This window comes from Cricetulus griseus, assembly GCF_003668045.3.
Source record: "Cricetulus griseus strain 17A/GY chromosome 1 unlocalized genomic scaffold, alternate assembly CriGri-PICRH-1.0 chr1_1, whole genome shotgun sequence".
Lineage (NCBI taxonomy): Eukaryota > Metazoa > Chordata > Mammalia > Rodentia > Cricetidae > Cricetulus > Cricetulus griseus.
Window position 1 is genome coordinate 255,238,186 of NW_023276807.1, and position 144,179 is coordinate 255,382,364.

At 42.0% G+C, this 144,179-nt stretch overlaps 1 protein-coding gene across 1 annotated transcript; it reads left to right on the plus strand.

Moving 5' to 3' along the window:
- The first annotated feature begins 13,190 nt into the window (after window positions 1-13,190).
- Slain1 (SLAIN motif family member 1) lies at window positions 13,191-63,443 on the plus strand. Its single transcript, XM_027393979.2, is given in 9 exon segments — window positions 13,191-13,546; window positions 13,548-13,942; window positions 19,860-19,999; window positions 42,860-43,006; window positions 44,031-44,180; window positions 46,349-46,690; window positions 55,946-56,101; window positions 60,377-60,686; window positions 61,617-63,443. Coding segments are annotated over 9 exon segments (1,896 nt in total). The 5' UTR covers window positions 13,191-13,366; the 3' UTR covers window positions 61,693-63,443.
- Window positions 63,444-144,179: the final 80,736 nt, after the last annotated feature.

The following is a 144,179-nucleotide window of genomic DNA, read 5'->3' on the forward strand; positions in this document are numbered from 1 at the left end:
CTTGTAGGGAGACTCCCTGGTAACGATGACACCAAACATTGTTAATTATAACTTAACTAAAGAAATCCACAAAACTTGGGGAACCTTTTATATTCGGTTACAAAGAGAGGGTGCGGTGGGCAGAAGCCAAGAGAATAACTAGTACAGGGCAGTGTCGAGAGATGTTCAGTGTTGGATTTCAGTCATTCTCAGTACTGTGGACCAGACCTATTTTCCCCAACAGCGATTCATGAACATGCACACTGAAGAAGGACAATCGAGTCTCCCTCCTTCGTCTTGGTGTCTAGGGCTTTTATTGGAATTTAGTCATGGCAACATGCTGACCTCCTGAATGCCTGACTTTAGTTTCTAGCTCACCTAGGGCTAGAGTGATTTGGAGTTGCCAAAAATTCCTCCCATAAACAATTTGATTAGCATACAACATCTATCTAGCGTGACTTGTGATCCTAGGGAAACCTACACACATTTAGAAGGGTGGATAATCCAAGGGCTTATCCAAGTTACAGTTATGCACATGCAGAGAGGACAGCTGGAGAGGTGGAGAGGGAGAGAGAGCTCTCACCACAATCACAGAGATACTGGCGTGGAAAACCATGTATAAATCAAAGGCACAGGAGCCAGAAAGATGTCGCAGTGTTTGAAGATGCTTGTCACCAATCCTGACAACCTGACTGTGATCCTAGGGTCCCACACTCTAGAAGGACAGAAAGGATTCTTGTAGATTCTTCTATGGAACTCACCTCAGAAAATAAAATGGAGAACACTGTTTGGTGTTAGAACTCAACAAGTAGTGAGGCTGACTGGGCAGTCATCTCCAGGTATCCAATTGTCTATGCGTCCCTATCCCTGGAATTACAAGTGCATTTCACTATGCTCGACTCTCTCTCCCCTCCCCTGTATATTGGGTTCTAGGGATAGAACTCAGGTCCTCATGCTTGCAAAGCTAGCATTTATTGACAGCTCCCCCCCTCCAGTCTTCTTAGTAAGTGACATTGTGAGACACATCAGAGACACATAATCCACACCTCTCATTTTATGTGGTTAGGAACTTATTAGGAATTCTAAAATGTGGTTTTCCCTTTTTTATGTTTGCTAACTAGTGGATACCAATGAAAAGACTCTTCCTATCATCAATTTGGCTTTTATAAAAATTGAATGAAAATTCTGTAGAGTGAGTGTTTTATACTTTATTTATTAGTTTTCTGAAACATACATCAAATCTAATATTCCCCAAAGGTCAAAGGGTCATTTATGCTTAGTAGATGTAAACCATTTTGATGTATTTCAGCTGAAGGTTGTTAACATTTTGGTTCATACTGACATGGTTCCATCTTTGGGTGGTTTAAGCTAATGCAAATTGTCTCTCAAGTCTTTTTTTTTTTTCTTTTTTTTTTTTTTTTACACAATACAACTAGTTTTTGTTAAGAATTTCCAGGGTTATCTACTACATTATTTAGGGATATAAACTACTCTTTCTTTTTCTTTTCTCTTTTGGTGTACATGGTATTTAAAGACAGCAACAAGCCTATGGTTACCTGTTACTACTCAGTTGGTCTATATCCCTAGCCTATTTCAGTCTTTAGTGCTTAAGGTAGGTTTTCTTTTATAAAAAAGGTGGAACAAGTTCATACTGATATAGTAGTTCATTTTGTTGACTCCCCTAAAGTTAAAATCACACATCTCAGTGGCTGATCTTTCTCCGGAGCTCTCAATTATGCAAATGTACTATGCATGTGCTTTCCTTTGCTGTGTGTACAGTTTACAGCTTCAAAGTAACCAACCCACTGCTGCCATCACAGTCTGCTTTCTTCAAGTCAGAACTATCTCTAGGTAAGTGATGGGGTCTGAAATCTAGCTATGGTCTGTCTGTCTGTGTGTATTTTCCTAATTCTGCCTTGTTTTCTTTCATTTGTTTTTGAGACAGAGTCTCATGTAGCCCAGGCTAGCTTCCAACTCACTATGTAGCTAAGGGTTAGCCTTGAACCTTTGATCCTCCTGCCTCCACCTCCCAAGTGGTGGGATTAAAGTCTGTGCTAAGATACCTCACAGCTGATCATTCTTTCTTAGACAAAGACTAAGTGGATGGTTTAGATGTTTTCTTTATGTGGCTTAAGTTCTGGATAAATTTGTTGGAATGCTGTTTTATGTTAGAAGTCCAGCTCTGGAGGAAGGTAGGAGGGTTTTCTCCTCAGAATTAACACCTTTAAATTTAAACAGCTTACCCAAATATATATAGCCATTTCTTATCTCTGCCATGCATTAGCTGGAATGTGAATCCATAGTAGCAGAGAAACAGCCTCTAAATGTGACAAGACTCACAATGAATTGGTCTCCCTCCATGGGAAAGGCACAGGAGGGTTCAGGCTGCACCCGGTTATGCCATGGTGCTGCCCGGTATCCCCCGACAGTTACCATGGCCACTCTGAAGTACTGAAGTAACAGATGGCAAATTTAAAAGAACAGCTTTTAAAAATTTAAAACAAGTCCAAATGTAAACCTCCCTCATCTTCTCCATTCCTTTCTGTGCCAAAAAGACAAAACATCACAAGTATGATTCAGAGTTGCTTATTTTAAAAATATCATTTATCCTAAGTTTTAAAATCCATTACAACTCATATTAAACAGTTTTTAAAAACATCAACCATATATATAATATATATATTTGCTCCTAGCTGATGATCAGGATATAGAGACAAGTGTCACAAGTCTAGGACTTGTAAGAGGCAAGGACAAAGAAATAAGCTACAACCCCTGCCCTCTTTGGTCTACCACATATAAGTCACCACATCAACACACATAGAATTTGTTTTTAGGAGAAAAATATGACATGTAACTTGTTTCTTTTGGTTTTTGAAAAGGGAGAATTACAAAGCCTTGACTGTGTTCTCTCCTCTGAGTGGGAGCAGGCAGGTTGGCCGTGTAGCATCCACTGAGCAGACACTGGAGGCTTATTTTCAGTCATAGCTGAGGGTGAAGGAAGCTCACAGTCAGGTGTTCACTGTGGTGGTGGGGTTACGGTACACTATTTTTTTAAGTAAATGATATGAGAGCTTAGACTTATCAAAATGGCATTCAAATGTCGTATTGTGAATCATGCATAAGCCTTAAGCACAAAACTATAGGAGAACAGAGAAATACAATAATAAAATAACTAGAATGGTCTTCGTTATGGACATGAGCATATGCAGGGACTCTGACATTGGAGGTCCCAGGATGACCCGTTCTGTGACAGAAGCAGCAGAGGCAGTAAGAATACCAGTTTCAGGGCAGAGAGAAGTGGAGAGTCGCTTCTCTGAGCCATTCTCACTTCTCCATGTCACTCTCCCCTCTCCTTCCTTGTGCTCCACTCCAGGAAGGAAAGCCAAAAGAAAGGGAAGGTGCTGACATTTGCTGTCCACATTACAGCCTAGGAGACTGAGTGCCAGAGGAGAAAGATCAGGACATTGTCACCATGATCAAGCCTGCCCAGCAAACCATAAAATCTTAAATATTCCTGATGTCATAGTTGAGTGATATCTATCATTCTACCAGTTCTGTTCCTCTAGAGAACCCTGACTAATACAGATTGTGGTACCAGGAATGGGGTTCAACCCACACAGAATAGGTCCATTGGAACAGTATTCCTTATTAGTAAAGTTATTGTACTGGAAAATAAATGACATTAAATAAAATTAAAATCTTATTTTAGAAGACTTAAGAATAAGTCTACTTAGAGATATCAAAGATATATGCACATACATATATAGATGTTTTGCAGGCACTAAGGGACCATGGGTGCCAGTCCATACTACTATACCAAGAAAACAAAATATTTCATGACAAAACCAGATTTAAACAATACCCATTCACAAATCCAACCTTACAAAAAGTACTAGAAATAAAACTCCAACCCAAGGAGCTACATCCAAAAAGAACACAGGCAATAGATAATCTTACACCAGAAAAACCCAAAGAAGGGAAACACACACACTACCGCCACCACCACCACCAAACCCAAACAATAACAGGAACTAACAGTCTCTTGCCATTAGCAACTCTTACTATCAATGGACTCAATTCACCTGTGAAAAGATGCAGGCTAACAGAATGGATGTGAAAAGAGGATCCATCCTTCCTCAGCATACAAGAAACAAACACCTCAATTTCAACGACAGACATTACTTTGGAGTAAAGAGTTGGGAAAACACCTAATATGCAAGCAGGTGTAGCTATCCTAATATCTAACAAAATAGACTTCAAAGTAAAATTAATCAAAAGAGACTGAGAAGGACATTAATTTTTTAAAAATGATTGAATATTCTAAAGAGACCAAGCTTTTAATGTGTTTGGATTTGTAAAGACTGTGTAACTTTTCAAATTATGTTTTATATTGTGATATTAATGTTAACGTGTCATCTGGGGGATAAATGAGAAAGGAAAGATTCTGATTGAAAAGTGATGTGTTTGTGTATCAAGTTGACAAGGGATCAGTTTTGCTACCTAGTTTTATGTCAATTTGACACAAGCTTGGGTCATCAGATAGGAGGCAGTATCAGTTGAGAAATGTCTTCAAAAGATCATGCTATGGGTAAGCCTGTGATGCATTTTCTTATTTAGTGATTCATGGGGGAGGCCCCAGACCATTGTGAATGAGCTGGTGGTCCTGTGTTCTATTCTAGCACTCGGGAGGCAGAGACAGGCAGATTTCTGTGAGTTCTAGGCCAGCCTGGTCTACAAAGCAAGTTCCAGGACAGGCTCTGAGGCTACACAGAGAAACCCTGTCTTGAAAAAACCAAGCTCCCCCGGAAAAGGAAGCAGGCTAAGCAAGTCATGAGGAGCAAGCCAGTAAGCAGCACCCCTCCATGGCTTCTGTGTCAGCTCCTGCCTCCAGAACACTGCCCTGTTTGAGTTCCTGTCCTGGCTGCCTTCAGTGATGGACTTCAATGTGGAAGTGTAAGCCAAATAAGCCCTTTCCTCCATTTCCTTGTTTTTTGGTCATGGTGTTTTGTTGCAGCAATAGGAACTCCAGCTAAGGCAAGAATGTATTATTGTTTTGTTTTCTCTGTCTTCTGTTTCCTAGTAGCATCTGGGAACTTTCAGATATTCCTTTCCATGTGCTAGCAAAAATGCTTCTAAATATCACCAAAGGAAGTCCAGAGTCTGACAACAGACGCTAACAGCTGGTTGTAAAGCTGTGAAACTCTCCTGTTAGGAATTCTCTCCTGTCACATCTGATTGGCTATCTCTATTTCCCGGAGCCAATAATCTTTGAGCTTCAGTTCTGGTTGGGTAAAGGCGACCATATTTTTGATAAAGCATCTTGTAGCAATCAATACATATTATTTTTTCTGATGACAAGCTATTTCTGAAGATAAAAAGCAAGGACATACTGTCTGTCATACACCGCGTCATAATAGGGATTTGTCTTGAGAAAAGTATTTTATGATGATTCCATCACTGGGAGAGCAGAACAGAAATTAAGATGGCAATGTCATCCCACAACATAATCGTATGGGACCACTATAGTAATGCAGTTCACTGTCGAGCAAAACATCATTGTATAGGGATTGGCTATCCACATTAGTTTTTTTTTCTGTTGCTGTGATAAAACATCATGACCAAAGAAACTTATAGGAAGAAGGGTTTATTTGGCTATAATTTCAGCGAGAAAAGAGTCCGTCATAGTGGGAAAGCATGAAAACAAGCAGCAATCGTGGTGGTTGGAGCAGAAGTTGCTGGCTCACATCTTGACTCATAAGCAGCACTGGAAGACTGAGAAGGGTGCAAGGCATTGGAATCTAAACCCCACCCTCAGCGATATGCTTCCTCCAGCTAGACCACACCTTCCTTCCAAACATAGTCACACAGTACCACTAACTGGGGACCAAGTTCACAAACATCTGAGCCTATGAGGGACATTCTCACTCAAACTACACCATATCCTTAGGCATGATGACACAGACTTTCTGTAACAAGATTATAGTCAGCATCTCTGTGGAGACCAAGACTGCTCCTAGATTATAACTTCAATGCAGACCATCTCTTTATAATCTTATTACTATTCTTTTCTGAAAATAATTATGTGTACAGAGCATGCACACGCCTTTGAACAAACACGGTGCAATGTCTTTGACTCCTGGAACATGATAGCTTGGCAGCCTGCTGCTCTCTTGTCTCTTTGCTGTTTTCCACTGATGTTTTTAGATTCCAAGGGTGATATCCTTGCAGCCATGCCAGCACACAAGGGAGAATGTCAGGAACCACAATCCCGGGAGTGCTGCCTGTCCCATACCACACAGACTTTAAATGACTTTGGCTAGAGTTTGTGATACTTGTATGTAATTGTGATAAGTTGTATAGAAGAGTCTTATAGAAATTCTTTCAATTATCAAAGAGAAGTATCTTTTTTTTTGATGATGTGATGTGGAATACTGCATAACCACTGTCAACTCTCAGCTCCCAACTGAGGCTTAGGTCACAGTATTTTGCTTGTTAAATATGCTATCAGGTCATTTTTTCTTAGGATAGAAAACTAATTCCCTGAGTGAATGAAAATTCTACTACATAGGTTTTTGGGATGAGAGGAACATTTAAGGAAGACATGAGAATAGAGTGTTTTTAAAGTAATACTTTCAAAACCTTAGACTGTGGTGGTAGTATGAATGGCATTTTTCTTTAGCAAGACTCAAATTATGTCAAAGTTGTTTTGTCCTATACTGTTAAACTTTGAAAGAAATTGAACTCTAGTTCCAAGGCACTCTTCTGGCCTCCAAGGGCACCTGTTTACATCACACACTCCAAATAAAAAACAAAGAACGAAACAAAACAACACAAAACCCCTCAAAACTCAAATCAAAACAACCCGCTGAGACCTCACCAAGTTGAAGAATTTCTCTGTGATGTCTTGGACTAACCTAACCCTAACCCTCTATCCCTAACCCTATTATGTCTGTCATGTCCATCCTTTCTTGTCCCTGCTCTCTCCTTCCCCTCATCACTATCTCCTCTTGCCTAGGGCTCCCTTCTGGGTCCCTAGTAGTCCCTCTTTTACTTCCATGCCATTTAGTTCTTACAGATGAAAGAAAAACCACATGGGACTTGTTCTTCTATGTCTATATTACTTTGCTGAACACTGTGCTGGTCACTTCTATCCCCTTTCCTTCAAATTTTGGCACTTTTTTCCTACGGATGAAAAACTCCCCGTTCTGTAAAGGACCACACGAAAGCCATTCCTTTGCTGACAGCCACCTTGGCTGATTGTGTAGCTGGCGATTGTGAACACTGCTGCTTTGTTTATCTTGCAGTAGCTTTAGCTTAGCATAAAGTGTGCATTTTATTAGGGCATTTTATACCCCAGGTCTCATTTTACTCTATTTCTATTCATGCCCTCCACACTGCCCTGGCCTGCCTTTTGTGTCCCCTCTTGCAGATTTTCTTGTCCCCACCAAATAGTGCTCCCTTTAGCTTTCATGTCAGGCGGGTTCCATTCCCTTTCCCTTTTCCCCTTTATCTTAAGATTTCCTTCTCCTTTATCTCATGGTCCTCTTTCTATTTTCATCTCCATCTCCATCTCTCCTTCCCTGCCTCCCTCCCTCCTCTTTCCCCTACACCACACACACACACACACACACACACACACAACACACACACACACACACGCATACACACACACACACACACATACACACACACACCCCAAATACACACACATACACACCATACCACACCAAAGACACACCACACACACCGCATCAAACACACACCACACACACACACCAAATACACGCACATACACACCATACCACACCAAACACACACCACACACACCACATCAAACACACACACACCACACACACACACACACACACACACACACACACCACACATGCACACACTCACTTATTCTGCATATAGAGAGAACACATGGTATTTGGGTATTCACATACTTTAAAGATGCTTTAAGTATGTTGCTATTCTTTGGGGTTTTAGCAGTCTTAGGTACTTATTTTCAAGAAGAGAAAACCCCAGTTCCAAAAAACAAACAAACAAACAAACAAACAAAGAACAACAAAAAAACCAAGAAAGTCTATTTGTTTTAGGCTAAAAAATAAAATTATGATTCTTTTTAAAAGTTTATGAACTTTTATAGTGTTAAGTATCACTTTAATTTAAAACAATTTTATTATATATTTTATATAGTTCTATAAATTATAAGGTAATTTAAAAATTAAAATGCTTTTAAAATATGGTTTAAATAAGGCATTTCCCAAAACAGTATGACACCTAATTGGATTATCATAGGCTGTACTATTGTTTCTTGGGGCATGTTTAAAAGAGGTGTTGGCATTTAACAAATCCTAATGTAGAGATATGAGAAACAGTGCAGAGATGATTTGTGCTATCTTTGCCACACTCTCAGAAGTGAGTATTGGGTGGAGAGTGGAGAACCACTGTATTCCCTCAAGCATCGTGTCTGACTGATAACTTTGTGGATCTTGGAAGCCAGCTGGTTTCTAATCTGCTCTAGTGACCTTCAAAGTTCCAGTAATACTGTCCTGTCCCTTTGTTCAAGGCATCGCTGGCCACTGAGATTTGCACGGGATGATAGTTCTTCAGAGGGCAGGGACTCTGCTGGCTAATTTTTTGTCAACTTGACACAAGTTAGAGTCATCTGAGAGGAGGGAACCTCAATTAAGAAGATGCCTCAAGAAGACTGGGCTTTAGGCAAGCCTGTAGGGCATTTTTCTTCATTAGTAATTGTGGGGGAGAGCCCAGTGCATTGTGAGTAGGGCCATCTCTGGGCTGGTGCTCCTGGGGTAGATAAGAAAGCAGGCTGTGCCAGCCAGTGGGGAGCAAGTCAGGAAGCAGCATTGCTCTGTGGCCTCGCATCAGCTCCTTCTTTCAGGTTCCCACTCTGAGCGGTAGACTGTGGATGCAGAAACAGAAGCCGCCCCAGCCCACTTGCTTTTTGTCATAGTGTTTCATCATAGCAATATTAACCCCAAATAAGCCAGAGACCAAACCAGAAAGCTGTGCCAGGGATTCCTAAGATGTAAGGAGAGATATCATGGCCTAGGGACTTGGACTCTCAGGTATAAGCTTGGTAAGACTGCCTGGGTATGACTCCCACTTAGTGGCCAAGTAAGCATTGGGCTGATTCACCTCCCTGTACTTCAATTTCCTCATTTATGAATAGAATAATAACTACTCTAAGTGTTGTTTGATGATCAGATGAGTTCACATATATGTAATTGGTAAGCACCAATGCCTACTCTTAAGAAAAACTGTATAAAATTCTTTCTCATGACAACGATAGAAGTTGAGTTTTTAAGAAACAAGCAAAGTGATCACAGAGGAAATAATACTAAGAATTTAGTATCTGGGAGGAGCTACACCTTCATTACTTTGTTGAGCAGACACATCCATATCCTGATTAATGGATATCACACTTGTCTTGATGCTTTTGAGCTGGATGAAAGGAACCAGGTGAAGTCGTAGCCTTATTCAAGCTTATAGTGAAAATCACTGTGTTTGGCCACTTCCTATACTGCTGACTTGTATTTTCATCTTTGTACTTGCCACACTGAGTCTGGAGCTATAGTAATTCATCTGTGTCCTTCTTTCCTCACTAGATAAGGTCTTAGAGGAGACACTGTCTTACTCACTTTTTTAAAAATTATATAGTACTGTGACTTAAACATGATAGACATATAATAAGTATTTATTGAAAGGGGCTTTTAAAAGTATATCTTGCCAACAAACAGACAATTATTATCACGGTTACACTACTATAAGCACTACTATATGACTTTACAAGGTGTAATTACATGGCTTTCTCTCATGAATCTAAGTAAGAGTGTTGAGTGAGGTGAAGATAGGCAACCCAAACACAGAGTATTATTGAGGTACTCATTTCTCTCTGTATTATCCCCTTACTTTAAACACAGCACATTTGGTGTAGCAAGTGTTTTTCTAGTTCTATTTGGGTCATGTGTGACATAATAGATTATTGTGAGTCTGCAAGAAGCCTTCTTCTCTTCCCGTGTTGATACTACTTGATAAATGAGGAATATGCAAATAACTAATTAGGTTCTGATCTCAATTCCAGATACAACTTGGGAATTTAGTTATTCATCTTTTTAAAAGAAGTATTGCAATGTTTCTCTGCCATGTGCCAGCCACCCTATGGGGCACGGAGAGACCACACAGGCAGTGGGATGGACAGCATTCTACTCTTCCCTGTGGGTAGCAGGCTTTCCAGTAGGAGGCAGACCCACTGAAGTACTGTCCTCAGAATCAACTTCAAAATGCAGGTGGAGATCCTTGATCTCTGTTTTACATTTTAGGTAACTTTTCACTTCTTGAGGTAATTGGATCCAAGGTAGTGATTTTATGCAGTATAAAAAGAGGAGTCATTGGGCCAGTAGAAACTATGGAGAACTGCTGTTGTATTCATGAGTAAACTTGGGCAAGTAATCCAACAGTCAGGGTGTCTCTAGATTTTTTTTTAAAGGAATTCTATTCATATTGTGCTCTGTCTTATTTAGGATTGCTATTGCTGTGATGAAACATCAGCACCAACAGCAACTTGGGGGAGGATGCGGTTTATTTGGCTTACACTTCCACATCACTTACTAACTTGCTCAGCCTGCTTCCTTATAGAAACCGGGATGCCACCAGCCCAGAGTGGCTTCACACACAATGAGCTGGGCCCTCGCATAACAGCCACTTAGAAAATGCTCTACAGGCTTGCCAACAGCCCAATCTTATGGAGCCATTTTCTCAATTGAGCCCCCCCTCCATGACTATAGCATGTGTCAAATTGACATAAACAAGCCCAGCACAAGCTGTTTCTGCAATTTTGTTGCTGGATAGGTGATTGCACTAATGATTGATAGCTGTAGGTACTATTAGAGTTACAGGTGACTAAGCTAATTTTAGTTTTTTAAAAGTAACTTCAGTGACCTTGTGTGATTTTAAAGTGTGATGAATAAGGACTTTATCCAGCTTTGAGTGTTGTGATGTATGGATGTTTCCCATAGTTTTCAAGGAGACATGCATTTCCATGTCATGTCGTCTCTGTAAACTCTGAAACCACCTTTTCATTTCATTTAAAATACTAAAAATAAGTTGAGCAGTTATGTATGCAATTTCTTTCAAACACACAGCTTGAAATTTGCATCAAAATAAAAAAATCAAGACTGCCTAATTAAAACCTTGACACCACCAACCTCTCCAATTATGTGCTAAGGAGGTAGGCACCCTGGGGATACCAACTTAAAATCAGCGTGCATTTTGAGTGCCATTAGCATGTATACATGCACAGTTCTCTGAAGGGAAGAAAAGAGCTCTAGTAGAAAAAAATAGAACATTTCTCTTGAGCATGAATTATTTCACCTTTGAACACCAAGGAGGAACCAAGCCTGCAGAACCCCTAACACAATGTTGCCCCTCTTTTCTGTGCTTAAAATTTCAAGTATGCTTTCCTGTACAAGGAGAAATTTTTACAGTAATTGTCACTTAAAAAACAGTTCTACAGTCGGACTTCTGGTTTCTGGGATGTTTTCTAGAGACCATTAAGAGTAAGGGCAGGGCTGCCAATTTCTCTGCTTCTTTGGAGTATATGAATTCTGCAGTAAAAATGACTGCTTTTCTCTACTTGATAGTTCTTGTTGTCTCCACCATCATGTGCTGATTCCCAATTTCTTTGACTGATGTGGAACCCAGCAGCTCTTTGTTCTCATTGTGTCTGTCCTCTCCCTTTCTTTGTGTTTCAGGGATACTGCTGCCCGCATCTGCCACTGAGCATGCGGGAAAAATCCTTCAATAGATTCTTCACTTAGGAGTTTCGATAGTATTAGTCCACTTCTCCAGGTTTTAGTAATAACCAACACACTCAAAAAGATAGAATGAAACTTGGAAAGGTGATGGGAGACACAGGTGGTTGGGGTCTGATGGCGGGCCAGCTGGGAATCCAGGGAGGGAAACTTCAGGGCACTCACTATACACCTAACTTATGCAGCTCTTGCCAGCCAACTTAAATTCAGAACACTCACCTTGCACATACACACACATTTACAGATGGAGTGCACAACTGAGAAGACACAAGTGTTTTTGAGCAGTAAACCACAGGGTCAAGTTAAAAACCACTAGATGCGACATGTGTGATATGTTTTGAGTGACATTTCATCGACGCTGTGTGTACAGTGCCTGAGAGAGGCCCTTCACCAGATGGGATACGGCCTGAGGATGAGAACCAGCGATGTGGATTTTTCTCGAAACAGCGTCAGGCTTCCCTTTGTGTTCAACACACAAAATGCCAAGTCAACATTAACTGAACAAAACGATTCAATTCGTCCGCTTAAAAGCATCTTTTGTTGAAAAATAAATAAAAAGCATGGTTTCCAAGAAGTTAAAAAGAAAAAAAAATAGCAGGTGATATTAGAATCTTCCTCCTTTTGCTCAGGCATGCCCGACTTTAGTAGTGTTAGCTATTTAACAGATGGAGCTCTCTACAAGTTTGCTATATTTCTCCCCGCGCTGACTTTTGTCTGTTGTTCATTTTGCTCGAAAAGCCAGCTTTTAGAGCAGCGTGGAGCACACAGGGGACGCTCGAAGATCTTTTGTCTAGTATGAAAACGCAGCTCTCGTTTAACCGCTGAGAGACTGGTGGAGTTGGTTCAACTGTGGCTGTTTTAGACAGGCTGAAGTGAACACCTGACTGATTAGCAGCTGGCCCTTCTCCCTGTCTTAGGGTAGGGATGTCCCACGTTCCCTCCTCAGCCTTCCCTGCCCCACCATTTTGTTATTCGGTGCTACCTAACACTACTGCCCTTAGCCGCATCTTCTCAAAGCCTTTCTACTCCGAGTCTGTTTTGGGAGTCTCAGCATCCTGCTCCCCCGACCTGCTGTTCCCTGCAGGGAGGGCGGGCAAGCCATTGGCCCAGGGTACCGTTTCTCTTTACCGCAGGCACCTGCTACCACTTCTTTAGACGCCGCCTTCAGCTGTGACCCGAGGCGGGGGCTCTCTAGCCTGAAGCGGGAGGAAGTGCGAGCGGCGGGAAGTTCGGGTCAGGTCCAATCAGGCACCTGGGGGTAGGTGGCGCGGGTGCCTGCGGATGCTCAGGGCGGGTCCCTGCCGCAGGTCCCGCCCCCTCGCCAGAGCCATCCCCGCAGGCTCCGCCCCTCGCGCCCCGCCCCGCCCGGGGGCCGCGGCTAAAACCCGGAGCCGCTAGAGCCGAGCCCAGCCCCGGTGCAGAGCTGCTCGGCTGCCGCCGCCGCTGCCGCCGCCGCGGCCCGAGGCTGGGCCCTGTCTGGTGCTGATGCTGGTAGGAGGGGCGAGCCGGGCCCACGTAGCCTCCTCGCCGCGGCGCTCGGGGCTCCCGCGATGATGGCGGAGCAGGTGAAATGCGCCTCGCCCGGGGCGGGCTCCGGGCCGGTGGTGAACGCCGAGCTGGAGGTGAAGAAGCTGCAGGAGCTGGTGCGCAAGCTGGAGAAGCAGAACGAGCAGCTGCGCAGCCGGGCGGCCAGTGCGGCAGCCGCCCCGCACCTGCTGCTGCTGCCGCCGCGCCGCCGCCGCCGCCTCCGCGCCGCCGCCGCCAGCCGGGGCCTGCAGCCCGCTCAGCCCGCTCGCCCCGCACAGGGCCCCGGCCGCCACGACCTCCCCGGGCCCGGGGGCGCTGGGCCCCGCCTTCCCGGGCACCTACTGCTTGCCCAGCCCCGCGCCCTCCCTGCTCTGCAGCCTGCCGCCCGCAGACGCGCCCTTCGTCTACTCCAAGCCCGCGGCGGCGGCTACGACGGCGGGCTTCTTCGGCGGGGGTGGCAGCCCGGACCCCGGGACCTCGGGGACCCCTCCCGGGGAAGCCCCCGCGCCGCCCTTGCCGCCGCCAACCCTGCTGGACGAGGTGGAGCCGCTGGACCTGGAGAGCCTGGCGGCCTGGAGCGAGGAGGACGGCTGCACCTGGTAGTGACGAGCTCCGCCGCGGGTCCCCCAGACCCGGAGTTCTGAGGCCCAGGACGCCGGGCGGGGCGGGGCGGGGCGTGGGAGGAAGGGGACCCTGCGGCCTAGCAGGTGCCAAGCCCTGAGCGCCCCATGAAGAAGGCAGAAACCGGTTTTCAGATAGCGCCTATTGGTCCCGACTGGGGACTGGGGAGGAACTGCCATCTGCCTTGTGTTCTGCTCTTAGCTGATTACCGGGTCCCAAGCGCCTCGTTAGCCTTAACTGCACAGCTCATGTCATCTTGTCGTGCAGTCAGTCCTGCTTCTTAACCGTGTGTGTGTGTGTGTGTGTGTGTTGGAAGATTTGGCATCTGTCATCCAATGATTAACGGTTCTTTCCTTTCAAATGCTTGTTGCACAGGATTGGTGTGTAGCCCTCCTTGGTAGCATCCTAGGTAGCACCTAGTGATGGGTGACTTCTCAGACATCCGCTCTTACAGTTGACTTGGCCATTATGTATGCCCTCTCTCTGTGTTTTCAGTGATAACCTCTCAGATACTGATTTGGTTATTAAAGAGGTGCTATCCTCGGGTGTCAGGAATGGTGTCGGAAGCGAAGGCTTGGTAGGGAATGAAGTGAGCAGATGGAGGCACTAATTATTTTTAAAAAATTGAACTTAGGAATTAATCTTAAAAATGAAACCAGATTGAAGAACGCTTGAAAAGTGCTGGCTACTTTTATGTCAACTTGACACAGGCTAGAGACATTAGAGAGGAGGGAGCTCGACTAACATAATGCTTCCCTAAGATCAGGCTGTAGGCAAGTCTGTAGAGCATTTTCTTAGTGATTAATTGGGGAAGGGGAGCAGCCCAATGTGGGTGGTGCCATCCCTGGGCTGGTGGTCCTGGGTTTTATAAGAAAGCAGGCTGAGCAAGCCATGAGGAGCAAGCCAGTAAGCAGCACCCCTCCATGGCCTCTGCATCAGCTCCTGCCTCCAGGTTCCTGCCCTGTTTGAGTTCCTTTGAACTGTGATGGTGGAAATGTAAGCTAAATATTTTACTCCCCAACTTGGCTTTAGTCATGGTGTTTCATCACAGCAATACTAACCCCAACTAAGACAGTGCTGATGGAGAAACTTTGTTGTCTAATTTTAGGGACTTTTGCTAGAAGGATGGTCAAGACCTGAAGCACTTATGCTGTGGGAATCTGGTTAGCTGTGTGTCTGTGGTCCTCGAGTGAGTACTTTTTGGAGGAGACCGGTATCTATATCAGTGTGGTGTTTTCCTGTGGCTTGGTCGAGGAGCGCTTGTCCTCTGAGGACTTCTGCTAGGGTTTGCTTGGTCTCTAGAGGTACCCTGGGAGTGAAGGTTGGGTGAAGTGGACTTGGGTTCTGCAGGGAATCTGAGCAGTGTTCACAGCTGGACAACAGCAGGATGAAGAATGGCAGCTTTTTTGTGTCTTTGGTGCTTTTATTTAAGAAAGTCGGGATTTCTCATTTTGTGCTCTTTTTACCAGAAGGGAAAAGGGAGATGGAGAATCTCAACTCACTTTGTATTGGGAACCACAACATTCCTTTTTCTTTCGCACTGTACATGTCAACTAAACCTTAAGTTTTAAACATGTAAACCCTAACCATCAATTACTTTGATTTGAGAATTAAAAAGCCATAGATTTGTCGGGAGCTTTTGTGGGCACATCTCTCATCTGCTGTAGACTCTAGTTTGGGAATGGTGTGTGTACTGTGTTCTGCTTTAGCAGCTCAACATTCCCTGGAGCTTTAAGCCATTCTTTCTAAACTGCATTTTTTTTTTTTTTTTTTTTTGTAAGGCCTAAGTGTCGCTCAGCCTGAATATAGCATTGAGAAATGCCCTTGCAGTGGCTTCTTTTGTTTCATTAATGCCTGTAAACCCTAATGCCAATTTCAAATCATTTTGAGTTTTTGCTTTTTTAAAAAATGACAATGTACATAAACAATGGAAAGAAATTCTGCAATTTTGATAGAAACACAAAGGAGCAGTCCTTTTAAAATATGGCATATTTAAAAATCTAGTATTATTATTATTTGTCTTTATTGAGATAAGGTCTTCCACTGTAGCCAAGTCTGGCCCTAGAGTTTATGCCTTACTCCTTTAGCTTTGAGTACTGGGATGACAGGCTCTCAAATTCATTATAGTATTGCTGTTTACCTGGTTACATGTACACTTGCCAAGTACACTTGTACTACAAGTACACTTGCCAAATATAGTTTTTATTTTTGAATAGGCCTTTACCACAGTTATCCAATAATTAGTATATGGTTGACAAGCTTTCTACTGTTTTGTCACTTAAAAAATCCAAAAATCATCGAAATAAGTTTTAAAAAGAGCTATTTAGTGGGACCACCATATCATATTACTTTTTCCTGTGGTTTGAAGCAAATCTAAATTAAAGAAAACTTAACTTTATTCATCAAATATGTTGGGAAATAAGAATTGGCCATTCATTGCTTTGAAAGTGCTTGTGTGGATATATGGCACACTATTGGTGGAGTCCCTTCCTTAGACATGAGAGGAGATCCCAGGTGGAAAAACCAGAGAGGGATCATTAATCTTAGTTGGATGCACCTAAAGAGTTTGGGGTCACCCAATTTACAAATTTTTATTTTTGTGTTGAAACATTTCAACATTTTTGTTTTTTATGAAAAAGTAGCCAACAAGATTTACTTTAAAAATTTTAAACCAGCTGCTAATGTTTACAGAGCACTCCAAGTTCCTATATCACTGTAAACTCTTCATGTCCCCACCCTGGGGTGCCACAGTAGTGTGCCTTTCCTCTGGATTCCATGGTAGGTTTGCAGCGTGCCTCGTTCTTATTTCTTATGTACATGAGGAGCAGCTGGAGTGGGTGTATATATAGTCTACATCGAAGCTCTTTGTCAGGCACATGCTTTGCAACTGTCTTCGCCAAACGCGTGGTTTGCTTCTGAATCTTTTGGCAGTGTTTTCCAAGAGGAAAGACTTTATCTTTGGTAAGGCCGGCTGGTACCTCTCTCTCTTCTGGATCATGCCTGATTTCTGTCTTAGAAACGACAGTGACGGGATGCTTGCCAACCTTGGGATGCAGACTTTCACCTGTGGCTTTTAACAAAATGTTTTTCTTCAGGCTCTGGCTTCATATCTGTTTAGTAAGTCAAGAGCTCATGGTTTTGTGTATGAATATCCTCATCCCTTCCTCAGTTGTTCAGAAGACCATCTTTCACTGACTTCTTTGCCCTGTTAAGATTCATGTTCTATGCTTGGTTCCATTTGGGGACTGTCCTTTTTCCCGTATTTATCTGTGTGCCACACTAAACTGTCTTCACAGCTGTAGCTCTGTCCTGATTCGTCAGTTAGTGATAGCTCTTCAGCTTTGCTGCCTTTACACATTGTTTGGCTATTGAAGGACCACCCCACTTGTGTGAATTTTAGAATCATATTCTACACACACACACACACACACACACACACACACACACACACACACACACCCTGCTAGGATTTTTATTGGAGTTTTGTTAATTATAAAGATAACTTTAAGGACAGCCTACACCTTAACAGTATTTAGTCTTTCAGCTACAAACCTGGTATATCTCTCCATTAATTTATGCCTTTAATTTCTGTCTCAATGGTTTTGTGGTTTCTATTGTATAAATCTCAAGCACATTTTTGTTAGATGTGTTTGACAGTCTTTAAAATGCCATAGTAGATGGAAAAGGACAAATACCTAAGTATCCGTATTTTGTTGCTGATATTTACAGATGCACAATGATGTACATTGATCCAGCATCCTACAAACATTGCTACTAGATTCAGTTTTAAACAGATGGTGTTACCTGTGAAGAAAGACGGGTTTATTTCTGCTTAGTCCCCAATCCTAGTCGTTCCCTGGTGGCAGTGTAGGGCCTCTGTGGAACCTGGACCAGGAATGATAACGAGCTTGTGTCCTCACTGCTCTAGGAGAAATGTTCTCTTTCACCATTAGAATGCTGCAGCATCTTTAAAAATAGCTCTCCAATTGGGTTGAGGGGGTTTCCTCAGCTTCCAGTTTTACTGGAATGTTTTTTAAATGGTTATCAAACGCTTTTTCCTTTGTCTATTGAGATCCTCACATGGCTTTTTCCATTTTAGCTGAAATAAGTTACATTGATGTTTAAATGTTAACTAAGCTTTATTTCTGGAATAAACTCCACGTGGTGAAGATGAAGTGTGTCTATGTGAGGCTCAGCTTGCTAAAATATTTAGACTCTGCATCTGTTCATGAGTGATAGTGGTCATTAGAGACCCCCCTCCCCCCACAATGTCTGTGTCTGGCTATAGAGTCAGGAAAACACTGTCTACATGAAATATATCAGGGTGTCATCTGTCCTTTGTGGAAGGGTTTGTGAAGAATTGGTATTTTGTTTAGATATGTGACAGAATTCAACAATCAACCCCCTCTAAGCTTTGGTCTTTCTTTGCATGTTTTTTTTTAATTTAAATTTTTACTTTTTAGCTTTTTCTCTATATATCCATTTAAGTTAATTTTCTATAAACAGTACATGTCATTTGTAGTCCTATATTGGTTTAGATTGTCATGGATTATAGCTGAGGCTTGGGTCTGAACAGGACTCTGGGCAAAGTGGGGCAGTGGAATTACCATGATTGATTTAGTCCAGAGTATCTTAAGTGTGTTCCTTGACACCAGAGATATCATCATTGCCGGGGAACTTGTTAGACATTTAGAGTCTTTGAACTTACCCTGAACCTACTGACTCAGAAAACTGGAGTTCTGTATGCTCGAGCAATTGCGCTTGAAGTACCAAAGAGTAAGGGCAAGTGTCCAGCCTGAACTCTACTTGGACCAGAGAGAAGTACCTGGTACTGGACACGACAGTAGTCTCTAGGCAAGGACTGGTGGAGGGAATGTTACCCACCTGTGTCAATGGAGGGCAGAGGTGGAGCCATGGAATCCAAAATGGTGGACCAATGGGTGCTTAGTGGCTTTCGGACTGTGAGCCTCACTCTGAGAAAAGGATGATGTATTGCAGTTACCATGAAATTAGATATTTTAGGTTCCTCATCTATAACAGGAGTCAGCAAAAGAGAAAGTCAACCTGCCACCACCACCCCGCTTTGTATGGCTTCTTACAGTTTTCAATGATGGAATGCCAACTTTCAAAAAAAAATGTGAAAATCGCTGGATATAAACATTTGTTTTTCAGACAAGGTCTCACTGTGTAGCTGTGGCATTCTGGAACTTGCTGTAGGGCCTTGAACTCACAGATCTGTCTCTGCTTCCCTGATGCTGGGATTGAAGTGGTCAGAATGAAGTCATGCCTTTTTAGTTAAATTCTGACCGCATGAGCAGTGCTTGAGGGCTACAACAGCAGGGTTGAGGAGACAGCAGTGTGATAGATTGTACTCTAAAGCCCAAGGGTCATTACTAGCTAGTCCTTCATGGAAATTGTTGGCCAGCCTCTAAGCTAGTGGAGTTGCCAGAGTAGAACACATCTTCCACGATACCACTTTAACAGGTGGCTGTCCTGTCTATGATACCAAAAGGGTAATCATGAAATTGGGTGTTTCAGGAATAGATGCTCGTTAGAATCGCAGCAACTTGGAAGGATCCTGTTAGAGACCAGAGAGATGGCGTTAATTTCCAGACATGTCAAGTGCCAGTTTTGTATTAGAAGCTTCTCTCAAACAGAGCTAAATGGATGGGGATTAGTTGTGTTTTTAAGCTGTTCTCCGCAGGCTTTGGAAAGTGACCTGTTCTATTTGGGGATATTTGCCTGTTAAAAACAACTCTCGGGAGGGACTTTGAAGCAATCAGAGGCGGTTCTGTCTCTATGGGAACTGTTGAGTACATGCTGTTTCCTCCAGAAGAGAGGTCTTTCTCTAATCTATATCCTGCCTATAATGTAGATTTCTTTTTTTTTTTTAAGGTTATATATTGGTACTTCAAAGACATTCCCCTCATCAGAGAAATCCCTGAGTCCTTTACAGTGGTGTAGACACGTCCTAGATAACCCGACTCCCGAGATGGAAGCGGCCAGACGTTCCCTGCGATTCAGACTGGAGCAAGGTACTGTGAGTGTGTGCTCTTTCTTCCTCCTCCTCAGGCCCTCTTGATTCTGTTTCTGGTTGGGGAGTAGGCTGCGGGTGAAGAAGTCTCACCTGAAGTGCGGGCTGTTCTGGCATGCAATCCTCCTGTCTTGCATTACAGAATTCCTCAGTGTAGGCTCTACTGAGTTTGGGGAGTACTTTTAGCCACAGTTTTAGCTTATAATATGGAGCACTTTTTTTTTTTTTCCCTGTTTCAAAAACATGTCAGTAAAGGAAATGAATCGGTCTTCACTTTTCTACATTGGTAATCAGGGTATAGTGGCTCAGTTCTAAGTCAAAAGTGGGAGTCTGTTGTGACCCAAGGGCTAAGCTCATTTAAGGTCCATTTCGTGTGCTGCTTCCATGTTTGACTGGATGTATAACTGGAAGTGCAAACCTCCATAAACTAGGAACCAATCCTAGTGTATGTAGCATCAGTTAACAGACAGACACCAGCAGATATAGAAGTATTAGTGCACACGTGTGCGCACGCACACACACCCCAGAGAGAGAGGCAGACACGGAAAGAGACAGATGGTAGAGACAGAGACAGCAGAGAGATGGTCAGAGAGTTCGAGGAGAACCACTAAGGAAACGAGTAGTTTGCTGCTCCTTTTCTTTTGTATTCACTAACTTGGCTGTGGTTGCTTAGCCTTTGCCATGTTCTTTAGCCTCAGCCTCTGTCCATTCTCCAGAAACACTGTCTCTGTCAATGATCCACTGCATCTCAAATCCTATTGGAACTTGAAATCGCAGGTCTCACCTCTCCAGGACAAACAATGTGACATGTGCGGGATGGGCAGAGGGGACCTGCACTGGTGGGATCAGAACAGTGCTTAGGCATACTGAAGTGTAGACGCCGCTTCTCAAGCCCGTCAAGGATAATGGGTGGTTATGAGATACTTGAGCGGAAGACAAGCACAGGTAGAGTTTTTTCACCTTTTAATTCTAGAGTAGTCAGTACGTTATGTTGACTTGATGTAGGTCACTCACCTGTATTTGACTCCCCTGTAGAGGTGAGAAGGGCGAACAAAGTTGAGTGACTTAGAGAATTGCTAAGCCAGAGGGATATTGAGGGTCCAGGGCCAGAGCTGGGTTCTCCCTGACATCTGAAATCCAATCCTTAACAGTACATAGATTCTGGACTGCTGTCTTGGCATGGCTATAGGTTAATATCAACAGAAATCTAGCTTAAATATTTGGGGGAGATGGAACTAGGCCCAGGTTTCATTAACATTTTAACTGTTGACTTATTGGTAGCATATTAGAGAGTCATAGGAGCAAGGATGTACTGGGGTAAATCCTGCCTGTTAGTCGTGTGGTACCCTGATGTCCAGAGAATCCAGCATCAGTTCTGCTCCTGCTCAACACAGTGACTCTCAACACTCCAGAAAGTCCCTCTGAGTCCCACCTTCTTACTCAACCAAGTGGTCCTTGATTTATGGTCTTTCTGTATGGATGTTTTGATGTAGGAGTATGGCTTCATAATTTGAAACAAAAGTCAAATGATACTTTAGCTCAGAGGTCAATAAGCCTTTTTCTGCAAAGGATCATGTAATAGATTACTTAAGTTTTTCAGACTACACACTCTGTTGTGACTATGCTACGTAATCATCGCCCAAAAGCAACTGTAGATTCACAATTAAGTGAACAGAGCTGCGTTCCAGTGACACTCATTTATGGACAGAGATCAGAATTCGAAGCAATTTGAACGGTTCTTAGCTGATGGAATCACGGAACAGAAGGCAGTTGGATGTGGGCCACCGTGTATCAGCTGGCTGCCACACCAGTTAGATTACAGGGCTCAATTTTAAGAGAAGAAACTTTTAGTAAATTTAACGTAAATCTCATTAATATTTTTGATCAGATGACTGATTATCTAATTTTGCTTTTATTGGCAGATATAAAGTCATGAGGACATGCAGTGAAATGATGTGTTTTTATTTGTGCTTTTAGTATATTTGAATTTTATAGGAAACATTTTAGGTAGAGAACTAAGATTTCAAAACCAAAATCAGTACCTGACTAGATTTGTATATTAATCTGTAAACTTTTGCTGTGTGACTAAATGCTTTTGTTTCAAAGGTCTATAATTCCATCATAAGCTAACTTGCCAATTTGGGCTGCAGATCGTGGGTGGGGTGGGGTAGAAGGTGGCACGCTGCCTGTCGTGTGTGAGCACCTGGGATCCTACCTCTGCATTATGCAAAAGATAGGCTGTTTATGGGATGGTCATTTTAAAATGACCATATACTTTACAGAATAATCCTTCAGCCTGAAAAATATTAATGAGTTTTCAGAAAAAAAAAAAAGCTTCAAAAAAGCTTGTACTTTTATTTCCCAGATGTACTTTTAACTGAAGCCATTTTCTGCTTGTGCATCTTTAAAATTCATTTGTTAGATGGCTGTTGGATTACATTATCATTTAAAATTTTTTCTTTGAGAATTTCGCACATGGATACTGTATTTAAATTGTTTCCACTGCTTCCTCTTTCTCCTAACCCTTCCTGTCTTCCCCTGCTCCTTCTCAAATTCACAACTGCAGCTTCTTCAATGTTACACACAGATTCTTCTGTCTGTCGTCGCCCTCCCCCATCTCACATGGACTTTTGACTTTGGATTGTGAGGTTTAATTTTTCAACCCCCCTCTTTGTTTCCTTACCATAGCTTTCCAATTTGGCTTTTTATCAATTATAGGATGCATGGATGTTTTTATGATAGGAATGCTGGTATCTAGGCATTGTAATATTTCATCATGTTTTGTATCCCACCTTGTTTTTTAGCTAGCTGCTGAAGATGCTTAGCTAGTTTCCTTAGTCTTTGCTATTGGTTTATTCCAGGCTCTCCGGGTAGACCCCGAGCCCAAGGGGTTTGGTTTCTTGCTCCTGGCTGTGCCTTCTTCAGATCTTTTAGCTCCAGGTCTCTGTTGCCTTCAACAGCTGTCATGGTGGAGGGTCCTCTGCTGTATTCCAGACACTCTCCCGGCCTCTCCTCAGTGGCCTCAGATGTAAGGTCCCTCTTCCAGTTTCCCCTCTTTTATTGAAAGGAGAAAAGGCAGAGTAGGCAGGAAGTTTGAGAACTCGGACAACTGGAAATGTCATGGTCTATTCACTCCCCAGCTGCTGGCTGCTCATGGAGTCTTGGTTAAGTGTTTCCTGGAAGATTTAGAAGGCTCTGTCCATTCATGTCCCCTTCAGGACTGCTGGGGTCACATGAATGCTGACCATCCTTCCTACTTTTTACTTCTAGTCCTATGACTTAACAGACCATGAGCATTTTATAATATTATTCTGTATTTGGTGCATCTTGAATTTATTCATTAATGTCTTGGTTTTGCTCATTCGGTGCCACTTTAAACCTGGAAACTTTACCTGGACAAACGTTTCTTGCCTTGTTTCTTAATAAGCTCCCTGTCCCATCTCATTTTCTCTATTCCTTCTGGGTCCTCCTGCTGGCTGGGTATTCAATCTCTAGATGTCGAGAATTTCTGAGTTTTCTGTTTGCTTTATAACATCCTTGATTTCCTTTTTATATGTTCCTTGGGCATTTTAATAACTCGCCTTGCAAGTTGTTGTATGTGTTTAAATACTTCCCATGTGTCAGGCCCCAGAGTAATCTTACTTTCTCTTTTGTAAGGTGTCCTTGTTTGTGTTTGGTACCTAATGAGTTTCTGCTTGTGTTTTTTTCAGATACTAATCTGTTTCTGTTAAAATTAGGGGAGCAGGAGTTGCCTGTGCTGAGAGGGAGCTGGAGGAGTTGAGTGTTTTCCCATGAGTTTGAGCACAGAACTCACTAGCCACGGTGTGCCTTGCACTTCCGGCTTCTTCCTGATTTGCCTCACTGTGGGCTCATGAAGCAGAGTTCTGGAATCAAAACTGCCACTTAGTCTGTGTCTGTCTTAGTCTGTGTCTGTCTTTAAGATGCTGTGACTTCTAGTCTGATGCCTTCACTCCCAGTCTTCCTGTGGGTTGAAAGCATTACTTGCTGCCCTGATAGGGATCTCTACTTAATCTTTCTTCTTGAAAAATTATTGGCTTCTAAGTAAGGGACTTTTTTTTTTGTCAGTAATAGCAGCAGAGATGAGAAATTATGTCATAGCTCTATGTTCCTCACAGTGCAAACACTGGAATTATATGAGCTCTCCATATTTTGGAAGCGTCAGTAGCTCTAAAGCAGCCATTTTGTTTTTGTGTGGGTTTTATTTTAAATCACACATGTCACTGAGCACTTTGAGACTTGTGTGGTTTGCAAAGGCAATGGTATCGTGTCCATCACAAAACAGACAGACAAACGCTTGTGTGCATTTTTCCTGTTATCCTGGCACTTCCAACAAGGCGCTGCTTCTCAGAGAGCAAACATTCTAGATGGTTGGATTCTTGTTCTTGACCTTGATGCTTTTGGAAAGAAAAGTACTTAAAGCTTAAAGACTTCATTCATCAGAACATGTGGAGAGGGCATGGCCATGAGGTGCCTGAGGGTATCTAGTGTACCAGCCTCTCTTGTCTTTCTCCTTTCCTCTGTATGTCCCCCTTTGCCCCACGCCCCTGGACCCTACAGACTAACTGCAGTGACCAGGTAGCTGTCTTGCTAGGGAGTAAACCACCCCAGGGATGTATCTCCAGAAGGCTTTGTCATGGTCTGTCTCCACTCACTTGGCATTTTTCCTTTTTGAGACATGTTCTTTGTGTATGGCCCAGGTTGACCTGGAATTCACTCCATAACCAAGCTGTCCTTGAGCTGGCCCCCTGCTGCAGCCATGCATCCTGAGCCTGCAGTCCCAGCTGCACGCCTGTCTCCTGCATGGTTTCTCCAGGCGCATTTGGCTGCCTTCCTGCCAAGGTTCTCTTCAGGTTTACTGCTACTGGGCGCCTTCAGATTTTAACTTCTTAAAGCTGCCAAGCATCTTTGAAACGTTGAAAGTAAAATAATTGCTACCTTTTCCCAGTATCTCTAAATCTCTAGTCTATTGGTATAAAGTTAGTTGATAAAGCCTACAGTGATGTATGTTTTTTTTTTTTTTTTTTTTTTTTTTTTCTGAGCACTGATCTCACTGTAGTCCCATCGAAAATTGAGTTCTTGATTTCCTGGTTTGAAGATGGGCTGAGCAATGTTTGTCCTATGTTCACAAGAACCCTGTTTTGTTCATTTTTAAATGGATGTCTTTTCTGAGTAGATAAAGGATCTGTGCCTCATGTCTCTTGGATTACCATTGCTTAATACAACCTTTAGCATGTTTAAGTGTTGACTCTTTGCTTTTTTAATTGACTGATGCGATGCATTTTGTTTTCTTAGATGCACAAAAGAAACAGTTCTCATTGAACATTTGGTGTTGTCAATGACATCCTACTAACCAAGACAAAAGCCTACAAGTCATATGGTGGTGCTCATTAAATGTTAGCTCTGTGGATGGGGTTTAAATGTATTTTGTTCACTGCTGTAGCCTACTCACTTAACTAGAGTAGCTGCTATTGCATGGTAGGCGTTGTATGCTAATTACTGAATGAATGAGTGTGGTGGCAGGGATTTTAACTGGTGACTGGGCTCCTTGTCCTCAGAGCCTTACTCAACTCTGAGAGTTTCCAGTGTCTCATGTGGTAGGAAGGAACCCTGAAAGACATCACCAGACTAGTAAAAAGAGTTCAGGGTTACTGAATGTGAATTAACTTTGAAAACTATGAAGTGACGTAAACACACAGATGTGTTCCTACTGTGCAGAGCTTCAGGACTTCAGCCCAACAGACTGGATTCCTTTCTGTGTGGCTGCTTTTACTTCATAAGTATGCCATTTCCTTTCTGGGGGTAGGATCTGTGTATTTTACATATAAAGATGGCGATTTCAGTTAGGGATCTTGACCTGAAGTGTTTTGAAAGGATAGTTTATTTAAACATGGTAGAAAATTCACAACTCTTCCTTAGCCTGTTCTTTGTCTTCTGAAGCTTCTAGGAACTATAGGTACAAGCTGGGCATCCCTAGCCTGAAAGTGGTTATAAAGTGCTCTAAAATTGGAGGAGCGGGGGAGGTTTTTGAAAGGCAAAAAAAAAAAAGGTTACAAATAGACAATTTCATGCTAGCAGAAAGGGGATGGGATAGGGAGTTGGGGGGGGGGCTAGGGGAGGAAGGGAAGGAGAAGGAACTGGGATTGACGAATAAAACTTGTTTCTAATTTAAATAAAAAATAGAAAAAAATTCATGCTATGAATTTGACTTCATCCACAAAATTTTTCATAATACTGTACTTCATAAAAGGTAGTTTCAAATGACTACCTTTAGTCAGCTATGTACAAAGTATTTAGGAAACGATGAATTTTGTGTTTAGACTTGGGTCCTTCCTATCCCTAAGATCTCCCATGAATTAAAAAACAACAACAAAAACAAAACAAACCCTCCTGTCTCCTGCATTTCAGATAAGGGTACTCAACCAGTTTCTGCGCACCTTGTTCTTGGTCTTCTACCCTTTTGAAATGCAAATAGCAGAACCACTGGGAACTTGGCTAGGTAGGGTCAACTCACTTGACAGCCAGAATGGGAATAATGATGGTGTAGAGGTTTTGGTAAATCTATGTCATGAGGCTGGGACGTTAACCAAATAATGATGAAAAAGCTTTTCTAAATAATTTGAAGAGCACAATCTGTGGCTCACTTAATTTGGGTCCAGTTAATAAAGCTTATCTGACTTAAGGTGCTCGGATGTCCAGCTGAACCAGGACAGGTCACATTTGAGTGTGTGAGTGTCATTTTCACAGATAGCACAGTCCTTGCAGTGACTGGCCTTGGCTGTGTTTTGCTGTGGCCACATCTCGCTTCCTTTAGGGTGATGCTGGCCTCTGTTGGGCGTCTTGCATCTATCTTTCTGTGATGCTTGTCCCCATTCTTCTCAGTCGTTATGATGCCCGTGTTATTTCCTGAGTTTAGTCAGGCCAGAAGAGCACCTGGTGTGACCCAGTGATCTGAAGGTGGCCTTTTCATTTGTAAATCTCACACAGATTGAACCCAGCCATTAAGAGCTTATCAAGTATCTGTCGCCTGGAACCTCTCCAGTGTCTCCTTGCATGGCCCAAGATGCTATCCTTGCCAGCTCATGTTTCAACTCTTGAGGTGCTGTGTCACATTTGGAAAGCCAAATTAAAAAACTTAGCAAATAGAGTTCATTTTAGGTAAGCCCCTCCCCACCCCAAATTCTTTCTTGTTGGAAAGAAAGAGTTTGGAATCATGCTAAGTATTTTGTGCGGAGAAGGGTCTCCTGCCATTTGCATATTTCTGTGTGCTGGAAATTAAAGCCACATTGCCACAGCTGTGGGGTTCCATCATGTGCTTGCTTTGCTGCTGTGTTCAAAATAGCCTCCTTGCTTGTGTGTCGGTCTGGGCTATGATTTAGGACAGTGAGTTACAAATACCTTACGGACTGGGACCTATTCAATCCTCCATTTCAGTCCGTTATACCCAGCAACCTGGATATGTTTGCCAAATGTCCTTAGACAACCCCTCTTTCTTTTCTTTTGCCAATTATATATGTGTGTTTGTGGCATTAATTTTGTTTTGCATTTCCACCAAGGCTAGAAAGATACTTATTAAAATAACCAGTAACTCATGAAAGTGCAAAGTAGTTGTTGCAGTGAGTTTATTGTTGATCTTTTATTTTATTACTTGTAAGGAAAACACAATAGTTCCCCCAAAGCTGTGTGTGTGTGTCTCTGTGTGTGTGTGTGTGTCTCCTCTGTGTGTGTGTGTGTCTCCTCTGTGTGTGTGTGTGTCTCCTCTGTGTGTGTGTGTGTCTCCTCTGTGTGTGTGTGTGTGTCTCCTCTGTGTGTGTGTGTGTGTGTCTCCTCTGTGTGTGTGTGTGTGTCTCCTCTGTGTGTGTGTGTGTGTCTCCTCTGTGTGTGTGTGTGTGTCTCCTCTGTGTGTGTGTGTGTCTGTGACCTCCACATGTACACTGGGTCCTGTGACCTCCTCCTATACCCTGATCAATAAAGTGAATGTAATTAAACTGTTTTTACAGAACTAGCACAGTAAGGCTAACAGAACTGAGCCTCAGGGATTGCCAGGGATGGCTTTCCTGGGGGTGTGACCTGCCAGAAGAGATGTCAGAACAACTGGGGTCTTAAGTAGCTGACCCTAGAAACCCAGGCCAGGGTGGTCAGTTAGCGTGGCGGTAGGAAGCAAGAGGGAAAGATCTGTGATTATGCTGGGCTTTCAGACCAGGTAAGGATTCCAAAGATGGCTGGGAAGCCCCTAGGAGTTCGAAGCAAAGGAGGGGCTGAGCTGACCAGGAAAGCCACAGGGTGTTTTCTGAACTGTGTCAGGAGGCAGACACACTTTCTTGTTCTTTTTAAGATGAAATAAAATCAAACAAGACATTGAGTGACTGCCAGTCTATGGGCATTCTTCCTACACGGGATTGACAGACACGTTGCATTTGTGTCCTCTTCCACCTGTGAATGTTGGGGGAAAAGCCTCATGGACATCTGTCTCAAAGCAGCCAGGGAGACTCTACACCTTCCTGTTGCCATGTTTATCAGGTCATGGGGTGCTGTGAGGGAAGGAAGGCTACTCAGGCTTACCAGGGAAGAGTAGATCAGATAGGCTGCAGACTGGATGCTGTTCCTCTAGGGGCTTGCATAGAGCAGAACCAGCTGAATGCTGAATGCTGAATGGAGCCGTACTGAAGACTTTTTTTGTTTGTTTTTTTTTTTTTTTTTTTTTCTTTAGTGTAGTCAGTTTGCAAGAGTGAAATGAGAAAATACAATCTTTGCCTTGGTGTTAACATTCTTTTGTTGTCCAGATATTTGAGTATGTCTGTGACCATTTATGAAGACTTGTAAAGAAATAACATGGTCACTAAGAGCCTTTGTCCTGGAGGGGATCATGTCCCAGTGGTTTTGGGGTATAGATCAAAATAGCTATGATATGGGTAGATTTTTTGGCAATTTGTGGCATAATAGAAAGTGCTAAAAGAGATGATAGTAACTACAAGTATTAAAAGATAATAATGCCACTTGTGCCTTTACTGGTCTCAGATGAGGCTCTCAACTGGTAGTAAAGGCTGTGTGGCTGATCTCCTCTGTGGGCATGAGCGGAGGCCCAGCTTCTTGTTAGGCTGGGATAACCTTGGCCTTGCTTTCCTTTCCCTTTTAGAACTGTGACAATGAACAACATTGTTTGGGTCAAGATATTTCAGATACCTAGGGACCCGATGGCTTTTGAGGAAATTAACTTTCATTAAAATATGGCCTCTAAACATTGGTTTCTGTCTTAGTCGTTGTTCTATTGTTAAGATACACTGTGACCATGGCAACTCTTATAAAGGGAAGCATCTAATTGGGCTTGTTTACAGTTTCAGAGGTTTAGTCCATTGTCATCATGGTGGGGAGCCTGCTGACATACAGGCAGATGTGGTACTGGAGAGCTCTACATCTGGTAGCTGAGAGCTCTGCATCCGGATCTGAAGTCAGCATGAAGACAGAGCGCTCTGGGGACTGACTCCGTCTTTAGAAACCTAAAAGCCCACTGAAACACTTCATTTAACAAGACCATACCCCCAGTCCTTCTCAAGTAGTGCCACTCCCTGATAACTAAACATTCAAATATATGAGTCTATGGATGTTTCTGTTTCTATTCAAACTGTCACCATTTCCCTAAGGTAGAGATTTTGAGCAAATACATGTTGACTGCACAAACTTCTGGTGGCTCACACACAGTTCAGTACTTTGTTTCCAATGTGTGAGCATCTGAGGAAACCAAAACATCCATGAAATTGTCTGGATAAGGTAAAATGTATGCCTGTCATTTTAAGAAGGCTATACGTTTAACTCACAAAAAGGGGAAAGGAGAAAATTCCTAAGATACTTTCTTCACCTAGTTTTTAGAACATTTTTCTCAGAAGGTAGACTGTTACACCTCTCTGGATCTTTGTTTATGAAATGCATTATAATGTGGTAATATGCTCGGCCCATTTCCCTTCTGTACACCGTGGTCTTAGCCCCATCCTACAAACGTGTTTTTGTCCCCCTCCCCCGCTGGACACAATCACACTAGCTTGAGGATACTGATGTAATTTGTTCAAGTCTAGAAATTAGCCCATGGCAACATGGAGCTGGAACTCATGTGTCTAGATTCTTATTCCTGTGTCCATTTAGTCTTTTGTTCTTTGTCACGATGTGTTATGGAAAAATATAGTAAATGGTATTCTAGCTGGATGTGGTGTTGTTTGTCTCTAATTTCAGCACAGGGAGGCTGGAGGGGGAGGAGTTTTGAGGCCAGCTTGAGAGGAGTTGGGGCTTTATAGGGAGTCCCTGAATCAGAATGCCTGTCTTTTGTTCTGTTGTTTCTCTTTTCACCAGCCCTCATTGCTTTGTTCTATTATATTTGTACTGTTTAAAACAATTTTTAAATACGTTTTGATCATTCTCCCCACTTCCAATCCTTCCCTCTTACCCAACTTTAAGTTCTCAAAAGACATAAACCCAGTATAACAGTATAACAGTATATTTCCCCCAAACCAAGAAAACAAAACACCACCCAAAAAGAAACAATCAAATTATAACCAAATGAAAGCACACACAATTACTTTGGAGTTCAGCTACTCCTGAACATGAGGCTTGCCGGAGTCGTTGATAAAACGGGAGTCTCTCTATTGGAGAAAACTGATTTTCCCTCTCCAGAAGATGTGTGACAGTTCATTTGTTAACTTTTACCCTAGGGGCTATGCATTCATTCGTTCGTTCATTCATTCATTCATTTTTTTTAAGATGAAACAAAAACTCAACTTCTAAGTTGGACAAGACAAAATAACAGGACAAGAACCCAAAAGAAGGCACAGGAACTGGAGAGCCACTCATTCACACATTCAGGAATCCCATAAGACCTCTATACTGGTAGGCATAGTGCAAGCACAGAGGACCTGGTGCAGTCCCATGCTGGCTCTGTGTATGCTGCTTCAGCCTGAGTTCATATGGACTTTGCTCAGTTGATTTAGAGGGCCTTGTTTTCTTGGTATCCTCCATCTCTGGCTTCCTCTTCTGCAGGGCTCCCTGAGCTCTGAGGGGAGGGATTTGATTGGAGACTTCCATTTAGGGCTGAGTGTTTTAAGGTCTTTCAGTCTCTGCATATTGTCTGGCTTGTGGATCTCTGTATTCGTTACCATTTGCATCAGAGAGAAGCTTCTCTGATGACTGAACATGGCCTGGAACTCTGAGTATACAAGAATATCATCAAGAGTTATTTTATCACAACATTTTTTGTCTTGTTTTTATACCAGTATTTTTTTGGTTTTACCCTAGGTGCTTGAGTTGTATATTCTCTGGCTCTTGGTTACCCAAGCAGTACTGGGTATGGGTTCTATCTTGTGGAGTGGGCCTTATGTCAAATCAGTTACTGGTTGGCTACTCTCACAAGCTTTGTGCCACCATTGCCCTAGCATATTTTGCAGGTAGGACACCATTGTAGATAAAGGGTTTGTGGTTGCCTTGGTGGTTACGTTTCTTTTTGGATAGCCTGTAGAATACCCTGTTATACCAAAGACACTGGAACATAGCATAGACCTATGTAGGTACCAGCTTCACGTCTCTGTGTTCTATGTTGTGTAGGCGTTGTCTTCTGCAATGGGGCCTTGCTCTCAGTTGGTGGAGAGCAGCATATAGAATAGTCTGGTTGTTTGGGGATTCTCTTGGGGGCCCCTGTGGTCAATAACTCAATTAGTTGTTGGCAGCTTCATTTCATGACAGATGGTCAGTTGGGACTCTGTCTCCCCCATTATTAGGTGGTTTCATTTCTATCTATCTATCTATCTATCTATCTATCTATCTATCTATCTATCTTTGGGTTTCTATTGCTATGATGAAACACTGTGACCAAAAAGTTGGGGAGGGGAGTGTTTATTTGGTTTACTCTTCCACATTGTGGTCTACCACTGAAGGAAGCCGGGACAGGAACTCAAACAATGCAGGAATCTGGAGGCAGCAACTGATGCAGAGGCCATGGAAGGGTGCTCCTTACTGCCTTTCTCAGCCTGCTTTCCTACAGGGCTTAGGACCACCAGCCTAGGGGCAGCTCCACCCACACTGGACTGGGCCCTCCCACATCAATCACTGATGGGGGAAGTCTCTCTTATTGGTTGATAAATAAAGCACTGTTGGCCAATAGGAAAGCAAGATAGGTGGGGCTAGAAGTCGAGGAGGATTCTGGGAAATGTAGTAGAGAAAGGAGTCACCATGTGATCTCTGGCAAGAGAGGACACCTGCCGCCAGCATCCTCCATAAGATAAGTCTTTATAAAATATACAGATTAGTAGTTATGGTTGATAATTAAGATGAGCTAGAAAGTAAGAAATCCTAGTCATTGGCCAGCAGCATTGTAAATAATACAAGTCTCTGTGTGTTATTTTGGGTGCCCACATGGCAGTGGGGCTTGGGTGGCTGGCGTAAAGAGTTCTTACAAATCACTAATAAGGAATGTGCCCTACAGGCTTGCCTGCAGCTTGATCTTTTGGAGGTATTTTCTCAGTTGAGGCTCTTTTCCCTCAGAAGTTTGTATCAAGTTGACATAAAAGTAGCCAGCACAGGAAGCTTATACTGTATTAGGTTTCCCCATATTCCCTTTCACAGTCCCCTTTTCCCTCTGTCCGCACTTGACCCTCCCATTTCAGCCTCACCATCCAAATTTTTTTATTGTATTTCCCTCTCCTAACAAGCTCCATCTGTTCCTTTACGCTCTACCTACCCTCTCCAGTTTACTTTTCAAGATTGTTTTAGCTTTCCTGGGTTTTTAATGTTTCCATATTAAGCCAAGAATTTTCCTTTTAAGATCTGTGTTACAATTTTGTGTAATTGTGTTACAATTTTGATGGGGATTGTGTTGAACTGTAGATTGTTTTTGATAGGATCACAATTTTTACTTTGTTAATCCTACTGATTCATGATCATTGGAGATCTTTTCATCTTCTGATATCTTCAGTTTCTTTCTTCAGTGACTTGTTTTTAATCACAAGTGTTTTACTTGCTTGGTTAGGGATACTCAAGATATTTTATATTATTTGAGGCTATTGTGGAAAGTGTCTTCCTGATTTCTTTCTTAGGCCATTTGTCCTTTGCATGTAAGAGAGCTGTTGATTTTTGTGAGTTTAATTTAGTATGCAGCTACTTTACTGAAACTGTTTACCAGCTGTAGAAGTTCTCTGGTGCAATCTTTAAGGTCACTTACACATACTGTCATATCATCTACAAGTAAAGATACTTGACTTCTTCCTTTTCAATGTGTATCCCTGAGATCCCCTTCAGTTCTCTTATCACTCTAGCTAAGACTTCTACTATATTGAATAGGTATGGAAAGAATGGAAACCTTGTCTTGTTCCTGATTGTAGTGGAATTGTTTGGGTTTCTCTCTATTTAAGTTGTTGTTGGTTATGGGCTTGTTGTAAACTGCCTTTATTATATTAAGGTATGTCCCTTATATCCCTAATGTTTCTAGGACTTTTATCATGAAGGGGTGTTGAATTTTGCCAAAGGCCTTTTCTGCATCTAATAAGATGATCATGTATTTATTTCTCCTTCAATTTGTTTATATGGTGAATTACATTAACTGATTCACATATATTGAATCGTTCCTGTGTTTATGGAATAAAACCTACTTGATCGTGTTTATGGAATAAAACCTACTTGATCATGGTCAATGATCTTTTTGATGTGTTCTTGGTTTGGTTTGCAGGTATTTTCCTTCTATGTTCATAAAGGAAACTGGTTGGTAATTCTTTCTTTGGTGTGGTTTCAGTATCAGGGCAACTGGCCTCATAAAATGAATTGGGCAATGTTCCTTCTGTTTCTGTTTTGTCGAATAATTTGAGGAATAATGGAATTGACTCTTTGAAAGTCTGGTAAAAGTCTGTACTGAAACCATTTGGCCCTGGGCTCTTTTGGGTGGGAGACTTTTAGTGACTGCATCTATTTCGCTTGAAGTTAGAGGTCTGCTCAAATTGATTATCTGATCTTGATTTAAGTTTGGTAAGTGATATGTATTGAGAAAATTATTCATTTCTTTTAGGTTTTTCAATTTGAAGTACAGTATTTTAAAGTATGTCCTTATGATTCTCTGCATGTCCTTATGATTCTCTGGATTTCCTTGGTATTGTCATGCCCCCCTTTTTCATTTCTGATTTTGTTAATTTGGATATTTTTCTGCCTTTTAGTTATTGTGGATAAGGCTTTGTCTATCTTGTTTTTCCTCAAAGAACCAACCCTGTTTTATTGATTCTCTGTAGTTTTTCTTTTGTTCCTATTTTTTTTTCAGCCCTGAGTTTGATTATTTCCTGCCATCTACTCCTTTCGTGTGCAATTTCTTCTTTTGGCTCTAGAGCTTTTAGGTGTTCTGAATGAGATCTCTCCAGTTTTTCACCTGAACTTGATGCCATGAACTTGCCTCTTAGCACAGCTTTCATTGTGTCCCTTAAGTTTGAGTATGCTGTGTCTTCATTTTCATTGAATTCTGGAAAGTCTTTAGTTTCTTAATTTCTGTCTTGACTCATTTTTCATTCAGTAGAGAGCTATTCAGTTTCCATAAATTTGTAAGCTTTTTATTTCTATTGTTGATATCTGACTTTAATCTGTGGTGATCAGGTAGGATGCAGGGTGTTACTTCAATTTTCTTGTATCTCTTGATACTTGCTTTGTGCCCAAGTATGGTATTGGTTTTGGAGAAAGTTCCATGACATGCAGAGACAAAGGTGTATTCTTTTGTGTTTGGGCAAAATGTTCTGTAAATGTCTATTAGGTTCATTTGGTTTATAACATCTATTCCAGTATTTTTCTTTTTAATTTTTGTCTGGTTGACTTGTCCAATGGGGAGAGTAGGGTATTTAAGTCTCCCACTATCATTGTGTGAAGGTCAATATGTGATCTAAGTGGTCATAGTGTTTCTTTTTACAATCTTGGGTTCCCTTGAGTTTGGGGCATAGATGTTAAGAATTGAAATGCCATGTTGGTGGATTTTTTTTTTTGTCAGATATTAAAATGGCTATACCAGCTTGTTTCTTAGAGTTACTTGCTTGGAATATCTTTTTCCAACCCATTTGACCTGAGGTGATTTCTATTCTTGATGTTACCATGTGTTTCTTGGATTCAGTGAAGGATAGGTCCTGTTTTTTCAGCCATTCCATCAGTTTGTTCCTTTTTATTTGGAAATTGAACTATTAATGTTTAAGGATTTCAGTGACCAATGATAATTCCTGTTATTGTTTTTTTCCAGGGGGAGAAAAAGGGGGAGAAAGAGAAAAGGGCTAGAGGGAGGGGGAAAAGAGATTGAGATTCCCATCTTGTAACTTTGCTGTCCTGGGATTCCTTATTAATTTTGAAGAAATCCATAGCTTTTTGCTTCCTGTAGAAGGAAAGTCATAACCTCTACTGCAGTGCAACATATTTTCTGACTTCCATTCTGAAGTTCAGACGTTTCTTAAAATATAAAAGTTGATTTAATTTATCAGGTTTTCTTTTTAATGATCCAGTGTTGCTCAGCAGCATTAGCCCTTTGCTCCTCAGAATTTAAAAAATTTCAAGTCAATAAAGCAGCATGTAGGATCCAGGCACCCTTTGTGCTTTCCATCCTGATGTGGCTTTTATTATTTTTATGTATTACTTTACTCTTTCTTTAAAGACATTACTTTATTATTTTTAATCTTTATTTTCTATGACTGTTTATACATGTTATTTTCCTTTATCATATAAGCAAATTTTTAAGTGTTCTGTACCTACTTAGAGTTCTTTTGTGCATCTGTAGCCTTCTCTGACCAGCTAGGCCCTCCGCCATGCGGCTAGATTAACACAGGGGACTGGTGGCTGGCTCCACGACCCTTGGCCTAACTGTCCCAGCTTCTCCTAACCGTTGCATCTCTGAGAAGCAGCTGCATCAGAGCTGTGGCAGACCTTTCTACCTGGTCTCCTGCCCCAGTAGTGTGCAGGCTGCTCAAGTGCTCAGCTATGTAAGGGGCTATGCTTCTGCACCTGTTTGTGAGACTGCCAGGTCTGCTTGTGAGACTGAGGTTACCCAAAAGCTGCATTGATTCTGTGGTGTTTGGAAATTTTTATTTTTTTAGCTTTCTCAGACCCTATGTGAATTTATGTGTCCTAAGTTGGATGTCAAATGTAGTCAGACTTTCCTTTGGGCTGCCAGCTCACAAATAACTCAGGACACAGAGACTTATTATTAATTATGAAAGCTTGGCTTTAGAGTAGGCTTTTTCCCAACCAGCTCTTATAACTTGTTTTTATTAATCTACGTTCTGCCACGTGGCTCAGTTATCTTTCTTCTCTACCATATATCTGACTCTTCAGTGTCTAGCTTGTATCTCCTGTGAGCCTAGATTGATCTCAGGTTTCTCTTTCCTGGAAGCCCCACCTATTCTCTCCTGCTGGTATTGGTCATTCCACTTGTTATTAAACCAATCACAGTTGACACATCTTCGCATTGTGTAAACAATATTCCACAACAAAGATCTTCAGCTAGCCTGCCTGTTTCCCTGGCTAGAACCAACCCTTATTGTGACTCTGAGTATCTGACTTCATGTCTCACCCTGTACAGATTTTTAAAAATGGATTTTGTAAACATTTAGTGTGCTAGGCTTTGGCAGGGATGACCCATGGATGAGAAGGCCTTTCACATTTTAAATGGTTGAAGAAAGTCAAAGGAATACTTCCTAACCCTTGAAAATGTTATTAAATTGAGCTTTCTGCATATGTGGTTTCTTTTCCAGTCAGTCTTGTTAATGTACATATCTGGGCTGTTCTCGTAACAACTTTAACACTAAGGTTACGACCGCAACCTTATGACCAGCAAGGACCAGCAATAGCTCCCACATCCCCATTCTCTACTAGTCTTCTGTTTTGTGTCTGTCTTGCACCCATCTTTTCTTCAAGCCTCTTGCATCCTTCACGATGGCATTTCTCAGTTTCCTGGACTTGTTCTCCATGCATCTACTCTCTGCCTTTCCCCTTCTTTCACTCTGTAGCCCGGGATAGACCGGAACTGGGGATAATCCTTCTGCCTTAGCTTCTCACCACCATCTTGTCTTCATATACCCATTAGTAGTTCTTCCCTTAGGTCCCTTGTCTTTCCCTCATCACTCTTCTCATGAGTTCATTCTTGTCTATGGTTTCTACACCTGCTTGCTGGACTGTCCTGTATTCTAGCTCTGTACTGGGCACCGACACATGGGCCTGTCCAGTGAGCACCTCAGCTCAACTCAGCTTTGTCTTTGACTTCAGCATGCCTCTCTGGTGTTCTTTGTTTCGGTGGATGATGGGATTGTTTTCCTTTCTCCACTCCCATATCCACTTCAGCTCAGACACACCTTATTGTACCCATTCTGACCAGGTGTTCTGAGCATGCTTTAGTGAGGACCAAGTCTCTCTAAATCTGCTGGGGAAGCCTCCTTAGTTGCACTGCCAGTCATTAGTCTGTGTCATTTCGTCCATCTGTGTTGCTGTCATCACAGAATACATTGCAGCTGTCTGCTTGTGGAAGTCAGATTCTCACTGGAAGGTGCATAGTGTATGAGACGGTATCCCCAATCAGAGCAGTCAGTCTTTATTTAGGCCCAGCTCTTCGAGCATATGCCCTCAGCCTTGGCCAAACATTTTACCGCTCTAGTCTGGATACTTCTCTTTTGTGCCTCTGCACTTTCACTGGTGTTTTTTCATTCTACAATGGCATTTTGGCACAAAGGCTCCGCCCCTGCCATGGCCTCTTAAACATCCCATCTTCTGTTGGAACCTCTCCTCACTGACCGGGCCTTGTTCTGGGTGTACTGCTCACTGAGCTTCACTGCACTTCTTGCATGGCCTTATTCCCTGCCTGTGTGCCTCTCTCCTGTAATAGCTGCTATTGAGAAATGAGAGTGGGAGGAGGGGTGAGCATCCCCCATATTCTACTCATTTCAGTGTCTGTGGCATCTGGTGCTTTATAGTGTGATAGTGGGTGTCTACACTGTGATAGTGGGTGTCTACACAAGTGAAGGTAAAAAAGAATTTTCAGAAGCAGGTGGCAACATAGGGCCAAATGTATTTCCCAGCATGAGTGGTTAGCAGGAGAGTCTGCAGTGTGTTTCTATGAGGAAGACCCAGCAGCCACTAGACACTGACCCGTGTTGGTTTCTGTGTCTCTTGGCAGATACTGAAAGGCTCTGAATATGTTTTGTAAATATTGATGGTCTGTATCATTTTGTAGGCTACCTTCTTTCCTTCCTCCCTCCCTCCCTCCCTCCCTCCCTCCCTCCCTTCCTTCCTTCCTTCCTTCCTTCCTTCCTTCCTTCCTTCCTTCCTTCCGTCAGAGTTACACAGGACTTTGCTTATAAAGACTGACATGACAGTTGGCCAACTCCACAAGACAAAACCACAGGAAATGACAGTGATTATACATGTAGCTATTTGAGGAGAGCAGGCCATGAGCAAAGAGAGAAGACCATGACTGACTTAGAAAATGAGCCCGTGTGGAGCTGAGTAAAATCTGCTGCTCAAGAGTTTTTACTAAGAAGTTTAAAGTCTGAATAGCCAGCCTCGGGCTGCTCTAGAATGCCTATATTTGCAAAGTGTCACCTAGCATCTGGAGTGACACTGACTCCAGGTCACCTGCTTTCTTTGAGGAGTGTATAGGAGTTGGCCTAGTGTCTGCATGCTGCGGTGTCACCTGTACGCGTTAGTGTGTTAAGACGGGGGAAGGATCCCTCTGTCAGGGCTAGCCTCAGTAGAGATGGGAAGTACTGTGAGACGCCCTTGGAGAGATCAAAGCTCTGTCCTCCAGGGCTTCTCCCCTGATTAAACAGCACAGATGCTTTGTAATCAGCAGCAGTGTGTGTATGAATGCTTTTAACTGAATTGAAGTTCTGAACTTGTCAGATTTTAGAAGATGTTGACTTTTCAGGACTGAGGAAGCCTTCTTGGCCTTTTGTGTGGTTTACTGCCAACTGGCTTGTTTTCATTTGAATTGTGCAACCCAGAGTTCGTCATAGTTACCCTAGACAGAGACGCCCACGTAGTTGATTTTTACAGGTTGGTTTCTCCAGTCACATGTCCTCACCATTAGTATTATAACAATCATTAGTTTCGAGTCACAGGACTGATACTGAAGTTGAGTGGCTTAGTTGTTATGAGTACAGAGGAAGTGTCCTACAGGCATTTTTTTTTTTTTCTGAACCTATAGCTGGCTTGCAATGTCTTCTTATACTCACCTTCCAGACACTTCTAAGTATATGTTGAGTACTGTTATTTTAAGTTTGAGGAATTGGATAGGATAGTGTAGCTGTCAAACTAGGAGTGGTAAGATAGTTTAAAGTCTGTAGGTATCGGTCAGTTTACCATGTTCAGCATTAGTAGTGTGTACCAACTTCTACTCCATTCCCAAATGTCGTAGAAGTTCTAGAGAAACTTATCTCCACACTAGTAGAGGGATGGAATAGTTGTCTAGAGAACATTGATGGCATTAGTTGTTTACTTTGTTCCTGTGTATGAGTGGGGGTGATTATATGCCGTGTGTGTATTATAAAACTGGAGGCCAGAAGACGGCATCAGGTCCTCTGGGGTTGGATTTCGGGGTGGTTGTTGGCCCCCGGGTTGGGTGCTGTCTGTTAGGCCCTTAGAAAGATTAGCCCCCCGCACTTGCTCTGCAACCTCACAGTTCTTTGTTTTTGAACTCTTTAGTGTGGACCTGACCTCTTGAGGATCATCACTGAGATTTTAATTAGATCAGGCTTTTCTTTCATGTGAATTAGGTCATACTGATTCTTCAGTTTGATGTCGATAATGTAAAATCGGAATATTCCCTGTATTTTTTTGTGTGTTCAGGCAAATCTGATTGAAGGAAAGTAGGACTGTCGTGTTTCTGGGTGTTTCTGGGAACTTCTCTCTCGTCAACACAACAATTGTTGGGGAGTGGGATGAAAACCCTGTACTTAAGCAACAGCTGTCCACTATCATCCTGTGGTTATCTCAGTGTCATCCCTGGAGAACTTACCTAGGCTTTTTCCTCATAGTTATATACAGTAAGGTATAAAAATAGTTTATAGTTTCATAAATACCCATTTAAGTTTGTAAACTTTGGAGATTCACAGAAAATGAGCAGATCACTGCTTCTTTCCCTCAAAGGGTTTAAATTAAAAGCACAACCCATGTCATCACCATTTTTCCTCACAGCTAAGCCTTTTCTTAGAGTAGGAGTAAAGGGAAATTGTTGGAGAAGAGTTTGTCAACCATTTTCTGCATTGGTAAGATTGTCTTCCTCCTCTTGGGGTCATTTTGGGCATTTATTATCCATCACATTAACATCTCCATATTAAGACAGTCAGCTCTGTTAGCTGGGTGTCATGACATGCATCTGTAATCCCAGAACCTTGCTTTAGAAGCAGGACTGGGAGTTCAAGGTCAGCCTCAGTTACACAGCAAGTTTGAGGCCAGTATGTGCTGTCTCAAAAGAACAGACAAAACAAATTCCAGAGTAAACAAATCAGAAAAGTTAGTTGAATGAAGACATGAATTGCCCCTTTAAATGCCCTGTTTTGTTATTTATAAAAGTTGTGTCTGGTGCAGTTCTTTAGCTCCACAGACAGGAATGAGGAGGAAACAACCCTTCTGCCCACCTCTTGGTCCCTTTCCCTCTCTTCCCCACAGTCTTGGGCACTAAGAGAGCAACACTGTTATGTGAGATTGCCTCTACAATAATTCTACTCCTTCTCCCTGAACGCCAACTGCTTGCTGAAGAACAATATAGAAAGAACAATTGTTCTTCCTTGCAATAGATACTATTTGTGTTCTTAGCTGGGATCTTGCTGTCATAGCCACAATAACTGTGCCATTGTGCAGGGAAGCTGGGTCACTGTAGTTATTGTGCAGAATAACGAATGCTGTTTACTTGTGATAAGTTGTCCCCCGCATCTGTGGGTGAGAACACAAAGTCATTGTAATTTGCCTGGCAAGCGATCATACTCACATAAAATACCATTGTCTGTTAAGCAAGTTAGCTGTCAAAGAACTATTGACTTCGCTTCTTCAATATAGAATTTGTAATGACACAAACCCAGTAAAAGAGATTGAAGATGTAAGAACGGCTACCTAGTGTGTGTGCCGCCTATTCACTGCACTTTTGCTGTATATTGGGGGTCAAGTCAAACCAAGGTACTTAGGGTCCGTGTGTAGCCTGGCTCAGAGTGAGAACTGCTGAAGCAGACACTCAGGTTGAATAAGGGACACACAGGTCCCCTGTCAGTTAGGAACAAGAACTCATGGCAACCCAAGGATTCTGAATGTTATTGGGAACATAGTTGCTTTGCTGGCTTCATTTTTTAAAAACTATCCAGGAAATAAATACATAATTGAAGTAGTACACATATGTAAAGACTCTGGGCTGAAGAAAGAAGAAACCGTCTGCTCTAATAAATGACATTGATGGGATTTTCAAGGATCTGCAGAGTCCTGGTTTTAGAGCTCACTGTTTGCTTGATTGTCCCCATCCACTGTTCCTCCCATCCCAGGGCCAATCTGAGTGCTTTTCAGGGGCGGGTAGGTGGGCGCTCATTGGTGCCCACCTGAGGAAGGTCCCAGGAATGCTTTTCAAAGTTTCTTTACACTTTGTCAGATGTTTAGACTAATTGTCTTTCTCCCTCCTGCTTGCTGTGTCTATGTGATTGCCTTTGGGAAAAGTCCAGTTTGACAACCTTAGTGGTTTGCCTGCTGTGAAGACTCGGGGAATGTTTGTGATTCACTAAAGCTTTTATCATGTAGAGTCTTTTTGGTGAACTTAAAATTAATGAGGAGGTGGTGGTTTTGAGGGAAAGGAATCGATTAGGATATGAGTTAAGTGAAGACTTAGGTTACATGTTGACTGTAGGTACAATTCCTTTATGCTTTCTCAGGTTCACACCAGAACAGTATTAAGATATTCATCTGTTAGTCTGCCTTTAAAAATCACACACACAATATTTGTTGTCTGCCGAAAATCTGCAGATTCTTATAAAAGAAAAGCAATCACTGGCAGTTTCTACCACAGCTTTCCACAGCTTGTGCGACACTTCACCCAAAGCTTGTCTAAAACCCAAGGCCTTGCAAACATAAGAGGCCTCATGAGTTTGTCTTGCAGTCCAAATCCAAAATTCTATTTATATAAAATTAAAAATAGATTTATTGGATTTCTTTGAGTTTTTTCTGTATGTGTGTATGTGTTTCATGTACATGCCCTGGTGCTCATTGGAGTCAGTTTCCCGAGAACTGGAGTTATGAATGGCTGTGAGCCACCGTGGGGGTGCTGGAAACACAGGGTCTCTGCAACAGCAACAGGTGCTCTTAACTGCTGAGCCATCTCTCCAGGCACTGCTAGATGAAAATTTTTGATCAATATGTTCTTAAATTACCTGCACTGGAAGTGAACAAAACATTCTTTTTTGGGGGGGCTCTACATGGTCAATATTAAGAACATATCCCCAGATTTCTAATATATATAATATATTTCTAATATATATAAACGTCAAGTTTATTATTCTTGTTTGTAATCTTTTGGTATTTTATGTGATCACAAAACACTTAGTTTTTCAGAAATGGAAAATACTTCTAATGCAGAAATTCAAATTTTCCCTCTTATACTGGCATATTGCCTTTAATCAGAGTGAGGCAGATTTGCTGTTTCTCAGGGGTTGTGTGAATGGGGCCTCACTCATACATGACCCAGTTTTCCACATTTTTCCTTAGACAAATGGAAGCCAGTTAACGTATGAAAAGTTGCTTTGTTTTCCTTCCTTAAAAGTCTTCTTTTGTCGCTCTGACGAACCAGCGCCTGCCTGTGTAGAGCTAACTGCTGCTGTGTTTGCTTCTGTGACAGCGAGCCGATGGAGGAGCCTCTTCTCTTCACCTGCCTCCCTGGCTTTCCCCTATAGTCCTGTTGCAAGACTCAGCCCTTATAGCAATGGCATTAGCACTCCCAGCTCTAAAACCTCCAACAAAGCAATACTAACACCTGAGAGAACAGGTAATATTTCAACTTCCTCACCGGCTGCTTGCTTTGCTTACTTAGTCATGAAACACTACTCATGTCATCTGCCGTGGGGATCTGAGGGTGACCTAGTGTCATGGAGTATACTCTGGGGAGAAAGCATGTGATTCATGTCCTCATCTACTGCTTGCTCTCAGCTGTGCTCGGTAGACCATCTGCCCGCTTTAGCAAATGCCTGACATGGATGGGGTGTGTGTGAGCACAGTTTAGGTAGTTCTTTACAGATTCCAAAGTCACATGACTCTGTCACTTTCTAAACAGTTTGTGTTTTCTGCTAGCTTTTTAAATCCAGGCTTCAGGACGAGGAATGTTTCTATTGGATTTTCACAAGATTAGTCTCACCGTTGCCTATCTTGTCTCAGCATTGGCGTGAATCCTTCCCCAACACTCTTTCATCTGGCTCTTTTCTTCTTGGTTCATTTATCTTTTGATTGTTTTTCACTGGCTTTCAGCAGGAGTCCCATGGTTACCCGCTGCTCTAAATTAGGCAGTGTGTATGTTTTTACATGAATGCATCTCTTATGCATGATGTTTTCCATTTATGACACTACTGTGTCTACCCACTAAAGATGGACTAGGTTAAATTTAATCGTGAAGTATATAATCAGTTATTTCCAGATGCATATTCATCTGATTATCAGTTAAAAGTATACATGTATGAGTATATATATATATATATATATATATATATATACTCATATATATATATATATACACACACACACATATACTCAAACACCACACCCTTTGATTTGGGAATTTGTACTGTCTACTAAAAAGTTAACAGAGTGATTATGCTTTTATTCCACAAGTTTGATTAAAAAACAATAGTAAATAAATTATACTTCAGAATTACGAACATGTAAAGATGTATTTGTCAAGTGGCACCATGTCGGTCTTTTTGTGACATCATGTGAACAAGAAAACGCCACTTGTATATGAATTATAACACAAAGATACTTACTGTTTCTCTAAATAACATGTTTCCTCTGTGTTTTAGGTTACGTCTCCAGGGGCTCCCCCCTTAGTCCCCAGTCGTCCATTGACAGTGAGTTGAGTACTTCAGAGTTGGAAGACGATTCTATATCCATGGGATATAAGTTACAGGACCTCACTGATGTTCAGATCATGGCTCGTCTGCAAGAAGAGAGTATGTTCTTTTTAATCAGGGGACATGAGGCTTCCACTTGGACTATACGGTGATGGGTGGGGCCGGGCATTTTTCCCAGAGTGTGGCAGACAACTGGATTCTTTCTGTATCGTCTTCCTTTGTAGATGGAAGATTTACATGTTCAAGTGCTGAAGAGCATCGTAGGTGTTAGGCGTACTCTCAGCATCACGTTGCTCTGTGGAGAACATTTCTCTCATAGCAGTAGAAATGTGTGTTCACATAAAAATCCATACACATGCATTCTTAGCATCTACATTTGCAATTGTCTCTTATGAGTTATTTTCCCTTGTTGTAGTAAAGCACCATGACCACAGGCAACTTAAGGGAATGAGAATTAATTTTTGCCTGAGGGACAAGAGTCCATCCTGGCCTGGTGGAGGCTTGGCAGCAGGCACAGTGGCAGGAGAAGGAAGCCTAGCAATCACATCTTTAACAGGAAACTGGAAGCAGGCCATGTCTATGAACTCTGAGGTCTGCCTCTAATGAAGTACTTCCTCTCCAGTTGGGCTTACAGCTCTTAAATGTCCCAGACAGAGCCCCCAACTAGTGACCAAGTGTTGAAATGCCCGAGCCTGTGGAGGACATTTCTCCTTCATCCCACCAGACTCTAACTGGAATGTGTTTAGCTGCCCTTTAGCAGTGAATGGTTAAGTGTGGGGTGTCCATGCCCTGGACTACTCAACAGACAGGAACAAGCTGTTGATCGGGCATCTTGGGTGGGCTCCAGGGAATCTTGAAAGTGAAAGCAAGGTGATCAAGAGAGATGGCACACAGTGCGATTCCATCTGTGTAGTGTTTTGAAATGACAGAACTTGAGAAATGTAGGGCATTGGTGCATGGGGTGGGGCTGCAGGTCCTGGAAAGGAGAGGGTGGTAGACGTGCTTCTCAAAGGGTAACACAAAGGATTTTCACGGTATACAACTGCTCAGTATTTTGGATGGCATAAAAGCGGGTAGCTAGGAAATTTATAAGAAACTTAATATTAACCTGTGCATATATAAGTAAATGAAAAATCTGGATAAAATGGGTAGACTATATCACTGTTGATACCTTATTATGCTAGTCCATAAATTTGCAAAACTGTTGGAAGCTGGGTAAAGTGCTAGCATTATTTCCTAGGGCTTTGTGGGCCTACAGTAATCAAAAAAAAAAAAAAATCAGTCAAAATGCATTAATATGCTCCAGGAAAAGTAACTGTGGGACACTACCGGGAATGGAGCACTTTATCAGGTATCTCAAAGGCATTGGTACTGTATAGCAAGGGCACGATAAGATGCCACAGAACCCGGCAAAGCTTGCTCTCCAGTTATCTTTTCAGGCCAGTATAGTGGAAATAGTTAAACACACCAGTTTCCTGTTTTTATAATTAGTCAAGAATACTATGAAAAATGTGGTGATACTTATGGAGGCTTTAGTAAGATATGTATTGAAGAGCAGAGGGATTGTTTTGTGCCATTAATGGTAAATTTATGTGCTTAGTCTAAAGTGTGGAAAAAGATTGGATGTCAGTTTCAGATATGAAGCAACCCTGAAGAGATAGACAATACTAAGTAGTGAAAAAGTTGAGTTTGACTATCTTTGGGGTGGTTGCTATTTAGGATGATAGAAAACTACTAAAACATTAAAACATCACCATGCTATGAAGGAAATACTAGCTAATAACATAAAATAGAGAAACAATGACCTTGCTAGAAAATATTTGCACCTCAGGTTTTAAACTTTCTTCTTGGCCCAGCCATTGGTAGAGTGACCAGGTTTCTTACTCTCAGGGGTTGGGTTTTTGTTCTAATCACAAAAAACTATAATTACAATGAATATTTCTTCCTAAACTCTGTTTTTCTATTTCCAAACTTGAAAAGGGATAATTTGGAGAATTTTGTGGGTAATGATGTCTGCAGTCATGACAGGTGTGTCTGACCTTCACTGGGGTGGGGATGTATTTTTTTCAATGTTGACTGACCTAACATTACATATGTGTTTGGCAGGTAAATTTATATTTTCATTTGTGCTGGGACAGGATTTAATAACCTGAAACAAAATGTCATGTCCTTGTTTGAATGACTTATTGTCATTTTCAAATAACAATATGAATTGTAGTGTAATGCCAGTTACCTACACTTTCTCATAAGTACTGTTGTCTCAATAGGTCTCAGGCAAGACTATGCTTCCACCTCAGCATCCGTGTCCAGACACAGTTCCAGTGTATCACTGAGTTCAGGAAAAAAAGGGACATGTAGTGATCAAGAATATGATCGGTACAGCCTGGAGGACGAGGAAGAATTTGACCATTTGCCACCACCTCAGCCTCGTCTTCCGAGGTGTCCGCCTTTCCAAAGAGGAATTCCCCACTCACAGACTTTCTCCAGCATTCGGGATTGTAGGAGGAGCCCCAGTTCCCAGTATTTCCCTTCAAATAATTTCCAGCAGCCGCAGTATTATTCACCTCAAGCCCAAACTCCAGATCAGCAACCAAATAGGACCAATGGAGGTAGGTTATGTTTTACAGCCAACAAATTGTTGGCAGATGTTTCTCAGATCTAAGTTCGCCCCTATAAGTGTGGCCTCCATTTCCATCTAAAACTGTCTTCTAGCTGTGTTGCAACTTTATGGATTTCTGACTTCAGGAAAACAACCATGATCCCACCTCACAATCACATTGAGGTGGGGACATCTTTTTGTGTATTTGTGTGTATACTGCCCGTGTGAGGGCGTGTGTGTGTGTGTGTCTGTGTGTGTGTGTGTGCTGCTGTGTCTGTGTGTGATGTGTCTGTGTGTGTCTGTTGTGTGTGTCTGTTGATTGCTGTGTGTGGTTCTGTGTGGTGTGTCTGTGTTGTGTGTGTGTCCTGTGTGTCGTGCTGTGTCTGGCTGTGTGTGTGTGTCTCTGTGTGTGTGTGTGTCTGTGTGTGTGTGTGTCTGTGTCTGTGTGCTGAGGCTAGAGGTCAATGGCTGTTTGCTTACTTAATTATTCTCCACCTTATTTCCTGAGACCAGATACCTCACTGTATCTGGAGCTTGCTAATGGCTCTACTGGCTGGCTGACAAGTCATGTATGTGTCATGTGTGCGTCTGCCTGCTTTCCCAGAGCTGAGATTATAGAAATTCTTTATTTTGGAAGTGGGGGATCTAAACTCAGGTCCTGATGCTTGCGTGGCATGCCTTTTACTGAGCGAATGTGGAGATCTGCTGTAGGGTGGCAGCATTGTGCAGCCCGAGGCCTTCATGGCTCCATGTAGTTGAAGACCTCGTGTTGCATTCCCAACAGCAATAGCCCCTCACTGTGGATTTCGAGCTTGGAGTGATAATAAGTGTTGACAGAAGCTTTGGGATGCTGCTGCTCTTGCACACTTGGATGCAGGGGGGTCTGTGAAGCTTCAGATTCCTTACTTTAATATCTGTGAAGCAGTCGGGCTGGGGAGACGGCTATGTGACATGTTAGTGAAACGTTCATCTGTAATGTCAGTGTGATGGGGTAAATTCTTTCATATTGTTCTCTTCCTCATATTCTGAGGAATTACACTCTGTGACTACCAAAAACTACAGAGAGAACAGCCATGTAATAACCCAAGGCTGGTGTGTGTGTGTGTGTGTGTGTGTGTGTGTGTGTGTGTGTGTGTGTGTGTATTTATGATCAGCCAGAAGCTCCATGCAGAGCCTAGAAAATTAGAAGAAATAAGAAATTACTTGTCTGTTTTGCTCTTAGTTATAACCTTTAGTTACTAAATCATACCATTTCTCAGTCTAGAAGTAAATATTTTTCAATGTCATCAAGGTGAATACAAATTGGATTAGTGATCAGGTATTACACACTTGGATTTTCATTTCTTCCACTATACCTGTAGTATTCCACAACTGAAAGTTGATTTGAAAGTATGAAAGTATTTAAATTTCTCTTGATAACCTCAAATTTTAAATGTAAGACTTGGCTAAAGACAGTCATAGCAACTAATGTCTTAAAGCTCCTAACGGCAGCCAGATGGCGCTACATTCTCCATGCTCACTGGATATCATGATACTGAGTCATGCTTGCAAGACGGGGACCTGGCCTTGTTACCTGAAGGTGTTTTCAAGCACCACAGTTGAGTTTGTCCTGCAGATGCTAGCTTTACATCTCAGCTGCTGTCTTCATTCAGGTTACTATTTCTTTAGTGAAACACCATGACTGAAAAGCAAGTTGGGGAGGAAAGGGTTTATTTGGTTTACACTTCCACGTTGTTGTTCATCACCGAAGGAAGTCAGGATAAGAAATCAAACAGGGCAGGATTCCGGAGAACAGGAGCTGATGTAGAAGACACGGAGAGGAGCTTTTTACTGGCTTTCTTCACAGGGATTGCTCAGCCTGCTTTCTTATAGAACCCAGGGCCACCAGCCTGTGAATGGCACCACCCACAGTGGGCTGGACCCTCCCCCAGTGATCTCTACTTGAGAAAATGCCTTACAGCGGGATCTCATGGAGGCATCTCCTCAACTGAGGCTCCTTCCTCTCTAATGACTCTAGCTTGTGTCAAGTTGACACAGAACCAGCCAGTACAATTGGTATGGTCAGTGGATTGTTCTTTCATGCCACTGTTTGTTCTAGCTTAGAAAAGTGACAACACTTTTATCAAACACCATTCAGAAAGGACTGGGTTTCCCTGAAGCCCACACTATGATGCTGTTCAAAGAGAGTAGGCACGTCCTCCAGTTTAGGGTCTGGCTGTGGTAGTTTTATTTTTAAGTTTCTGCATGTGTAGAGACATGGAATACAAAGGTACTTTTCTGGATGCACGTCTGATTAATCCGCTTCATGGCCCAGGGCACAGGCTCTGAAGTAGGTGGGCTCCAAGTTCCAGTCCTGTCTTCCCACACAGCCCTTCCCCAGGATGAAGTTTCTCAGGTCACTGAGCTTTGGTTTTCTAAGCTGTAAAATGAAGAAAAGATAACATCTAACTTTCGGAAAGCATCACTGTAATTTGACAGCAAACCATCTGGTATATTTTCTCCCAACTTAAATATAAGGAATAAATTAAATAATGAACGCTGCATTGCCTGGAGTAGATGTGCTGAGTAAAGTCTCTCTCCCACTCCACCCACACTTTGTGAACATTTTAAAGCATATGGCGCAGATAACTGAGCCTCTGTTGCCATAGAATGTTATTGGAACCAACTTATGAAAGAAAAATGGTAACTTTGAGAATATCCAGTGTTTCTCAATTACTAAAACAATATGGATGGGAGAAAATAATTATTAACTCTTGGGTCTATTTTTAAAAAGAATAAAAAGTTTAAAAGAGGACATGAAGTTGGGGTCCTGGTGTAAACTCCAGCAGGGGAGGGAGGAGCAGATATGATAAAGGAACATTGTATACATGTGTGAAATTCCTAAAGAATAAATAATGTTTAAATGTACTCAATTTTGTTTAATTATTGTGAGGAAATATACCTCACTCAAACTAAACCAAACTGTGTGGTGGCACACACCTTTAATCCCTACCACTAGGAGGCAGAGGCAGGTGGGTCTCTAAGTTCAAGACCAGCTTGGTCTACATGGTGAGTTCTAGGCCAGCCACACCTACATAGTGAGACTGTCTCTAACAAAACCACAACTAAGCAAAACAAAACCCGTTTAAAATAGTAGAAATAGATTTTCCAAATGTATTGCTTTGTGGCTCATACACTGTCTAATTTCAAAGAGAGCTCATAAAGCTTCTTGACATGTTTTTGGGAATCACTGAATTGGGATTTGTCAGGTAATAAACACTTTGCCAGGTAACAAAAGTAACTCAACTGCACGTTCTTCCTACCTTTCCTGCATTTGTTCCGAGCGTGGGCAGTATGATGGCCGTGTGTGTCTGTGTGGTGTGTCTGTGTGGTGTGTCTGTGTGGTGTGTCTGTGTGGTGTGTCTGTGTGGTGTGTCTCTGTGTGTGTGTCTCTGTGTGTGTGTCTCTGTGTGTGTGTCTCTGTGTGTGTGTCTCTGTGTGTGTGTCTCTGTCTGTGTCTGTGTGTGTGTGTCTCTGTGTCTGTCTCTGTCTGTGTCTGTGTCTGTGCGTGTCTGTCTCTGTCTGTGTGTGTGTGTGTCTCTGTCTGTGTCTGTCTCTGTCTGTGTCTGTGTGTGTGTGTCTCTGTCTGTGTCTGTCTCTGTCTGTGTCTGTGCGTGTCTGTCTCTGTCTGTGTCTGTGTGTGTGTGTCTCTGTCTGTGTCTGTCTCTGTCTGTGTCTGTGCGTGTCTGTCTCTGTCTGTGTCTGTGTGTGTGTGTCTCTGTCTGTGTCTGTCTCTGTCTGTGTCTGTGCGCCTGTCTGTCTCTGTGTCTGTGTCTGTGTGCCTGTCTGTCTCTGTCTGTGTCTGTGTCTGTGTCTGTGTGCCTGTCTGTGTGTTGACTGGCAGGTGAAACTGGTGTCTCCTTGATTCCTGAGTTGTTCATGTTCCTCAGCAGGCTGAGTTTTGCTGCCCCCTGTTTGTGAGCATCTGAACTCTTCTCTCAGTCTTTCACTTTTCTGTTTATTGGCCCTTGAGGATGAAATCTCTGACTTCTTAGGACATGGAATTAGGACACTGCTTTTTAGTCCCTGGACTTTTAAAGTGTGTGAGTGCATTTCAGGCTATTTGCCAGGGAAGTGAACCATATTTCCTGATGGTCTGATTCAACCACAGATCAAGCTCACTCCAAGTGTCCAAAGGATTTATACTCAGACAGCTTATCAGTACAGGCATATTCCAGGATTATGGAGTTAGCAAATACGAGTAAAGGCTACTTTTAAAGGTCAGTGTGTCTAGATTAATGGAGATTAACCACACCTAATATATGTACCTTACCTAGATCATGGTTTAATGGGGAATGTAACAAATTTCTTGATGTGTGAAAGATTTTTGCTTATGAGTTACGATGTTGCTATGACTAAATGTGATAAAAGCATTGTGATTCTCTGGACATTTCCTCCTCTTAGGAGATCTATATGCATTTAGGGTTAAAGTGTCAAGAGTGTCTGAAGCTTTTATATTGTTGAAAGCCAACAAATATAAATGCTATGATGAACTAGCTGGCAGAATGAAAACAGCTGGTAGCTCTAGGAAGAAAACACACATGTGCTCATGGTACAGTTTTTAATTGCTACATCTAAAACAGTCATGGTACATTTTGGAAAATAAATGCATTTTAATTTGTATAATAGTACTGGGGATGCAACTCGGGGACTAATCTGTGCTGGGCAAACTGTTCTACCATTGAGCCACACTGTCAGCTCCTGGAATGAAAAATTAAAACACAGAATCTCAGTTTTCCAATTAGCATGATTGTTTCTCTGCTTCTATGCCGTTTAATGGAAATAGTCTCATATTGATGTGAGCTCTTCTTCACATCAGATTGTGATGTTCCAAGAGACCTAGCTGTGGGTTTTTTGAAGGTCTTATTTTTATCACATACTCTGCCCCCCCCACACACACCCTGTGTTGAATATATTAAGTGCCCACTTGGTGGTGCTAGGCCTTTGATAGGAATGGGAAGATATAAGACATACTATTAGAAATAGGCCTCACGTAGGCCTGGGGTGGAGGTCATTAGACTGCTTGTAGCACTTGTGAAGACTTGTGCTTAAACTCAATGCTGGGATTCAGGGGAAGTCTCAGGAGATAGTTTCCCCTCAGTCTGGGGAAGCCTCAGAAGATAGTTTCCCCTCCGTCTGGGGTTTTGTTTTCTGTGCTTTGTTGCCCTGTTTACTGAGTTCAGAAGATATTAAGTGGAAAATATCAGAAGTAAACTGTGCTGGCTAGTTTTATGTCAACTTGACATAAGGTAGAGTAACTTGGAGAGGAGGGAGCCTAGATTGAGAAAATGCCTCCATAAGATTGGGCTGTAGGGCCAGATGGTGTCGGCTCATGCCCTTAATCCCAACACTTGGGAGGTAAAGACAGTTATATCTGAGTGTGAGGCTGGCGTAGTCTACAGAGTGAGTTCCAGGACAGCCAGGGCAACCTGGAACAGAGGAACCCTTTCTTGAAAAACCAAAGGGTGGGGGTAGGGGGGCGGGAATCAGAGACAGGCAAACCTGTAAAGCATTTTCTTAGTGGTATGGGAAGGCCCAGCCCACCGTGGGTGGGACCACCCCTGGGCATGTGGTCCTGCGTTCTATAAGAAAGCAGGCTGAGCGAGCCAGTAAGTAGTGCCTCTCCGTGGCCTCTGCATCAGCTCCTTCCTCCAGGTTCTTGCCTTGTTTGAGTTCTTGCCCTGACTTCCTTCAATGATAAACAGTGATATGGAAGTGTAAGCTGAATAAAACCCTTTCCTCCCCAACTTGCTTTTGGTTAGGGTGTTTCATCACAGCAATAGCAACCCTAACTAAGGCATAAACAATAGATTTTCAATAACTTTTGTTATGGACTTACTTGGAAGCTTTTATCAATCCTTTGTACGCTTTGGAACTATCTATGGTTTTAGATAGCTGGGATTTTGGAAGGAATCCTCTGAGGAAAAGAGGAAATGATTACAATGAAATAGAAGTCTCTGGCAGGATACTATAGCACTGTACACAGGCGGGAATGTGGGCGTGGCAGATTCCTCAGCCAGCAGGTGTGTGTAGAAGAGGTTCTCTATGAAACAGGGGTTGAACACATTCTTAATGAATTAGTAAGAGTTGCAGCTTGGCTTAACCACTTTCCAAAATCTTACTGCACTCTATCATGCTTATTATGTAATATGCTTCTTATGCTTGCTTGATTTTTCTGTCTGTTCCCTAGATGACAGCAAAGAGCCAAAAGTTCCTAGGCAGAGGTACATTTGATGAATATAAGCAAGGAAGATGGTGTAGTGTGTAAGGGGAGAAATATAAAGTGCTCTGGTTTGAGTTTCAATGCATTAGGAGTCAACTATATCACAGGTTTCTGATTTAGCTTGAAAAAAAGTGGCCATGAGACTGTCTGTCCTGATATGTACACTCCAGTGGACTAGAGTATATTTTCTATTATATTATTATTTTTTTGCATACTAAACCCCGGTCCCCTTCCCTCCCCTCCTCCCGCTCTCCCCTCCTACCCCTCACCCCAGCCACCCTTTGCTTCTCAGAGAGGGTAAGGCCTTTCATGGGGAGTCAGCGAAGTCTGTCCCATCACCAGGTTGCAGTAGGACCAAGGCCCTCCCTGCTGTGTATCTAGGCTAAGCAAGGTAACTCTCCATAGGAAATGGGCTCCAAAAAGCCAGTCCATATTCTAGGATAGATCCTGGTCCCACTGCCAGGGGCCCTACAAACTGCCCGAGCCACCCGTTGTCACCTGCATTCAGGGGGCCTAGTTCAGTCCTATTCAAGTTCCCCCAGCTGTCAGTACAGAGTCAATGAGCTCCCACTACCTTGGGTCAGCTGTTCCTGTGGGCTTTCCTGTCCCAGTCTTGACCCCTTTGCTTGTATTATTGCTCCTCCCTCTCTACAACTGGACTCTGGGAGCTTAGCCCCGTGGTTAGTTGTGGGTCTCTGCATCCGCTTTCATCAGTTACTGAATGAAGGTTCTATACGACAACTACAGTCGTCCTCAATCTGAATACAGGGGAAGGCCAGTTCACTCACCTTCTCTACTATTGCTGAGAGTTTTATCTGGGGTCATCCTTGTATATTCATGGGAATTTTCCTAGTGCCAGGTTTCTTGATAATCCCATAATGGCTCCCTCTATCAAGAACAATTTTCTTGCCCTCCCTCTCTGTCCTTCCCCCAACTCAACCATCCTGTTCCCTCATGTTCACTCCCCCTCTCCCCATTCCTTTCTCCCCTTTCCCCTCCCACCCTCACTCTGATTTACTCAGGAGATCTTGTCTATTTTCCCTTCCTAGGTGGATTCATGTGTGTCTCATAGTATATTTAATAGAGATAATTCATAACATTTAGGCATTATCATGTCTCTGATTTTCCAAAATTTCAGCCATACTCTACTTTCAAAATGTTGTTCTTTAATATTTAGTTTTATTTTGGAGAAACTGAATTTAAATTCATGTTAATTTTTCACTCTAGGATTGATAATGGAACAAAAGAAATGGTTTAAACCATAAGCTCAGCGAGAATTGGAAACTGGTGGTCATTCACTTTGGTGCTCCCAACATAATACAGAGTGCTTGGCATTTAGCATATGCACTGTAAATACTACTTCTCTGTTCATCCTTTCCTTTCATGGAAACAAGAAATGTGTCCAAGTGGATGGACCCTATGCCCAATGAGAGGGCGCTTCCCTGTTGTTGGGATATAGGCTGAACGGCAGGAATTGGGGCACCGGGAGATGAGTCTTGTGGTGTCTGTTGAACCTGTGATCTGGAGGTCTAATCTGACCCATATTCAGAACTTTTAGGCTTTGGGGTTGAGGTGAGAGGGATTGGAAGTAGAGTGGAGCCTGGTGTATCCCCGTATTCTAGAAGAGCATGGCGGGGTCCCTGGAAACCAGTTAAGTGGATTTTGTGCAAAGTGCAGACAAAAAAGGAGTTGTGAACTGTGTGGTGGTGGAAGGCTTGATGAACATTAGAACTGACAGGATTTTGAGTCTGGAGGGGTAGGGAGTAGAGAAGGCGGAGGGGTAGGGCCAGCTGAAGGGGAAAGGACACAAATGACCAGGCCATGAAGTGTTGCAGTCTTTCTGAGTTGAGTTTGCACACAATTTGCATACCGGGAGGGTTAACCCTTTAGAGGCTAATGCAACTGGTGGCATCCCAAGACAGTTAAAATTGGAACAGGGAAGGATTTTATTGATTTATTCCAGTTTAGTGCTTGGTCTGATTTAGACTCAGTGGTCAGATGTAACCATTGTTTTCTGGATTGGCCTGAACTGTGTGGTAATGGGAGAGGGGGGTAGTAAAGAACCAATTATCTTGAAAGAGATTATTATTTATTTATTTTTTTAGCTTTTTTTTTTTCTTAGTTCAAATTAGGAACAAGCTTGTTTCACATGTCAATCCCTTCTCCCTCTCCCTCCCCTCACCCTCATCCCTCCTACCCCACCCCAACCTACCCCCCACTCCCCAGGCAGGGTAGGGCCCTCCACAGGGGCTCCACAAACTCCACCACATCATCCTGGGCTGGGCCTAGGCCCTTCCCCACGTGTCCAGGGCAAGAGAGCATCCCTTCACATGAAATGGGCTCTCAAAGTTAGCTTTCAAATCTGAGCCAGGCTGTTTGTATGTAACTCTCTGCCACCTCCTGGTGGCAGAAGATGCACCCAGCAGGAAAAACACAAATGACCAGGCCATGAAGTGTTTAGGTCTTTCTGAGTTGAGTTTGCACACAACTTGCATACCGGGAGGGTTAACCCTTTAGAGGTTAATGCAACTGGTGGCCATCCCAAGACCGTTAAAATTGGAACAGGGAAGGATTTTATTGATTTATTCCATTTGACCTGTTAGCAAAAGATTTAGTAAGTTTTGGTTTTGAGTCTCATTACTTTTAAAAATTAGCATGAACCTTTGTTTTTAGTGTTTTCATTTCTAAATGACTCCAGGGTCATTTTCTAACCTTATTCAATGCAGTGTTGGCCACTTACTGAGTAGTAACAAACAGCAAATTGATTAGGACAGCCTTTCTTCTTTATTATAGAATGTGTGTATTTCTCTTGTCAACATCTCTGTTATAATTTTCTAGAGCATATATTGCCCATGCAAGAGGTTAGTTCTCCCTTTGTCTGTTTGTTATTTTCTGTATGTCACTCATCAAAGTGGCATTTTTATTTACTTTTGAAAGCAAATGTTCTGACTGGTGTGCCATTTATTTGTGGCTTTTAACTTAAGAAAACCTTTCTTCTTTTAGATAAGCTACGAAGAAGTATGCCTAACCTAGCCCGAACGCCAAGCACTCCTGCAGTCGGCAGCAACCTCAGCTCTCCCATGACCGTGAGGAGCAGTCAGAGTTTCGACTCAAGCTTGCATGGAGCTGGAAGTGGGGTTTCAAGGGTGCCATCCTGCAGTGAGTATGACAGAGTGATAGCTCTGATTAGTCAAAATAACTTATTTTTCCATCCTTTTCTTTTTCCTTTCGCACTTAGGCACACCAGAGGAGGCTTTTCTGTCTTGTAGTATAGTTTTCACTATAATCAAGTAGTATTTCTTTCAGTGCCCATGTTACCAGCTGCTACTCCTAGTAAATTGTAGGGGCCCTCCACACCCAAGGCTACAGCAGGCATGCTAAATAATCGATAGTTTGCCCATTATACAAACCTCTTACCCATGCAGGTTCTCTTCTTTCTTTCTGCTGGTCTGTTTTCCTATGGAGAAGCACACTGGTTTGGTCTAGCTGTTACTTTGGTCATATTTTTCACCATTTCCCTCTGCAGATGAAGTTATATTTTAGTGTGTGTAGGGTTCTTTGTATCTGCATTCCTGTGTACCACATGGTCCTTGCACTCTCACTTTCCATCCATCTTCCCATCAATGAGCGATATACCGTTAACCCTACTGGGTGCTTTCAGCTCCTGTGGGGATGCCGTGGTTCCAGGTATTTGTCCCATACCTACATCGGAAGGGGTTGAGTCTTACAATGACACTAGGAGGAAGACTGTAGGCCAGTATTCACATGTCTGTAAGATGTCCATACCTGCATAGGAGGGGTTGGGTCTTACAGTGACACCAGGAGGAAGACTGTAGGCCACTATTCACTTGTCCGTAAGATCCACATGTCCGTAAGAGCGTGCCAGATGTGCGGGCTAGGAGTTTGCATCTCCGAGTAGTTTTTAGACCCTCCTCCCTGAAGCCCAGGTTTGGTTACCAGTTTATTTCCCGGCATGTCTTTTATTTCTCGATGTCCTAGTTCCTAATACCAAAATGACTGCATTTGTTCTGTGTAAGGAGCTGTGCTTGCTGGGTTTCAGATATTATCTTTCTTAGTCTTGCAATAGCTCTATGAGGTTGTTTCTGTTACCATTGCCATTTTGGTGATGAGAGACAGTTTCAAATTGGTGAAGCAACAATTTGGAGGGTGGGCAAGCCGGAAGTACAGAGTCAAACATGGGTCTGCTGGAACTTACGCTCTCAGCTACCGTGATGCTCTGCTCCCATGGGCTGCTGTCCTCTTTGTATTTCTTGTGTTTTTCTTCATAGTTTAACCTGTCCTTTGGCAAGTCCTTATTGCTTTACTGGTGATCCTAATGCAAGCTCCTGAATACTATAGAACCAGGATGGACCAGGTTGAACTTCTGCAACCTGAGATCAAGATAAAAAAATCCCAAGATCTGAAACTTTTGAAGGCTGTGTGATATCTCAATACCTGATACCTGTGGAAAACTCTATACTTTGAAACTGTTTCATATAAAAATATATTTACAATGTTGGATAGAATTATCATTAAGTTATGTGTGCATAAATAAATCTTGTGTTTACACTTTGAACCAAAGAAACTGCTGATGTGTGGATAGGGCCAACTTGCTTCAGGTTGTCTACAGAATAGGACACAATGGTCTGATTTAGCTTGATACAGAATACAGTATGTTCACAATGGCATGGCTAAATTAAACCAATTAACATGTTATATCACACATATTCATCATTTTTGTTTTGAGAACACTTAAAGTACACTATCTCACAACTTTTAAAATATAGCATATTGTTATCAACCATATTTATCATGCTCTCAGTAGACCTCAAGACTTCACAGAGCCCATGCCGCTTGTCCAACTGCAGTTTTATATCCTTAAACCAATCATTTCCCCATTGTTAAAAACCCACATTGAAGCCTAATAGCCACAATTCTGCTCTCTGTTCCCATAAATTCATCATTTCTAGGTTACACATAAAATGAAATTGTGTGACATTTGTCTACATGTCATTTTTTAAGGCAGCATGCTAATTATATCATGAAGAAATGTAGCTGAGAAAAAATAAATTCTATGTTTGAGTTATGAAGATCAACAGTGTAAGTGTAGGGTGGGAGAAAATGTTTTGACATTAACAAGCATGGGATCCATTAGAAATGTTGTTGACTATAACTCAGTGTGGGCAGTAGCATCTTTGAGTGTCATAAAAATTAATAAAACCCAAAATAGGATGAAGTGTACATGGCTGAGAATGTCCAGCTTTAAAAAAGTCAAAAGCTGATGAGAATATGTTGGAAGGATGCAAGAACCAATTTTTAAGAAATGGCCTATAGCCAGAGCTGAGGCCATTTGAACCACAGAATAATTAACTAATAATAATAATAATAATAGTAATAATGCTGATGATAATAATATATAATTATTATAATTGATAGCACCATATAATTCTGGGTCCATGCTTAAACAAATAAATTTCGGATGGATGGGGGATTTTTTTATATTAGGGTCCTATTTTGCATATGCAAAGAATTGAAGAAAACAGACACAAAAGGAACGTAGGATGTGATGCCAATGTCTGACTGGCCAGAGTATGATGACAGAAGAGGGACTATGTTGTCGTTGGAGGTGTTTTCCCTGGGAGGCGGTGTGTAGCAGTCTGAGGAGTTAGCCAGGCTACACATCTTGAGATGGGCAGTGCAGGAACATGGGCCCTCTAGAAAGTCATCCGCATGTGCGCTTAAGGTTTATTATATTTAAGACGTCAAACGATGCTGAGCCAGATTCACACCTTGAACTGTAGGGTTCTTTTTTTTGATTTGTTTGTTTTTTGTTTTTCAAGGCAGGGTTTCTCTGTGTAGCTTTGCAGCCTGTCCTGGAACTGGCTCTGTAGACCAGGCTGGCCTCGAACTCACAGAGATCTGCCTGCCTCTGCCTCCCGAGTACTGCGATTAAAGGTGTGTGCCACCAATGCCTGGCATTGATCTGTGTTTTAACCGATTTTTTTCCATTTACAAACAATTAACTTTTGCATTAAGACAAAACTGTGCCTCTTCATCCTTAGAGAAAGTACAAATATTTTTGCCTATTTATTGCTGTTGACTATAAAATGATGTTCAGTGTTGATAAACATTTAAGACTTGTTACTCAGTTTGCCTTCTTCTTTTTACAGATTTTTACCACTATTATCAAGGTCAAAATAGTGCTTTTTTAATTGAGTGGTTACTAAGGACTTTAGGTACTAAGGCTTTTTAAGTAGATTAATGTATTTAATTTTCAAATAAACCTTGAGATAATGTCATAAAGAATGCTATTTAAGGAATATGTTTGTGCCTACAAACATCACTCCCGGCTTCCTCTATAGTTGCAGCTAGTAAACTGTCCCCATGTTTTGTTTTCATGAGGCTGTCCTCAGATCAACTATCAAGAAATGCTAATGGGGTCTGGAGAGGTGGCTCAGTTGTTGCAGGCACTTCTGGCTCTTCTAGAAGACTCTTAAGTTTGCTCCCTGGCATCTACATTAGGTGGCTTACAACCGTACACACACACACACACACACACACACACACACACACACACACACACACACCCAAAATAGATAAAATAAAAAAATTAATCTTAAAAGAAATCCTAATACTTTCTAAGCAAACACAAATTTGTCTTGGAACAATTCAGAGTTTCTGAAAATTTCAAAGGGGAAAAGCATAGTGCATAGGATTGCCTTGGGAGGAGGGATGGGAGGGAGAACTGTGCTTGGAATGTAAAATAAAATAAAAAATTTAAAAAATGGAAAACACAAGAATTGCCTTCTGGATATTCAGTTGACCACTGAGCAGCACAGGTTTGATCTGAGAAGGTCTTCTTATACCTTTTTTTTTTTTTTTTTTGTGAGAATTTCGTGACAAAACTTGCAGGTAAATCTTGCAACTTAGAAAAATTGAGAAAGTTGAAAAGAATATGTAATTAATGCCTAAAATAATGATGGATGGTATTCTATTTTTATTATTTAATACCATAAATATTTTCAAATCTGTTATAAACAGCTGAAGTCATAATTTGTATGCAGACTTACAGATCATACACAACCCCATATGCCAGGGAAATACAAACAATACAGAGACACCATGTGAATCCTAATTTAAATATAATCTGACAATGTTAATTGATAAGGCTTTGGGCCAAGGGGGAATACTGACGTAAACTTAGGGAAATCACACGTTATTTGCCCCCCATGCTCTTCACGGGTCATCTGTATGTAGGCATAGTGTTGCTGGCACACAGAATGGGGGACCATCGTCGGGGATTTTCCCTGACATATATGTGCTTACAACCTGTCCATCATTTACTCCAGACAACGCAGCCTCCTCTGAGTGTAAAGCACGTCTAATTGGGAGGCACTTGAGAGTTCTTCACACAGGTATCATTTTCTCCGGCAGTCCCATCACCAGGACAGATTCAACACAGAGTTCACAGTGTGGGGCATTTCCCGGTGCCTGTGCGGCAGCCTCTGAAAGCCACAGCCTACGTGAGTCCAACGGTTCAAGGCGGCGGCAGCAGTGGCGGCAGCAGCAGCAGCAGCAGCATTCCTTTATCCAATGGCCTGCAGCTCTACGGCAACACTGGAATCCCTACTCCCAACAAAGCTGCAGCTTCTGGGATCATGGGCCGCAGTGCCCTTCCAAGACCTTCACTGGCAATAAATGGGAGCAACCTGCCTCGGAGCAAAATTGCACAACCTGTCAGAAGGTAAGAAGAACTTCAGGTGCAGTTTATTTAGTTGATACCTTTGCTTGTACTCGGACGTCCAAATGTATTCAGGTCGGTCTCGCTTTTCTCGGGCTGAGTTTAATGGCTCACCTTGGGTTCCTCTTTCTCAATTAGGTGTGGCCAGATCCCCCTTTCTCTTATTTCATCCTTGTGTGGCTAGATTCCTTCCTCCTTCAGGTCTGTTCTGACTTTGGCACCTCTGTCCAAGCTTTGAAACATCTTAATTTTACTCAAGAACTTGGCCAGTTTGTATTGGTAAGTTCCAGATGGCCCAGGCAAACTTTTTTTCTCAGCTTAAAGGTGTCAGGTTCCTTATAAGGGTACATCTTAGATAAGGGCAGCAATAGTAAGTCATGACCTATTTTCCTTGGTAAATGCAGAGACATGCCATGTTTATGGCTAGACAAAATTATGACATATATGTTCATTATTGGGGAACCTTCCATTTTTTTTTCTTAAATATATATCTTGAAGGAGGAAGATTGCTATTGTCAGAACGTATGAGGGAGTCTGTTTTCCTCAAACCCGAGAAAACACTGGGTTTTTCAAAATTATTTTTTCAGTATTTTTCAAATTCTTTGCTACCTCGATAGAATAATCTTTATTTAAAGTGCTAAGAATTTGTACATATGTTTATATATCTAATCAAGTTGCCTTATGTTTTTAACTATTTTTCTGTTAAGGACCTTACCTTTTACTTTGTATCTTAAAATGGTTTGACATATTGAAAATTAACTTGTGCACATGGGGACACATGGGCTCTGTGCTCTGGCCTCAGGCTCCAGCAGATGGGTGTACACTGTGAGAACCCAGAAGGCTGTAACTTGATGGGAGAGCACTGATGGGACAGGGCGTGCTGAGGGCCACCGGATTGCTAACGGGCCGTTTGCTTTCTTCATCTCTTCATAGCTTCCTGCAGCCCCCAAAGCCCCTGTCTTCACTCAGCACACTGAGGGATGGGAACTGGAGAGATGGTTGCTACTGATGCAGTTTTATGGACCCTTGAAGAATGAGAAAGAAGTGAAAATGAGGGTTGTGTTACCCAGCTGGCTGGGTAGCATTGGATGCTGGGATATTCTTTCCCTTTCACATTTTAACACGTGTACTGCATTGTTTTCCAGTGGACCAATCACCAGAGACTAACGATTGCACTTCCTCTCTGCCTGAGATGCTGCAGCATTCTCAAACCCATGGTCTGGTCGCAGCATTGTTCCACTTAGATCTAGGAAGTTTTTGTATACCTGTTCTGTACCTGAATCCTATTTGAGAGAACTGAGGCGTATCAATGATGCTTTGCCATATGAGGGTTTTAAAGTACCTTGTTCATTTTACTCACCTGTTCTAAACATCTTTCCATTACATGTTCTGCGTTTTAAAACATGCATATTTACAGCTAGGTTCTATAACATGGTTTGAATTTTAATTTTTTTTATAGTTTACAGGAATTTTATTTTTTTTGTGCCTATTTCTTTTTATGCCTATGTGAACCACTATGGAACAACTTAAATTTTGTGCCATAAAAATATTTTTGTGGTAAGGTACTATTTTTTTAGCTCTAGGGGATATATCAGCAAAGATACACCATACAATTTGAGACATAATTTTACGTTGATGAGCACAATTTAACCTAAAGCATTGCAAGGAGACTGCCAGACGGCAGAGTTAAACGGTCTTGTCTTTTTCATTGTTAATTTATTGTCTTACATGAGTTTCATATTTATGATATCACAAGCACATTGCACTTAAGACCTGCAATGTTTGCTACTCAACCACAATTGATTTTCAATCCTTTATTACAAAGGATGAAACTGTAATGTTTTATTAACAGTGCTTCTGGAAATGAATGCATTTTAAAGCAAATAAATCTTTTTGATAGACCTTTTACAAAACCCATTTGCACTAATGAATGCTTTCTTACGGTCTGTGACTTACTATTTGTTACTGTGTACATGGCTGTTTTGGAATGTTGAGAAATAAAGACTCTATTTCAGCAATATCAGTCATGAGACGTTTCAGCCAAGGTTTAAAGAAGGCATATAGTTTATTCACTCACTTTTAATGTTCTTTTGTGCAGTTCTGCATAGAGTTCAAAGGGCTTTTAAAAATAAGGGTCACCAAAAATGAAGAATGGGTGCATGGAGATGGATATAAAAGCGGAAATAATAATTATCAAAAATGTCTTTCATGATAACAGCCATGTTAAGTGTTTTGTGTACATCGGTTGAATTCTGTACCTAACAGTCACCCACTGTTACTCCCACTGTAAAGATGAAGATCCTGAATCCCAGAGAGGTGATAAAAAAAGAAAAGGTCAAAAATGGTTGGCCTTTGAGAGCATTTGGCACAAACCAAATTTTGTTCATGTCCTTCTAACTCAGAAGTCTTTTCTTCACTACATGTTCTTTGCTGTGAACGTGTGTAGTTAACAAATGTATACGTACATGTACCATATACATGATATTTATTAATATACTCCACCCTGAAGAAGTTAAAGGATTCAATTGGCTCTCAGTTTGGCTGTTTATACTTTTTAAGTGCTAGCTCCTTTTGTGGATTAGAAGGGAAGGTCTCTTCATCTTGGATTTTATACTCTTGTTCTTAAACAGAGAGTGTAAAACCTTAAATAAGTTAGCAAACCATAGTGTGCTCCATCCTGAGAGCCATGGAGGGAAAGGAGCTGTGGGTGGGGACGCAAGAGAGCACAGGCCTCCTACAAACCACACTCAAAGGGGCAGCTGGACAGATGTTGGTCTGAGCTGCACTGGACAGGAACTGAGAGTCAGTCCCAGAGACTCGTGACTTTTTTAACTGGGAAATTCTGCATGTTTCACTGTAGGATACACATAAGTACAGTCGAATCACAGGAAACAACTTAAAACACAGTAGTCCACCATAGGTAAGTGGGTGGTGGTCATTAGACTGTGGTCCCCACACCAGGTGAAGTGTCGTTGGGGGATTTGGAGAACAGGGATGAAGCCGTGGGGATGAAGTCAGGAAGGTGACGTACAGGGCCAGGTAGGGCGCAGTAGGCCATAATGCAGACTTTTTTATGTTCCTCGGAAGAAGCTGTTTCCTGATCTTGGGAAGGAAGCTATCTTGACTGACCATGACTGGCATTTGTGGAGGATGGATGACAGTAGGAGCCTAATTGTGGACACCAGCAAGGTAAAAGAAGAGGCCTGGCCTTCAAAGGGGCATGCTATCACTTTTTCGGTCAATTCATGAGAAGCTTGTCACTAGGTCCATTCAAGAGGAAGAAGTTACACAAGAATTGCAAGTACAAGGAGATAAGAATTGTGAAGGTCCTGTAGGAGCTGTAAAAACATTTCTAGGGCCATCACCAGATACGTGTGCATCTAATGTACAAAAGGGGTACAGTCCTGTGTTTTTCCAGTAGCATGCCTGGATTCCAATTGTCCCAAGGTTGTTGGCATTGCTTGCTAGCCTTCAGTGTGTAAATTGCAGGGGTCTCAGTGCCTCTGTGGTTCCTGGGTTGCTAGTGAGATTACATATCCTTTTATTTTCATTCATTTATTGAACACACAGAATCATTTATAGATTCCTGTTGAGACCTATTTTTCTATGAGAGTTTTTAAATTGGTTTGTAATGTTATTTATATATTTTACTAAGTCATTTTTCATTTACTTAATTTTCTTATAGGGTGGTTTGAGTAGGATTACTCACTCATTTTAATTTTATAAAGTTTGTCATATTGTTGGGTTTTTGTTTTGCTTTTTACAATTTAAAAAAAATTGTTTTTCAAGTTTGTGTGTGTGAGAGAGAGAATAATAGAATAGAGAGAGAATGGAGAGATTATATATAGAGAGAGGGAGAGAGGGAGGGATAAAATGTTCCTGAGGAAGCCGGAGACATCAGAGCACCTTTTTGAGCAGTTGTAAGCGATGCACAGCCTGGCATGGCTGCTGGGAACCCGAACTGTGTACTCTGCAAGAGTAGTGCGCTTTAAATATTGAGCTATCTATGCAGCCCTGGCCATGGTGTTTTCAAAAGTTAATCCTCGTGTCTCTTAAAGGAATATACCCTTGTCATGTGATCAATAGAAATATGAAAATAGGTATTCTATATTTTAGAAGTTTTGTTATTGTGTTTTCATTTACAGGTTTATAATCAGCCATGGTTTTTTGTTTGTTTTATTGGTTGGTCCTGGAACTAGCTGCTAGCTTTGTAGACCAGGCTGGCCTTGAACTCAGATCCACCTGCCTCTACCTCCCAAGTGCTGGGATTAAAGGCTTGGGTGATGGCTGCTGTGGAAGCTTGAGTTTGGATTCCCAGCATGCACATAGAAAGCTGGGCCTAGCGACACATCTGTGATCCCTGTGTGAAGGGACGCATCAAGTCCTTTGCTACCCAGCCGAGCTTAGCTCCAGGTTCAGTGAGATACCCTGACTCAGAAAATAAATCAGAGTGATTACAAAAGACACTGACCTGTGCTCCACATACACCCGCAAGAACACATACATGTACCACACATAGACACACAAGTGCTCAAAGATTATTCATTACTATTTTAAATTTTATCCAATCACAGTATTATAAAAACCTGCCAGAAGGAAATACACCCACACCCAGCTTACTCTTGAGAGTAACACTATTGGGGAGAAATTGATATTTGACTTCTTTTTTTTGCCCTAAGTATCTGGTAAGTCTTGACTTTGCAACCATCAGGCTCATAGTACTGTTCAAGTTAGAGTTTTATAATCTGTGGATATTTAGTCTGCATCCAAGAGCTTTGTGATATGGCCTCCAACAATGATATTTCTGTTTATATATATATAGTTGTGCCAACACTATGTGGTTTGAAGTCACGTGACTTTGATGAACACACACACACATATGATATTATCTCTGACAAAATGAACTTGTCATCAATGGAACTTCCTGGTGTCTAATATTTTTTTAAACCTACTCTTCTGATATTAGGTAGATACTTTGTGTGTCTCAGATTCTGTAGAGTGGATATCTTATTTTATTTTTGTTTTAAGATTTACTTTTATTTCATGTGTATGAGTGTTCGCCTGTGCACCATGTGTGAGTCTGGTGCCCATAGAGGCCAATATTTTAAAACCTTATGCTTTCAAACGTTTAGCTGCTGTTTGAAATATTTGCTTGCTTTTTCTTTTTCTTCTTCTTTTTTCTTTTTTTTTCTTTTTTTTTTTTTGAGACAAGATCTCATGGTCTCCTGGGTTGGCCTTAAAGTAATGATTCTCATGTCTTAGCCTCCTCCTAAGTGCTGGGTTTCAGGTGCGAGCTACCATACCAGTCAAACCATTAATTCTTATGTGCAAACAACATGGTTTGGTTTTTGTTTTGACAATGACATCTACAAAAGTCATTGTCATCAGTGTGAACCTGGAAGCCATTCCTTCATGAGGTCATTACTGACAATGTTTGAATTTAAATCTGCCTTAGCTTCCTTTTCTTCTGTTCCCTTTTGTCTCCATTTTAAACATGGGTTGTTTAATCTTAAGATTTTTCTTTCCCATTATCTAGAAATCATATTCTGACTTTCTTCAGTTTGTACCCCCAATGTACCAAAAAAATTACCATTAATCTCTATTCAGCTTTACCATCCTTTTAGGCAATATGAGATTTCCTAGTTTCTTCCATCTAACCTTTGAGTATGCAGTTTAAGTTCCAGTTAGAAATTGGGGAAAGCATCTGTAGATGGTGGCCTTCTTGGGAACTCGGAGAAAACCACTGAAATGACTCAACATTTATGATAAAGGTGTAGAGAAAGGTCCACGGTGTTGTGATGGAGCCGAGAGGAGAAACAGCCTCTGGTGGGCTCGGCAGGTTTCTCAGGCCGCCTCAGTGTAGTTGCTTCACATGTTATTCCTATTATGAAGTCTGTGGTGAATTTACCATTGTCCTGCCTGAGCCTCCCCAGTACCTAGGATTCCAGGCGAGCACCTTCACATGTAGCTTGATTATTTAATTTCAAATGAGGTCCCAAGTCCATGCACTGAACAAATATTTATTCAGAGTCTGGGTTTTGTGGTAGATGCTGAGGTTGTAACAGACATAGCTCAGAATAGGAAGCTAAGCATGTGTTGGAATTACAGGAGGGTAGTGATTCTGATGGGTTGAGCAGGTTTCTTTTCCTTGTCCCAGCTCCATAACAACTATTCTGTCTACTTCTGCCAGATCATTATTTTTATCCCATATGTCAATGAAGTCAGATACTTGTCTCTTTTCACCGGCAATTTCAATCTCAACATATACCTAAGGAGCTGAAATAAGTACCCCAAATATGCCTGCTGCCCCCTTCCTCCACGGTCATTGCAGCATTGTTTACAATGGCCAAGATGTAGAAATGGCCTAAATGGGAGGAAGCTATCGTGCGTGTACACACACACACACACACACACACACACACACGGATCCTATTCAGCTTTAGAAAAAAGTGGAATCTGGTCGAACTCAAAGGAAATGACATTAAGTGAAATAAAGCAGACTTTGATGAGAGGTATCTAGTGCCCCCAGGTCATTGGACAGGCCAGGAGTCAGGTTAGGTGTGCCTCTGAGGATGGCTGCCCATGCAGCGTCATAGACCCAGCCTGCCGGGGTATCTGCCAGGGTTAGGAATGACAAGTCTTAAGTTGCTACTGGAGCTATTCTCCACTCATACTGCATCTGCTATGGACCCAGATCATAGCCACATCTGTCCCAGCCCGATCTGCCCCAACCGTGGGTTTCTCCAGCACGGTCTTGACTCCTTTGCTCATCCTTTAATAGAGGGAGTCAGTATAGGTTTAAAGAGAAATCTGGCACTAGGGAAATGTCCAGAGATTCACAAAGATGACCACAACTAAGAATCTAGTCAGTAGTGGAGAGGCCACCTTTGATGCCCTTCGCCTAGAGCCTTTATCCAGTAGCTGATGGAAGCAGAGGCAGACACCCACTGATGGGGAAGTAAGTACTTCTGTGTATATGTCTCTCTTACTGGTTAATGAATAAAACACTGTTGGCCAATAGGGAAGCAAGATGGGCAGGACGAGGAGAGAAGGGTTCTGAGAAATGTAGTAAAGAGAGTCGCCATGTGATCCCAGGAAGAGAGGATGCATAAGACTGGTTTCTTGGTAAGATAAGTCCTTATAAAAATATATAGATTAGTAGTTATGATTGATAATTAAGACTGAGCTAGCAAATAAATCCTAGTCTTTGGCCAGCAGCATTGTCAATAACATAAGACTCTGTGTTATTTGGGGGCCCTACAGCAGCGGCAGAACCCAGGTGGCTGGTGGAAAGAGTTATCGTTACACATCCACAGCTAAGCACAGAGCCACACTCCTGGAATCCAGTTGTAGAGAATGAACGGGGTTTATGTCTATTCCTTTGAGTGGACAACCCTGTGTGCTTAACATTCTTGTTTTTTTCTGGAGATTTGGAGTGCAAGAACCTTCACACTGCACTCCCAACACCAGCCCACTATGGGTGATACTACCCCTGAACAGGTTGTCTTGGAAAGTATGATAGGTAACTGAGACTGAACAGCAAGCCAGTAAGCAGGATCCCGTCATGGCTTCTGATTCCAGGTGTTGGCCTTGAGTTCTTACCCTGACTTAATGATGATCAATGATAGACTGATGGGAACATGTAAGCCAATTAAACCCTTTCCTCCCCAAGTTGTTTTGGTCCCGGTTTTATATCACAGCACTAGGAAACCAAACTAGGACAGCCCATCCATTGGTAGCTGAAGTTGCCTCTAGGAGTGTTGCAGTTCCTCCGAACCCTCAGGTCAGAGTGCAAAGCTGTATTCTCCAGCTTTGGAGGAAGCAGTCTGTCGTTAGAAGAGCCATCCACAGTGGTCTGACTCAGGGCTGTCAAGCTCGTAGATTAAATCCCGCCACCAGTCGCCTTCTATAGTTTATAGGTGAAGAATGATATTTAAATTTTTATGGGTGTGAAAACTGTATGGTTTCCAAAGCCTGAAATAGTTTCTAATGTGACTTTACAGAAGGGTTGTTCAGTCTCTGATTTAAATGATTTTATCATAATAATCCTCTTCTTGGGTTCAAAACAACCATCTGTCCTTGCTTGTTATCTATCCACTTTCAAGTGTGGCCCGGCCTCACTTTGTATAACCAATAGGGGGCACTAGAATCCAAGACAGAAGAGAAAATTGAAAGTAGATGCTTACTTTGCTGGGCTTCACTGACAGGGCCTGTCTCCACTGCAAGAGGATCAGGCGACAAGGCATTCTATGTCCAGGACACTTCACACCCTCCCTCCATTTTCCCGGTATAATTGGATTTTGATCCAAACATTCACTGATTTAATGTATTTTCCAATACTAGAATATATAGCGTGCAAGTTTATTGAAACAAATTCTAAACTTTTCAAGGCTATCACTTTTTAAAAAATGTTCTATATGATTCTATAAAATACCTCTTTCAAAGTCAAAGATCAGGTAAACCCTCAATCCCATTTTAGTGAGCATTTTGTAGAGTTGTACAATGGTCAACGATGGTTACAATAACTTAATTTTCAAATAGCACTCAGACTAAAAAGAACACTTTGGAAAGATGGTTCAGCAATTAAAAAGTACTGCTTTTGCAGAGGACCTAAGTTTGGCCTCCAGCATCCGTGTGGAATGGCTCATAACCACCTGTAAGTCCGAGCCGGGCTGAAGTGAATTAGCCTGTCACAAAGCTGACACTAGAATGTCTGGGTGGCTGCTTTCCTTTTTAGTGGTCAAGTTTTTCAGAAGCCGAACTCGGAGCCGTGGGGACGGGACCCAGCGGTATCTTGTCCTGAAGCCCTTTTTCCATTGCCTCCGCCTTCAAGGAGTCTTTCCGGAGAGATCCAGGTTCCTTTAAGACCTAACTTGTTTAACTCAAATCGGATAAACCTGAACCCAGGAATCATGAGTTCCACCTGATGCCCTTTTTAGCGGGTGCTTGATGAGTTACACAAACTGCTCACTAGGGGGCAGTAATCGTGCGGTAACGCCTTAAAGTCCCGCCTTCCACACTTGATCTGTTAATGGTCAAATTAACACAAAGGATCAACGGACATTTCATGATTGAAAAATTCATATTATCTAGTGAGTCTTACACCGTCTGTAGCTAAAAAATGATCAATTTTATTCACTCGGTCCTTCAAAACATCCGAGAGATTCTAATGTTTTTCTAGTTAATGTTTTCTATTTTGTATCGTTTCTGTTAAAAGCAGGTCATAACTGCTTTTAACAGGGATTTCAATACTCATGACTTGGAAAACAGTTTTAGGGAACATTTTTTCTTAGTAATCTGGATAAATTTATTAATAGACAATCATAAAATTACATTTATGCAAAAATAATTATTTCTGAATGGATTAGTGGGAACTTAACTGCAGGTACAAATGGATCAACAGCTGTGCAACACCCAGGTTATTTACCATTAGCATGAGACAAATAGCAATACCAGTGCAGTCCTCAGGAGGGCAGCATCTACCCAAGTTGTATAATGAGGTTTACATTGCCAGCTTGCTTTTCTAGGAGTAGAAACTCTTTAAGTGAATTACTCTATAGTGGTCTAGGAGAAGCAAAAAGGGGCTTATGCTTGGCAGTTTAGAATTAGCCTTTCAAAACCAAACGCCTCTGATTGTGTGTGTTTGTTTAATCCAAGATGTTTTGTCAAGTATTTTGTCCTTGCTTCTTTCCCCGTTTTGTCCTCTCTGGTCTACGGTCTTGGCTAGGCAGTCCAGGCAAGCCTTAGTAGCAGTGGGTCCTGAAGATACTCACTGACTCAGAGTCATCGCAAACCGTCTGCATTTCCGCCCTGACACTGACTCCCGCCAGCCGCTCCCTTGTGTGCTGACTGTGCCACCTCTGTGAGAAGCCATGAATCTTTTGACCAGTGTTGGGGAGGAAGTGCTGCCCTGTGGCGGAGTGGTGATCTGCACTTTGACTTGAAGGTGCTTGGGAGAGGCTCTTTCTAACCCACAAATAACCAAAATCAAGCTGTCTCACCGATGACCTTACACTGTTCAGCCATTTCAGCTTAAATCCGTGGTGACTCTAGGAATGAAATGCACTGTTTTCTTTGTGCTATTGTAGAGCCAGCACCATCCCACCTTAAAAATCACAGGCTGAGTTAACACTGCCTTATCACTCGGTTCACAAGCAGTGGTCTGCTCAGTCTTGTCAGATAAGTAACACATTTCCTGCCCTTTGCTTTGTGTGTCTATTACCACAGGTTGGCCCACAGGACATAAGTATATATTTGTTGCAATTAATTTTGTTTTGGGTGATGTTTATTTAACAAGGTTGCATTTCTATGGTTTTGAAGATCTAAAGTGTGTTTGGTCTGTTCCTTATGAGAACATTGTATGATTTCCTTTGCCGCATAGTGTTTTGGCACTTGGCCTGCCTTCTCTTGCTCTCCATCCTGTGTGTGTATGAGATACTTGTTCTGCTCACAGCGCTGTTCCCACAGCTCTCTCTGAACCCCTTCCTGTGCTGGGGTAGTCGTCCAGATCTGCTTGGGAAGCTTGGCCGTCTGCACTGTTGTACAGCGTGGCATGTCACCTCAGCATTTGGAGGCCCCTGTGAAGAGTAAGGTTGGCTTCTCCTCGACTGCCATGCTGCCTGGGTGCAAGAGACACACAGCAACTCTTTCTGTGTGAACTAAACCGTTAGCTGTTGCTGCTGTTGATGACAGACAGACAAGATGCTTGCTAGCGAAGCCGTAGGAAGATAAATTCTTTAGGGACAGCATGGTGGTGGGGTGGTTGGATGTGTTTGGATACCAGTGTCCAGTATAGGGTGAGGTGAGGTCAAGAAACTTGACGAAGGGAATTGTCGGGTGGTGATGGGCATTTATAGAGTTAGAAGAGGTCTAGAGACACAGCTGAATACTTCACCTGAGGGAGGGATTGGTGGCAGACTTTCAGCATGGCATCTTTTTTGCTGGTTGCCAGGACTTGCACACACGCCAGTCTGCCTGCAGGCTGCTTTGTAGAAGAGAGTGTAAATGAACAAGGGTGGAGGGGGCTGCTGTGGGGAATGGTGGGGCCAGGCCTTTGAGGGGTAAGTGAAAGGGAGCAGACTCGAGCTCAAGAGAGTGAGAGCAGCTCCCCATGTGAGGAGAGTGAGAGCAGCCCCCCCACGTGAGGAGAGTGAGAGCAGCTCCCCATGTGAGGAGAGTGAGAGCAGCTCCCCATGTGAGGAGAGTGAGAGCAGCTCCCCATGTGAGGAGAGTGAGAGCAGCTCCCCATGTGAGGAGAGTGAGAGCAGCTCCCCATGTGAGGAGAGTGAGAGCAGCTCCCCATGTGAGGAGAGAGAGAGCATCACCTCATGTGAGGAGAGAGAGAGCATCACCTCATGTGAGGAGAGTCCCCATGTGAGGAGAGTGAGAGCAGCTCCCCATGTGAGGAGAGTGAGAGCAGCTCCCCATGTGAGGAGAGTGAGAGCAGCACCTCATGTGAGGAGCGAGAGAGCATCACCTCATGTGAGGAGAGAGAGAGCATCACCTCATGTGAGGAGAGAGAGAGCATCACCTCATGTGAGGAGAGAGAGAGCATCACCTCATGTGAGGAGAGTGAGAGCAGCTCTCCATGTGAGGAGAGTGAGAGCAGCTCTCCATGTGAGGAGAGTGAGAGCAGCCCCCCCCCATGTGAGAAAACCCAAATGACATCTTAGAGTCACAGTCCTGTTTCTGATTTTATTTCAAAACACAGGCCAATTTTCTCCTGAAAAAACTGTAAAAAGCCCCTATCTTTTTAAAAGTGCTATTTCATCCCTCTTCTCACACACAGGCTTCCAGATCTCTCCCCTTTCATTAAAGGCAACTGCAGGCAGCGATTTCTCACAGCTGTTCAGAGCCTGGCTTCCAAGAACAACTCAGCAGGACCCACTGTCATCATCACCTTTCCCAGAAGTGACCAGGGCCACTGGGGTTGCTGTGATCCAGCATCTGATCAACCCTGGGGACCAGACTGTTATTGCAGGGCTGGTACAGAAAATATATTGTCTATTTGGAGGGAAGTATCTCAGCAGCTGCAACTGTTTGAAAGTTTAAAGATGACATGGGGGAAGCACATTTCTAAAACTCGGGAACAGGCCAGAGTCTAGAATTTGGCTAATGTGTTTGATATGTGTACAAATATCTCACTGTGGATCATAGAATGACAAACCCTTAGGAAAATCAGAGTCCCCAGTGAGTCCATGAAAGCTGGGCTGCTTCTCTTTGTTGTAGCAGGTACTTCAGTTGATGGACACACCCTGTTGGCTCTCCAGCTTAGGAAGGCACAGGCCGTGTTCACTGCTGACACACACATGAATATTAGAGAAGTGAACTGAGCATCTCTTGGTTCCACTTTTTAATTTTGTTTTTATTAACATTTCTAAAAGAAAGTGATACTCAAAAAAAAAACACAGTATATGAGTAATGTTTGAGAGAGAAGTCCAGAGCCCTCAGTGAGAAGAGGACTTTTGTTTGAGTGTATTGTTTTTAATCTTTTGAGACAGAGTCTTGCTAGGCAGTCTAAGATGGCCTTGAACTTGTAATCTTCCTGCTTCAGCCTTTCAAACACTGAGAAGACAAGTATGTATACATTCCCAACTCTCTTTCTCTGTGTGTTCACATGCTCAGGGGAGACCAGGTGCCTAAGGAGGCCAGAAGAGGGTATCAGATTCTCTGGAACTGGAGTTACAGGTGGTTGGTTGGACATGGGTACAGAGAACCAAACTCTAGCCCTCTGCAAGAGCAGCAGGTGCTTTAACAGCCAGTCATCTCTGCAGGCTCCCTCATTATTATCATAAAAATAGGAAGCAATCTGATTGAGCCACAAATAGAAATATGGATAAAGAAACTATCATATGGTAGTTACACTGAGCAAGTAAAAGCACACGCAACAACATGAAAAAAGAAATCTTGGAAACACGATGTTAAATAAGGAAAGCTATTGACAAGGCATATTTTCCAAATGACACTTTGGGTAAATTTTACTAAAGAAGCACAATTGTAAATTACATATGATCATGTAAGACTATAATAAAACCTACAAATATCTACAAGAGGAACAAAGCTCACATTCGGGATAATGATCTTCCAAGCAAAGAGAGGGCAAAAAAAATGAGGAAGTGGGAGGGATTGTTGTTATTGATTAAAATGTCATTTAAAAAAAATTAAAATTCTGAAGCTCATATAGTAAAATGCTAAAATTTATTATACTTTTTACAGTAGACACGTAGATGATTACATTGTCTTCTTTTGGTGTTTTTGGAACATATGAAATTATGCCTCAAATAAGAATGGCTGTCTGAAGACGTGGCTCATCTGTTGCTAGCCCCTTTAAATGTAGCTCTTCTGTGACATCACTGGAGAGATTGCAAAGGAGAAACCTTTGGATACCAAGAGGTTCCTATTTTCTTACACATTGGATGCCACTAAAAGGGAAAAAAAAGTGCATGATCTTTGTGTGCGGGTCTAGTGCCTGCAGCCCAATGCTAGAAACAAAAAGGGAGATAGGGGCATCTTAACAAGACGTTCACTTGTTCTTCTGAATAGCTCAAAGTGCATTCCCAGGACCCCACAGACTGCCTCACTGGGGTCCCGAGATTCCCATTCAGGTCACATTACCAGTGCTTTTGGCCAGTCTCCGCAGTCTGGTCCTTTTCAGTATGGAACTGGAAGGGCTTTGTTCTAGGAATGTGACTGGGGAATCTGTGTAGATAGGGTTAGTCCGCTCGCATCTGGCTCATTGGATTACGTCTGGCTCGTAACAGGATGGACAAGCATGGAAAGTGAGAACCGTGTGAATTTTGCTGAGAGGAATTTTTATTTAGTTCTATCGTATTTTCTGTTGGTGCCTGCCACAGTCCTGAAGGTTTTCATGGTCTCTATGCATAAATCAGAGTTCTGCTGTTTTCTGAGCAAAAGGTGTAGTAAGGATTGTGTATTAAGACACGGAGACCTGGAAGTTGGTCTCACATTCTTTTCCACCTGAAGTCATGATTCAAAGTTGTCATTTCCTCTAGGCAAAAAGGGGACAAGCACGCATGTTTAGTGCTGTCAGGATCGATGACTGACAGCCCGGTTTAGCTGTGACAGTGCAGAGCCGGGTGCAGAGCTCACAATGATATTTCATTTACTTTTCAGAGGCCCCTCTGTCATTAACATCTTAATTTCTGCTGCCTATCATTTGATTCAAGCAGTTCAGATGATTGCTTCCGACGGGTAAGAAAAAATCCTTGGGCATTGTAATGCAGACATCAGAGCATACTAAGTAGCAGTTAGGTAGGTGTGGGCTCTACTGTAAGTTTAGAAATTTGATCTCAGCATGAAAATTCTAAAGACCATAGAGACACTAAAAACCATCCGCTAATCTTTATTGCTGGTGATTATAGAGAGCAAATTGTGCTGTAGCAACTACTGGTTCACCATAACTGATGGACCGAATCTGATTCTGGAAGTAAAATTGCTATTCACTGTACCTGCACTTGTTTGCTTGCTTAAGGTCTACAGCTGAGTTGAATACTGCAAGAGTAATGCCATGCCTATAAAACCTAAAGTAACTCTGCTTGTGTGAAAGAGGGAAAACTCATGAGGCTCAACCCTACACAAGAACAACAGGCAGCTAAGGAATGCCGAGAGTGGGAGAATTAGTCTTCCCCAAGGAAGAGTACACCAGTTGGTTATCCAATGCCAAATGGATGCATTTAAGTAAGGTTGCATTGACTGAGCAGGTTGTATGTTTATATGTAGGAATACACACACATGCGGGCATGACGACACAGACAACAGACAGCGAGGAGTGTGTTCAGGGGAGAGTTCGGAGTGGAGGAAAAGGAAGGGACGTAGAATGTAATCATGATTTCAAAACACAAAAATACCATGAAAAAACCTTAAATATTTGCTGGATGCCACTTTTCAACAAACGTTAGTTAACCATTAAGCAGAAGTAGGCAACATAAAATTTGAAGCAAAAGCTTTGGCCTTAAGAACAATATGATGTTTAATTACCATTAATAGGAATGGACAGAACCTAGTCTCTCATTTCAACGATTGTAAGTCAATTACAAACCTTATAATGTGTCTTTCACATCATGCATAAATATCCCATTCATTTCTTGTCCCAGTATATCTGCCCTCTGCCCTTGCAGCCCCCACCCAGATGAAATTTAAGAGAAAAAGTGAAAAAAGAAAAGGAAAAAAATGGGAAAAAAATCTCATCACAGAAGCCATAGTGTGACACAATGAGTCTTGCAGTAAACCCTTTTGTCCATATATCTTTACTTGTAAGTGTTCATTGCAAAGAGTCATTGGTCTGGTTCGAGGCCTCTGGTTTCTGCCACACTATGGATGCTGGGCCTCACTGGGACTCCTCTTGGTTGACCAGCTGTTGCCCTGTGTTTTGGAGATCCTGCAGCTTTGGCTCTGCAGGACCGGTCCTTCACATGCTCCAGCAGATCACAGATGGGGTGGATATTGGTGTGGGCCAACTCATAATCCTGGTTCTGGGCCTGGGCAGTTGCAGGCTTGGTCAGCCCACCAGCTCTCCCTGGTCCTCACCACCAGGGTGAGCTCTCCTGCATTGCCTTGGCTAGTTCAACCCCTTGCAGTGATGAGCCAGGGGCAAGGTCAGCTCTCCTTTTATGGCCTCAGGGTTGGGTCTCCCACATCTACACCTTCAGGGCCAGTTCTGCTGTGTTGCCCAGGGGTGGAGTAGGGGTCTCTCTCCTGAGTGCTGCAGAGGATGAGGGGCAGGGCCAGCTCTCCTGCTCTTATGACCTCGGGGCCAGCCTGCTTCAGGCATTGATGGGGGAGGGGCATTTCTTTCCCACTGTTCTGCCACATGACAGGTGAGTAAAGGGGACAGCTCTCCAATGCTCACAACTTTAGGGCTGGCTCACCCTTCACCCACACCTCCGCCAACAAGATTGGCTCTATTGTGCTGACCTCTTGAGGTGCAGGGCCTGCAGCTGGGGGAGGGGGGAGGGAGGAGAGGGCAGCTCTCCTGCCCTTCTGACCTCAGGACTAGCTTCAGGCACTGATGTGGGGGAGGTGAGTCCACTTTTGATTTAGTACTCTATATCACGATGTAAAATCTTACATCAACATTTTCCACATCAAATTTGGTGATGACTTGGCAAAAGAGTTAGAAGAAAATATAAAGGGAATACAAATATGGACTCAAAAAGTACAGTTTTTACAAAACCCACCCTTCTGAAATATGGCCTGCAGAGACACCACCTCTCATCTTGCTCAACAGGAAGAACCGCACAGTTTCAGGCGCCAGGACCATTGTGTCCTATTCTGTAGACAACCTGAAGCAAGTTGGCCCTATCCACACATCAGCAGTTTCTTGGTTTCTAAGCAACTCTAGGATTGGATGTGCTCCTAAGCCAGGTTTGTTTTCCTATTCCCCTTTGGGAATAGTACCTCAGTGGAAGCTACTAATCTTTAATGTGGTCTAAAACTCTCCTCCAATGTATGTTCTTCCTCACCCCCAAACCCATGGTTCTGTCACAGTGGAATCGGAATGGCCCAGATCTCTTAGCTGTTATAGCCTAGATGACTATGTTTCTGCTTGCTCTCAGGCAAACTCACCTGCTCTGCCTCTGATAAGCTCAAACAGCCCGAGTCAAAAGCATTTCTTCCTTTCAGATACTGTGATCCAGGCTGTTGGCCATCCCAATGAAACTGAACCCTAAGCACATTTGGGTTAGCCTCTTTAGCCTGTTCTCTGAAGAGTCACACTCACTTGCTTTTCTTCCATAGCCCAATTTTGAAGATTCAGCATGCCTCAGTAAGCACAGAGACACGTGTTTTGAATGTAGTCTCTAACCTATTAAAGTTGAGCTTCAACTGTTTGAAGTCAACAGCTAACAGAAAGTCTTTTTTTTTTCAACTTTTTTTAAAAAATTTGAATTAGAAACAGGATTGTTTTACATGACAATCCCAGTTCCCTTCTCCCTCCTTTCCTCCCCTACCATGCCCCCAACTAAAACCCTATCTATCACTTATCCTTTCTGCTCCCCCCTGGATGGTGAGGCCTTCCATAGGGTGTCATCAGAGTCTGTTGTATCCTTTGGGATAGGGCCTAGGCCCACCCCCATGTGTCTTGGCTCAGGGAGTATTCCTCTATATAGACTGGGCTCCCAAAGTCCACACCTATGCTAGGGATAAGTACTGAACTACTACAGGAGGTCCCGTAGACTTTCGAGGTCTCCTCACTGAAACCCACATTCCTGGGGTCTGGATCAGTCCCATGCTGGTATCCCAGCTTTCAGTCTGGGGACCAAGAGCTCCCCTTTGTTCAGGTCAGCTCTTTCTGTGGGTTTCACCAGCCTGGTCTGGACCCCTTTGCTCTTCACTCGTCCTTCTCTGCATCTGGGTTCCAGTTCAGTTCAGTAATTAGTTGTCGGTGTCTGCTTCTACTTCCACCAGCTGCTGGATGAAGGCTATAAGATGGCATATAAGACAGTCATCAATCTCATTATCAGGGGAGGGCATTTAAGGCAGCCTCTCCTCTGTTGCTTAGATTGTTAGCTGGTGTCATCTTTGTAGATCTCCAGACATTTCACTGCCAAAGAAGCTAGTAAACAAGGAGGACCCTAAGAGAGACAGACATACATAGTTCCCTGGAGAAGGGAAAAGGGTCAAGATCTCCTGAGAAAATTGGGAGCATGGGAAGAAGGGGGAGGGAGCTAGGAGAATGAGAAGGGGAGAAGAGGAGGGATGCAGAGGGCATGAGGGAACAGAAAGGTTGTGTCAGGGGAAGAATAGATGATAACAAAAATGGAGATACCATAATAGAGGGAGACATTTTTGGTTTACAGAGAAATCAGGCAGAAACAGTCTTTTATGAAATAATTGAGTTATGGCTAGGATATTTACCTAATGATGAAACATCTTGCCTTCTAACCCACTTGCTCTCATGTGAGCGCTGACAGCTTTTCAAGCTTCTTCAGGACAGATGGGATTCTCCTGACATGGAGTGTTTTGAAGTGAGTGAATCTCTTTCCCACCTGACCTCACATCTTGCCAGAGGCCATGATCTCACAGTTCCCCTGCAGAGCACACAAGCTCTCACCATGATTCTTGGTCACCAAGCTCAATACTTACAGAGTCAATATATTGGGTGGATGACTTTAAGAAAATGGCGGATTTTTCTGCCTGGTCTTGAGCTTCCTACTTGGCCTTCTAACCAGACTGACATTAGTTGTTTTATATTACTTTCCTGATAAAATGGCTTGTAAACAAAGTGCTATTGTTTGGGTTGAAATTCTCCCTTTCTTTGTCACATGTTCACTGGCCATTTGTCTCTGGCGGCCATGCCTGCCTGGACTTATAGTATCTATGAGGCCCTGTCCTGAGCCAGAAACATGCTTTTCTAGTTTCAGGATCTCTCCTGACTTGGGTAAAAGTGGCTTCACTGGATGGGTCACTCGGTGGTTATTACCATCAATAGCTTCGGGCACGCTGTAGAAGAGTGCACTTGACCTGTCTTTGAAAGCAGGCTGTTATGGGATATTTGATCACACTCTGACATTCCAGGACTGTTAATCAAGTTAACTTTGAATCAGGGGACCAAGTCAGTGACTAGCTGACCACAACTAACTATAGAGAAGCCAGGAATAAGGCTAGGGAGCACTGACAGGAAGGAGAAGGGAAGCACTTGGAATTCAAGCGCTCTCTTTGGTCTGGGAAGTGTAGAGAGAAGGGCAGTTGGTCATTACTCCTCTGCCTCTTTATCCACCAGGTTTTTACCCCAATATTGAACACCTGAGTTTTTTTTTATCACTAATAGTACAATTTAGATAAGCACTTCAGCCAGCCCTGATCCTGCCTTCCAGAAGGTTACAGTGCCAAACCCTGCTTTAACAACACCGACAGCTCCTTAGCTTTAGTCCTGTTACTATCAAGTCCTATGAAGGGTTTTTCTTCTTCTCCATGGGTCAACAATTCTTCTGGTCACTTCCCAAGTGCTGTGAAAATCATATTTGGAGGTGGGAAAAGCTTCCTCCAGCTTGACCAGACACAGTCTAAAGTGGGCAGGGAAGACTAGGAAAGAGGAGTTTGTACACTACCTGTAGATGGCTTGGGAAGGTTTGTAGGCTCAGCTGGATGCCGGCCTCTCCTCCTACTTTTACCTACACCCACAAGTTCCTAGAACATGTGCAGTTTACTGCTGTACTCCCCCAGACACTGTGACCTGGTGCCAACTCACAAACCTGCATTTCAAATTGTGTACCTTACAGTATCTGCTTTGATTTGGACAGCTGTCTTAGTTATAAAGAGAGTGGTTTGGACACAGGAATCAAGGCCAAATGCTTAAGTGCAGAAAATCCCCTGGTTCTGTGAATCTGTGTGTGCCTGTTTACAGAAGGGAAGCATCTGATAATTCTCAGTGTTGGCCTCCCCTCCCTGTGTCTCTGCCCCTTCTGCAGCTTCTCTTCAACTGCTGTTATCTGACATACAAAGGATTCTTGATAGTAGAAACTATAAATGTTTAAATTAAAGAAATGAAAATACAGTGGCATGTACACACACACACACACACACACACACACACACACACACCCTGTGAAGGTCAGAGGACAACTTTTGAGAGTGACTTCTCTTGTTCACCATGTGCATGTCGGGATCGGTCAGGCTTGCTAGCCAAAGTCTTCACCTGCACAAACAATTTTACTTTTATTAAATGTCTACGACATGCTCCTTCTCCCAAGTGATTATGTTCACTGCAGAGACAGGTTATCATTATCATTAAGTTAAAAAGAGGAGGGAATATATAAAAACAAAAAACAAAAACAACAACCAGGTTTCTTTTCCCTTTCTCTCTTCTGCCAGACCCTCTTTTGTTTCTGAGAAGAAACATTACCATCATCAAATTCATCATTTTTTTGTCAACTCATATGCCACCCACATTTGCTCATTTTCTTTTTCTGTTTTTTCTCACGTTGGGATGCGTCATCTTTGGAATGGGTTAATTAGCCTGGATTGGGATGTCTGTCTCAAACCCACCCATCCTTTCTCCCGAAATACAACGGACAACAAATGGACTCATCTGTTTCATATTTTCATGTGTGTGACTCATGAGGCTGGAGTTGGTTTCTTCCATTATCTTAATTGAATCCTTCCTCTACATGTAAACATTTCAAAAAGAAATGTCAGCCGAGCTAGCTCACATGAGGACCTTGAGTTTGAAGACTCTGTTTTATTGCTTTTCAAAGGATCCTATGATATTCAAACACACTTTTGCCTCAGTTTCCCTCGAAATTACCTCTAGTGGCTCTACTACATAGATGCTGTAAGAAAATGAAATTGCATGAGAGACAGACTTTCTTGATTGTTGCTTAAAAGACTTTAATTACACATTAAAATTGTGGGTTATCAAAAGCTGGAGTTCCCTATGCACAACCCAGGGCAAGATTTGTAATGCTTTGTATTTCTCTAGTGTTCCTTGATGTCTGTTTTAGATTAACCAATCACTTACATGTTTTATTTTTTTCCCTCTGGAAAGAGGGGCATTGCACTGTCTGATAAGGTAGAACAATTTTTGATGACTCCAGCTTGGACCAATGACATCTTTTGGCTCCTCTTGGCCTGCTCACAGGAAGTCTCTCACAGACATACATTATCTCTACCTGCTTAAAGTGACAATGACTTTTAAGAACCTGAAAATGAATTAAGTTTTTCTGTTTGTTCAAATATGGAATGCATAAAAACATGCATGTCCTTAAGTGGATGAAAGTAAGAAACACATGGTGGTTTATTTTTGTTTGTTTTTCATATATTAAGAATTTCTGGGTCCTGTGTGGTGGTGCATGCCTTTAGTCCCAGCACTCAGGAGGCCAGACAGGTAGATCTCTATGGCACTGAGGCTAGCCTGAGTGAGACTCTATTCATAAACAAACAAATAAATAATTTCTTCTTTTAAATTTCCTTAGCTCATAGAATTATTCCAACTATTATCCCACTGAGAAAAGAAAATATGTTCCAATAAAACAGATAAAAATTCAATGGCTTATAGATTTGTACAAGTTAATTATCTGTCATGCCTCAAAATTACTATTTGAGATATCAAAATTTGATTTCCATAACAGTTTTCAAGAAATCAGCTGAACTTACACACATATCCCTCAAAACAGTTGTTTTAATATAAAAATTACATTTTTGGTTTAAAAATTATGTGTATGGACGTTTTGCCTGTATGTATATCTGTGTACTATGTGTGTGCAGTGTTCTTGGATGCCTGGAGTTACGGCAAGTGGTTAGCCGCCATGTGGGTGTTAGGGATAGAATCAGGGACCTCTGGAAGAACGCCAGTGCTTTTAACCTCTGAGCCATCTCTCCACCTCCATCTTCTAATCAGATCATATATTGTGTCCTCAAGATTCCTAAGAGGTACCCTGCTATATTTAGAATAGATGGCTATTCTACCCTACCAGGTAGGGCCCAGTAGCATTCTCCCTGGCCCACTTCAGCAATATTGTACCCAGCTGATGTCCTTTGTATAATTTCTTTCTCCTACACTTATCTCTCTTTTTTGTCTACTCACTTGACAAATATGTTAGGAGGACTTGGTATGTATTGACTATTATTATTTTTCAATATCATCGAGATCAAAGCCAGCAAAGTTCCTGTCTATAAATAGTGTAAATTCTAGGGACAGCTAAGCAGTAAATAAAATAATACATAAAACGTTCATGATAGAGCCAGTGAAGCCAAATGTGGGGTGCACTGCAAGCAAAGATGAAACAAACCATCTTTGAAAGGCTTGAGCAGATGAGAGGGAGCATTATGAAGTGTGGAAGAGTGGTCTACACAGACAGTGCAAAAACCTTGAGGGAGAAATGATGTTATGAATCTGAGAGTCAAGCAGAAGACACTGTATTACTAGACAGGAACAAGAGAGGAACTGGGGGGAGGGCGGGCTGTGGAGAGGAAGGGCGAGATCACATAAGGGCTTGAGATGCATTTTTGAGACAAAGTACTCAGGCCCACAGAGCATGAGATGAAGGCATAGTACCTCGTCTCCAGGACTATGTGTTCCAAGTTCAGCTCTGTTTGCATTTTTCTTCCAAATCAATGCCTTGAGTTATGTTTCTTTGTGTATAATGTGGGAATATTAATGGCTATAGCAAGAAATTGACCCCAAAATGTTCTATGGAAAAGTACTAGTAAGTAGCTCAACCGATGAACTTGTCTCTCTTAGTTGCTAATGACAAGTTAAATGGACACCCCACCCATGCCACTGAACACTCTGATGCCAAAGAGACTAACTTCTATTTCCTTGTTTTATACACGAACATAGTTCAACATTTCAGAATGTTGCTGTTCACAAGGAACCTGGTGTGCCCTGATTAGAAAAAGCACAGCGTTATTTCAGCTCATAGTTTTGGAGGCTTCACCTGATTACCCAGTAGGGTCTGGGTTCAGTACATCATGACATAAAGCAATTCACCTCAAGGCCTGAAGGCAAAGGGGATAGAAGAGCAGACGGCATCCTATGAGCCCTCTTGAAGTCACACGGGAGCTGAAACCTCCACTGGACCCCTGCGAGATGGTAACCTAGTGATCCTCTCTAGGAAGCCCAGGAACAGGGAATAGAGCCTGAGACCAAGCCTTAACAGGTAGGCCTCTGGGAGACACTGCAAGCCACACAGTAGCAGCCAACGGCTGCTTCTTCCAATGTGGCTGAAATTCATACTAAGTGTCTTTCGACTCTGTTCCTGGAAAGACCTATTCTGTTTTATTTTTCATCCCCCCACCCCACATCCCTTTTTTTCATTCTTCTTTCTGATTGTCACTGCCATTTTTCTTCTCTAAATTTACAAATTATACTTGCTTATTTTAGGTGGAAGGGAGACTTTTTAATTAATTAAGGGAAGGCTTAAACCAATTAGAGCTACCACAGATGATTTGTTGATAGGGATTTCCTACCAGGCAATTTCCAGTCTCTCCTCTGAGTAGTCCACCTTCCGGTTGAGGGCAGGAACTTCCTGTTCTCATTCGGCAGATGGTGAATAAATAAGTGCAAAACAAACAAACAAACAAGAACCTCTTGGAAACTACTGTACATTTTACCTTTGTGATCTTAAACTCCTCATTTCCTCTACTATTTCTTCATTAGCTTCTTCTTTCCTGGCACATTTGCACCTTTGACATTTGCCCCATTTTCCAGATGTGACTGAGACCGGGTAATTCTTTATCCCAACTCTGTGATGGTTTCTAACAGTTGGCCCCATTGCTGAGCACTGCTGAGGACTTCTGGGCCCAGTGACAAATGATGGTATTTTAGGAAGCAGGCTCCCAGAAGGAAGCATTGTGGGTGAGGCTGCCTCTTTTGTTTATTGTTTCGTGGAGGTACGGGAGTCTAGAGAGACAAAATGTGCTCAAGATCAAGGCGTCACACAGCAGAAACCCATGCCGTTTTACGTCTGCTCTCCACCACTTATTATCTGCTCTATAAATTTCCCCTTGACATTCTATTCTAGGAATTGTGGGCAATGCTGTCCTCTTCTCGAGTAAGATAGTGGAGTGTGGTGGCTACTGAGAAGAAACAGTTGTAGAACATTATATTCTATGTACTAAACACCATTAGTAAATGTTTTCCAGGTCTCTGTAATACCACGAAAGGAACTGTGTTAGGCCTTTACTCTACTATGAACTTCCTGAGAAATTCAGGGGTGTGCAAAATGTTGTAGCCTGAAGCATAATCATATGAGCGTACCTGTCACAGACTAACTGTTGCTTTGTCTGCTCACAATAGCAAAGATATAGGACCAACCTGTGGTGGTTGGAATACGAATAAAGCCCATATATTTGAATAATTGGTCCCCAGTTGGTAGAACTGATTGAAAAGGCTTAGGAGATACGTCCTTGATGGAAGAGGTATGTCACTAGGGGCAGGATTTGAGGTTTTAAAACCCCACACCATTCCCAGTTGGCTCTCTTTGCTTCTGCTTGTGGATCAGACGGAAGCTCTCAGCCACTACTCCAGTGCCATGCCTGCCCACCTTAGACCACACTCCCTGCTGCGACTGTCATGGACTCTAAGTCCCTGGAACCATGAGTCCCAAATTAAATGCTTTACTTTATAAGTTGCCTTGGGCATGGTACTTTGTCATAGCAATAGAAAAGTAAAAGACACAATCAAAAGCATGAAGCAATGAATGAATGAACAAAGGAAATGTGTCTATAGGAAGAATAAAATTCTGTTATTTGTGCCAGCACGCATAACCATGAGGATACTATATTAAGTGTAACAAACCCAGCACTGAAAGGCAAGAAGAGTTGCCCTCACTCAACATATCTTGTGAAAGTAGAGAGTGCAAGAGTGGCTATCGGAAAGTGTGAGGCTAAAGGGTAAGTTGGGTACAGGGAGATTACTCACTAAGTACAAAATTATGGATGGGAGGAATAAATTCCAGTGTTCACCAGAGAGAAGGATAAGAATATTATCACTACAAATAAATGGCAAATGCAGGAAGTGATGGCTATATAGACTACCCTGATCTGATTGTTATATAACATATACAAATACCTAAACCCTATACCCAGTAATATGGACATGATTATGTCAATAAAAACAAAACAATTAGAATAGTTACTGTTTTCTTGGTGATATCAGAAGCCTTTCTGACACAGAGCATACTCATGTGGGACCAGACTACCCTGTGGATGACAGTCATCTACAGAGGTTTGCCAGACGGCTTTTCTCACTTAGTGTTGCTTGAGTGTTTGAAGTTGTTGAGACAGTGTTTTTCAACCCATTAAAAATGTTCAAAAGTCTGGGCTGGAGAGATGGCTCAGAGGTTAAGAGCACTGACTGCTCTTTCAGAGGTCCTGAGTTCAATTCCCAGCAACCACATGGTGGCTCACAACCATCCGTTATAAGATCTGGTGCCCTCTGCTGGTGTGCAGATATGCATGGAAGCAGAATGTTGTATACATAATAAATAAATAAAATCTTAAAAAAATGTTCAAAAGTCTATTACTATTCAACACTTCCTTAGAGTTGGTTGATTAAAGTACAAAATAGCCATTATCTTTCTAAACAGTTATTCTATGCAGGGATTTCCAGATTATTTTCCTGAACACACCCAGGTCAGGCTGATAGGGATTCATGAACCATGGTTAACACAGCACATTGCTATCCTGTCTTTTGGTGGGTGGTGATTACTTCCTTTGTGCTGTGGGGATTAATTGTGTGTGTGTGTGTGTGTGTGTGTGTGTGTGTGTGTGTGTGTGTGTGTGTACATGTGTTGTCTGCTTGAAAAAAAAACCAAGGTACCAGAGGAGGAGAGGTTAGACAATAGTTCTTTTTTTTATTCTTTTTTATTTGAATTAGAAACAAGATTGTTTTACATGTCAATCCCAGTTCCCACTCCCTCCTTTCCTCCCCTACCACACCCCCAACTAAAACCCTACCTATCACATATCCTTTCTGCTCCCTAGGGAGGATGAGGGCTTCTGTAGGGGGGCATCAGAGTCTCTCATATCCTTTGGGATAGGGTCTAGGCCCACCCCACTGTGTCTTGGCTCAGGGAGTATTCCTCTATGTGGAATGGGCTCCCAAAGTCCACACCTCTGCTAGGGATAAGTACTGAACTACTACATAGTCCCGTAGATTTCTGAGGTCTTCTCACTGAAACCCACATTCCTGGGGTCTGGATCAGTCCTATGCTGGTATCCCAGCTATCAGTCTGGGGACCAAGATATCCCCTTTGTTCAGGTCAGCTGTTTCTGTGGGTTTCACCAGCCTGGTCTGGACCCCTTTGCCCATCACTCATTCTTCTCTGCAACTGGAGTCCAGTTCAGTTCAGTGATTAGTTGTGGGTGTCTGCTTCTACTTCCACCAGCTGCTGGATGAAGGCTATAGGATGGAATATAAGATTATTATACCTTAAATGCCCTCATTATCAGGGGAGGGCATTTAAGGTAACCTCTCCTCTGTTGCTTAGATTGTTAGTTGGTGTCATCTTTGTAGATCTTCAGAACTTTCCCTAGTGCCTGATTTCTCTGTAAACCAAAAATGTCTCCCTCTATTATGGTATCTCCTTTCTTGTTTTCTTCTATTCTTCCCCTGACTCAACTTTTCTGCTCCCTCAAGTCCTCTTCACCCCTCCTCTTCTCCCCTTCTCATTTTTCTATCTCCCTTCCTCCTCTTCCCGTGCTCCCAATTTGCTCAGGAGATCTTGACCCTTTCCCCTTCTCCAGGGGACCATGTATGTCTCTCTTAGGGTTAGATAATAGTTCTTAATAGTTCCCTTTTCTCATCTTTCCCAGAATGAGGAAAGTAGTTCAGTCCTCGGGTGACTCTACAAGGTGAATTGGTTCCTACTGGACAAGGACGAGTGAAGATGGAACCACTTCAGCTCAGGACTGGCTGTTTGTGAGAGAGGGACATCATAGTCAGGCTGTAGGGATGTCACTCATTGAAACCTGCACCAATCTCCTGCTTTCTACTCTGGTACAGAGAACAAATCCTGGCTGCCTCTTCAGTAAATAACATTGTCCCCTTTCTTCCTGTCCCTTGTATGTTTTGGCGCATGGCAAAAGTAAGTGGAGTTCCTAAACATTGTTTCTTCTGAGAGTGACATCCATAGGACAGTTTCTATTTTACAGTCTTTGCTTTAGATGGAGCAACACATTGATATCAGTGGTATACAAAGAGAGGCAGCAAGAACCCCAAGGCATAAATGAGCAAGAAAAAAGCAATGACAACACAGAAAAACTATTCTGAGGAAATCCACCAAAAAGTTGTATGGAGACCCCATTATGATGCCATTAGGTTTTCTGATTGTTACTTCTTAACTCAAAGGACATGTTTTCAATTGTTTTTGGAAGGTTTGTATTTATAGCAGTTCATAAAAGCTGTTATTTTAAACCAGATTTATCAACAGGATGCATAAAGGATGGTACACATATTTCTGCCCACTCCCCCAGGCACACACTTGCAACCTTTGGTACCTGCTAGAAATGCAGTCTGATGATGACTAGATGTGTATCTAGCCTTGGCAACCAGCAAAGCTCACAACAAGCTAGTAGGTTTGGCATGAATTGCCAGATCTGGAGTAGTAAATCTGATAGTTTGGGTTGAACTTCAACAGTTTTTAACCTGTACAGTGGTGCATTTTAATATGCCACTTAAAATCATATTCTTTTCTACTGCTTCACAGCATGTGCACTTGGACTGTCGTCTGATTGCCATTCTACTCATGGATGGGTGCTTATTCCTCCCATAGTTTACAGAAAGTGGAACGTTTTGTTGTGAGCCTAAACTGACACTTCATCCCATCTTCTTTGAATGATGATTTAATTTTGCCTAAATTTATTGAATCACGTGCATGGGTCCAAGTATTAAATAGCTCTAATAATATTTTTGTTTTACACCAGCAAGTCATTTTCAGCAGTAGATTGATTATACAAGATGGGAAACCTTTAGCGCATCAACCATGAGCCCAGTTCCTGGGAAATAAGTCAACGGAACACTAATCAGTCCATTTAGGAACTAATAACATCAGCCCCAAGGCTACAAAAGCCACTCAGAAGAGGCTCCTCTGCGAGGGGCACACGGTCTCTCTGAACTGGTAGTAAAGTGGGTTTCATCAGATAAGCTGTCCGATGCTTCATAGAACATGCCTTGGAGAATTAAGTTTCCACTGTTCATACAATTTTATCAGACACTAGCAAAGTAGATTTTCCAGTAAAACAGGAAATTGCCCTTGGGCCATGCTTTTGAACATTTATTCAAGATGTACTTTAAATGCTGTTTCAGCTGTCATTTTCTTGCTATCGGCAGAAATGGTTTGCTTTTGTTGTAGATGAGCAGTGCTCTTTAATCACCAAAATCAACTAAAGTGCAGGGAACACAAGAGCTGTGAAATTAGGGCATTTTTGAGAAGGGGCGAGGAGAGGTAGGTTTTGAAGAAATGTAACTTAAGAGGGTTTGTAACCAGGACCTGGTTTGTCAACAAAGAACCTCATGTTTCTTTTAATAGATGTAGTAAGACATGCTACATAGTACAATATAGAAATAGGCAATGTTTTGGTGATTTACAGTGTAGACTGTGATATCAGAATGGTTCCCAAAGTCATTTCTAAAGGTTCTAATTTGTTGGCTCTGGACAAATTCCTTAGTGGCTTTGATCTAGTTTCCTCCAAAATAATTACAAAATACACCAGTAGGAGCAGACTACAGAAAACAGGTGTTAGAGAATATTAATAATAGCATAATTGTAAACTATAGAATAAGTAAAAGATCATAAGGGAGATAAAATGCAAGCCTACTATATCATAATTCAACTATACACAATGACTTCTGTAAAGTATTGGATTTTAGGAGCTAATATAAAACTCAGAACTTCCTTTAGGAAGTACAGGGTCAGAAGTAAAGACCAAAGCCAGTTGAACACTTGCTTATCCATAAGTAGGATGCAGAACCTAATATATCACAGCAAGAAATGACCTGTAGGTAGATGGTAGACCCACTCAAATTATTGTATCACTCAAATATCTTTATCAAAGTCAGTCAATGAAAAGCAGGGACTTCCCACTTTATTATTTGTGAATCCCTACCAGAGACTCAGGAAATAGGTTTTTGGTCTCTCATGGATTTCACGTGGCTCTCTACTTCCTTCTCTCCGAGAGAAGAGCCATTAATGCCTTTTGCCTCGAGTCATTTTTGAGGAACATCAATTAATTTCCTCAGTATAGGAAAAGAACATGATGTTACCTCCCTGATACTTGTCTTAAAACTTAATGTTAAATTATAGTTCAGCTCTACAACAAGTCTCTTAATTACTGGAGAGGTAAATTGCTTTAGGGCTCTTTGGTTGCTCTGGGCTAGACAAGCAATACAATCCACTAAGTGACCAGCTATTGTCATTTTTGTGTATTTGGTGAAGTTAAATTAAGAAGAAATTTAAAATATTCTTTTCTAAAGATCTATGTTGTTTTAAGTATAGCCATCTCAGAAAGCACTTTCTGCTGTGTTATTTACAAATAAATTGAAGGTAGCCATTAGTGTAATTAATTGAAGATAACTATTAATACAGAATAATTATAATTTAAAATTCTAAATGCTTCATATGTAAGACATTATGGTGATTTTAGTGTTTATTGTCAGTTGTCATGAAATTATATGAAAAGGGAACCATTTCATAACTGATATTCATTAATCTTGAACTCTTGCTCCCTGAAGCCTTAGTGGCTCCATGAATTTTTACAATAGTCCTTATGAAATGAGAAGCCAGGGAGTGGTTGTGATGATTCTGCACTGTAGACAGATGAGTGACCTGACTGAAGCAATGGATGCTAGGAGCTAGATGTCCCAGTTCTCCCTCCTTTGCTTTTCCTAGACCCCCGGGAGGTCACATTTCCCAGCCTCTTTTGTGTGTGTCATGATTGCCTGTGGACTACAAGTGACAGAAATTCCTCCCTGCAGAATCACATTCCTGTTACTGTTTGTTTGCTTTGTGGTGACTGTGGAATACCACGTGTAATGATTAATATTGCTTATCAACCTGATTGGTTTGAGAAACACAAAAGAATCATTAAAGCCCACTATTAGGGTGTTTCTGTGAAAGGATTTGTGGAGAGGATGAGCCAAGAATGGGGAGACCCTCCTCGAATATGGGACGGTCTTGAAGGCTGGGGCCCTAGACGGGACAGTTGTGAAGAAACCCATGTGCACTTGCCATCTTTCTCTGATCACTGGGCACCGTTTCTCCCCAGCACGCCCCTTGCTACAGTGAACTCAAGTGTGTGAAACCTTCACCCAAACACACCTTTTCTCCTTTGAAGATGTGCCGGGCATTCTATCACTTGGGAGAGAATAACAAATAACACAGCATGGTTTAAAAACATAGGATCCTCAAGTCGCAGGTTGATTTGCATTGTGCTGCGCATTCACTAAGAGTTCAAGGTAGTTAGTTTCTCATTCCTCCAGCACATCTTTATCCTGAACAAAATGCAACAATGGCATGATGGAATTTTAAAACTCATTGATATGGCACACATGAAAAAGGTTTTTCTCTGCACGCTATGAAAACTCTCAAGGGGAAAAGACACAAACTTGCGTACTTGTCAGAATATCTGTTTTGAGAGAATTTTTTAAAATTTACTTTTATTTAAATTAGAAACAAACCTGCTTCACGTGTCAATCCCAGCTCCCTCCCCCTCCCCTCCTCCCCACCTATCCCCCACCCTATTCCCCCTCTGCTACCAGGGAGGGTGAGGCCCTCCATGGGGATCACCAAAGTCTGTCATATCATCTGGGGCAGGGCCTGGGCCCTCCCCCATGTGTCCAGGCCGAGAGAGCATCCCTCCACGTGGAATGGGCTCCCAAAGTACAGTTGAGAGAATATTTTACAAAACATTAGATTGTAACTCACCAAATAGATTAACACATGACATATTTTTAAAAATCAAGAATATTTTATCAGTTGGGCTTCTGAATTACTTGACAAAGTTCAACCCCGTACATAAGTCTTGCCACATGTAATTCTCCGTGACTCAGATGGTTGGGATAAGTTCTACACAGGCTTCTGGGTTATTTTACAATTTCCAATTTTTCTTTTTGTATTTTCTCAAATAAAAGCATGTTTAATATTTAAGCACTTAAAAATCATCTGTGTGATTAGAGCTGAGATAAACTTGTGGATGTTTCTGCCTGGGATCTAGAAGGGGACAGATGGGAGTGTATTTATGTTAGGTTTTTGTTGTTGTTGTTGTTGTTTTAGAGAGAAGAAGAGCCCTGTATGGAGCCTTGATAGATAAAAGAAGCAGCTTGAGGAAGAGGGCAGAGAATATTCCAGACCAAATGATCAGAATGGTATGGAGGCTGCAAAGCAAGTGGTGACTTTTCTAATCTTTAGGAGGCCCATTCAGGCGCAACTGTTGTTGATTTGTAGGGGTGGCAAAGAAAAACCTTTATATTGGAAGGTGAAGATGATGGGACACTTTTTATTCATGCAGTCACAGGAAGAGAGACGAAATGACTTGAGGCGGGAGGGGACACACACATCTCTCTCCTGGTGTAGATCAGTGAGAGGATCGTGGGAGGTCTGGGTCCCAGATTGGAGAGCAGGATGAGCGCTGAGTGGTAACAGTCACGCAACAGAAAACGAGGAAGTAGGGTCAGATGTGCGGGTGCCTGCCGCACGGTACATGTGTAGCCATGTGTATGCAAAGAGGAGGACAAAGTGAGCTGGGAACAAGATGAAGTAAAAAGGCATGTGACAGTTCTGTGTGGAGTTGTTCAGAAGACAGTGGCATATTCATTTGCAGACTCTAGACCACCAAAGATGAAACCAGGAAGTTTGGACTGGGGAGCCATTAAATTGACTGGATAAGGCCTCCCAATCCAAGGAAGAGGCGATGAAGGCACCCATGTCGGTTAATCTTCATGCCAATTTGATCGGCTTTGGAATCACCTAGGAAACATACCTCTGGCCATGACCATGAAAGCAGTTCTGTAGAGGTTATAGGGAGAAGGGAAGAAAGATAGAGAATGGGGCAGCTATCACCTGTCAGCCTCCTGACTGTAGGTGCAGCATGGCCAGTTGTCTCAAGCCTTGCATTCCCACTGTCATGCTTTCCCAGCCCCATTGGACCATGACCTCAAAGTGTGAGCCACAGCAAACTCTTCTCTTTAGCTGCTTTTGTATTTTTGGCTACAGCAACAAGAAGTAACTAGCACACTGGATTCCAAAGCCGGGGCCAGCAGGCACATTTAAAAAAGGGAAGAAGGGGAAGTGATGGGGAATTGTCAGAGTGAACACCAAGCCAGGAAGTAAGAATGGTGACATAAGATGAAGGAGGAAGTCAGAGTAAGAAGGCCAGTTACATCACGTGCCATAAATACATTGATGCAGAAAGAACTTAAAGTAGATTTTAAGATGAGAGACTGATGGGGGAAGTACTTCTGTGTATGTTTATCTTATTGATTGTTAAATAAAATACTGTTTGGCCAATGAAACAACAAGTTAGGCAGGACTAGGAGTCAAAGAGGATTCTGGGAAATGTAGTAAAGAAATGCTGATCCAGGCAGGAAGTGACATAGCAGGGAGACTCATATTTAAGCGAAGGAGAAACAGGAAGGGCCCTCTTTCCCCTCTGCTCCTGCTCCAGCGGCATAATGTGATCCACCGGCCAGTAGGGACGCCAACAAGGCGTCCAATAGGATAAGTCTTATAACATATATAGATTTCTGATAATTAAGACTGAGCTAGCGGATGAGAATCCTAGTCATTGGCCAAGCAGCTTTGAACCTAATACAAGTTTCTGTGTATTCATTTGGGCCTAACTTGGGCAGGCGGCTGGCATAAAGCACACACGTGGTGGTGGGGCTCAGGCAGCTTTTGACAGAAAGATTTATCGTAACAAGAGACCACTTGGTGAACTTGGCACAGCTGTGGTGTCAGATTCTAGGTAAGTGAGGAGTGAACTTGAATTACACAGTAGAGGCAAGGAGCGCAAAGTGTGTTTTAAAGATCCAGGTGAGATCCGAAGAGCTTGGATTCTAAGTGAGCTGCAGTTAAGTGACGTAGACAGCATCAAGGGGGGTAAAGAAAAGAGATTATGTTTTTAGATACGGGAGAAAGGACACTCAGCATTAGCTGGAGCAGTGAGAATATAGACAATCAGTGGAGGAAGATTTTCTGAAAAGTCAGAGGGGTGGGCAGGACACAGGTTTGCAGGACATAGATAAGAAAGAGGAAACTCATATAGACACGAATATATTCCCGAGTGCTTGGCAAGAGCAAGAAATTGAGGTATTTTGTTTGTTTTTGCAGTTCTAGACATTGAGATCAGACACATGACTGACAAGTACTCTGCTACTGAACTATATCTCCAAATCAGAAGACTTTTCAAAAAGGGAGTTGCCTAAACATAGGAAAATCTCATACAGTATTTAGATTCCAGCCAAAGTTAAGATAGTGATACTTGATACAAGAACTTGCTACATTGCATGGTTTTTGTCTAGAAGGTGAAATTAAATGGTTTATAGCTAAAACTGGAGCTTTTAGGTGAATAAACACAAGAAATAAAAGCCAGGGTTTACTCTGAAGCAGCATAGAGGGCCCAGAACAGAGACGATAGAGAATAAGAAAACAGGATGTACAAAGCTCCTTGTACAAGAGAGCAGCTGAAAATGGACAATATTTATTTGTTTGTGTTGTGGCAGGCTCTCACTCTGTGGCCTTGACTAGCCTTGAACTTAGGGAGAATCACCTGCTTCTGTTTCCCAGGCTTAAAGACCTGCCCCACTGTGCTTGGCAGAGGAGAATATTTGAATTTCAAGTGGAGTTAGTGTTAAGAGGCTGAGTAGAAATAGGGGTGGGCAGTGAAAAAGGCTGTTATCTCTAAGTTTCATTACTCTCAAAAGAGCAAGGAGGCGGGCATGAAGTAGGAGTGACAGCCCAGTGGGCCTGGAGCCACCTCTCTGGTTCCTGCAGTGTGGGGCAGAGACTCAGAGGAAACTGAGTTGGAGAGTGAGCCAGGTTTCATTTCAAAGCAGTTAAACATTCTTCCTGAGGTACATTCAGATCATTTGCTTATTAGTGCTCCTACAGACGGCTCCGTTCACTATTGTTCATTATTAGATTTTAGGTGTCTCCTTAAATCATCATTTTTATGTATCCCCTTTAAAACACCTTTGTTATATATGCTTTTCTGTCAAGCATGTTAGTTTTTAATATCCTTTAAAAATGGAGCTAAAGTAGTAGGAACTGAAGGCAGCAGAAGCTGTTTCGTGAACATATTGCCAGCAACAGGCCGTTACATAAATATATTGCCAGTCACGCGGAATGCCATTTTCTCTCTTATTTCTTCCATTTGGGCCATCGGAGCAAGCTGGGGATTATACTGAATGAACAGCTAGCAAGTGCTGGACATGAACACATTAGCTAGGAGCAGTTGGTGTTTAAACAATGCACCATGGGCCGGAGTATTTCACATAGAAATCTTGACTTCATTTGAGACTATGATTTTTAAGATATTACAAATCAGCTATCAGCTATGCTGACTTAGCTCAGTCTTTGATATGGAAGCGACACAACTTTGTGGTGAACTTTATAAAGATTCAGTCCTTAAAGCTAATTATAGACTTTGTCTTGGTAGTCTGTGGAATACTCTCTGTCTTTGCACGGCCCCAGTCTTGTGAGGAGAACACATACATCCTCATTTAGAGAATGTAAAAGATAAATGCAGTAAGCCTAAGTGATTTTTCCATGTTAATTATGTTCTAAAAAGAGATAACAGTTCCCTTTTTTTGGCTTGCAAGCCTGTGCTAGGAGTTTACTTCCTTTTAGAAGCATTAAAAACAAGAGTGTATTTTGATGAAAATTTGGTATTTTAAGATATGGACCAAGCATATTTCATACCACACACACAGCATGGTGAGTTAGTTCTGCTACAATACTTTGAAGATATGAGTGTGGTCAGCACAGTTCATACACAACTGGAGCCTGATGTAAAGTGCACATTTGTTTACGTGAAATTTCAGCCTTAGTAACACTAGGTAAACATGGCCGTCTACACCCAGCTGGCTCTAGCAGCATAGGAATACACAAAAATCACCCCACATACCTCACATGTCCATCAGCTCTTAGGCCATTGGCTGTGTTGTGAGCCTGTACACTCTACATCTGCTAAGGCAACTTTGTCTCCCACGAAGAAAACCCACACAATGACTCTTAGACACTCACTTCTACAGGCAAACACCAGGATGTTTTCCAGTAATGTGCCTTGCTGCTACAGTGTTTATTTCTTAACCACTTAATGTGTACATGACCCTGCTGCTGGGTTTTTTTTCTATATTCACTCCTATCTTGTTTTTATATGCCAATAGTGAATGTTTTCTACATGTCCTATAGTTCATATTTTACATAGTACTGTACACATACCCGGTAAGAATGCTCATATCACGTTACAGATGTAAACTGCAGAGTCTCTAACTCCATAGTAGCTTTATAGAATTTCTGTGAATATTTTTTAATGTAAGTCATACTGTTTTCGTAAGTAAAGAGTTACAACAATGAGATGGAAGAATGCAATTCTACCCCAAAAGACGTAAGATTTCTTGGAAGGCGTTGAGGGGTAAGTATACAGGCAGGTAGGAAAATAATAAGCCAGCATTACTTTGAAAGAATTTGCTTTTCTTGGGGCTGTTTTTTGCCATGGTATTATTTACTAGTGTAGGTAAGTAATGCCCCTTACTTTAGGGACTCACCAACCATAGTGACATTTTTAGAGAAGGATCTGGAAGGACAAGGACCACAGGAAAACATTTACTGAACACCCATTATGTGGGGGGGGGGTGGTTATGCAAGCCAGTGGCCACCATGAGTTCCTGTATTTTTACTATTTCCCATGCCCACCACAGAAGGGTGGAGATTATTGTTAAAGGAATAGTCATTACTAACCCTGAATGCATATTAGAATCCAGCAGAGGGATGGGAAGAGCTTTCAAAAATCTATTTGCCTAGAATATAAACCATACCAGCAATTAGGACCTAGGGAGTTATATAAGACTCAGAGACTTTTTTTGTTTTTTTAATTTTGGGGTGGTGCCAATGGCCAGGCTAAATTGGAAGCTCCTGCCCCAGTGAAATGCCTGAGGTCCCTGTATACCTACTTCAGAGGGAAGTTTGAAAACAACTCTAAAAGAAAAATCAGTTTAAATTAAATGGTAACTGTGTAGACTGTTCTCTTGACACAATAATAGCAGGAAAAAAAACATTCATAAAACTTTCTCTTAAATTTATTTAATTAAAATGTGTATTTGTGGGACCTATGGAAATGTAAACTTCAATGAAGGCCCTTGTCTGTTTCTTAGCCAGTCTGGAATAACAGGCTACTTCTTGCCATGGGGACTGTGGATGCTAGAAAAAAAGACTGCTCCAAAGAGCGGTGAAATGATGCCATCAGCCTCAAAGTAAGTGTTAGAGAGACCGTGCACGCACTGAAGAATGCAACATGGGTGATGAGACCCGGAAGTCCCACAGGCAATGTTGTAGAAAAAGGATGAAATTTCTTCAGGACACTGGGGCAGGCAAAGCATGATGATTCACAATAGTTATTGGTAGGGAATCAGGAAAAACTGGTTCTGGAAATTACCAGTCTCTGGGTATCAATAGAATCAGTGGTAAGGAACAAGCTGGCCATGCAGCACAGACATACAATTCCAGCACTTAGGAGATTTAGGCAAGATGCCCTTCATTTCAAAACTGGCCTAGACTTCCTGGTGAAATCTTGTCTCAGAAAAGCAAAAAATAAAAACAAAAGATGGTGCTTTAACAATAAATCTCTTAGACATTAGCATCATAATGTCCATAGTAGAAATGAGGAAGACAAAGAAAAATATGGTTTTGGCTGGTGGTGAGTATATATGAGTTTCAGGGTGGAACAGTCTAGGCAAAGAGAGAAATGTTAAATTTGCTTTTGGTGCATGTTATTTTAAATGCTGAAAGCGCTATCCATCTTGGTGTTCAGAGGAAAGAAAAAGGCAAAAAGTTGTTGCTCTGGTTTCAGGGGGTCACCAATTACACATTTATCTGTGTCTGTTCTTGAGGATTCTGAGTTCCATGTTTGTTCATCAGTTACCGCACTGGTTGGTTATCTGTTTCGGATGGTTCTGATCTTTGAGTCATTTCTGTCCCTTGTGTATGGCTGTTTTCTCCCAGACAATATAGAACAGAACAATTTGGAATAGCAACACAAATACTTGGATAGAATTAAAGGAAATATAAAATTCTCTTGATAATTTATTACATGCTTTCTGGGAGTTTGGAGATGTCAGCCTGGGAACATCAACAGCTTCCACCTTCTCTGGGGATTTGTTGGGTTCTTCTGTCTCTCTTTCCAGTCTTTTTTATAATTTTTCTTGTTTGGGACCCAGGAGGCTAATTCTGGCCTAAAATGGGCTCCTGATTTGACTTAACCAATGAAAGACCCTGGCAAGAAATCAAAGGGTAGGAGGAGATATGATCAAGGGTTTCAACTCCACTCCACCCTGCTTTGGTACAACTTTAGTCGTAGCTAAAATATAACCCTGGCCTGAAGGACTCTCATCAGTGTTCCCAGTTTTCATTGTATTCTGATAACACTATTTCCTTCCTTTTGTTCTTTAACCACACTAATAGTAATGACTTCCTTTGGTTGCTAATCAGTGCCTCTCTTGATCCTTTAGTCCTGCTCATAGTTCTGTAATTATTCTTGTTCTCTTGAAAATGAAGGTCTCTTCATTTTCATTCCAGGGACCCTGACTCTTGGATCTGTCTTGAGAATGCACATTGGTCTTAGCAACCCTTACTACAAGTAAGGGACCTAACATTTGACAATGTATGTCATTTACCATATCCAGATATACTCATATATTTCTTCCTTGGGAGGTAGGAAGACCTTTCAGAATCCTTTGTGTTCCAAGACAAATCTATATTATTTACAACAGAAGAGGTTTAATGGACAAAGAAAGCCAATGCCTATACACCACCCAGGAGAGTGGAGTTATCTGAAATCCCCTCCCCATACATACTTCATAGTGAATTATCATGGTTAACATATTTACTCTAATGATGTTCTAATACATTTGAACTCAAGTTCTAGGTTCCCAACTAAGCACAGACTTTCAGTATTTTTCCATTGTGGTGGTTGGACATAAGAAAATGATAGTGTCCAATCAATCATAGAATTTAGAAAGGAGCTCATCGGTGGATGTACTATCATTTATACACAGATGACTAAACTCAGTGAGTGTGTCCATCAAGAGCTAAAATTTGGTATAGAAGGGTTGGGACGTTGCTGTCCCTTATTGAGAGTTGTGGGGAAGACACGTAGAGTTTATAAGAAATACATAAAACTGGACAAACATTCTGGAGTCTTTATGTGAATTTACGACAGTGGTAAGAAAAAAAAGATTGAAGTTAACAAAAACCTCATGATGGGTTTTACTCATTTCTTGGGAACAAGATGATATTGAAAACATTTGCTATCTCAGCTACTTTCTGATCTTGACTGGAGTTTTTCCTGTCTAAAGCACCTTTAAGTAGTTTATTTATTTGTCTCAACAACTCCCCTGGGCCAGGATGCTACAGGGTGGGGCAGGAAATGTCCTGAGTGACAGCCTGAGAGATAAGCCAATAGAAATGTCAATCAATAGCAGCTGGGCAAAGGAGCTTAATCTAGCAACCTGGCCTCGGGATAGGATGGGCTACATCAGAGAAAGGAATTCCTCTCAGAATAGAGAGGAACAGGTTCCCTTTGCAACTAGTCATGCCTAACTCTCTGTGTTTGCCCTGTCCATCATCCCATGGTAGATTTCCCGGGGCAAGGGATATGTCTTCACTTAATTTCCCACAACTCCCCATAGGAAACTTGGTGGTTAGATTATTTGTAATTGACTTATGATCAAATCAAAATTAAATCTCAGACTCCATACATACATGCAACCCCTTTCTTGAGCATGAATAACCTCCCATTTTACATGACCAGAAAGGGCTGCAATTGCCTTGAAATAGAGTTTAAGTTAGATTATTCAATAAAATCTTTTGTGGTCCTCAGGCTCTAGAACTAGGTGGCAGTTACTGAAGCTTCATAGCACTCACTGGCAAATAAATTAAATGACTTTGATTTAAGCTATCTGCATGGAGTAGACTGCCTGTTGAAAAGTGAATCCAGTGCTAGACAAACTTTCTTTCCCCAGAAGGATCTTGAGTGGATTACACACTGACTGGGTGAGACTGGGCTTTCTAATAGGCACAAGAGGCAAAAAGTAAAGTCTGCCTTGCTCGTATTCGTGCAATTGTTACCAATCTTCAAGGCTCACAGCAATAAGCAGGATGTAAGGCTGATGAGAGGGCTGGTGGAAAAGCCCTATTAGAAGGGAGCACGGGCTTCTCCCTCTTACTCATTTGCACTGCTGCTAGAGTTAATGTTTTGAGTCTGAAGGACACTATGACTGTTATCAGTTTTATTGGACAAGTGACTATAAAGGTAATTAAAGAGACCATGCCTAATAACCCAACTCTTACAATTTAAAAGTAAGAAAGAGGCCTGATAGGGTACCAGGGATAGACCTATCATCCTAATTAAGTGCTAACAAGACAGTTGTCCTCAGTTTGGGAACTCTAGTGTATTCCCCGTGTTAACCATCTCCATCCAGTGGGCTCATCTACATTTCTTAATTCTTCTCCACAGCTACCCTTCCTCAATCTCCACATGAGCAACGTTTCCATAAGTTTCCATGTTTAGCATGTGGTGTCTCCAAAGCACTCACCCCAAATTGTTCACCCAATTCGTTCATTGGTCCACCTTTCACACTTCCCCCAGTCATTTAGACCTGATCAAACTGTCAAGCAGTTTGGACTAGCCATGTCTCCCAGAGTCCCTGCTTTATTAAGGTAGCATGTCTCAAAATGGAAATAAGAAGAGATGTGGAGCAATCCCTTTGGCTTTTGAGTGAAAATGAGCATATCACCTAGCCAACTTGGCAGAGCACCCGAAGAGAGTAGAGACAAATCAAATGTTTAAAGGCATCAGAAGAGGATAGACAAGGGAGTGTACATGATCAAGAAGAAATTTTCCTAAGCTGTAGAAGCATCTGGCTCTAGCTATGCTCCAATATCTGAATATTTTGATTAAATATGCCCAGAGCAGACGTGCTATTTATTTTAGAAATGTAGAACAATGGCTTCTAATATACAAGTCAAGTATTGAAATTACCCCAAACTTCCCAATTTTGTTTGTGAATTTGTAAAGCATCTTTTAAATTTCTTTTTAATTTTAGAATGGATATGTACTTGCATTTTCTGCAAATGACTCCTTTAGCAGGAGTAAAAACTATTTGTGCTCTGTTATACTTAATAACAATCCATATATATTTTAGTCACATTGATCCCATTCAAGACATTTGAATGCAGGAAGGCAGCTTCTCGGCCTGCATTTGCCTCCAGAAGAGAAAATAAAGTTCACTGAAGAGGGAGTGTTAGAAACTTTTTCATCTGATTTTACACAGTGTAGTAGCCCGATTTGTGTCTTGATCTTATTTTATTATCTCCATGCTTCTTGTAGATGACTACAGTGTCTATCTCAAAGCATATTTGCTAGAAACCACGGAGTTGGCTGATGTCATTCTTTGTATACCCAGAAACAATGAAGGAAGCACTTATTAAAGTACTTTTAAACATTAAAAATATACTATATATATACTATATACTATATATATTGTCCACAAATTTCAGCTACAATTTGAAATGCTCATGGTTGCTTGAACAGAGAATCTTGGGAAATTTGATTGACAGTAATACAGGGGGATAACAGACTATAGCCATTATCAGATGGAGTTTTAATGAATTTACTCTAACCAATCTCATATGCTACATACAAGTCAGAATATCAACTTCATAATTGAAACATACATTTCATTTTCTTCCTCCTTTCTTGCTTTCTAAAACTATTTTTATTCAAACTTCCACATAGTTTCTCTTCTTTATGAACATTCCCATTTTATTGATGAAAAACAGACATTAGCAAATGTTGAATAAATCATGAGGGTTCACACAGCTCATATATAGAAGAGCCTAGATATGAATTGAGGTCTGTGTAGCTTCAAAACTACTGCTGTTTGATTCATTTATCCTTACCTCATTGGATTACATATTTTTGGCCCCCTAACTGCCTTTTTTTCCCTATAGAAAAATTGTCTAGTTGAAAGTTGTATTTTTAACTGGAATCTTCAAATCAGAGAGAAGTGAGCTGAGTGATTTATCACCAGGCTACTATAATTGAGAAGTTTAATCTCGATTATTTTATTTCTTCCAGAGGCCCAGGTCTACCAAGGGCATTCAGTGTTTAAGTGTATAGTTAGAATGCCCTTTCCATGCACAATATTTATACACTTGAAAAAAAATCTTCCTTTTTGGCCTCTCCTATTTCATAAGTTTGTTGTCCTCCAAATAGGATATAGAGCTAGATGAAAATAAACATTGGTGACACCCTGAAAACGGCAGAGCGAAGAGGCTAAGAGGATACTTAGAAGCATATCATTGAGCCAATGAACCACATGTTGACACTGTTTATCCACTAAATACTAATGAAACATTATTATATATGCTTTATGCAATGATTTCTCAAGTTTCCTATGACTGATAATGAGTAGCATTCCCAATAGAGGTATTTAAAAGTGTAAAAGGTCTTGGAGGAAAAAGAAATACTAAAGAATCACATTTTATGATGACTTTACATTGCTTATTATTTCTGGCAGAAAAGAGACAGCACCTGGAAATGCCTTTAGATTAGAGATGACTATGTAAGTTCTGAGAACTATGGTCTTGCATGAGGTGTGACCCTCCTGAATACCCTGGTGGAAGATGATTCAACCTATGTTGGGGGACACCACTGAGAGAATGGCTGTTGATTGACAGTTTGGATCAGCTGACCTCCTATACATCATACTAGTGGTGATTTTTGTAAGGTGCTATGTCCTTAATAGAGGCGGCCTCTGTGTCAGCTGGGAGACTCATTGGAAAGAGCTGGGATGAAGGACCCAAGTCCAGACTTTTGGTATCTCCTCCTGCCTTTGTGATGTCAAGAAAGTAGCTTCCCTAACATCTATTTATTTCTCTAAAGAATAAGAGACTGATGACTGCCTTATATGCCATCCTAGAGCCCTCATCCAGTGGCTGATGAAAGCAGAGGCAGATACCCACAGCTAATCACTGAACTAAACTCTGGAACCCAGTTGCAGAGAGGGAGGAGTGAAGAGCAAAGAGGTGGGGACCAGGCTGGTGAAACCCACAGAAACAGCTCACCTGAGCAAGGGGGAGCACATGGACTACAGTCTGATGTCTAGGAGGCCAGCACGGGACTGATCCAGACCCCTGAATGTGGCTATCAATGGGGAGGCCTCGGCACTCCATGGGGCCCCTGGTAGTGGATCAGTATTTACCCCTGCATAAGAAGGGACTTTGGGAGCCCATCCCACATGGAGGGATGCTCTCTCAGCCTGGACACATGAGGGAGGGCCTAGGCCCTGCCCAGGATGATATGACAGACTTTGGGGAACCCCCACAGAAGGCCTTACCCTCCCTGGGGAGTAGAGGGGGGATAAGGTAGGAGGGTTGGTGGGGAAGGGATTGGGGGAGGGGAGGGGAGGGAGAGGGAAAAGGAATTGACATGTGAAGAGGCCTTGTTTCTAATTTGAACCAATAAAAAAAATCTCTTGGAAAAAAAGAGAAAAATTAATGAAAAGACTTCATTTTCTTTCTTCATCGGGTAGTGACTTATATTATGCAGAGCTCAAGATTTAGACCTGTAGAAGATGTGTCTGACCCTGAAGAGGCCAGCATGAGTCTGCTTGTGGCTTCCCTATATAACCCTCTTCTACCACGGAACCATGGAATTGTGGGTCTATAGAATATGGCCTGGAGACATTTCTTTTAAATGTAGCCAAATTATTTCTAGTAGGAACTTAAGATGGTCTCACTGCATAGAATGTGAGCAGGAAGACGGTCATGGACTTCACATCCGTGAACTGGCCTGTTTCTTCCCCTCCCCCACTCCAGTTAACACTGAAGCCATTGTACCCATTGGCCCAGGAAAGGAAAAAAAGTTTCATCCAAGAATCATTAAACACATGGAGTCTTATTCTTTGGCTTTATACAAATTTGACTATCTGGCGACACTGAATGCAAGTTTTCAGATGTTCTCCTAAACTGCCAGTCTCTCTTTCTGACACAAAAGTGTTTGCCCACTGTTCGCATAGTCTGGCTTTTAGGCATCATACGAAGGTGCTATTCTCACAGTGGGGTGAAATAACCAACGTGCATCTTTCCTGTCCGACCTAGCATTTGCCCTTTTCCTGAATGTGTGCTTGAAATAAGTATGTAAAGTCAAAAATAGTAGTTCCATTCCTAAAGTGATTTCTTTATGCTTGTTTTATATCACTTTCTTGCCCAGCTTGCAAGCAAAAGCCTCAAAATGCATAGACAGGGCCTTTGTTACACTTTGAAGGTCTGGCATACTGCTCTGTGCATATCATTACATCTGTAGCATGTGAATGGGGGAAATCCTTTGTGTGATTTCAACAACCTTTTGTCCTGGGAGTTAAATGCACTGACAGGGCTTTTTGACAAAGCCACAGAAAATTCTCTGCTGAATAGCTAATCAGCCCCTAAATTGGATGGCTTCCATTTTTTTCTTTCTTCAAGACTGTGTTGCCAGATTACTAGAGGTTTTTACTTGAGAGTTTAAGACTGGGAGTTTAAGACAAAATAGGCTGAAGCATTTACCATACCACTCCATTTCTACCACATACTATATTGTTTCGTATTTTCCCACTTATAATACCTTGGGATATATTGATATTTTATACTTACACTTTAGAAATATGAAGGTTTTTTCAACTAATGCTTGCCTTTAAATTCAATGCATTAATTCTTAATTGCTTTCTATAGATTATCATAATGTATTTAGTTATTGATGCAGAAATCTAAATAAATGGGATCTTAAAGAGAAATCCTTGGGGTCGTGGAGAGACTATTGGCAGTTGCTCTTACACTTAATAAAGAATGGTGGCAGACAGGAAGTCACATTTCAATTTCCCCTCTGCTCACCCTTCACAGCAGGGACTACTTCTGGCCAGTTTATAAGGTAAGAAAGGCTACAGTCTTTTTGGTGTCTGGAGTGAGTGGAACAGACCTTGGCTAGCTGACTGCTTGCTGCTTCTTTGCCTTCCAAGGTAATCAAATCAACCACATGTTTTCCCATTGTATATTCTCTAGAGAAATACACCTTGTTTAGCAATTACCTATCTCATGGCTCAATTCTTGAAAAAGTTTCTTTCTTACAGGCAGGCATTAGCAATGATGGTAACCATGTATAATACCTCGAACTCTCTCTCTGGCTCTTAATTTTAACACGGAGAGAGAAGGTCATTTTGTTTAAACAGGGACTGAGTTTGGGAGAAACATTGCTTTGAGAGACACAACAGGCATTACAACATCCTAATGTATTCAACCAGATGTCTGCAAAACAGAAGGTCACGTGGGTAACCGCACCATGTGAATGTCCTTAAAGGTGGAAAAAATAGAAGAGGGAATCTAAACATGTGTCAGAGACTTCCTTTGTGCCTCATGTTATCCCAAATCATATGGGTGCCTTATGTTTGTAATTTGCAATAATAAGCTCTCCCCTACATATATTAAACTCAGGGATAACTATAACTATCACCTTACACACATGTTTCAGTCTTGATCTGACTATATCTATTTAATTATATGCATCCAGCACTTCCCAGATATCTGTTAGGGTAGTCGTTAGAATAGAGTGAGAAGTTATTTTTGACACTCATGACAACTTACATAGACATGCACTTATTCTGCTGGGATTCTGGTACATATATTTAAAAAGAGTATGCATATGAAATCCTGAATAACACAAGAATCATTTGAATTGATTTTTTTTACAGTTGACAATCCCACACTCATTATATCAATAAGTATTCACTGAGTGACCAACATGTAGACCGTAATTTCTCAGTTATACAGGAATCATTGTCTTCTCCAGGGATATTGTAACTAGAAGGTAAGGGGAAAGAGTGCTTTTCTATGAAAGGGGAGAAAAATCCCTGTTGTAAACAATGGCCATGGATTTGTTGTCATTTTACTCTATTTTTAGCAACCTAGTCACTTCTCTGGCGATGGTGCTGCCTAGCACAGCCCCTGGGATAGGGTAGGCGCCCAGTGTGTAGCTGATGAATGAAAGAATGAATGGAATGGACTCTCCGTGGCATCCATTTTACTATCTCTGCAGCTCTGTGACTGGCATGACAAGAGCACAGGCAATGTGCTATGTTAATATTTTCCTACGCTATTTTTTCCATAAGGTAGCAATCTATGAGCTTTGCCATGGATCCCTATTAATCAAAAAGTTTTGTGTATGTGCACTCCAATTAAGTATTTTATTACTAAAATATTCTACTGCCTTCTGAAGTATAGTTAATCACTGAGGAATGAGATTAAGTCGGACGCATTATGGATCACCCGGCTTACCCAGCTTGCTCTAATCTGAAGACCCTTGAAGAGAACGAAGGAATTCAGTGATTGCCTTAAGTAGCTTACATGGGTCTGATAGATCAGGTGAATATAACACAGGGACCATATGAACAATATTGGTAGGGGAATTATTTCATGCTATTCATTAATGGAGAGGTGCTGTGTGTAATTTTCTTACAAAATTATTGTTAAGAGCGGTTTCTTTTGTCCTTTAGTGACACCCCCCCCTTTTTTTTTCTATCCCACAAAAGACATCCACTTGATTCTGGACTTCTAATCATCTAGTATAGCACATTTTACTTTTTCGGGTGACATGTTTATCTGAACCTTTACTCTGGGGAAAGGTAACTAGGTGGGTATTTCATGAATACAGTCAGAAGGACATTTACTCTAGGCTTACAGAATGGTTAGCAGCTATGGATCACAAAATATGCACGGTTGTCCTGTATATAACCCAACAGCCCCAGTCTCTGAGCTGGCAATCTGGACACTCATATCCAGGAAGCATCCTTTTAGAACTGTGCAAGTCTCCTTCTGGGGCTCCTCATCTCTCCTTCTGGGGCTCCTCATCTCTCCTTCTGGGGCTCCTGAGCTCCTCATCTCAAGCTTCTGGGCTCCTTATCTATGTCTCCTTCCGGGGCTTCTCTTCTCTGTCTCCTTCTGGACTCTTTGTCTCTCATGCCCTGATTTTTACAGCCTTTCTCTTCAGTACCACTTCTTTTTTATCTTAGCTCATAGGTACCTATTTTCAACAAGTACAAGTAGTTCCAGAATAGTAGGAAGGATCATTAATGTATGATAAATCTAATAAATATACACAGAAGCCATTTGTGGATTTCTTTCAAGTCTCTATCAAGTGAGTTAGGTATAGTCTCAAGAATAGCATGGCATAGCAGCCTGGAGAGATGGCTTAGTCAGTAAAATGTTTCACAAGCAAGCATTAGGGCCTGAACTCATATCTCCAGCTCTCATGTAAAAGCCTGGTCACTCTATTGTGTGCTTATAATCCTAATACTAGGAAGTAGCCACAGGGGTATCACTAGGGCTTACTGGCTAGCCAAATTGGTGACCTCTGAGCTCAGTGAGAGATGCTGTTTCAAAATATATAATATAGAACAACTGTATATACCTCATATCAATCTCTGGTCTTCATATGCATGAACACACATGCATATACACATGGCCACACAAACACACATATTCCCAGAGAGAGGAGAGAGAGAGAGAGAGAGAGAGAGAGAGAGAGAGAGAGAGAGAGACCAAACATGTATAACATGAATGTATTAGTTTATGTTATAATTTGACTATTTAAAATAATCATGTAAGCAAAACGCTAGTATACACAGTATCTAGTGGGAGAAAAGGACCCTTTAAGCAAAGGTTAATAATATTTCTCTAGGAGTAGGTGCCCTGGATACACTAAGCAGCAACTGTGGCTAATGCCTGTAGTTGGAGCATACCTAGAGGCCAAGGCAGGATTGCCATGATTTTGAGGTTAATATGGACTGTGTAGTGTATTTGAAACAAGCTGAGATACATATCAAGATACTGTTTCAAAAATATTCCCATGAACAAAAAACAAAATAAAAAACACAAATCCTCTTTGTCCAAGGCCCGAGTTAGTTTTTTGACATTATTATTTCTCTTTTTGTTAGCTGTCCTTGTGGTCTATCTGCTGACTTCTAAGTTGAGATAGCCTGTAATCAATTTACTTTGAGTGCCCACTATGTATTAGTTGTGACAATACTGACCACTGTAAAATGCAAAATTCAGTCAATGAACAGAATATAGAAGTCACACACTAATATAGATGCTTTCCCTGAAGCAAGAGTAGAGTATGCTTTGCAAAGTGGTGTCCAAACTCCTGGGGGAAGGGGTCATTGCTACTTTGAGATTTGTGTTGGTTAGTTTTTTGTCATCTTGACACAGCTAGAAACCACTGGGAAGAGAAAATGTCACTTGAGACTTTGTCACCATCATGTTGGCTTGTGGGCATGTCTATAGGACATTTTCTTGATTGCTGATTGATGTGGGAGGGCCCAGCCCCCTGTGGGTGGTCCCATCTCCAGGAAGGTTGCCTAGACTGTAGAAGAAAGGTAGAAGGAAGGGAGGGTAGGCTGTAAGCAGCATCCCTCCATGGTTTCTGCTTCAAGCCCATGCTTTGTGTTCCTGCCCTGACTCTCCTCAATGACTGTGATCTGGACAAACAAACCCTGAGCTGCTTTTGGGCTACAGTTTATCACAGCAACAGAGAAGCAGACAAGGGCAGTGTCTATCAGGAGAGAGCTTCCTGTCATTAGGAAAGCTCTCCGACTTCAGAACTGCACTGAAGAAGGGATGGATATTTTTCCTTCTCCATTTTTACAAGGGCAAGTCCATTACATGCCTGTATGCAGATGAAAGGGAAAAGATTGAGAAATACAGTCCCTGGCAGGCTAGGCACTTCTCAGTAGTGACTCCATAGTGGGCAAGGAGAATGAGGAGCTTTTGAGAACAGCTAAGCTCTCTCTGTCACAACCCATAGCATTGTGGAATGTTTCCAAGGGACAGGAGAAATGTTAATGTAATCATCAAAAATCCCTTGCTTTGGAAAGTAAACCTTTGATGCTGGGTTTTGTTCCTTAGAACAAGGCGTGAAAGTACGTGAAAGTTTGACTTGGGAAGCACGGTGTTTAGATTGCTTTCAATACACAAAGTGATGCTAAGATCTAATAATTACCTGTACCATTTGGTGGAGACAAACAACACATAGACCTAACATAGGCATTTGGCAAATTATTTGATTTAATCTCAAATAGGAAAGGAAAGCAAACTCTTCCTTTGTTTTATGTTCCATAATAAAACTAGGAACATGCTTGGTTTTTTTAATCCCCCAGATTATTTCTAAGTGCCTGGAAACAAAGCTTGAATTTGTTTTGTTTTGTTTTGTTTTGTAGATGCAAAATCTTAATAGATCAGAAGGCTACCCTGGGTATTTATTTTATGGTGTGGATCTGTTCATGGAAATATTCTGTAGTGTAGACACAGAGTCTATGTGATATATCAAGTTACAGAAAATATCACTCAAAGATAAATATATATTCCTAAGCACGTGGCACGTTAGAAATGTAGAAGTATTTAATGGGCCTGAAATGGGCTGATGTAAATATTGGAGCTACTTTTCCAAAAAAGGATGTGCAATCTTAAATGTGTTTAGTCTTCTTGCTAGTACAGTTTTTACATGAAGATGCCCTGACTTGATCAATTCTACATCCAATGAAATAAAAAGCAAATACAGAGTCAGAACAACTACTTAAAACAAACTTTTTATTGAAATTGCTCTGTCTTATTTTATTGATTGTCATTGAATAGTTTTCTTCCAGAAAATTGCATTGCTATCATTATTATAGAGAGTTCTAATGGCTAAAGTGGTGAGTTAGTACTCACCCAACTTGATCAAAGAGAAAAGTCTCAAGGAAAATCCCATTGCCACATTTAGTAAAACAAGTGGAGTGAGGGAAGCATGTGTCAGAGTTTGAGGTGTCTGTCTGGGGCTCTTGCACAATTTGGTGATAGAGACTTGCCTAGCATTTTCAAGACCCTCAGTTCAGTTCTAGCACAACACACACACACACACACACACACACACACACACACACACAACTCTCTCTCTCTCCTCTCTCTCTCTCTCTCTCTCTCTCTCTCTCTCTCTCTCTCTCTTTCTCTCTGTCTCTGGATGTTCTTTTGTTAATCTTAATCCATATGTAGTAAGATGACATAATAGAGTAAGCCTGAGCATTATAGTGCTTCGGGAGACTCTGGGTCTGCTACCTTCCTTTGCAAATCAAAGATCGCTGAGTGACTAGAATTCTGTAGGAAATGCTGTGGAAGAGTTAGTTTGAGTGGTAATAAGTAAGGCTAGTGCAGAACTAAGGTTAAAGACTCCCTCTATTGGGTACTATATTAGAGTGTGGGAAATCAGTAAATTTCAGAATGTCCATGCAAGCACAGTGCTATTATTCCTTCCTACTTTGCATATGTGGACCTTGGTGTTTTAGGTTGAGTGATTTTCATAATCTGACATGTTTATTTGTGAAGGAGGAGTATCAGCTCAGCTGTTCACAGCTGCTCACAGCCCTTACCCCTTTCCCTGAGCTGGTCCTCCTCTCTCCATAAGGTATCCACAACAAACTTTTTGGGTCTGGAGACAAGTTTATCATCACACTTTTGCAAGACTCTGGTCTTCTTCTGCTCTGACTTTAGTGACTGCCCCAGGCACTAGAATCTCCCTGCACACCACAGCAATTATTTATGATTGGGAGATTTGCAGCCCGGGGCTGGTTTACTAGCACTGTTTTGAACAAAAACAGAAGGAACTCTCTCCTTGGTTGCTCCAGGATTCTTTGCTTCTTTGATCCACAGGAACTCTGTCTTCTGTGGAGCCATGGAGGGGGAGCTCACAGAAGAAAGGCCTCTTGTGGGCCAGCTCCCCTGCTTGTTTTACATGAGTTTAACTTTCATAATAAATCTTATCAACAACAATAATTTCCTTATGGTCACTTCAAACTCCCGTAGCATTGGGGTGGAGAGAGATAACTGCAGAATTAACTGGATATTTCCAGATATGGACTAGTGAAATGCAGACCATGTTCCAAATAAAATGACTATTTCATGCTGTAATTATATCACAAACCTTTGCCTAGTCACACACTTAAGCCCCCGAAGCTACTTTGAGCCCTTCTTTTGTAGTTGTTGAAGTTGTCATTATGTTGGTTTGTATTTTAGCCCTACCCGAGCCTTTTAAAACTCAATTACTACATCATCTTCTCCAGGAGAATTTTCCAGCTTTCATGCTGGGGCTAGGGGGCTATGGCATGTCAGCTGATGCATTTATCACCTGAGTATGAGAGTGACTGTTTGTGTCTAACAATGAAGGGGAACACTGGGCATGGTCTGTTTCGGTGACCCTTTGTATTCCCCATGCTTACTTCTAATGTCCTAGAAATTCTCAGTAAGTCTTTAGGAAGACTTAAGTCTTATTTTTTATTTAGCTGTAATGAATACCTACTCCACGGAGATAGGATGATGAGGAAAGCCTGGTTTTTCCCTTGCTGCTGAGGCTACAGCTTTCTAGACAGATTAGAACTCTGCCCTGGAATTTAACATCTGAATCTATTCAGACACCATGAAACTAGATTCTTCAGGTATATACACTGCATAGGCATTCCAAAGTTGGGCCGCTGAAAAAGAAAATCACCACTAACACAGTGTACGTGACAGTCAAGGGGCGTAGTAAATGAGTTTTGCCCCTGATGTTTGTGTGAAAGCTTAAGTGTAGACACAGGATGCTATGGAAGTGACTTCCATGCTGTGTTGGAGGAAAATGTCCTTTCAGGAAGATCAGTTATGGCCAATTTCTTCTCTCCTCACACCCAAGTGTGAGGAGAAAACTGACCCAGAAATTGCAGGTAACATTTTCACTCTGTGTAAAGTACTTCAGTGTAAATCTGCCTGGCTGTGTGATTCTCCTGCTTAATATTTCTCGCCTAAAAATATTTCACTGCCTTAGCTATTCCTTCCAGGTTGTGAATGGGACATGAGAGTAAAGAGGCTGAGTTCGGCTAAGTTCTGCTTTTGTGGGAATGCTGCAAGCTTTGTTATTCCTTGTTTGAAAACGATCATCACACAATCACAATCCGGACTTTTACCATCCCACACTGAGCCAGCAGTGCATTCCCATCCCTGGACATGCAATCTGGGCACTTCTGTGTTTGGGAAGCCTTTCATCCTCTGAACAATATTTGCTGTTTTCACCTTGCCCTATGAGAGGTCAGCTTTGGATATATGTCTGTCCCTTCTCCACTTCCCGTACCTACTCGCATGACACCACCTGTTTAGGTGAAGGATTGATTTTAAAACCTAAGAGGACAGAACCATGTCTTACTATCTTTAAAATCTTCCCTAGCTGCTGGTTAATACTTAGCTAGCTCTCATTAGCTACATTTTGAATGAACAATGTGGTGTGTGTGTGTGTGTGTGTGTGTGTGTGTGTGTTGTCAGGTGTGCACACCAATGTGTGACCATGCGGAGGCCAGAAAAGGAAGCAGACACCCTGCACTATCACTTTCTGCCCGTTACCTTAAGACTCCCCACTGTCGAGGAGTCAGGCGGGCTGCCCTAGTGATGCTCCTGACTACTCTCCTTAACACCCTCCCAGAGCTGATTGTGCAAGTGGCAAGTGTGAGCATCCATCCACACCTGCCTCCTACATGTGTGCTGGTGATCCCAACTCTGCTCTTGCACTTGTACAGCAAGTGCTCATCTGCTCATCTCCCAACTCAACAAACACATTGTTGACTCAGATCATTGGATCATTGGACTTCTTTTTTTTTTCAAAGAGAATTATTACTTTCTCTCAGAAAGTTTTCTGGATTTTACATGGGTATGGTTAACTAGCAATACACAGTATTGCTATCTCAAAGTACTATGCTGTGCAGTACATCTCTAGAATTTATTTCTCTTCTGTAACTGAACTTTTATTAGAAGCCTGCCATTTCCCTCTACAATGCATCCTCTGGCAGCCACCATCCTATTCGTTGTTGCCATGAGTGCCATTATTTCGTATTTCTATTTCAAATAGAGGAAGGCATTATTTATTCTGCTGTGTTATGCTTATTTCTCTTGGCACCTCCTTAAGGTTCATCTGTCTTGTCAAATATTTCAGGGTTACTATCATACGTAAGCTTGGATACTATCCCATTGTGTGCACCTGCCACATTTTCTTTCTCTGTTCATCTGTGGGTGGACACTTCAGTTTCCTTACCTTGGCTACTTTGGGTCGTAGTGTAATGAATGCAGAAGTACCAGTGTGTTTCTGAGATCTGGATGTGAATGCTTTGATCTAAATACTCAGCAGAGGGATTGATGGGCCATATTGTAGGCCTATTTGTGATGTCTTGAGGATTCTCTATGGTGTCTTCATCAAATCTGCAGTCTCACCAGCACCATCATAGAGCTTAATTTCTCCACATCTTTGTCAATACCCCCTTCTGAATGTGTGTGTCTATAAGTGTGTGTAGGTGAGTACAACCTTCTGTGAAGGTGGAGGCCAGAAGTGGATGCCAGGATTCTTCCTCTGCCATTCTGTGCTTTAGAGTTTTAAGAAAGACCTCTTGATACAACTGCAACTTCCACACTCACATGCAATAATAAATACTAATTTGAAACAAAAATGAGTAGATATCTTCAAGATCATATTCTGTCATTTAACGTGGAATTCAACTCATTCCAGTTACTTATCTGGAAACTATTCACTAAATGACCATATTTCTGGTGTCCCACCTATGAAATTTTGGTCTAATCTAGGATCATAAGGACTTTCCTTGCTCCAGAAAGTTTCTTTACCTTTTCTAGTTTAGTTTTTATATTTCTACTTGTTTTATTCTGAGTTTTTAATGTGTGATGTTAGGGAAGCATTAAATCCTGTTTCTTACTTTCTTTTTTGTAGATACACTATTGTAGCCACTACACTTATTGAAAACAATGTCAAACCTTGACTCACTGAGTCTATCTAGCATGTCTGTTGAAGGTTGTTGACCATAAATATAAATGCTTACTTCTATACACAACTTGCTTTTGATTTATATGTCTATTCTTATGCCAATAAAATTCTAGAGACCAGGCATGGTGGCACATACCTATAATCCAGACTTTGGGGACTGTGGTGTGAGGGTCTTGACTTTAGTGCCACCTTGCATTATATAGAGATTTCAAGGCTAGCCTGAAATAACTACCAAGCAAAACCTTATATCAGTAAATCTAGTGACATTTAGGCACACACAGCAAAGAGGAGAGGAGTAGAGGTTAGAGGGAGAGAGAGAGAGAGAGAGAGAGAGAGAGAGAGATCACTAAAAGCTTCAAAATTAGATGATTCTAATTTTGTCTTTGTTCTTTGTTTCTAAAAGTGCTTTGTCTTGTTAGGATCTGAGTATGAACTATCCCCAGCAGGCTCATATATTACTTCTCTGGTCTCTAGCTGACTGTGCTATTTTGAGAGAGTGTGGAAACTTTACGAAGTAGGTGCTCACTGGGGGACATAGGGCCAAAAGGACACACGTTCAAAGGTTATTCTGGTTTCTATCTGTTTTCTCCCTGTGCCTCTGGTCTTTCATGAGGTGAATAGTCTTTGCACTCATATGGAAACTTCGAATCCTTTTTGGGCAGTGTCCAATATCTTGTGCAATGTATTAGAAGTATCTTAAGTCTCTAACTGCTTTCTACTTACAACACTCTGTGGTCCAGCTGCCACTCTCTAAATGTGGTGACCACTGAGCATGCAGGGCCGCAACCAGGCTACCAGATGCTGTACTGCTCACTTCAGTTCCCATCAGTTGAATTAAGTGCTAGCAGAAGTCTGTCATACAGGTTCCTTAACGGTTGATTACAGATACACTCATTAAAATTGAACAAATTAATTAAATATTTAAACAGATGCAATATGAAAGGCAGGATAAAAAGACAGGGAAATCAAGGGGACATGGGAAGGAAAAGGAACTTCTCGCCTTTGAGTCTGGTTGAAATGTTTTACCAGGCAAGAATAAAATGTGTGGTTGCTTAGGATTTAGGTTAGTAATAGAGTGCTTGCCTCACAAGCTCAAGGGCTTGTGTTCAGTTCTCAGATCAAAAAAATAAAAAGACAAAATAACAATAACAATAAAAGACCAACACTTCCAAAACACACACACACACACACACAGTGTGTCCCAGACTCAGCAGGACAGTTGCACAGATGAACTCTCAGTACCTGTGACTGCCCTGCCAAGGCATGCCACTAAGCAAACATGTCTTGTGCAACAGAGTTAGTGGAAAAAGTTTATTGGAGGGAGGTGGAGAGTGAACAAGTGAAAGACCATGTCAGAGTGGGGACATGCGAGAGGCAGGCAGACAGAGAGACAGAGAGAAGAGGGGAACAGAGGAAGAAGAGAGGTAAGAGGAGCAAGAGGCAAGAGAGGGCGCTGTGCCTGGCGGGCTCTTCCGAGGGAGCACATGTCGCACAGCTGACGGTGGAAAGGCACCTGGAGACAGGTGATGCCATAACTGCTTTGGTGGAAGAGGCAGGCTTCTGCCATGGTGGGAACTAACATTCCTCCATTTTCTTTATTCTAAAAAGGTGAGGAAATAGGAAAAGGATTGAAGGTGAGGTGGGAATGGGGCACCATGTTCTTTAGGCTGCTTCCTGTTGTCTGGGGGCATTGATATATTGGGGGGACCTGAGAAAGCTGGGATGCTGGGATAGTTGGCTGTTTCAGTTGCTGTTGCGTTTCTGTGGGACTGTCTGATCCTAGACTGTGCAGGCCAAGTTGAAGCAGTCTGTGAGGTTGGATCACTTGGGCATAGCCATTTTCAAGCTGTCTGGGATGCAGATTTTGAGAGGACCTGGGAGGATGCTGGCAGAGCAGAAGATAAAGTTAAGAAGTTTAGGAGGGATTTTGTTTTTCTTAGGTCTTGGTAAGTGAGGGAGGGGAATCCTAAGACCAGGGAGAGGTGGGGGAGATGGCACCCTCAGACACAGGCAGTAGGTGGGGAAATTTAGGCTGTTGATTCACAGTACTTATCTTGAGTTCATTTGACCTATTAGAGTTGGATCCAAGTTGACACCCTGGAACTTACAAGAATTTTTTGAGTTTACAAAAAGAGATTAAGTTTTAGACACATTAACATCCTCACTGTTTATAATCTGAACTGAAATCCAAATTGTAGAAAAAGCAGTAGACTCATGCCTTTGAGTCATAGGGGAACCAAAATGATTCTGGTGAAAAGCACGAACACTCTTTCCTCTGTCCAGAATGCTGGATGTATATGGATTAGACAGATGTTTTTAGCAGGAGAAGAACTTTTAATTCTATACTTAGAAAACAACCAAAGGGAATTTAAAATATTGATCTTGTTGGCTATGATAATAGTAGTCATACTTTACCAGAGCTGGGTTAATAGCTTATTCCATTGATTAATTTTAATAGCAAGAGCTTTTGGAGTCTGAATATAACAGTAGAATATCAAGAGAAAGAAAACTGATACATTTCGTTTTTTATTCACATTAAATTGCCTTTTTAAAAATCACCACTTAAGCTTTTTCATCATCAGGTCTTCAAAACTTGTGTTTATACATCTTAAGTCACTTTCTGATCACAGTTTAAGCTTTTGCATCTCAGACATTATAACTTGTATTTATACGCCTTAAAATACCTTAGACCCTAAAAGAATTCTCTTAGATCCTCACAACTTAAGCTTTCATATCTTCTCATAAACTTTATACTTTTTTCTACCTAATCATTTACCAGGAGACACAGATGGACTGTGAGGAGCCATTGTAAATCATGTCCACTTCAATAAAGGAATAGTAAAAAGTTATACTGAAATCTGTTCTGTGAGTTTATCTCATCTCTGAGTCTGGTAACAAGTTAAATTGTTTCTAGATCTAGTAGTAGCTATAGGAGAGAGAGGCCTGTGGCCTGAATTTTACACACAAAGAGATCTGAGAGGGCAGCTGAAGTTGAACAGGATAAGGGTAGGTGGGAGAGCCAAACTGAGAAGACTGGGAGAAAGAAGGGTGGGGGGAGTCAGGAGTTGCCAGCAGAGGCAAGATGGGCATGCATACTGAGAAAAGGTACCAAGCCATGTGGCAAGGCATAGATAAAAATTATGGGTTAAATTAAATGTAAGCACTAGTAACAAGCCTGATGTATTGGCTGAGCATTTACAATTAATATTAAGATTCTGAGTGGTTATTCGAGCGAGGCTACCAGCACAGGAAAACTCTGCCTACATAGCTTTGAAATCATATACAGGGGACTAAGTAAGGCTTATCCTTGTAATTAATTTATATTAGTACTTAGCATGACTACAATTAAAGAAGTTGATCATTTTTAAGATGATTGACTATTAACTTGTGTTCCTTAACAGTCTACAATAAGTTATCAGCTTTCATAAGGACAGGAATCTATGTCCCATTTCTGTTTAAGATACCTGACCAGTAACTTGCATTTCTTAATTATCCTTAGCTGTTTACAATAAGCTAATAGCTTTTATAAGACTAGGATTTTACGTTCCATTCCTCTTAGGGTTAGCCTTAAAAATCATGATTTTGAATTGAAGCTTTTCTAGTATCAAAATAAATCCTTTTACTCATAGATAATGGGCTCAGTAAAGAAACCGAAATATCTGTTCCAAGGCTAAAAATGGAACAACTTTGTTTCAAAGTGTTAAGGTTGTCTCCTGAGAAGGTAAGGAAGAGTAACAGGGGAACGATCCCCAGGGCCAAACGGGACCAGGAGAAAAGATGGCCTGTGAGTAGGGACTTAGGGAGCCCAGAAGCCAGCACTGCCCTTGACAAGCCATGGGGGCCCCTGCCCAAGTGCCCAACCCTGGTAAAAGGACTCTCTCAGGGGACCAGACATTTCATTAGAGTATTACAGTTTTTGTATGGGCTTAGTTTATCCAAATAGCTAAATCTTAGAGTGAACAAAGATGAAGCTAGACAAATATTACTGTGAACTTGAGTACACCATAGGAATCTATAAATCTTATTTACCACATATATGCTGCCACTTATCTAAATTCTCTAGAAGCATGGTGCTGAATACTTATCAGAGACATACGTACTTATCTGTAAATCTCTAAGTAAGCTTTTGTTAATCTGAATAGACCCTTATAACCTTAAAATTTTTATCACTATATAGAGTATATTTTAAACCAGAATTGAATCACATACACCATATGTTGTAACAAATAAAACCTTACACTTCTAACATTGTTAGACCCCCGGAAAGCTCAGGCCTCCAGGGTCTCAGCCCAGGACCACGGTAACCCCAATCACCAGGCAGATTTGAAAGTTTGATGCAAACAGTATGAAGCGTTATTGTTGTTTAACGAGCTAACCCCATGTTAGCTCGGGTCTTTCACCCACTGGCCATGGCAGATGGCTAGCAAAGACAGCTCGAACTGGCTGCATAGAGATCTTGTAGGGCAGTGTAAGGGGAGTGTCTAGGGGTACACACAGGCTCAGGATTGGTGTGCCTCCAGGCTTGGAGGACTTGCCCTGTGTTGATTGGCCAACTGGTTGTTATGGCCCATTGGCCCACCCAGGGTGGTTGCTATGCTCTGCACATCATTGCTGTGCACTTGTCTGTAAAGCACACCCAGAGCCATAAAGCATAGCACCACCAGCTAATTTCTGATTGGTTCCTTGCCACGAGGCAGGCATCTGACCTCTTAATGACCAAGGCAAGGTCATGGCAAGCATGTGTTACTGTCATGGTTGCTGAAATGGGGAGCTGGTCCCTTCATTCCCCCATTTTTTTTTTTTTTGAAATTCCAATCATGGAATTGCTGTCTCTCTAGCATCCCCATCAGGAAATGAGAGATATTGCAAGGGAGTTCCTTCTGACTTAGCATTTTAACCAGGGAAAATGGGCGGCGTATTCTTTCCCATACTACTTCCTGCTGACTTTGGGACGAAGTTAGGGACCCCAGAAGGTTGAAATGCTAGTCAAAAACAAAAAAAAAAAAAGGAATTTAGGCAATGGGGAATCCATCAGGGGCTATTGGCAGACTCTCTTGCAGAGACAGGGGGTGTCCACATCAGCTGGGCTGGTTCACATCCACAGCAAGTCCAGGGCTCGAAGTCTACTTAGAACAGCCTGTAGTCAGCAACTGATACTCAGATGTGTCTGCCAGAAGCAGAAACCTGTTTAAGACATGTTTAAACTAGGAACAGAAGTTAACTGAAGCCCACAGTGCAGAAAAAGCAGATATCTGGATATCTGTTCAAACAGCAGGAACATATTTATAACTTTGAGTCCTAGCAATAACTACAGATTTGGGCATGTACATTTAATTTCTTCTGTCCAGAGAGCCAGGTATGGATTGGACAGAGGTGCCTTTGGCCTGATGAAAAGCCCTTTAAGTTTATACTTAGATGGCAACCAAAATAAACTTAAAAACCTTGAACTTGTGACTGAACAATAGGTAGTCATTACTTTATCAGCTAACATGCTGACTATAGCCTATAGTGGATCTGACTGTCTGATGCTGTCAATCTGACAACCATTAATATTTCAGAGATCTGAGAAGGGTATATTTTGTCTGAATCTACTAAAAAGTGACAGAAGCCAGTTAGAAGCCAGTCCATATACAGTTAGCCATCCACAGGTTTCTCCATTACCGCTGGAGGCAGCTGTCTCAAAGAACAGCAATCTTCGCCAGGCCTATAAGGTGAGAGGTTTTTTCCTCTCTGTGGAAGAGGGACATGGAAAAGACTGACCTTGTTTTGTCTAGGCAAAGGGGTAAAATCAATTTTCCAGTGCCCAGCAGCTTTCTCCACAGTCTCGGCCAGGTCCTGGCAGACAGCAGGTATCACATCTGAGCATCTCGCTCACTGGTCCAGGTGCAGGAACTGGGGTGCCTCATAATCTTCTTTGGAGACTTTGGGTCACTGTCAGGATCTGGCAGTCTGTCTGATATTATAAACTTTAAAGATAACAATTTAAATGCCATATTCTGTAGGTCTCTGAAGTATTAGAGGTCTGTCTGCTTTAGTTACTTGCCTTAAGCACACAGGTAGCTAGGTAAGGTCTTATTTCTGTAATTAATTTTCAGTCTGACTGTAACTGGTTTTAACTTAGTAAAATATTTGAAACTTAGCACAGCTGAATTTAAAACTGCAAAGAGTTTTAAACAGTTGCTACATGTACACATTTTAGCTGCTTGCTTAAACTTAACTCCTTTCTGAGACAGGGTTTTTCTGTGGCTTTGGAGCCTGTCCTGAAATTTGTTCTGCCGACCAGGCTGGCCTCGAACTCACAAACATCCACCTGCCTCTGCCTCCCGAGTGCTGGGATCAAAGGCTTGTGCCACCAACACCCTAAATTTAACTTCTGAAAACAAACTGTAACCTCTTATAATAGATTAGGAGCTTTTATAAAACAAGAACTTTACATTGTCAGGCTTTGCTTAAAAATGATTCTCAATTGAAGCTCTTTAAGTACAAATATTAATAAAAACATTTTAAAAACATAAACATTTAAAAAACTGGTTTTAAAAAGAAATTTAAATTTCCTTAATGTCTTTCTGTAATATATAGAAGCATTAACAATTTAAATCTTAACTGAAAAACTTCTTTCTAAGATGGTACCTCTAATTTCCATGCGGTCATCTTTAGTCAAGATGGTGGTTTAAGTATCTTTTTTCAACTTCAGCAAAATGGCTACCAGTCAGCCATGTGGAGTTTACCTTGCTGCTGGCTACAAAATGCCGGTGACCTGCACTATTTGTTTTAGCTATATGTTTGTAACAGAACTTAGGTTATGCCAGGAAACAGAACATTTTAAAACAAGCTTACATAAATTACTTGAGAAATAAACAGGACTTTTTAAACAGAATTAATCTAATGTGGTCAAAATTTTAATTTATATTACCAATTTTTAAAATTTACTATTTGTAGACATGAGAAACCACAGCAAACAGTTTACATTTTTCTCTGACTTTAACAACCTTTTCTCTGACCTTCTACTACTTGCTTTAATCCTTTATAACTTTCTATAAGTTCATTTCTCTGATTTTCTTAGACATTCTTAGACAAATTTCCCTTTCCCATTTTATTATTTTAGTCTCCTACATTCTTTCTCATTTCTCAGTCAACAAAAAAATTCTTATCAAAGTCCCTTTTGAGCAGCAGCCTCAGGGGACTCCGCCGCAGCACATTCTAACCGTGGTGCATGGCAGAACTCCTGTCCCGCTCCCCGTGCTCAGGGCAGCTAGAAAAGACCCCTGACCCATGCATGCCATGTGCGTGGGCAGTAGGGACAGAAAGGGATGCTTCACAAACACACAGCACAAATGTGAAATTTGCACAGACAGCACAGTTGTAAGGTTGCCGCCCGAACCTCCACCCTAAACAATTCTTGTAGGCCGATTTACAGGTGTCGCTAGCGACCATATTTACAAAACTAGCAGAACTGACACACCACCGAAAGCAGGCAGGGAGGGTGTGGGCTATAAAACATTAGATAACAGAGATAGCAAACCTGCTCAGTCACCTAGCCCGTTCCAACCCTCCAGGCTTTACAGAAACGGTACAGAAACAAAGACAAAAGAAAGTTACCTAGTGTGGCGCCACATGACTCAATGAAACGGGGTATCATGGTGGATCCTGAATTGAAAACCAATGATGAAAACACAGAGACAGAATAGACAGAAAAGAACAGACGCCAACCCAATCCGTCCGCGCTGCTAATAAGGCAATGGCGCCGGGAAGATGGGTGGCAGAACCAGGCGGCTACAATCACCGCTAACTGAGGAGGGTCCAAGTGTCCTTGGCCTCGGTTCGTACCTCCTGGGTGTCCTCAGGGCAGCAGTCTGTGATCCTCTGGGCACATCTGTGGATCACAGTTGAGGTGGAATCCGGGGATGGGGGTGGTTAGTACAGAGACAGACACAAACAGCAAAAACAAGACAAACACAACAGACAGGACAAACAGTGCGGCAGACCAAATTACAGACACAGACATGGCACCAAACCAAAATTACAAACAGCCCTTGGACTTTAGTCCAAGGTGGAACCAAGGGTTCCCAGAACACATCTGCTTCTAGGGCACGTCTGCTTTTCCTATGGTCCAAATCAAACGACCCTCAGACTCTTATCCAGGGCAGAACTCAGGGTCTTGGAACACATCTGTCTTCCCCTGAGGTTCTGCGCAGACACAGATCAAATTCAAGTCATGGCACCAAACCAACAAAACAGCAAGAGAGATAACAAGCAAACATGGACATAACATTGAACATATAAGTTGCGAGCTCAAATCATCTTACCTCCAAGATCGAATCTACTCAGGTGAGGGTTGGTCGCAAATCCAGGACGAGCCCCCAAATGTTAGACCCCTGGAAAGTTCAGGCCTCTGGGGTCTCAGCCCAGGACCGCGGTAACCCCAATCACAAGGCAGATTCGAAAGCTTGATGCAAACTGTACAAGGTTTTATTGTTGTTTAATGAGCTAATCCCATGTTAGCTCGGGTCTTTCACCCACCCGCCATGGAGGATGGCTAGAAAAGACGGTTCGAACCGGCTGCATAGAGATCTTGTAGGGCAGCGTAAGGGGAGTGTCTGGGGGTACGCACAGGCTCAGGATTGGTGTGCCTCCAGGCTTGGAGGGCTTGCCCTGTGTTGTGGTTGTTATGGCCCATAGGCCCTCCCAGGGTGGTTGCTATGCTCTGCACATCATTGCTGTGCACTTACCCAGAGCCATAAAGCATAGCGCCACCAGATAACTTCTGATTGGTTCCTTGCCATGAGGCAGGCATCTGACCTCTTAGTGACCAAGGCAAGGTCATGGCAAGCACGTGTTACTGTCATGTCTGCTGCACTGGGGAGCTGGTCCCTTCACTATCATCATACAAAAGTCCATAACAAACCAAAATATTTGAGACTTGTTTCCTTGGTCTAAAAGGAGATGCAATGAACAGAGAGCTCACTCATTAGGACTAAGCAGTGTCACATGCTATGTACTCTTTAACCTTAGTGAAGATGGCTGTCAGCCATGTGTCCACTTGCATCCTGATGAGGTCACCAGCCAAGATGGAGGAGAGCCACATGGTTGCTATTTAAAATGTTTTCCCAAACAATAGTTGAATCTAAGTTACAAGCACAAATACACAAAATTGAATCCAAGTTATACATCCATATATGCAGAGTTAAATTCAGCTTACATTCACACATATATAGAGTTAAATCCAACTCACATATGTACACACACACACACATAATTCCAAGCCTTTTGTTATAACTTTAAAGCCAATTTTTGTTATAAATTATACAGATTTTAAGCCATATCCAATGAACAATTTACAAATCCTGAGATAAGAGTGTACAACATAATCTTAAGATATTATTATTTTTTGTGAGTGCAGAGTGCAAAGAGATCACAGAGGTGAAAGAGTTTTAGGAGTGGGGGAGCAGAGCCTGACAGGTAAGCGACTTTGGAAGTGTAGCAGAGCAAGTTTAGGTACAAGACATTTGGGGACCCTGTGTTTGTGGCAGTGCAGTTGATACTGATTTGTGAGAATCTGGAAATCAAGTTTGCAAATTTCGGTCATTGATTTGCATGGAGGTCAGGCTGCTGTGTGCTCCTAAAAGTCCCAAGAGGAAGCTGAGTTTGAAAGCCAGTTGCAGGGCTGCAGGCAGGAGCTGAGAGACAGCATAGTGGGTCTACAGGCTGGCTGCAAGGTGAGAGAAAGCCAGGAAGGAGCAGAAGAGAAGGGAGGTGTTCACATGGCTCAGCAGGCAGCTAGAGCTTATGCTGTGGACCTTCCAGGCTGCTGGGAGAGGGGAGCAAGCAGGAGAGGAGATGTCCACAAGGAAAGTAACTCAGGACAGACAAATGCTCTTACACACACCTTACTGAGGGTTAGATCAGCAGATCCTGCAGGGGAGAGCTAGTGTGTGCTCAGTAAGATGAAGCTGGCCTCTAGGTTTCTGACTCCCACATTGCTAGGAACATAGAGACTGGGCATTTATGGAGTTTAGAGAGGGAGAGCAGACAGAAACAAGCAGGTCTTGAAGCAAAGAAAAGAGAGTGAAGAATTCTTTTTCAGTTCCCCAACTGTTTGGGCCAAGCTATACTGAGGCCAGATTTGATTTGAAAGGAATGGTCAGGGGTTCTGTAAAAGATATCACAATGGGATCGAGGATGTACATGACACAGTTCTCGGGAATAAGACAAAGAGAAGCCCAGAACCTGAGAGCCTCATGCATCCCCAGGAACTCAGAAGAGGACCAAACAAAGCAAGCACAGATTGTTCAGTGCATCTCATGCAAGAACAGGGGCCAGGAGCTGAGAGCCTGAGGGAGACACAGCAGCCCCTAAAAAGCCAGAGGGCAAGGGCTGTGCTCAAAAAATAAAGCTTCACATTCAGGGGAATGGTCAGAGGCAGGCAGCCCGGCCAGAGGCCCAGTTGCTGGTATTGAATGGAAGGCAAAAACCATTGGTGAAAAGAAAGCAGATCTGTTGCAGATGGAAGACAGTGGGTCTGTTGCAGTTAGAGCCGGAAGACAGGATCCTGTGGCTAGGCCCAAAGTCAGGAGAGGCTGCTGAGTCTCGGCACCAATGGAGGGATAAAAAAGTGATAAAAGGCCCACCTTTGGGTGGGCCTTTCCAAGTTATGCCACTAAGCAATCACACCTCGTGCAACAGAATTATTGCAAGGGGGGGGAGTGAGAGAGTGAAAGGCCATATCAAAGTGGGGGCGTGAGAAGGGCAGACAGACAGACAGACAGACAGACAGACAGACAGACAGACAGAGAGAACAGGGAAGAAACAAGAGGAAGCAGAGAGACAAGAGGCAAGAGAGTGATCCGTACCTGATGGGTAGTTTTAAGGGGTGCACATGTCACATACCTGACTGTGGAGAGGCACCTGGCGACAGGTGATGACATAATTGCTGTGGTGGCAGAGGCATCGCTGCTGCCACTGTGGGAACTAACACAATAACCCTTCAGATTAGAAGTAGCCTGTGATGCAGAGAGAGCATGCCCACTTCTGCTTTTGGATGTGAGAAAAGCCACTAGAACCAGTAACTTGCAGATTGGATGCTACCACATCCTTCCCAGAAGCAATTGTTTCACAGGACCATGAGCAAGTGTTGATGGTTCTTGTTCCGTCAGTAGCTGTGAGAAACGGATGTAGAAAATGAAGGAACACAGAGAAATCCAAGGACATAAGCAAAAAAAGGGTTAATTTTCAGAAACAAGACTACTTGAAAGTAACTTCAAGCCAACTGAAAGGGGTGAAGTAGGGAAAAGAGAGTTGGCCTAAGAATCCATCCTTGCAGTATTGCTCATTGCTCATTATGTAGAAATGTAGTCATTTGGAGCCAAATGGCCATTTTCTGAAACTTTGAGTGCTTTTTATGCTGTAGTTTGGACTGAGGCTTTTCCTAGGTGGACACACTTGAAAAAAGACCTTTATATTAGCAGACTCCTTCCCACTTAATTAGAAATCAAAGAATTTGCCTTTAGTGATCTGTTTAGATGACTACCTTAACATGATGAAGGCAGTAAATAATTGTTTTTAAAAACCAAATTTTAGCCCTTGAAATAACTCAATGGGTGAGTATTGGGCTGGAAACAAAGTTCGAGAGACAAGGAAGAGCCCTCTCTCCCTCAATGAAGTGTCCTTTAGCAACCTGTGAAGAAGCAGTAACAAAGCCCCCAGTGTTCTCTTCAGAGGGCCCTTCAGAGTCTGGTCTGTCTGTAAGAAGCTTTCTTTTGCTAATGTGGCCTCAATCACTGACAAAGGCCAGTGTTGGGGGTTGGCCTCCAGACTGTAATCCCTGCAAGGGAAGGGAGAGGATGGGATGCCTTCACTGGAGAGCTTGGTAATGAGCTTGTCAAACATTTTAAACCATTTAACAGAATTCTTTTTGTATTGTGATGACAAGACACAGCATCTGCAGTTCTTGAGATTCATGTGCAACTGGCTGGCCCTCTGGGCTCCAGCCCTGTAGGCACCCGTGCAAACTCACTCATGGTGCACTTTTTTGCTACTCCATTTTGATAATTAATTTTGAGTGTGCTTATTGGCTTATTTTGTGACTGCTTCCTTGCAGAATTTGTTATGAATGTTTTGCTGTAAATAATGGCTCTTCCGGTACATTTTAAGTTTCCCTTGGAAAGCTAATGAAGTCATGGTTACAGACATGTCTTGTCCCACTCTCGGAAAAGGACATTGGGGCATAACAAAAAAAAACTGGATGGGATCTTCCTTTATTCTGCCAGTTGAAGATTGCTTTCCAGACGCTTCTTTCCAAGCCAAATACAGTCAGTATCCTGCTAGCTCCTGTCCATCTAAATGGATGAATCTAATACCAACTTGTTCAGGGGATTAATGCACCTATTGTTCCAATTTAACAATGGATTGACTTTATGGCTGCCAAGCTCTATAAAACTGTACCAGCCACACTCCTTATGATGACTGCTGGGGTCAACGACAGGACTCCACTTTAACCAACGACACCCATTTCCCAAATCAAACATGAGTACTTTAATTTTTATTTGAAATAAACAGAAAGAGAAGAAAGGGTGGTGAGGGAAAGAGACTTTAGACTTCACACTAAGAAATCTGTGTGCTTACATGTGTAGGGCTCTGGCAATCCTTGTGCCATCTGGAAGAATTTGGAGGGTGAGTCAGCACTTGCTGTTAATTGCCTTTGGTTATAAACTGTGTGATTAGCAGTGGAGAGAGAAGAGACTGTAGAAAGTGGTAAAGCTCAGAGCCATTGGGTTTCCAGAAATGCTGTAATAAATATTTTCATCATTTTCCCCCATTTCTCTTCTCTTTTTATTTTTCTTCCCCTCCTTCTTTTCCTTATTTAGTTCCTCCCTCTCCCTTGGCTCAGCTGTCTCATTTATTCTTCTCAATGACTGATTTTCATTTTCACTGCTTGTGAGGAGTATTGCTTAGGTATGTGTGGGGGAAGAAGGGAGAGGGGGAATGGAGGGAGGTGGAGGGAGGAATACAAACACACACACACACACACACACACACACACACACACACACACACACACACACACACACACGGGGGAGTGGGGGGGTGAGTGAGTAGGATGAATAGGGAAGGGACCTGGAGAGCTGGAGTTCCCACCAGGAAGCAAGTTCTGTAATTAACTACCTTTAAATGATTGAGTGGAGGTAGTCTGTCTATACAGAGAAATGTGTGTCAGCATCCTCATTGTTTATTTTAGCATCATTGCTGGGTTCAAGGCTAGGAGAACTGAGTGGGAAGTTTGCACTGATGCTGAGTTGTGCTCAGCCTTTTTTTGGGGGGGGCCTTCAAGACAGGGTTTCTCTGTATTGCTTTGGAGCCTGTCTTTGAACTCGCTCTGTTGACCAGGCTGGCTTCAAACTCACAGAGATCCACCTGCCTCTGGGTCCCCTTACAGATTTTGCTAGCGAACCCAACACAGGACCTTTCCATTTACACAATTAACAAAAACATCAGACATGAAAACACAAAACTGACACAGAACATACAGCTCAGGATCTGCCATGTCAGCACCGAAAAGCAGGCAGGCAGGGTGTGGATTGCAACAGAACAGATAAAAACCCTGCTTAACTGGCCAGTCACACACCCTGTTCCAACCCTCCAGGCTTCACAGAAACAAAGACAGAAAAAGGAAAGTGAACTTGTGTGGGGACATGTGACTCATCGAAAGGGCGTGTTGTGGTGGATCCTGAAGTGCAGAAGGTTTGTCATTTATGTTTCTTAACCTTAACTGACTATGGGCTCTGTCTTTAACACTGGTCCAGTGGTCAAAAGTCATATTAAGAGGGGTTGATACCATCCGTCCATGACAAAAGACAAAATTACACAAAGACACAGAAAACAAACAAGCAGTCAGAGTTCCAAATCGCACACACGCCGGCCGTGCCAAAAAATTGAAAGTGACCCGGAGGGTCCGTGCACTGGGCTGGCGAGTCACTTCCCAAGGAGAACTCCAAGCATCCTTGGGTCCCTGTCTCTCCTGGGGCGTCCCTCAGGCCGGCAGCCTGCGATCCTCCAGGTACATCTACCTATCGCAGTCCGATACTCTTACGGGTGCTCAGATGGCTTCAAACCAAACCAAACCAAACCAAACCAAACCAAACCAAACCAAACCAAACCAAAAGCACCTTTCAAATTCAACAAACAAAATGAATGGCAGACAAAACAGAATAGAGTACCCTCTTTGTTATTCTTTTGTTTAAAAAGAAGAAAAGAGAAATGCTGAGACATGAGACATGTTGACTATAAGTTTATTATAAGGCCCAGCAGAGTAGGGAGACTAAGAAGAGGAACAGGGGTAAATGGCTGACCGCCATGGCCGGTCTCCATAGAGAGGCAGAGCGAACGCATAGGTGAGAGAGAGAGAGTAGAATAGAAGCAGAGAGGAAGCAGAGAGAGTAAATGGGCAAGGATCTGTCTTTTAAAAGGGGTCCTCTGCACCTGCGTGCAGACTTAGTTGCCATGGAACCTTGGGTTGACCAGGGTACTGCCTGTTCCACCAGGTAACAGGGGCAGGCCAGCATAATGCCTGAACCTTTCATTCACACCTCTACTTATTATTTAAAAAAGGTGTTAGACATGGCAGGTTAAGGAATAAGGGTGTTGAATTCTCAAGATTGCTTCCTGCTGACGTGGGGGGCATGTTGACCATCTTTGGAGGACCCGAGAAGGTTGGGGTGCTGCCATGTCCTGGGGTAGCTGGTTGTTTCATTGCAGCCCAGGCTGTACGGAACTCCCTGACACCTCTTAGACCTGGCAACATGTTGACAGAGCAGAGGACAAGGTTAAGCTTAGAAAAAAAACTTTTTTCTTAGGTCCTGGTATTTGAGGGAAGATTGTAAGGTGAGGGAGGGGTTCCTGAGGTGTCCCAAGATAAGGGAAGGGAATTTGGGACCAGGGAAAGGTTGAATATTACCTGGAGTGAATCTGACCTGTTTGGATCTGATTCGGCTCCCTGGAACTTACAAGAATCCTTAGAGTTTGTGGAAACATAAGTATTAGACACGTTAGAAGCATATTCATGTTAGAAGCAACTTGGCTGGAAGCATTACCATTTTAAGATAGACAGATTTTTTTTAGGATAATGAAAAGCATCTTAGGCTTGACCTTGTAGTTATGATTTTATAGTGGTATTGTTGAACTTTCCTATGAACAGTAGCATGAGAAATAGAGAAGTCAGGAACATATTTCATTCTTTTTAATGTCTCAACTCACTTTATCATCACTTAAGCCTTTTTAATCCTCAGACCTTTATAACTTTAATTCATACACCTTACATTACCATCTTAGACCTTCCACTCTCAGACCTTCATAACTTGCATTTATCTACCGTGTTAGACCTTTCCATCCTCAGACCTTCGTAACTACATTCTCAGACCTTCATATATCTTACACTTTCCTATCTTCACATAGATAAACCCTAAAATCTGGAATCTGTTTTGCTTTAAGCTGGCAAGACTACTAGTCGTCAAAAGCATCAGAGTTCTTGAGAAGGATAAGATTTTACCTGAATCAGTGATTAAAGAATAACAGAGACTTGCCAGCAGGCTGCATGGACAGCCATCCCCAAGGTCCTCCATCCATAGTAGCGGGCTGCAGGACATCTGCCTTCTTGCTTGTAGCATGTGACCTGTGGATTACAGACTATAGGAAGACTCACCTACCATTGTCCCAAGCAACTCGGGGAAAGTTGATTTCACTGTCATCTTGTCCACGGTCTGGAATACTTTGTAGCAGTTGAGGTGAAGGGCAGGGTTGCTCAGTGACCAGCGTTGTCACTGACTCGAGATGAAGTTTCTTAAGTGTCCATCAGTCTTCTTGGAGGAAATGGGGTGGGGCCAGCAGCTGGCCTATCTCTCTGTTATAAAAAGCTTTTTAACAAAACATTTTAAATGCCATATTCTCTACATCTCTGAGCATTTGAGGGCTTGTCTGTCTGTTTAGTATCTCAGCAGTTAAAAGTTTGCCTTTAGTTAGAGAAAAATCCCTTTTTGTAATAAAAGCTGTACCTTTGTAAACAGCTTATAGGATAGACTGAGTGGTATAAATATTTTGTTAGTTTGAAATAGACCTTTATGATTTTAAACTTTCATCATCATTTAAAGATACATGAGTTAAATTTAAGTTTTATAGACTTAGCTTATATTTTAAGTATAGTTAATTAGACCTTAATGACTTTAAATGTTTACTATCATTTAAAGATATATAGCAATTTAGAAATATGAGACTTAACAGTTTAATTTAAGTTGCATATAGAGCTAGATAAGTATAAAATTAAATTACAGATACAGAGACAAGCAGGACTGGATAACAGTAAAAGGGGGAACCAGAATGTAATCTCTGATCCATACATTGTAGCAAACAGACAGGAGATTTAAAGGGAGAGAGTAGACTTAAGCAGAGGGCCCTGGAAAGGCACAGTACTTAGTAAACAAGCCATGAACAACAGAGCCAGTGAAAGAAGAAATCACAGACAAAAAATAAAATAAAAAGCAAAAAGATCTGGCAGAAATCAAAAATCTGGTAGACAGGTTTGCTGGCATAGGCCACTGGAGCTAGGCATGCCTACAGGTAGGTCACATGACCAAGATGGTGGCGACCATAAGCCATGGTTTTGTCTGTTTACCTGCTTGTGGATGAAACCAGAAAGGTTCCTCTATGCATTTCCCATGGGTGAGGCAAGTGGAAAACCGGCAAAAAGCTCCTCTCCGGATGCACGTCTGCCCGTGGGAGTTGCCAGGTGGGCTGGCCCTGAAGGGGACACAGCTGTCCCGAAACTGAAAAAGGACCCAGCGGTCCGAACTGAAAAAAGGAAAAAAGCACCGCTCCTGGAGAGGGATCCCATGCCTGACCTTCAGGAAATGCACCCAACAAGTGAAAGAAGAAATAAAAAGCAAGATGTCAGGTGACAGTGCTTGCCTGTGCAAGCCATTGAACTGAGTGGGCAGGCCTAAGGTAGGTCACCTGGTTCGGATGGCACATGACCAAGATGGCGGCCCCCGTAAGCACATTTTCAATTGCCAGAAAAGTTTTAAACCTCATTCATGTGGAAAAATGAAAACCAGCAAACAAACAAAAAACTCCCAGAGCATCTCAAGCAGACATTGCCAACCAAGAAGAAACACGGTTAGAGATAGAACAAACAGAATGAGGGACATTCCCAGGTGAAAGAAAGTTCCCACTCGGAGGCAGAACTCGGCTCATTTACCTACTCACTGGCAGTAACCAAAAGATCCCGTAAAATGTATTTCCTGTGGGTGAGACAAAAAATGGCACAGGTTGCTCTGTCTGAGAGCACCCAGCAGAAAGCCCGAAAGAGGCTCAGCAGTCCGAAACCGAAAAATGTACCCGGAGTGAACAGTGCTGGGTCTGCCCCATGGGAAAAGGGATATCTTACCAGATTGTAGTCAACAGGCAGATGAGTGAGTTCCAGGGATTCTTAGTTGGAAAAGCAGCAAGTTGAAGTCTGCTGCAGGCAGAGGAAGTGCCAGGAAAAGCCGAGATGGAAGTGGGTTATGAGTTTAGATTTTAGGATCCCCGAAATTTCCCGTGCCCGTGGCAGGAGAGAAAGCCTATCCCGCCAGCAAGCTTCGGGAGTTTACAGAGAGAGCCTAAACCAAGTCGGGTGCCAATTGTTATTCTTTTGTTTAAAAAGAAGAAAAGAGAAATGCTGAGACATGAGACATGTTGACTATCAGTTTATTATAAGGCCCGGCAGAGTAGGAAGACTAAGAAGAGGAACACGGGTAAATGGCTGACCGCCATGGCCGGTCGCCATAGAGAGGCAGAGCGAGCACATAGGTGAGAGAGAGAGTAGAGAGGAAGCAGAGAGGAAGCAGAGAGAGTAAATGGGCAAGGATCTGTCTTTTTAAAGGGGTCCTGCGTGCAGACTTAGTTCCCATGGAACCTTGGGTTGACCAGGGTACTGCCTGTTCCACCAGGTAACAGGGGCAGGCCAGCATAATGCCTGAACCTTTCACTCTTACCTTACCTTACTTTGCGAAGGTGAGGGGTGGTCATGGATCTTGGTGGAACCTCCAAATGAAAGACCCCACCCAGGGTGACCACTTGGGAATGTGGCGACTCCAATCACCAGGCAGAGACAAGGACTTGATGCAAACTGCAAGCGGCTTTATTCAGTAACCAGTGCACTGGGGCCCAACTTGTTACTCATTCAGGAGCAGAGGAGCTGGACCCCTAACTAGGGTCTAGGGGCTTCTTAAAGGCAAAACCCGAAAACGGGTGGAGTCTGGGGTATTCGAGGGTAACAGTTCTGATTGGCTCGTTCCAGGTGGCTGACCAAATCTCCGGGTACATGGGGTCATGGAATGTTCAGGACGGTGACTTCATCATTTGTGGGAATTGTCAGTGGGTGGTACAGTCACCAGAACTAGAGATGCAATAACCCAACAGTACCGTCCGGTAAAGGTCATAAGTTCAGGTTCCCATCCATCTGTAAAGAAGACATCTCAGGCCAGGGTAGAAACACATTTTAGTCTGGGATCCTTCACGCCATTATCTGCTTCTGTCTGTCTGTCTGTCTGTCTGTCTGTCTGTCTGTCTATTTTGGTTTTTTGGGACAGGGTTTCTCTGTGGCTTTGGAGGCTGTCCTCTTGTAGACCACGCTGGTCTCCAACTCACAGAGATCTGCCTGCCTCTGCCTCCAAGTGCTGGAACTAAAGGCGTGTGCCACCACTGCATGCCTATGGGGGCTTATGTAGCCATGCCACACATATGCTTGGATTACATGGCCATGCTGCGCATGCACATAAGGCCCTGGGCTGACTGGGCATTTTGCCTGAAAGTTGATGGAGCATGTGTATCCAACCCTGGAAATGCCGATACCTGGGATGACTGGCATTTTTTCTGAATGCTGATGGCCATGTGGGTGGCCGTGGGACCCTGGAAATGACAACCACCATGCTATGCATGTTACATTTATTTATTTAATCCTCATAAGAATCCTGCACGGTGAGGATATAGTATTATCCCTATTTGTGCTAGTTGTCGGGAGCTGAGAACAATTCCATTAGAGAATTTCTCAGGGTCCAAATCTCCCGTTCCAGTATACAGGAGTTCCCGTCTCCATTGTATTGCAGATGCTAGCTGATTTGGCATAGCCTCAGTGGAAAATGTCTCCTAGTTTTGCATCTCTACAGAATTAGGCATTTGAATAGGCCTGCACCTGGATAGAAGGCTAAGTCTACAGTAGTAGAGACTTTTGAGAAAAATCTGATGATAGGGAGATAGGGGAGAAATGGTCTCAGGGTCATGGAAGAAGGTTAGAAAGCAGCCAGGAAAATGCTGGAATAAAGCAGAGACTTCAGTCTGCAGCATGGGACTGAGAGTTCTCCAAAGATGACAAGATGCCTGTGTCTGGTCCTTTTCGCCATTAGGTTGCTAGGAATTTCCAAGTCAGGCCAGACCTCATGGCTTCTTTAGCTTGGGACTGAGACATGCCAGGCCATGACAGCTAGTCAGCTTTCTATTAGCATAATAAATAATAAGAGAAATGGCTTCTTTTGACATGACTGATTGGCCTTGTTGCCTTTTTGCCTGTGCTGAAGCAGACTGTACAGCAGGAGTATGGGGGGAGGAAATCTGCTTACCCCATGGCTAAGGATGAATGAAAGAGAAGAAGTGACCAGAGCCTGACAACCCTATTCAGGAACACACCCCAATAACCGGAAGTCTTCTCAGTAGCATTCCCCCCAAAACAAAACAGAACAAAACAAAAACAAAAAAAGTTCCACTGTCTTCCATTAGCCTAGTAGGCTGGGGACCAAGTTTTCATCTAGTAGGTTCTTGGGGGACTCTTATCCATACTTATCCAAAAACATACTGCTGTTTTTCTAGGAAGTAAAGTAAGACTTAAATAGATTAAGTAACTTAATAAGGTCAGATACCTAGAAGCAGTAGGTGACTGTGATGCCTGATTTTAATTGTCAACTTGACACAATCTGGAATCATTGGGGAAGATGGGCTTCATGAAGTGTTGTCCCACTCAGGTTACTCATGGGCATGTCTGGGGGTGGGGTTGTTTTATGTTGATTGGTATAGAAAGACAGCCTACTGTTGGTGGCACCATTCCCTGAGTTAGGTTCTTGGAGTCTATAAGAAGGAGAATGTGAGCTGATCATAAGTGAACATGTCTGTGTTCATTTCTCTCTGCTCTTGATTATAGATGTGTCTGTTTCAAATTCCTGCTGCCTTGACTTCCCAAAATCCCCACAAGGATGGATTAAATTATCAGCTAAAATAAATTCTTTCTCACCTGTGTTTTTGGGTGTCAGAGCATTTTATCACAGCATTAGAAATGAAACTAGGATAATTCTAATTCATCTTTTGTTGAAGCAGCTCCCAACTGAGTCATGCTACTTATCTGAGAGCCTTCAGAGTAACTTCCTTTTCAGTCACTGTATAATTATTGTTATTGTCTGATCTTCATGAAAGTTTCTCTTTTAAAATTTATATAGGACAAACTGGACTTGGGAAAAGAAATATGTAGAATTTTCCAAGAATATTTAAAGCATGAAAACAAAGGTTATAATTTCAGAATTAGAAAACATTTGTATTATTTTTCAGTCAATTTTTAAAATATTAAAGTAAGAAAATCATTTAAATCTGGATCTTACTAATTTTAATTGCATGGAAATTTCATCCACCATATATTGAAACTTGCCTTGGCATAACTCTTAAAAAGGCAAAAGAATAAAAAAAATTTAAGGGAATATTTCCTAAAAGAGAATAAACTTTTTAAGTATGCTTTTTACAATTTATATTTCTATATTACTAAATGAATTACTATTAACATTATTTTTTGTTATGTTTTAGAAACATCAAATGTATTGGTATTGAGTTACATTATTGAATTTAAATGAAGGAAACAAAAATGCATTTTGAGACCCAACTTTAATGCTGATTGATTTTCTACATATAATGTCCATAAACCTTCATACACAAATCAGCTGAAAGTTGCAATTTTAAATGAGAAGATACATCTTTTATTTAGGTTACTATTCAGAAATTATGTTTCTGAAAAAGCATTTACTTTTCTGTCATCTGTACCAACCATTTCCCTACTCATGGCCTCTGACAAACAAGTGAAAGTCTAATAAAATGAGATTTTCTCATGGCTGTGTACAAAATTCAAAAGGTTCGATACTTCCCTTCCCTGCTCAAGTTGATTACTTCTCAACACTTCCTTATTTTCCATTCATTCTTTCATTTTCACTACTGCTGTCATCTTCTTTCTCAAATTTCCCCATGGACCTATGCACATGGGTCCTCAGTAGCCAAGAGGTAGGACGTTAAGCCAAACTAGGTTGTGCCTACTCCATATTTCATATTTATATCCAGAGACACCCTGGTAGAAGGACAAGAAACCTTGTTGGACTGACAGCCTCTATCTAGAAGTTTTCTGTTAGCTGGTATCTTTCATCATTTCTGGAGTCATTTCAAGTTTTACTCATAATACTGTGAATTATCAATTATGAATCCAATGATAATTTCCTGAATTGTGTTTAATTTAGCTGGAATCAGTTACTGTTGTTTCTATCCCATAACACTGGTTTCTCTGCCACTCTGTAGTTTACCACTGCTTTCTCTATTCCCTCCCTCCCTCCCTCCCTCCCCTCCCTCCCTCCCTCCCTCCCTCCCTCTCTCCCTGTGTCCCTCTCTCCCTTCCTATTTTGCTCTTCCCTTTCCTTCTTCAACCTTCTTTCTTCCTATTATTTTAACATTTTTATTTCTGTTAGAGTTTTTGAAATATGAATGGAGAATTAAAAGGCTAATGAAAAATAGAAAAATGTTAATATTTTGAGGGTGTTTAATCCCAGCTGCTTTATTTATTTTTCTTTTCAATTAGAATGGAAAGTTCCTTGGCAGTATATTGTGGACGATCCCAAGTCTTATCAGAATTCACAAAAAACCCCACTATTATTAACAGAAAAACAAAAAGCAAGTTGATCTTCCTTGAAATTATCCAGAAAATCCAACATTTTTATAATTTTGGCCATTCAAACACATCCATGGTTTGTCTAAACTAATTAGATAATTTGATACATGCCGTATTTATTTTCAAAGGATCACTGCCAGATAAATGTCTTATAAAAGCAATTAACAAAGCTATTTTGGGGGTTAATGTTTCTCTGTGGCAAGCTGAGAGAATGTAAGTTTTGATGTCCAGACATGGCATAATTAAAGGTGCATTTAAATATTTAACCCAGAATTAGAGGGCCCGAAGCTATAAAGTTTACTTGAAAGAGAAATGACTCACACCATCAATAGTTTATCTCTGAGACTTGCTCTCATGCACGGTCACCAGAAGTTTGTGTTTTGTCCCCATTTCTCTCCTTGGGACATCCAACAGCTGTTGCTTCCCTTAAACTGTAAACTCTGTCTTCCTGTGTTAGTCAGGCTGTTTTAGGCATAGACAGTCCAAAATCAGAAATGTTTTTGTAAATCATAGCAGTTAACAGTAATGGCAGTAAATTGTAGGTCCTTTTAGGACTCAAAGTGGGGTCCACCAACATCAACACAACAGATTCAGGTAGCATTTCAGCACAAACCACTAAGAAAGGGAAAAACAAGGCCCACCCACATCAGTCTTCTGATAGTTTTTTTTTTTCTTTTCTTTTTTTCCTCTGAGAGTAACCATAGCAGACAGATACAGCTGACATCTACCCCAGTCTGCAAATGGCAAACCCTTTATCTCCACCTTAATTAGCAATGCATTGGTTATGTCTTGTTTGTTTTTGTTGTTGTTAATAAAGCACTTATTCCATTTGCACTTTAGTTATCTTTTAAATTTTATTTATTTTATTTTTATTTGTACTGGTGTGTTATATCTGTATACCAGATGATGCTTGTTTGGTGGCCCTGGAGGCCCAGAGTAGGGTTTCAGATCCCCTGGAACTGGCTTGACAGCTGTGAGTTGTCATGTTGGTGCTGGAATCAAACCCTGATCCTCTGGAAGAGCAGCCAGTGATTTTATTCACTGAGCCATCTCTCCAGGCCCCTGCACTTTTTTTTTTAACACCTGATATGATGTTTCTTGATCCTATTCTAATATTTTTGACTTAGATTTTAAAAGTCGTAGACAAAATATTCATTTGTGCCAACTAATAAGTGTAATGAACATTTTAGATTCAATATTGCATTTCAGTTAAATTCTTATGCCTCCTGATTCATAAAAATCTTCCTTTGCATACAGAAATAATCAGGGTTATCATAAATATTGAGCTAGAAATGACAAGAAGAAGGGTTAATCACTCCGGTTTTGAGATAGTAAGTGAGCTAAGAGCAAAGCAAACAATCTTGAACATCCAGACTTTGGATTTAAATAATGGAGATTTTTCAATAGACACAAAGTTTGGGTAAGTCAAACTCTGGTTTTTAGACTGTGAGCTAAGCCAAGAGGAACCAAGAAAAAAAGTGAATAGATTCAGGAATACTTTTTGGAAGAGACTGGACAGCCTATGTTTGCTTTGTTTGGTCCTCCTCTGAGTTCCTGGGGACACATAAGGCTTTCAGGTTCTGGACTTCTCTTTGTCTTATCCCTGAGAGCTGTGTCATGCACATCCTCGATCCCATTGTGTTATCTTTTACAGAACCCCTGACCATTCCTTTCAAATCAAATCTGGCCACAGTATAGCTTGGACCAAGCAGTTGGGAAACTGAAAAAGAATTTTTCACTCTCTTTTCTTTGCTTCAAGACCTGCTTGTTTCTGTCTGCTCTCCCTCTCTAAACTCCATAAATGCCCAGTCTCTATGTTCCTAGCAATGTGGGAGTCAGAGATCTAGAGGCCAGCTTCATCTTACTGAGCACACACTAGCTCTCCCCTGCAGGATCTGCTGATCTAACCCTCAGTAAGGTGTGTAAGAGCATTTGTCTGTCCTGAGTTACTTTCCTTGTGGACATCTCCTCTCCTGCTTGCTCCCCTCTCCCAGCAGCCTGGGAGGTCCACAGCATAAGCTCTAGCTGCCTGCTGAGCCATGTGAACACCTCCCTTCTCTTCTGCTCCTTCCTGGCTTTCTCTCACCTTGCAGCCAGCCTGTAGACCCACTATGCTGTCTCTCAGCTCCTGCCTGCAGCCCTGCAGCTGGCTTTCAAACTCAGCTTCCTTTTGGGACTTTTAGGAGCACACAGCAGCCTGACCTCAATGCAAATCAATGGCCAAAATTTGCAAACTTGATTTCCAGATTCTCACAAATCAGTATCAACTGCCACAAACACAGGGTCCCCAAATGTCTTGTACCTAAATTTGCTATGCTACACTTCCAAAGTCGCTTACCTGTCAGGCTCTGCTCCCACACTCCTAAAACTCTTTTACCTCTGTGATTTCTTTGCACTCTGCACTCACAAAAATAATAATATCTTAAGATTATATTGCCCACTCTTATCTCAGGATTTGTAAATTGTTCATTGGATATGGCTTAAAATCTGTATAATTTATAACAAAAATTGGCTTTAAAGTTATAACAAAAGGCTTGGAATTATAATTCTCTCTCTCTCTCTCTCTCTCTCTCTCCCTCCCCCCCCTCTCTCTCTCTGTGTGTGTGTGTGTGTGCATGTGTGTGTGTGTGTGTGTGTATGTCCCCTGTTGATCTTCTAAGGTTAGCCTTTGCCTCACCTCTGCATACTCCAGAAGTCAAGGCCTTCTGTTTATATTAGAAGAAATCTTGTTTCTAGGAATACCTGTCTACAATCCCTTTTTAGGCGCCACAGTTAAAATACCTGACATTTTGATTTTCCTTCAAGCCTCTGGAAATCACCTCTCCTATCCAATAATCATCATGGTTATGAGATTCAATATTGACTATAACTCAGATCCATTCCTCTGTGCATTCTGATCTTGCATTTAAAGGCTAATTATCCTTTTGCATTGTGATTTTGCATTTTTGAAAAACAGAGATTCAATTGTCATTTGTGTAGCTTCTGAATTTGGTATCATTCTCTTTGTTGCTGAAGTCAATCTTTGTAAAAAAAAAAAAAATCAGTGAAGGTTTCTTTTGGGCCCTGATAACTTTAGTAAATGAATCAGTTCTCTTTCCAACTTCTTCAGTTTGGTCCCAAGCATTCAAAGCTGCTGCATGGCATAGAACCAAGGTGTGGTATAGAGACTGTCTTTGTACATCAGCATAATCGCCCTCTCCAAGAAGTTGGTCTTGGGAGACTTCAATACCTTTAGCCCAATTTTGTTCTTCAATGGTCCTAGCCTCATCTTTCCACAAGGTCTTCCGCTGTAATTGTGGACCAGGTTCTAGTACTGCTGTAACCAAGTATCTCCAGTCTTGTGGAACAATTCTGTTTCTAGTTGACCATGAGTTTAACATCTGTTTTACAAAAGATAAGTACATACCGTATGAGATTATCACTTCCTTAATTTTCCTCAACTCTAACATTTCCACAGTAGCCAGTCAGTTCTTGCATAGCCTTGGGGATTCCTGTCATTTGGCAGTTCCTATAAGGTGACTGGATAATTTAAGGTTGGTTGGTTGATAACTTTGGGCTGTTCCTATCTAATTTTATAATAGTGAGGGTGGTTCTCCTTTAAATTTTACCTCTGTCTGGGTGTCAATATCTATGATATGCTTTAACAAGTTTTTCTAAGACTTGTATCTTGGCGCTTATATCAGCCAGCTTTTTTAAGGATAAAACAAGAATTATCAAAATGATAACTAACATTATGTCAATCTCAGTTAAGTTGATTATCCCTACATTTAATTGTTCCATTTTAAAACCATCCATTGTGTAATCAAACAGAGACGAAACTCCCTCCATCATAATAGTGTTTCCCACTTTTTAACATGGGAAAAACTCTCTCTCTCTCTCTCTCTCTCTCTCTCTCTCTCTCTCTCTCTCTCTCTCTCTCTTGTTTAACTAATTTCCCCCTTAGGAATTCCCAATTGTCTTAGCAAATCTTCTGAAGATAATGCTGACGATGATGGCGAAGTGTGAGGCTGACTGCAGCTACCTAGTGTGGGTCCAGGGAAAACCCATAACCCAATGGGAAGAAGCCCATTGTCTGAAAAGTGCACCCAGGGAACAGTAGGGAAGAATGTTCCTTTAGGTATGGCGGGAGCCACCTAAAGGCAGAACTGGTTGGTGGTGAGGGGCCAACTCCAGCAGTGTTTGGAGCCCAAGTGCCTGTGGAGTTTGCTGCAGAGAGGCTTGCTTAGAGGGCTTGGGGTAAAAAACAAAAGGAAAACCTAGCCTACAGGGCCATGACTCTGGCAGAAGAGCCTGTGCACGTGTGAAGGGACTAGCTCCCCATTTCGGCAGCCATGACAGTAACATGTGCTCTATGACATTGTCTTAGTCACTAGAGGTTAGGTGCCTGCCTCGTGACAAGGAACCAATCAGAAGTTAGCTGGTGGTGCTATGCTTTACGACCCTGGGTGTACTTTACCGACAAGCACGCAGCAATGACGCACAGAGCATAGCAACCACCCTGGGAGGGCCTGTGGGCCATAACAACCAGTTGACCAATCAACACAGGGCAAACCCTCCAAGCCTGAAGGCACACCAATCATGAGCCTGTGTGTACCTCTAGATACTCCCCTTATGCTGCCCTACAAGATCTCTTGGGAGGCCCTAGGAGTTCTCTTTGCTAGCCATCTGCCATGGCGGGTGTGTGAAAGACCGGGGCTAACATGGGGTTAGCTTGTTAAAGAAAAAAAAACAACAACAACAACAACAAAAAAAAACAATAAAGCCTCATGCAGTTTGCAACAAGCTCTCAAATCTGCCTGGTGATTGGGGTGACCTCGGTCGTGGCCTGGGACCCCGGATACCTGAGTTTTCCTGGGATTCGAACAGTGTAGCTCCAGAGTGTGCCAGTGGCTGCAAGGCCACAGGTTAGTGGCTTTTTCGTGAATTCGTGTCCCAAAAGTTGGTCACCAGATGAAGCGTTAATCTAACTAATCTTAATCAATAAAAACCCAGAGTCAGATATAGGGTAAAAGCCAAAAAGATCAGAGAAGCAGAGCAGCCAGTCACCAGAGACTTCTTCCTCTCTCTGTTCTCCAGCCAAAATAGCAAAAAAAGAGCAAGATCCTGTCCCTTCTCCACCCACCTAACCTTATCACTTCCAGTCCTGTCTATACAGACCTCCAGACCTCTATGGTTAACTAATGGCTAGCTCCACCCTCTGATGTTCTGGAAGTTTTATCTGTCAGAACACAAACAAAATACCACAGAACAAATTGAAGTGGGCTATGGAGCTGAACAGAGAGTTCTCAGAAGAAAAAGAAATATTTTTAAAATGTTCATGATCCTTAGCTGTCAAGAACACACAAATTGAAACTAAGATTTCATCTTATCCCAGTGCAAATGGCTGTGATCAAGATTACAAAGGACAGTGAGGGGGTGGTATGGAGAACAAGGAGCCTTCAGGAACTATTGGTAGGAATAAAAATTGGCAGAGCCCCATGAAAATCAATGTGACAGTTCCTTAGAAAACTAGAAGTACAACTACCATGTTACCCAACTCCCCCCCTCTTAGACATATATGCAAATAACTATTTCCTGCTAAAAAGACACATGCACACCAATGTTCTTAGGACATGGAAGCAGCCTAGGTGTCCATCGGCTGGTGAATGAATATTGAAAATATTGTACCTATATGGAGTAGTGTTTTATTCAGCTGTAGAAAATGAAATTATGGAATTTGCAGATAAATTGATGGAACTTGGAAAAATTGTACTGGGTTAAGTGACCCAGACCCAGAAAGACAAATGTCTCATGTTCTCACTCATATGTGAATTTTAGCACAGAATCTTGGAATTTGGGTGTTTAATTTGCAGTTTGGTAGAACCTAAGAAGCCAGAAAGGGACCATTTGTCCTCATCAATGGTGGGGGAAGAAAGATCTTAAGAGAGGGGCATAGCAGAACACAGGGATACGAAGGTGGAAAGACAATCATGCAGAGGGACTTTTAAGTGGGGGGAGGGGTTGGACAGATAAGTACCAGTACTAAATGGTGAGACCCTATTGTTGAAGACTCCAGACAAATTAGTCACAGTTATGGATAGACTGAGTTGGCACTGAGAAAGAAATAGATCAAACTAAGAAGGAAGATAGCTCAATCCCTTTTTCTTTGATTCTCTAGAGTGAGCAGTTTTAATCTTAGAATCTTAGTAAGAGGTGGGCTTTCAAATGAGACATTTATATATTTATCTGAATTGCCTGTAATTTCTACTGAACTGATGGACCTACCACCCAGTTCTCCAAGATAAAAGCATTCTGGCCTCCTGGGCTACAGAGATCAGCACAGATCCCAGCTGCAGCAGGACCATGAACCCAGAGAGGGCCCTTGGGTCTGGATGTCACCAGGGCTCCAGTGGCAGCCCAGACCATCTGGATCAGTATTGCACTAGTGGCACCATGGTCCTAGGACACCAACATGGTCTTGGATAGCTGACCAGACTTCTGGTATCTTCATGGCCTTCCAGTGACCTCCACTTAGAACCTGGCTGCTGTAGGGCCACAGACCCTGACATGGCCCTTGGCAGCAGCTTGGGCCCCTACTTCACTCTGGCCCCAGTTGTCAGTGCATGCCACTAAAATCTACTGGCCCCTCCTGCTACATGACCCATAGACACCAACATGGCCTCTGGAGGTGGCCCAGGCCCTGGATGTCATTGCCTTCTGTGGTAACAGCAGCAAATGGCCTCCAGTATCCTACACATGAACACTTAAATTTCCCTTTGCATGCTTAAATCCTGGCTAACAAGACACATTCTAGAAATGCATAATGGAAGTTGAGGTGGTTTCAGAATTCATTTACTTGACAAAGAAACTTGGTGGAATAGAAAGATCAGTTGATTTTATTTTTCCATGTCAGAAGGAGAGGAGTTAGTTATATTACATTTCATTTTTTTTAGTAGATTTTTTTTTAACAGTCAGTGAGGAGAAGTGCCATGGAGAGTCTGATGTCCCAGCAGGGACTTTAGTAAACTATTGCAGGTCTTGTGTTTGAAGGTGCTTTGAATGTGTCCCCCAAGGTTTCATGTGCTGGGCAAAGGAAAGTAGAGTTCTTAATACAATTGTAACAAGAAAATTACTAGGTAAAACTACAAAGACTCAGACAGTGAACAGCCTCCAGTGGTTTCACGCATACTTCGTATGCTGTGAAAATAATAAGGTGATTTTTTTAATGTGTTATTTTTTTATTTGATTGAAATTATCATTTTTTGTTAGTTCAAATTAGGAACAGGCTTGCTTCACTTGTCAATCCCTTCTCCCTCTCCCTCCCCTCCCCCCAACCCTCCCAGTCCCCACCAATCCCCTCTTAGCTCCCCAGGGAAGGTAGGGCCCTCCATGGGAGCTCCTCAAAGTCCACCTCATCATCCTGGGCCTGGCCTGGGTCCTCCCCCATGTGTCCAGGCCGAGAAAGCATTCCTTCACATGAGATGGGCTCTCAAAGTCCCTTCTTACACCAGAGAAAAATACTGATCCACTACCAGGGGCCCCATAGAGTTCCAAGGCCTCCTCATTGGCATCCACTTTCAGAGGTCAGGATCATAATGTGGTATTATAAAAAAGCTTTTATATTAGATTTGTTTCCTTTGTCCAGTAGGTCACTTCCTTGAATGTCATGGATAGGTAAGTAATGTGTAAATAGGAATTAGAGGCTTAGAGTCATAGATTTTGTCACATAAAGTGCCGTGATTTGAAAGTTTCTGTTAACTACCAAGTCTACGAATCCATGAAGTGAGTGATGAAATAGCCTGCTTATTTTTCTGGAGATCAGACACAAGGCCTCATGTTTGCTCGGCTGGCATCTGATCACAGAGCTTCACACTCTACCCCCAAGCTCAGTTACTCATTACTTCAGCAAGGGACTCTCTTCCCCTGAGCAATTTCTTAGCTTCTTAGAATAACACAGTATGGTTACGAGATTTGAGAGATCTGTTTTAAGACATATCTGCAGTGCATGGTCAAGGACTGACTAGAATGGATTGAGGGTTATTACAGCGGAGCTTACACTTGGTGGGCATGGATGAAGAGCCCTCCTGGGGGGGGGCGTGTAGTCTTCGGTGGGATACTTCAGGAGTCTCCACTATTGGAACAAACAGATTTTTGGCAAGTTCTATCACCCACCCCACCCCAAATTATTTTGTTCCTCAGTTTTTACTGAAATTCTGAAGTCTTATTAGAATAAACAGACAAATGGAAAATTCACTTCAATATGAGCAACATGCTATGTGGTGGTAGATCATTTCAATTATTTATAGCAAAATTTTAGGATGCAGTTCTCAGTAACATTTACAAGTTTGATCATCCATTCATTGCTTCAGGATATAAATAACCAATATACATTAGAAATATAAATTATAAAAACCATTGTTTAGATTTTAAAGTTGAATTCAATTAAAGCAGTAAGAAGTTAGACTTCTTAAATATACCAAAGCCTTTAAAAGATGGTCAGGAACCCTTTTTATTTTTACATAGAATTTTTTTTTGCTTGCTATTTTCATTTTAAGTAATTTTGCTCTGTGATTTGTGGGGCTTCTAAAGTGTTAAGTCATTTATTATACCTTTCTTACAGCAAAATATCACTATAGACAGTATGCCTATTTATATTTTTTCAATTACTATATTCTTATTAGGAATTAACATTAGTTGAAGATACTGTCATTGCCTTTGCAATGTTTGAGTTGGTTTTATGGAAAATCATTTGCTTTTGGCCCTGTCTAGGTGAATTCTGTGATACCTGCTGGTAGATTGGACTGATCTGACACTAGCAGCTTGCTACCATCTTTGGATTAAGAACAGAATCCAAATCTCTGTATCTTAGGGAAGGAAAACAAGATTCGTGAGCCTTGAAAAAGTTAGGACTGAAGTAACTTTTGCAGCACTTTAAGCATCAC